General features: G+C 46.1%; 2 protein-coding genes across 3 annotated transcripts; one reads left to right on the top strand and one right to left on the bottom strand.

The window, feature by feature from the left end:
• Nucleotides 1-5,564: 5,564 nt before the first annotated feature.
• LOC105474800 (kinesin-like protein KIF28P) lies at nucleotides 5,565-60,609 on the top strand. The gene is given in 23 exon segments (XM_071068413.1): nucleotides 5,565-5,579; nucleotides 5,809-5,830; nucleotides 5,833-6,011; nucleotides 14,382-14,417; nucleotides 19,495-19,719; nucleotides 22,024-22,145; nucleotides 22,147-22,176; nucleotides 28,839-28,950; nucleotides 31,385-31,452; nucleotides 33,707-33,790; nucleotides 36,617-36,748; nucleotides 40,321-40,450; nucleotides 41,390-41,534; nucleotides 44,226-44,344; nucleotides 45,208-45,315; nucleotides 49,971-50,245; nucleotides 51,606-51,740; nucleotides 53,933-54,099; nucleotides 54,353-54,374; nucleotides 54,376-54,448; nucleotides 54,695-54,839; nucleotides 55,138-55,328; nucleotides 59,503-60,609. Coding segments are annotated over 23 exon segments (2,688 nt in total). The 3' UTR covers nucleotides 59,656-60,609.
• A 3,099-nt stretch (nucleotides 60,610-63,708) lies between these two features.
• On the bottom strand, nucleotides 63,709-118,957 carry LOC105474710 (saccharopine dehydrogenase (putative)). 2 transcript variants are annotated; one of them, XM_011729533.3, is made up of 12 exons: nucleotides 118,686-118,955; nucleotides 116,028-116,140; nucleotides 100,723-100,803; nucleotides 96,004-96,133; nucleotides 92,001-92,050; nucleotides 73,175-73,305; nucleotides 72,483-72,600; nucleotides 71,545-71,664; nucleotides 71,382-71,438; nucleotides 66,848-66,959; nucleotides 65,398-65,479; nucleotides 63,709-64,345 (listed from the first exon to the last, which is right to left on the bottom strand). In XM_011729533.3, the coding sequence occupies exons 1-12, from the start codon at nucleotides 118,873-118,875 to the stop codon at nucleotides 64,240-64,242; spliced, it is 1,290 nt and encodes a 429-aa protein (XP_011727835.2). In that variant the 5' UTR covers nucleotides 118,876-118,955; the 3' UTR covers nucleotides 63,709-64,239. The 2 variants fall into 2 exon arrangements, with proteins under 2 accessions (XP_011727835.2, XP_024646396.2); XM_024790628.2 differs by lacking the exon at nucleotides 100,723-100,803 and having other exon boundaries at nucleotides 118,686-118,957.
• Between the last annotated feature and the right edge of the window lie 2,939 nt (nucleotides 118,958-121,896).

Here is a 121,896-nt window from a genome sequence, read left to right on the forward strand (position 1 = left end):
CCTGAGCTGGCAAAGGAAAGGAAAGAAATGATCTCGCTTAAAATACCACAAACTCTTTTCTTACCAAATTTTAGTACATTTTCTTGAATAGATGCTTTTTTTTTTTTTTCTTTTTGAGACAGAATCTCACTCTGTCACCCAGGCTGGAGTGCCATTGTGCCATCTCAGCTCACTGCAGCCTCCACCTCCCAAGTTCAAGCGATTCTTATGCCACAGCCTCCTGAGTAGCTGGGATTAGAGGCGTGTGCCACCACACCCAGATAATTTTTATATTTTTTAGTAGAGAGGGGGTTTCACCGTGTTGGCCAGGCTGGTCTCGAACTCCTGACCTCAAGTCATCCGCCCGCCTCCGCCTCCCAAAGTGCTGGGATTACATGTGTGAGCCATTGCACCTGGCCACGAATAGATGTTTCTTCACGTGCTGTTTGTCCTTAGGACCATTTCTAGAGGTTTTAAAAGGTGTTTTTTCTTCCATTTGTTTGTGTCCTCTTTTATTTCACTGAGCAGTGGTTTGTAGTTCTCCTTGAAGAGGTCCTTCACATCCCTTGTAAGTTGGATTCCTAGGTATTTTATTCTCTTTGAAGCAATTATAAATGGAAGTTCATTCGTGATTTGGCTCTCTGTTTGTCTGTTATTGGTGTATAAGAATGCTTGTGATTTTTGCACATTTATTTTGTATCCTGAGACTTTGCTGAAGTTTCTCATCAGCTTAAGGAGATTTGGGGCTGAGACAATGGGGTTTTCTAAATATACGATCATGTCATCTGCAAACAGGGACAATGTGACTTCTTCTTTTCCTAACTGAATACTCTTGATTTCTTTCTCTTGCCTGATTGCCCTAGCCAGAACTTCCAACACTATGTTGAATAGGAGTGGTGAGAGAGGGCAGCCCTGTCTTGTGCCAGTTTTCAAAGGGAATTTTTCCAGTTTTTGCCCATTCAGTATGATATTGGCTGTGGGTTTGTCATAAATAGCTCTTATGATTTTGAGATACATTCCATCAATACCGAATTTATTGAGCGTTTTTAGCATGAAGGGCTGTTTCCCTATTTAATAAATGGTGCTGGGAAAATTGGCTAGGCATAAGTAGAAAGCTGAAACTGGATCCTTTCCTTACTCCTTATACAAAAATTCATTCAAGATGGATGGGAGACTTAAATGTTAGACCTAATACCATAAAAACCCTAGGAGAAAACCTAAGTAATACCATTCAGGACATAGGCATGAGCAAGGACTTCATGTCTAAAACACCAAAAGCAACGGCAACAAAAGCCAAAATTGACAAATGGGATCTCATTAAACTAAAGAGCTTCTGCACAGCAAAAGAAACTACCATCAGAGTGAACAGGCAACCTCCAGAATGGGAGAAAATTTTTGCAATCTACTCATCTGACAAAGGGCTAATATCCAGAACCTACAAAGAACTCAAACAAATTTACAAGAAAAAAACAAACAACCCCATCAAAAAGTGGGCAAAGGATATGAACAGACATTTCTCAAAAGAAGACATTCATACAGCCAACACACACATGAAAAAATGCTCATCATCACTGGCCATCAGAGAAATGCAAATCAAAACCACAATGAGATACCATCTCACACCAGTTAGAATGGCAATCATTAAAAAGTCAGGAAACAACAGGTGCTGGAGAGGATGTGGAGAAATAGGAACACTTTTACACTGTTGGTGGGATTGTAAACTAGTTCAACCATTATGGAAAACGGTATGGCGATTCCTCAAGGATCTAGAACTAGAAGTACCATATGACCCAGCCATCCCATTACTGGGTATATACCCAAAGGATTATAAATCATGCTGCTATAAAGACACATGCACACGTATGTTTATTGCGGCACTATTCACAATAGCAAAGACTTGGAATCAACCCAAATATCCATCAGTGACAGACTGGATTAAGAAAATGTGGCACATATACACCATGGAATACTATGCAGCCATAAAAAAGGATGAGTTTGTGTCCTTTGTAGGGACATGGATGCAGCTGGAAACCATCATTCTCAGCAAACTATCACAAGAACAGAAAACCAAACACCGCATGTTCTCACTCATAGGTGGGAACTGAACAATGAGAACACTTGGACTCGGGAAGGGGGACATCACATACCGGGGCCTATTGTGGGGAGGGGGGAGAGGGGAGGGATTGCATTGGGAGTTATACCTGATGTAAATGATGAGTTGATGGGTGCTGACGAGTTGATGGGTGCAGCACACCAACGTGGCACAAGTATACATATGTAACAAACCTGCACATTATGCACATGTACCCTGGAACTTAAAGTATAATAATAAAAAAATAAAAAATTAAAAAATTAAAAAATAAAAGGTTTTTTTTTTCATTTTTTAATTGATAATTTTTCACTAGTTTTACTGAGGAGTTCACCAGTTATGCAGGAATTCAGTCTCTCCACTACTGTAGTTATTGTTATTAGTATAGTTGGGTGTTAGAGAGCCAGCTCTTCTCAGAAAGTTAGTATGACTAGAGACAGCCTTTCAGAAATTCCGAGGGAGTGCAGGAACAACTGCTTGTCGTAACAACTGCTAGAAGTAACACAGTTAGAGAACAAACTGAGGGGAGGGTACGTTTCTGGCTTAACTTCTTAGTAGGTATGAAGACTCGCAAAACAACGAACTTGGATAACAAAGAGACACTGGAATGATTGACTCTGAATTTGTAATTTGACCTGCAGAGAGAGAAGAATTCTGGGAGCAAATGTGTGATTTCCATGCATTCCAGAACCACCACCACCATACAGGACCCTAAGAAGCCAGAGCATGTGAAGACATTTACTTTTGACCTGGTGTATTGGTCTCACGATGGATTTCAAAAGGATAAAGATGGTGTCCTTATTTCAGCTGATCCTAGTAGTAAATTTGCAGGCCAGGTAAGTTGCTTTAAAACACAGCTTCACTGTCAGTTTTTTGTTGTTTTCTTTTTGATGATGTGTTCACAGTGTGAAAGTACAATAATTTTATGCAAGCATCAATATATGCTTCCATATGAGAATTTGACTTTAAATTTACTCCTTTTCTATGCTGAATATGAGGTCCAAAACTACAGCTATTGCCTAAGTAATGTTTAGATACTCAAATCAGTTCCTTTGCCAACGTACTGACATACCTTGAAAAAAGCATGATATGACAAGCAAAATAAGCAAACTGTGTGAGGCACTGAGCATCTGAGAACTTCTGTTTTAATGAGCATTTATCATGTGCTGTGCACTGCTCTGCCTTAAAGTTGCTCACAATTTGGTTTGGGGAGAGAGGCAAGAAAAGTACACAGCACAGCAACATGGCACAAGTATACATATGTAACAAACCTGCACGTTATGCACATGTACCCTACAACTTAAAGTATAATAATAATAAATAAATTAAAAAAAAAAAAAAAAGTACACTCAGATGTTACAGGTTCCGTGATCAGATGTATGGGATACAGTGGGGTACGAAGGTGAGCTGGTCATTCAATCTAGACAGGATATTTGGTGAATGGTTTAAGAAAGGCTGTGATGTTTAGGCTGAGTTTTGACAGACAAGGAGAAACAGTTATGGGGAGGAAATGAACACAGCCTCAGTGACCTGTGGGACAATCTTAAACTCCACACATCACTGGAGTCACAGAAGAAATGGGAGGGGTGTGTGTGCAAGAAATACTTGAGGAATTTATGGCTGAAATTTTCCCAAATTTGATGGAAACTACAAACCCACAGGTCTAAGAAGAGCAATGAGTCCTAAGTAGAATAAACACAAGGAAAATCACAGTAAGCCCCATTTTAATTAAATTGCTATAATCCAGTGATAACATCTTAAAAACAAGTGAGAAAAGATGGAGGAACAACAAGAATGGCAGCAGATACATTGTCAGAACTTTGTGAGCTAGAACACAAGGGAGAGACTTAAGAGCTGAAAGCAGTTCTCAGGCTTGGGCAGGAGCAGTAGTTCATGCCTGTAATCCCAGCACTTTGAGAGGCCGAGGCAGGTAGATCATTTGAAGTCAGGAGTTCAAGACCAGCCTGGCCAACATGGTGAAGCCCCATCTCTCCAAAAAATACAAAACAAAACTAGTTGGGCATGGTGGCACATGCCTGTCATCACAGCTACTAGGGAGGCTGAGGCAGGAGAGTTGCTTGAATCCAGGAGATGGAGGTTGCGGTGAGCCAAGATCGCACCACTGCACTCTAGCCTGGGTGACAGAATGAGACTCCACCTCAAAAAAAAGAAAATAAATTCTCAACCTAGAACACTGTGCCCAAGAAATTTTTTTTCTAATTTTGAATCTTTCAGAAAGATCATTGATTGTCAAAGCAAGAATAATACATTCTGTTGGGATTCAAAACAAATACAGAAATAAAATATGACAACACTAGAAAAAGGAGACAGGTACCAGAAGTATATTAAGATTTTGCATTATATAGGAAGTAATATAATATTTGAAAATAAAATATTTTAAAGAAATCTATTGTAACCCTAGAGCCCAGGGTTTGTTACAAACACAGGGTGTTTTATTAACATCAGTTAATAAAAACATTAAAAATCCATTACTAGTAAACATACATAATATAAAAATATTTTTATGAAAAGTAATTTTCTTTTTTTTATTATTTATTTATTTTGAGATGGAGTCTCCCTCTGTCACCCAGGCTGGAGTGCAGTGGCACAGTCTCGGCTCACTGCAACCTCTACCTCCCAGGTTCAAGCAGTTCTCCTGCTTCAGCCTCCCAAGTAGCTAGAATTACAGGCATGCGCCACCACACTCGGCTAATTTTTGTATTTTTAGTAGAGACGGGATTTCACCATGTTGGCCAGGCTGGTCTCGAGCTCCTGACCTCAAGTCATCTGCCCACCTCAGCCCCCAAAAAGGCAGGTCCTCTCAGCTTGTCTCCCCTGGTGTTCAACCATCTCAGGACCCAGGGCAAAAGTAGTCAGCTCCCCTAACCCTTTTGGTGGAAGAATTTTTATCCCTTTCTCAAATATTACGTGAACGTTGGTTATTGTCTATTGTCCTCAGGTAAATCACACTATGTTGGTGTGTGCATTTTCCCCAGACACATGAAATAGATTATACAAATGTATATACTGTAATAAATGGAATATCTAATGCTTAGTGCTTTACCATTGCTATTAGAGAGTAGGAAGAAATACACGCTTTGAAACAGCCTCAAGTAAGAGAACTATTGCAGTCTATGGCCGCAGCCCAGATGGTAAAAGGAGCCAGACCACATCCCCTCTCTTTCAGCAACTGTGGGCACAAACATTTCTATTTTAACTTTAAAAAGGGGTGCGTGTGTGTGTGTGTGTTTCAGAACCACTGGAAAAAGTAGAAAAAGCGGAGACGTCACCAGAGAGGACTAAAATGTGTGTGGCCACATTGTGATGTTATTGTTTGAGTTAACGAATAAAGTAGTCGAAAATGCTTTGACTGGTTTCTGTGCCTTGACATTTTTATCTAATTGCTTAATTTTAAAGACCTGGCCCATGTTTTGGCAAGGCTGTAAAGTCCGCAATTTCATGGCCCATGGGGATTAGCTAGTTCAGGATGTACCCGATGTGGTCCATGAAGGTAAATGATCAGTGTTTTCCAAGTCGACAAATCCCTTTGTTTTCAGTTTCACTCCACCTGTTCTAAGCTGCATCTGAGTTGTATTTCAAGCAGGTCGTATGGTACGAATTGAGGTGGGATTTTTGAAAGCCAGGATATTTATTCGGATTTGAGAGGACTGAGAAAGCAGGGAAGAGGAGCCCTGCATGCCACTGACGGTGCTGGCCACGCCAACCTGTCGTCTTTCCAGCGAGATGTCTTCCACGACCTTGGCAGGGAATCCTGGACAGCGCTTGGCAAGGTTATAACGCAACCCTCCTAGCCTACGGCCAAACTGGCTCCGGGAAAAGCTATTCCATGATTGGGTTTGGTGAAAACAAGGGTATTATTCCAACTGTGTGTGAGGAGCTCTTTCAAGCAATTGAGAACCAGGGGAGAAATCAAGAACACCAGGTACGCATTCTCGAGTCCCTTCTCTAAGGGATTGTATTTTTTCATTCCGAACCCCTCCCCCAAATGGAAGTTCTCAGCGTCTCTATTTTAAGATAATGTTTGTTTTTCATACCAAAATGTTTATATGATTACAAAATCATGTTGCAGCTAAATAAGATGGTGGATTTTTCTGGTTATATGGAGGCAAATCCAAGGAAAGTCACTCTGGTGTAATATGCTAGAGTCAGACATCTTAATTGCTAACACTAACAAGGGATTATTATTGGATATTATTATTTGGTTTATAAAACAAAAGCTTAGCCGACTCACGTCTGTGGCTGCCTTTGCCACCCTCTTCTGCCAACGTTGTGGCTCTATGCTCGTCTTCATCAACGTGTTTTTAGTGCTGAAGAATATTACTTTGTTTTTAAATTGTTTTTTACGCAGAGCATAGCCTTTTACTTGCCCTAGCACACGAGACCCAAGACCAAATTTTAGATTCACTGAACGTTGGTGATATTTTCAAGATGGAGTGTACCATTAACATAATTAGCTTTAAAACATGACAGGAGAATGTCAACAAATGCCTGTAAGCATAGTTCATGGTTCTGCTTTCCTAAAATGGTAGCACCGTTTAAGCTGCTGTTACGAAAACGCAATACTGCATATTTTTTATCTTATTTTTCTGATGTTAATGGTAACATGTTCAAGTTAGAGAATTTTATATTTATAATATCACCTAACTACCGCTAACATTTCAGTACCTTTCTAATATTTATTCATTTAGATTTATATATTTTGTAGAGATGGGGTCTTGCTATGTTGCCCAGGCTGGTCTCAAACTCCTGACCTCAAGCAATCCCTCCTCCTTGTCCTCCTAAAGCTCTGGGATTACAGACATGAGCCACTGTGCCCGGCCTCTAATTTTTAATTCAAATATTTTCAAAGGAATACAAGTCCAGTTTAAAACCTCAAATAGCCAAGAGAAAGAACATGTCCACACAAAAACTCGTACATGAATTTTCCATGGCAGCATATTTATAATAGCCACGAAGAGGAAACAGCCCAACGCCCATCCACCGATGAACGGTTGAATACAATGTGGTCTATCCTTACATCGGGCAATTCAGCCTTAAAAAGGAATGAAATTCTTTTTTTTTTTTTTTGAGACGGAGTCTCGCTCTGTCACCCAGGCTGGAGTGCAGTGGTGCGATCTCAGCTCACTGCAAGCTCCGCCTCCCGGGTTCACACCATTCTCCGGCCTCAGCCTCCCGAGTAGCTGGGACTACAGGCGCCGCCACCGCGCCCGGCTAGTTTTTTGTATTTTTAAAGTAGAGACGGGGTTTCACCGTGTTAGCCAGGCTGGTCTCGATCTCCTGACCTCGTGATCCGCCCGTCTCGGCCTCCCAAAGTGCTGGGATTACAGGCGTGAGCCACCGCGCCCGGCCAAAAAGGAATGAAATTCTAACAGATTACAACGTGGACAAACCTTGGACGTGTCATTCTAAGTACAAGAAGCCAGAGACAAAAGACCACACACTGTATGATTCCATTTGAAGGAAACCTCCAGGATAAGAAAATCTAGAGATGGAAAAGAAACTGGCAGCTGCCTTGGGCTGGATGTTGTGGGGAGGGGAGAGGAGGGGAGAAGGTAGAGAAAGGGGAGTAACAGTTTTGTCAGTAAACAAAATATTCTAAATTTAGGTTATTGACAGTTTCACAGCTCTGTGAGTATACTAAAACCCATTGCGTGGAAAGTTGGCGAATTATACGGTATGTGAATTATATCTCAATTAAGCTGTCAAACTTCAAATTGTTCTGAAAGGCTTTAATGGAAACCACCAGTCTCCCGCCCACCCTTTCCCCTTTCCCGGTATTCTCGTTACTTTCTTCAATCTTTTCACTGTTTGCCCTGGTAGCCATCTCCATATTTTAAAATAATGTTGGTTTTTCTCCTCTGCAAAAGCAATTCTGGACACTATCTACTGTCTTCCCACAGTGGCAGAAGAAAATTTAACTCGGACACACCAATGCCCCCAACCATAGTATGTTCCCCCCACATACTCCCCAGCCACGGTACCTTCCCCCCACATACACCCCAGCCACGGTACCTTCCCCCCACATACTCCCCAGCCACGGTACCTTCCCCCCACATACTCCCCAGCCACGGTACCTTCTCCACACATCCTCCCCAGCCACAGTACCTTCCCCCCCCACATACTCCCCAGCCACAGTACCTTCCCCCCCCACATACTCCCCAGCCACGGTACCTTCCCCCCACATACTCCCCAGCCACAGTACCTTCCCCCCCCACATACTCCCCAACCACGGTACCTTCCCCCCCTACACACTCCCCAGCCACGGTACCTTCCCCCCACATACTCCCCAGCCACGGTACCTTCCCCCCACATACTCCCCAGCCATGGTACCTTCCCCCCCCACATACTCCCCAGCCACGGTACCTTCCCCCCCCACATACTCCCCAGCCACGGTATCTTCTCCACACATACTCCCCAGCCACGGTACCTTCCCCCCCCACACACTCCCCAGCCACGGTACCTTCCCCCCCACACACTCCCCAGCCACGGTACCTTCCCCCCCCATACTCCCCAGCCACGGTACCTTCCCCCCACATACTCCCCAGCCACGGTACCTTCCCCCCCCACATACTCCCCAGCCACGGTACCTTCCCCCCCCACATACTCCCCAGCCACGGTACCTTCCCCCCCCATACTCCACAGCCACGGTACCTTCTCCACACATACTCCCCAGCCACGGTACCTTCCCCCCCCACACACTCCCCAGCCACGGTACCTTCCCCCCCCACACACTCCCCAGCCACGGTACCTTCCCCCCACATACTCCCCAGCCACGGTACCTTCCCCCCCCACATACTCCCCAGCCACGGTACCTTCCTACCCCACATACTCCCCAGCCATGGTACCTTCCCCCCCCATACTCCACAGCCACGGTACCTTCTCCACACATACTCCCCAGCCACGGTACCTTCCCCCCCCACACACTCCCCAGCCACGGTACCTTCCCCCCCCACACACTCCCCAGCCACGGTACCTTCCCCCCACATACTCCCCAGCCACGGTATCTTCTCCACACATACTCCCCAGCCACGGTACCTTCCCCCCCCACACACTCCCCAGCCACGGTACCTTCCCCCCCCACACACTCCCCAGCCACGGTACCTTCCCCCCACATACTCCCCAGCCACGGTACCTTCCCCCCCCACATACTCCCCAGCCACGGTACCTTCCCACCCCACATACTCCCCAGCCACGGTACCTTCCCCCCCATACTCCACAGCCACGGTACCTTCTCCACACATACTCCCCAGCCACGGTACCTTCCCCCCCCCACACACTCCCCAGCCACGGTACCTTCCCCCCCCACACACTCCCCAGCCACGGTACCTTCCCCCCACATACTCCCCAGCCACGGTATCTTCTCCACACATACTCCCCAGCCACGGTACCTTCCCACCCCACATACTCCCCAGCCACGGTACCTTCCCCCCACATACTCCCCAGCCACGGTACCTTCCCCCCCCACATACTCCCCAGCCACGGTACCTTCCCCCCACATACTACCCAGCCACGGTACCTTCCCCCCCCACATACTCCCCAGCCACGGTACCTTCCCACCCCACATACTCCCCAGCCATGGTACCTTCCCCCCACATATTCCCCAGCCACGGTGTCTTCCCCCTACATACTCCCCAGCCACGGTACCTTCCCCCTCCACACACTCCTCAGCCACCGTACCTTCCCCCCACATACTCCCCAGCCACGGTACCTTCCCCCCCAACACACTCCCCAGCCACGGTACCTTCCCCCCACTTACTCCCCAGCCACAGTACCTTCCCCCCACATACTCCCAAGCCACGGTACCTTCCCCCCACATACTCCCCAGCCACGGTACCTTCCCCCCACATACTCCCCAGCCACGGTAACTTCCCCCCCCATACTCCCCAGCCACGGTACCTTCCCTCCACATACTCCCCAGCCACGGTACCTTCCCCCCACATACTCCCCAGCCACGGTACCTTCCCCCCACACTCCCCAGCCACGGTACCTTCCCCCCACATACACCCCAGCCATGGTACCTTCCCCCCACATACTCCCCAGCCACGGTACCTTCCCCCCACATACTCCCCAGCCACAGTAACTTCTCCCCACATACTCCCCAGCCACGGTACCTTCCCCCCACATACTCCCCAGCCACGGTATCTTCTCCCCACATACTCCCCAGCCACGGTACCTTCTCCCCACATACTCCCCAGCCACGGTACCTTCCCCCCCCACATACTCCCCAGCCACGGTACCTTCCCCCCTCACATACTCCCCAGCCACGGTACCTTCCCACCCCACATACTCCCCAGCCACGGTACCTTCCCCCCACATACTCCCCAGCCACGGTACTTTCCCGCCACATACTCCCCAGCCACAGTACCTTCCCCCCCCCACATACTCCCTGGCCACGGTAACTTCCCCCCACATACTCCTCAGCCACGGTAGGTTCCCCCCACATACTCCCCAGCCACGATATCTTCCCCCCACATACTCCCCAGCCACGGTACCTTCCCCCCACATACTCCCCAGCCACGGTACCTTCCCTCCACATACTCCCCAGCCACGGTACGTTCCCCCCACATACTCCCCAGCCACCATACGTTCCCCCCACATACTCCCCAGCCAGGGTACCTTCCCCCCCCACACACTCCCCAGCGATGGTACCTTCTCCCCCATACTCCCCAGCCACGGTACCTTCCCCCCCACACACACTCCCCAGCCACGGTACCTTCCCCCCACACACTCCCCAGCCACGGTACCTTCCCCCCACACACTCCCCAGCCACGGTACCTTCCCCCCACACACTCCCCAGCCACGGTACCTTCCCCCCCACACACTCCCCAGCCACGGTACCTTCCCCCCACACACTCCCCAGCCACGGTACCTTCCCCCCCACACACTCCCCAGCCACGGTACCTTCCCCCCACACACTCCCCAGCCACGGTACCTTCCCCCGACATACTCCCCAGCCACGGTACCTTCCCCCCACATACTCCCCAACTACAATATGTCCTCCTGCCATACTCCCTACATTTAGGACAATGCTTATTATAACATTTGGTTAAATCAATAATTGTTAACATCTTACTATTTTTTCTTAACAGTGTCTGCCTCAGAATTTAATTATGAACATTTTAACTGCACAAGTTTTGTTCACTGCTGCACCAAATACCGCATACATCCTTTCCACATTTGATTTTTCTTGGAATTTTTAATTGCCATTTTAATTATGTTTACTTTTCTATAAATCTAAGTGCTCCAAATCACTGTCACATACCTATTGACAATCTTTTCCATACACTCCAATGTACTGGTACCATGATATTTGGGGTCTCCTTCAGCAGGAGTCCTCAGTTCTCCTATTACAATTGTGTTAATTGTATTAGCACAATTTGGAGCACTGTTGCTACAGAGCTACTCAACACTGTCATTCTGGAACTTGACTTCAACCTTCACCTTCGTTGGCTCCACTGACTCCTGGACCCAATGTATTCTTCTTTTTTGATTTACTCTCTTTTTGCTGCAATTTTCTCAGAAAAGGTACATCCAGAGTACATTTTTCTTTTCATCCTTTGCACAACTGAAAATATCTTTTCCTACCTCCACACTTGACTGACATTTACCTGGAATAGAATTCTCTGAGAATATTGAAGGCCTCCGTTATATTTTAAGTTCTAGTGTTGCAGCTGAGAAGTTGGCTACCATTCTGATCGCCAGTTCTTTGTATGCAACCATTTTTGACGGTCAGTTTCTCTCTCGCAGCCTTCAGGGTCTTCTCATTATCCTTGATGTTCTGACATCTTTTTGTTGTTGTTGAGACGGAGTCTCGCTCTGTCGCCCAGGCTGGAGTGCAGTGGCCAGATCTCAGCTCACTGCAAGCTCCGCCTCCCGGGTTCACGCCATTCTCCTGCCTCAGCCTCCCGAGTAGCTGAGACTACAGGCGCCGCCACCTCGCCCGGCTAGTTTTTTGTATTTTTTTAGTAGAGATGGGGTTTCACCGTGTTAGCCAGGATGGTCTCGATCTCCTGACCTCGTGATCTGCCCGTCTCAGCCTCCCAAAGTGCTGGGATTACAGGCTTGAGCCACCGCGCCCGGCCTGATGTTCTGACATCTTAATGAGTCTTTTTTCATTTATCATGCTGGACACTTGGTGGACCTTTTTCAATTTGGAGACTCCTGTCCTTCAGTTCTGGAAAACTTTTCTTATATTATTTCTTATTTTATCTCCTGTATTTCTTGTTTTCCCTTTCTGAAATTCCTACTAATTGGATTTTGGGCCTCTCGTACTAATGTTGTAATTTTATTATCTTTTACAACCTATCTTCTATTTCTTGGTCTTTTCTTTTTTAAAAGAGATGGGAGTCTCACTCTGTTGCCCAGGCTTGTCTTGAACTCCTGGGCTCAAGGGATCCTCCTGGCATCAGTCTCTCAAGTAGCTGGAATTCCAAGTGTGAGCCACCACTGGTTTTTTATTCTGCATTCTAGAAGTTTCCCCTAATGTTATTATAACCCTCCTGCATTTTTATTTTGGCTGTCATTCATAAATTTAATTTACAAGCACTTTCTTTTATTCTCTGGTTGTTCTTTCAAATAAAATCCTCTTTTTTTCCATGGGTATAATTCTTTCTTTGAGGCTATTACTTCTAGGGCTTTAAAAAATATTTCTAAGCTGAGCACGGTGACTCATGCCTGTAATCCCAGCACTTTGAAAGGACGAGGGGGGCATATCACTTGAGGCCAGGAGTTCAAGACCAGCCTGAGCAAGATGGAAAAATCCCACCTCTACTAAAAATACAAAAGTTGGCTGGGCGTGGTGGCATGATCCTATAGTCCCAACTACTCAGAAGGCTGAGGCAGGAGAATTGCTTGAGCCCAGCGGTTGAGGCTACAGTGAGCTGAGATCATACCACTACATTTCCAGCCTGGGCGACAGCAGAACCTTGTCTTAAAAAACAAAAAAAAAATGCTGGGCATGGTGGCTCACACCTGTAATCCCAGCACTTTGGGAGGCCGAGGCAGGTGAATCACAAGGTCAGGAGTTCGAGACCAGCCTGGCCAACATGGTGAAACCCCCGTCTCTACTGAAAATACAAAAAAATTAGCTGGGCCTGGTGGTGGGCGCCTGTAATCCCAGCTACTTGGGAGACTGAGACAGCAGAATCGCTTGAACCTGGGAGGCAGAGGTTGCAGTGAGCCAAGATTGTGCCACTGCACTCCAGCCCAGGTGACAGTGCGAGACTCTGCCTCAAAAAAAAAAAAAAAAAAAAAGAAAAAAAAAGAAAAGAAAGAAAAAAACATTGCCTTTTACTCTCTCAGTCTGTTTCCTGAGTTCCTTCTTTCTACTTGTTTGTTTTAACCCCTCTCTCTATATTGCAGGCTTTCTCTGTCTGCTAATCCTTGGCCCTTTGTTCATTTTTAAACATGAGACACCCTTACATGGATATATTACATATGGAAAATAAAAATAAAAAACATGAGACATACGGAAGCTAACAGGAAGCTCTGTGGCTGCAAGGCCTGACTAGCAAGACTTACTGCGGGGTGACAGACAAGCCAGCTTTTTCTTGGGGGAGGTGGGAAAATGCCAGTACTCGAGGCCTTTGCTCTAGACTAGAGCCATCCAGAGTCCCCCACTCCTGCCTAAGTGGTGCGAGGTTGGCTAGCAGGAGTCCGAGAGCATGGGCGGGTGGAGACCAGTCTCTCCACATATGTTCAGGTTGGGGCGTGAACATGAAAGAAGAGCCTTCCTCTGTCCCCAGTTGAGACCAAAACACATGTACTACTGTTTTGTATCTTTTTATTGTTGTTGTTTTTATTTTTGTGAGATGGAGCCTCACTCTGTCGCCCAGGCTGGAGTGCAGTGGTGCGATCTCAGCTCATTGCAACCTCCACCTCCCAGGTTCAAGTGACTCTCCTGCCTCAGCCTCCCGAGCAGCTGGGACTACAAGCACCCGCCACCACGCCTGGCTAATTTTTGTGTTTTTAGTGGAGACGTGGTTTCACCATGTTGGTCAGGCTGGTCTCAAACTCCTGACCTCAAGTGATCCACCTGCCTCGGCCTCCCAAAGTCCTGGGATTACAGGCGTGAGCCACCGCATCCAGCCTATATCTGTTTTTAATTATTGGAAGAACTTCCGCTATATCATTATTTGAGAACCTCATATTGCACATTGAAAAAGAGCTTTGCTTTATTTAGCATCAGCTTTTTTCCCGTTGTTCAACATTTATGTTGTTTCGCTATCACTTCTCTGCTCCCAAAATAACTGTTTCAAGAGAATATTTACTTTGTGTGCTCTTCTCCATGCAGGTTACGTTCAGTATGCTGGAAATTTACAATGAACAGGTAATAGAGATGTTTCTGACATGCAAATCTGGGCGACTCTGCAGCTCAGCAAACCCGTGGGACTCAGGGTCACCTGTCCTGCCCGTAAACTCTGGCCTGGCCTCAACCCCCAGCCCCACCTACCTCTCCAACTTCATCAACGTCCCCTTCTCTTCACGCATGGAACTGTTCCTCCTTTCCAGAGCATGTTCTCCTTTCTCGCATCTGTCCTTTCTCTGCCTGGAGCACCGATTCTCCCTTCTCTGTCCTTAAAGAAACCACTAAACTTGAAGATCCAGCTCAAGGTCAGTACCTTGCTCTGTCTGAGGCAGGTAGCTTCAGCTGGCATGACACTGTACAGGGACTGGCAAACTTTACCCGCCAAGGGCCAGGTAGTCAATAGTTCAGGCTTTGGGGGCCACGCTGTCCCTGCTGCAGGCAGTCACCTCTGCTGTCATAGTTCAACAGAAGCCGTAGACGAGACGGGAGAAGGCGCAACTGTCTGTGTATCAATGAAACTTTACTTATAGACACTAAATTTGAATATTACATCATTTTCATATGTCACAAAATAGTACTTTTGTTTCAGCCATTTAAAAACGTGATAAACACTCAGAGCTCAAGGGTCAAAAGCAGGCAGTGGGCTGAATTCGGCTCACAGGCTGTGGTTCCCCAGCTCCTGGAGAGTCGGAAGAGGATGGTTTCAAAGCCCAGCTCTCCTGTTTACTAGCTGTGTGACCTTGGAAACTCATCTTATCTCAGAGCTCAGTTTGCATTTTCATAAGGAAAATTTAAAATAAGACACTACATCTGAAGATGTACTAAATTTTTAAATGTCTAACACAGTGCCTATCCAAAGCTCGATCTTCAGCATTTTTTTCATTCTACCCTTTCCCCTTGCACTTATTACACTGTACTGTAAAATTTTATTTACATAGTTGTGATTTCCAAATAATCACATACTTTTTCATCCACAGGACTTATGCAATATTTAGTCTAGAATCGGTGCTTCCTAGATGCTTGCTGAATGGATACATTGACAAATGTACCTGTAACTGTAGGTTTCTTATGGTCAGAGGCCATATGCTAATAGTTTTAGTGGAACCCCAGAAACTACCCAAACCCTGGACCTTACTCCCTTTACTACTGGGTTCTTATGGGGAAGAATGGGGGGAGAAGGACATCTTACCATGGTCCCCCTACTGACAGCCACTCAAGATGATAATCTCTCTGGAATTCTGTTCCTTATCTCTAAGTAAGAGAATCAGGGCCGGGCGCGGTGGCTCACGCCTGTAATCCCAGCACTTTGGGAGGCTGAGGCAGGCAGATCACGAGGTCAGGAGATCGAGACCATCCTGGTTAACATGGCGAAACCCTGTCTCTACTAAAAAATACCAAAAATTAGCTGGGCATGGTGGCGGGCGCCTGTAGTCCCAGGAGGCTACTCAGGAGGCTGAGGCAGGAGAATGGCGTGAACCTGGGAGGCAGAGCTTGTAGTGAGCCGAGATTGCGCCACTGTACTCCAGCCTGGGTGACAGAGCAAGACTCCGTCTCAAAAAAAACAACAACAAAAGCAGAGAATTGGGCATCCTAAGTTTCACTCTTGTCCGTGTGAAGAGACCACCAAACAGGCTTTGTGTGGGCAACAAGGACAGGCGGGCTGAGTCCGAAAAGAGTCAGTGAAGGGAGATAAGGGTGGGGCTGTTTTATAGGATTGGGGTGGGTAGTGGAAAATTACAGTCAAAGGGGGTTGTTCTCTGGCTGGCAGGAGTGGGGGTCACAAGGTACTCAGTGGGGGAGCTTTTGAGCCAGGATGAGCCAGGAGAAGGAATTTCACAAGGTAATGTCACCAGTTGAGGCAGGAACAGGCCATTTTCACTGCTTTTATGATTCTTCAGTTACTTCAGGCCATCTGGATGTATACGTGCAGGTCACAGGGGAGATGACGGCTTAGCTTGGGCTCAGAGGCCTGACACTAAGATCCTTTTCAAGCCTCATTTTTCCGTCAGTTCTTTCAACAGTCAATTAAATAAGGTCTGTTAAATATCCTTATTGTTTTAGACAGAATGCTAGACTCTGAGGGTGAATAAAACCTAAGACATGATTCCCGCCCTGGAGCAGCTCAGTGGAGGACGCAACACTCACTGCAGCAAGTAACACGATGCTATGTGTGCACAGGAGCGGCACCCGGGCGGAGGCTTGGAAGCAGGGGTGGAGCTAATACCACCACGGCTGTTCCCTGCCGTCCGCAGAGGAGTGAGGCTGGGCCTTGAAAGAGGGTTATGAGTTTGGCGAGGCAGAGAAGTGAGGGTGCAAGGTGCAAATAGAAGTAGCGGCACTTCCGGCAGCAGGATGGGTATTTTAAATCCATTAACACATGAAAGTTAGCATTGACAGGGCGGGCAAGTACCCTGTGTGGTGGGAGTGGGTATGAGGCTGCTGAGGGTAGGGGGAGCATCCGGGGATGAAGCCAAAGATTGTTGCCAAGAAGGAAAGTCCTTCAATGAGCAGTCAACGGAGAACCAAGCAAGGCTTCCAAACAGGGGAGTGAAATATCAGATCGGGGTTTGAGGTATTTCTGCAGCGGCAGAGTGAAGCTGGGCTTGAAGGAGTGCCAGACAGAGCAGAGCAGGAGTTAGGAGGCTCTCGATGGCCCAGGTCAGGGACAAGGTTGTGGTGCTTTTTTTCTCTTTCTTTCCTCTTTGAAACAAGGTCTCTGTCTGTTGCCCAGGCTGGAGTACAGTGGCATGATCATAACTCACTGTAACCTTCAACTCCTGGGCTCGAGTGATCCTCCTACCTCAGCCTCCAAGTAGCTGGAGCTACAGGCGCACACTACCATGCCCAGCTAATTTAAAAAAAAAAAATTGTGGAGACAGGATGTCACTATGTTGCCCAGGCTGGTCTCGAACTCCTGGCCTCAGGTAATCTTCCTGCCTCGGCCTCCCAAAGGATTACAGGCAGGAGCCACCGCACCCGGCCCATCGTCACTCTTGATCTCCAGGTATAACTTGAGGGTCCTGCTGCCAGCATCTGTCCCTGTCAGTCCCTGTACTTCCATTCCATCCAGATACACTTACTTGCCGTTTTTCTAATAAGCCTGATTCAGTCATGTCTTCAGTCTGATATGCCACTTCCTATCATTTCTATCACGGGGGAAATTACAGAAAGGCTTCCTAGCTAAGGCAGAAGTTGTCCCCATTTTGATGTTTTATCTCCGGCACCTTATGTCTGTCATCCTAATTTTGCTTCCCCCAAACTTCAATCTGCGATCTTGCCTGGACTCTAGGACTTAAAGCCACAGACGCTCGAGCTCGGGGAGAGCTTAGAGATCATTTAATCTGTCCTTCTAGAAGGAGAACACTGGTAATGTCAGAGACTTTCCAAAGGTCTCACATGTTGGAGGCAGAACCAGGACTAAGATGCCAGGTCTGATTCTCAGTCCGGGTCGCTCTGCACCACGTAACACAGGCTGCTCCGGCTCGACTGGGACACAGCATGACTCTGCTTTGCCTTCTTAGCAGTGGCTTTGAGAGTAAGGGGACATGGGAATTTCCCTAAGGCCCTGGTGTAAGCATCATCACACAAACCTCCCATAATAAAATCCAAAGAATTACCCAGACTTTCTGGTTTGGTTAGGCTGTTGCAAATACTGGGGTTTTGTTTGTTAGTTCTTTTGAGATGGAGTCTCTTCTGTCACCCAGGCTGGAGTGCAGTGGTGTGTTCTCAGCTCACTGCAATCTCTGCCTCCCGGGTTCAAGTGATTCTCCTGCCGCAGCCTCCTGAGTAGCTGGGACTCTAGGTGCCCGCCAACATGCCCGGCTAATTTGTTTTGTATTTTTAGTAGAGATGAGGTTTCACCATCTTGGCCAGACCGGTCTTGAACTCCTGACCTCTAATGATCCACCAGCCTCAGCCTCCCAAAGTGCTGGGATTATAGGCGTGAGCCACCGTGCCTGGCCACAAATACTGTTGAGACTAAGTTTCCCTTGGAAGCAGAGGTCTCAGGGTAGTGGTATTTGTTGTGCCATGACTTAACCTAGGCAGAACGTGTCTTCTGCGCATGTTAGGTACTTTGAACATTACTAACGTCCAATTACTTTTATTATTTATCACTGTTCTTAGTAAAGTAAGACTTCATTACTTTGTAATACAGAATTTAGAAAGAGGCTATGGTGGTTTATTTTTATATTATCTGCAAAGGAGTTGCTAATGAAATAGAGTTAATGAGATTGCCAGGAGAATATTTGTGTTAATAAGAGAACAATGTGTTCAAGTGCAAAAACTTCAGAAGCACCTATTTATAGACAGACCGCTGTGGACACCTACTCACACACCTCATCATGCTGCAAAGGCAGCTTCCCCGGCCCCCGGAGCAGTGAACTAAGTGTCAGGTGTGAGCCCAGCTCCAGCTGCACTGTGCATGCAATGCTCATCGCGCATGCTCTGTGTCAGGAACTGTGAGGATCCACTGGTAAAAAGACACACACCCTTAGGGAACTCAGTCTGGTTGAGTGGTCTAGGTATATACCTGACAATAATAAAACTGTATTTATAAAAGAAATTTTTTTTTTAACTTAAAAAGAAAAGCTGGCCAGGCACGGTGGCTCACGCCTGTAATTCCAGCACTTTGGGAGGCGGAGGCAGGCAGATCACCTGAGGTCAGGAGTTTGATACTAGCCTGGCCCACATGGTAAAACCCTGTCTCTACTAAAAATACAAGAAGTAGCCAGGCATGATGGTGCATGCCTATAACCTGAGCTACTTGGGAGGCTGAGGCAGGAGAATCGCTTGAACCGGGGAGGCGGAGGTTGTGGTGAGCCGAGATCACGCCATTGCACTCCAGCCTGGGCAACCAAAGCAAAACTCTGTCTCCAGTGGAAGCATGCTTCTGACTTCACTAATTACGGCAGTCTTCCTATCCTTTTGCTTGCAATTTCCCTATTTCTTACTTTGCTAAATTATGAAATACCTACAGAAATTTATCCATTCATCCAATAACTATTATTGAGCATCTATATAGGCAGAGATGCAGAAGTGAAGTAAACAACAACCCCTGCCTTCCTGAAGTTTACATTATTTGTTCTATTTTCTATAGATAAGAGATTTACTGTCCAGAACCAAAAAACCTGGTGGGCTCAGAGTAAGGGAAGATCAACAGCTGGGCTTTTACATGGAAGGCCTGAAGTTGGTGCCCTGTCAGAACTATGCCCAAATTGAAAGGCTGATGGAACAAGGAACAAAAATAAGGACCACGGCTTCGACCAACATGAATGCCAGCAGCAGCCGGTCCCACCTGGTCATCACCATCCAGTTCAAGCAGGTGAGAGCCGAGTGGACACCACTGTCCCCATCTCCAGAAAACGCCGCTCTGGGAGGAAGGCTCCCCCTGCGGAAGGCTCCCCCTGCGGAAGGCTCCCCCTGCGGAAGGCTCCCCCTGGCATAATGGGTTGGTGGGTATTACAGGATCCTGCAGATTTGACCTATGGATGAAGGTGGCTCTTCCAACCACAGCATATAGAGCCAGAAACAGGAAAAGGGGACATGTGTGCCCTTTTCCTGCCTCCCTCCCACCTCAATGGTCACACCCCACCCAGCCTAAGTGAGCCTATCAGAGCCCCAAAGGGCCCCATAGGACTAAGAGCTGTTTTCCCTCAAGTACATTCCAGGGCTTGGAGGAATAAGCTTTGACCCCAATTTGATCAAGGAGCAAATTGTGAAGGTATGAGAGTGTCTCCATGGTTTATCCTGGAGAACTGCATCAGCAACACATCTGTTCATTACCACCGTGAGACCAGCATTCAGACCCACGAGCCTGAGGACTGCCAGGTACTGAAGTACCCTTTCCATGCGTGGATGCATCAAGTTTTTTTTTTTTTTTGAAACGGAGTTTTGCTCTTGTTGCCCAGGCTGGATTGCAATGGCACGATCTCGGCTCACTGCAACCTCCGCCTCCCAGGCTCAAGCGATTCTCCTGCCACAGCCTCCCGAGTAGCTGGGATTACTGGCGTGCACCATCATGCCTGGCTAATTTTGTATTTTTAGTAGAGACGGGGTTTCTCCATGTTGGTCAGGCTGGTCTTGAACTCCCGACCTCAGGTGACCTGCCCACCTTGGCCTCCCAAAGTGCTGGGATTACAGCATGAGCCACCGCGCCCGGCCGCACCAAGTAAGTTCTTAGGAACCAAGCAGTGCATGTAACATTCCACTAACTAGAATCTTAGATCCACTAGAGCCCACTTTGATCCTCCACACTGGTACCTCGGTGGACATCAGAGGGTGATCTCTACAGTGCCACCAGTTTGATCTAGAAATGGCTATTCACAAATCCTGGGTCAATGTTACATGTAGCTATGATCCTACAACCTCTGTCCCCTAAGTCTTAGTACCAGTAATAGAACAGTAATCCATGAAAAGAATCCCATTCTATGCAGGAATAAGGGGAAAGCACGGGACTGTGTTCAAGTCTGGACACCTCTGTTCACCAGCTCTAAGCCTTTGGGAAATAACCTCTGAGCCTCAGTTTCCCCTTCTGTAAGATGAGACGAGATACTCTCCTTGCAGTAACGTCAGGAAGCTTGAAAAAGATATTGCATTTGAAGGAACTTTGTAAACTTTTAAGTACTATTCACTTGATTTCACAATGTTAGTAAAATTCACCAACTTTATATATGGTTTGCCCTGATATTTTTTTAACTTGGTATTTTAGGGGCAAGTGAAGAAATGAGCTAGGAAAAAAGGAGTGAAGAGAGTTAGCACCGTACTCTGTATATTGGGATCAGTAGTGATATTAACACCTGATATTGTGTGCCAGGTGTGTGCTACAACCATCACCTCTATGATCTTTAACCCTCATAACATCTCAGGAATGTGTTCCTATCACTGGTTTGCCACTGTGAAAGTTGAAACTCTGAAAAGATAAGTCGTTTGCACAAAGTCACGGAGGCTGCAAAGGAATCTGTAGGATCCTGAAGTACATGTTCTTTCCACATGACCACACAGTCCTGAAGAGCTACTTATTTTGCAGATTTCACAGTGATTTATATTAAGAATTTATTGGTCATAGAAATAATGGAGCACTAATCGGTATCTAGCGTTTTACTGGAAAGGAGATTTACAGAATGGGAAGAGGAGACTGAGATATTTTATTGTAAAATGTTATTGTAGGGAATGGCATTTTATGTTGCAGATTTTGTTTTTTCAGACTGAAATACAATGAAAACAACCATTTAAGGCCAGGCGCGGTGGCTCACGCCTGTAATTCCAGCACTTTGGGAGGTTGAGGTGGGTGGATCGCTTGAGGTCAGGAGTTTGAGACCAGCCTGTACAATATGGTGAAACCCCATCTCTACTAAGGATATGAAAATTAGCCAGCTGTGGTGGTGAGTGCCTGTAGTCTCAGCTACTCAGGAGGCTGAGGCAGGAGAATCACTTGAACCTGGGAGGTGGAGGTTGCAGTGAGCCAAGATCATGCCACTGCACTCCAGCCTGGGAGACTGGGAGACAGAGCAAGACTGTTTCAAAAAAAAAAAAAAAAAAGACCACTTTACATGTCAAGGGGAGTGCCCGCCCATGCAGCCTGCCACCTCCCTAATACTGTGGCGTGACCTGTGATGCTTTTCTCCAGGTTTTCCTAGAAAGAGACCTCACCAAACAATCCAGCATTAATTTGGTGGACCTTGCAGGAAGTGAGAGGCAGAAATCTTCAGGATCTGAAGGAGACAGACTGAGGGAAGGATCACGCGTTAACAAGTTTAACCAATTTGGGAAATGTTATCAGGTAAATCATCAGTGGACCGGTATTTGTGTTATAAAAACGACCTCAGGTATGAAAAACTGGACTAATGATAACCCTTGGTGCATGATCCGCTGGTGTCACTGGCTCATGCCTGGGTGGCCTCCATATTTTATTTTAAACCAATTACTTTATTTTTAAATAGAGTAACACCAATACAACTGCCATCCAACCCAAGAATTGTTGGTGTTCCTCTCCTATGCTCCCCTTGGAGGTAACCATCATCTTGAATTTTATGTTCTCTCCCCGCTCAGCTCTCTCCTTCCTAGTTTTATCACATGTGAATATTATTGTTTAGTAACTCTCATTTCTGAACTTTATAAAAAGGGTGAAATTCCATTTTGTCTTCTGGAACTTTAAAAACTTTTCTCATTAAGGTGTAAACTACAGTAAAGTACACAAATCCTACGCGTTCAGCACATAAGTTTTTATAGATGTATATACCTCCGTCATTATCATCCAGATCAGAGTATAACACATTTCCAAAACCCACACAGCTCTTCATACTCCCTCCCGGTTGACACTCCCACCAGAAGAAATGGACCTTTGTCACTGTGGATTAGATTTGCCTAATTGTAGTGATTTTCGTATAAATGCAATCATTTTTATGAGGTCACCGACTTAACCATCTGGCTTCTTTCACCAAGGATTGCGTCTATGATATTAATCAAAGTTGTTTCATGTACCAGTTATTATTTTCATTGTTATGCAATATATCAATGTGTGAATATCTCATAATTTACTTATCCATTCTCCAATTGAGGGACATTTAGCTTATTTCCAGGTTTGGGCTGTTATAAAGTTGCTGTGAATGTTTTTATACGTGTATTTTGGGGAAAATAGTCACTCATTTCTCTCGGGTATGTAGGCAGGAGTAGGTTGCTTTTAGACTCAACGGTATTAACAGTATCTATCCACATGATGCTGTACCTAGAGTGAGTTTTCCATTCTTTCACTGAACATTGTCTATGAGATTCTTCCACGTTGTTGTGTGGAGCAATCGTTGTTTTTCATTGTTGCATAGGATTCCGCTGTGGGAATATGCCACAATTTATTCATTCCCTGACTGGCATTTTGATTGTCCCCAGTTTGTTTTTTGCTATTATAAGTAGTGCTATTATGAGCATTCCTGTGCAAATCATTGGGTATTAACACAGTCATGCATCGCTTAACAATGGGGATATCGGCCGGACATGGTGGCTCACGCCTGTAATCCCAGCACTTTGGGAGGCCAAGGCAGGCGGATCACGTGAGGTCAGGAGTTCAAGACCAGCCTGACTAACATGGAGAAACCCTGTCTCTGCTAAAAATACAAAATTAGCTGGGCATGGTGGTACATGCCTATAATCCCAGCTACTCGGGAGGCTGAGGCAGGAGAATCACTTGAACCCGGGAGGTGGAGGTTGCAGTGAGCCGAGATGGCACCATTGTACTCCAGCCTGGGTGACAAGAGTGAAACACAGTGTCAAAACAAAACAAAACAAAAAAACGCAACAACAACAAAAAAACAATGGCAATATGGAGGCCAGCGTGGGTGGATCACTTGAGCCAAGGAAGTTGAGACCACCATGGGTAACGTGGCAAAACCTCATCTCAAAAAATTTTTTTAAATTAGCCAGACGTGGTGGTGCCTGCCTGTAATCCCAGTTACTCAGGAGGCTGAGGTGGGAGGATCACTGGAGTCCAGGAAGCAGAGGTTGCAGTGAGCTCTGATTATGCCACTGCACTCCAGGCTGGGTGACACAGTGAGGCCCTGGCTCAAAACAAAACTAAACTAACAAAAATCCAGTGGGGATATGTTCTCAGAAATGCATCAGTAGGCAATTTTGTTGTGTAAACATCATAGAGTGTACTTACACAAACCTCGATGGGATGGTGTTGCCTGCAGAGCACCAGGCTCTTTGTTATAAAAGATTGCTCCCAGCTGTGCTTATACTGCAGTACAGCATGTAACTGGGCTGAATATCGCAGGCAACTGTAACATAACAGTAAGTACTTGTATATCTAAACATAGAAAAGATACGGTAAAAATATGGTGGTTTCATCACTGCTGTGTGTATAGTCTGTGGTTGACCACCACATGGTTATGGGATGTGTGACTGTATTAAAGTTTGCATATAGACAAATAACTAAAATTGTTGGGTTCTAAGGTGTATGAATACCCAATTTTGAAAGATGTTAACAGACTTTTCCAAAATAGTTGGACCAATTTAATTCCCAGCAGCAATGTATTAGATATCGGATTGATCTACATCTTTTCTAAGACTTGGTATTATCAGATTTCTTTATATTTACCAATTAAGTTGGTGCAAATAAATCTTACTATGGTCTTGATGTTCCTGGTTACTAATGAGTTTAAGCATCTTGATATGCTTCTTAGCAATGTACTTCCTCTTGCAATGCCTGTTACTTTTTTTTTTCTATCATTCTCTTGAGTTATTGCCTTTGTATTGACTTGTAGGCATTCTTTACAGATTTATTATTCTTTTCTCAGGTAAATGTATTAAAAGTATCTCTCCCAGTTAACTTGTCTTTCCACTTTAAGGTGTTTGTTGATGAGCAGAAGTTATGGTTATGGTTTATGTTTTGCATTTGTTTCCTGTTTAAGAAAATTAGAAGGCCGGGCCCGGTGGCTCAAGCCTGTAATCCCAGCACTTTGGGAGGCCGAGACGGGCGGATCACGAGGTCAAGAGATAGAGACCATCCTGGCTAACACGGCGAAACCCTGTCTCTACTAAAAATATAAAAAAACTAGCCGGGCGAGGTGGGGGCGCCTGTAGTCCCAGCTACTCAGGAGGCTGAGGCAGGAGAACGGGGTAAACTCGGGACACAGAGCTTGCAGTGAGCCGAGATCCGGCCATTGCACTCCAGCTTGGGTGACAGAGCGAGACTCCATCTCAAAAAAAAAAAAAAAAAGAAAATCAGAGTTAGAAAGGTAACTACCTGTATTACATTTAAGTTCCTATCCATCCTGAGTTGATTTCTGTGTATGATGTAAGGTAGGCGTGCTTTTCATCCTTTTTCCTTATAGATTACCAATCTTTCCAGTTCCATGTGTTGAGTAGTCCCTCCTTCCCCCAATGATCGTCTATGCTACCTCTGTCATATCAAAGCTCGATATATGCTTTTCACTTTTTTTTTTTTGAGACAGAGTCTTGCTCTGTCACCCAGACTGGAGTGCAATGGTGTGAACTCCACTCACTACAACCTCTGCCTTCCAAGCTCAAGCGACATTCCTGCCTCAGCCTTCTGAGTAGCTGGGATTACAGTGCACACCACCATGCCCAGCTAATTTTTGTAGCTTTTGTAGAGATGGGGTTTCACCACGTTGCCTAGGTTGGTCTGGAACTCCTGAGCTCAAGTGATTCTCCCTCCTCGGCCTGCCAAAGTGCTGGGATTACAGGTGTGAGCCACTGTGCCCGGCCAATGTAGACTTAACTCTGTTTCTTGGCTCTTAAATCTGTGGTCAAAGTCTAAATGTAATAAATCCTCCTGGATAATACAAGAATCTTCATCCTACATGTGACAGTTACATATTTTTTTCTTTGTTATGTATTTCAATTCTTCCTTCACCCCAAAAGACATTGTCACTATTTTACACAGTGTTCATTCACGTTTATCTTTTAAAAATGTTCTCATTCTTATACCTCAGAGCTGCTCTCTCAGGTCAGTTTCCTTCTGGTTGAAGTGTATTATTTAGGGTTTCCTCTAGTGATCTGCTGGTGGCAGTCTGTTTTTGTTAGGTTGAAATATCTTTATTTTTACCTCATTCTTTTATTTTTTTTGAGACAGGGTCTCACTCTGTCACCCAAGCTGGAGTGCAGTGGCACAATCACAGCTCACTCCAGCCTCCACACCCCCAGGCTCAAGCAATCCTCCCACCTCAGCCTCCCAGGTAGTTGGAACCACAGGCACATTCCACCACATCCAGATAATTTTTGTATTTTTTTTTTTTTTTTTTTTTTTTTTTTTTTTTTTTTTTTTTTTTTTTTTTTTTTTTTTTTTTTTTTTGAGACGGAGTCTCGCTCTGTAGCCCAGGCTGGAGTGCAGTGGCCGGATCTCAGCTCACTGCAAGCTCCGCCTCCCGGGTTCACGCCATTCTCCGGCCTCAGCCTCCCGAGTAGCTGGGACTACAGGCGCTGCCACCTCGCCCGGCTATTTTTTGTATTTCTTAGTAGAGACGGGGTTTCACCGTGTTAGCCAGGATGGTCTTGATCTCCTGACCTAGTGATCCGCCCATCTCGGCCTCCCAAAGTGCTGGGATTACAGGCTTGAGCCACCGCGCCCGGCCAATTTTTGTATTTTTTTGTAGAGACAGGGTTTCTCCATGGTGCCTAGGCTGGTCTCAAACTCCTAAGCTCAAGCTATGCTCCCACCTTGGTCTCCCAGAGTGCTGGGATTACAAATGTGAGCCACTGCACCCAGCCACCTCATTCTTAAAAAGACATTTTTGCTGGGTATGGAATTTTAGATGGGTAGTATTTTCTTTCTGCACAGAAAGCATTTTCCTATTGTCAACCAGTTATCTAACTGCTTTTTCTTGAAGACAATCTGTCTTTTCTCCCCTAGCTGCTTTTAAGCTTTTCTCTTTATTTTTAGTGTTCTCCAGCTTCACTATGTTGTTGCATCTGAGTGTAAACCTATTTCTTTTCCTCCTCTTTGGAATCCCTTGGGGCCCTCATGACTTTATGGAGTAGTGATTTTTTTTTTTTTTTTTTTGAGACAGAGTCTGCCCAGGCTGGAATGCAATGGCACAATCTTGGCTCACTGCAACCTCCGCCTCCTGGGTTCAAAGGATTCTCCTGCCTCAGCCTCCTGAGTAGCTGGGACTATCGGTGTGCACCACCACACCCAGCTAATTTTTTTGTATTTTTAGTAGAGATGGGGTTTCACCATGTGGGCCAGGCTGGTCTCGAACTCCTGACCTTGTGATCTGCCCACTTTGGCCTCCCAAAGTGTTGGGATTACAGATGTGAGCCACAGCATCCAGCCAGAGTAGTGATTTTCATCAGTTCTGGGAAATCCTCAGCCACTATCTCTCACCTATCACCTCCCTTTTTTTTTTTTGAGACGGAGTTTTGCTCTTGTCGCCTACGCTGGAGTGCAGTGGCGTGATCTCAGCTCACTGCAACCTCCACCTCCCTGGTTCAAGCAATTCTCCACCCTCAGCCTCTGGAGTAGCTGGGATTACAGGCACCTGCCACCGCACCCGGCTATTTTCTGTATTTTTAGTAGAGATGGGGTTTCACCATGTTGGCCAGGCTGGTCTCGAACTCCTGACCTACGGTGATCCGCCCGCCTCGGCCTCCCAAAGTGTTGAGATTACAGGCGTGAGCCACCGCACCTGGCCTTAAGTGGTTCTTTTCATTGTATTTCAGACTGAAAAAACGTAAAGTCTGCAACATAAAATGCCATTCCCTACAATGATGTTTTACAATAAAATATCTGTCTCCTCTTCCAGCTTTAGCTCCCATTTCTTCCTCACTTCTAGGACTTCAGTTAGACTACTTGGGGGATCTAACTCTGTCCTCTGTGGCTCCTAAACTCCCTCTCTTGTTTCTCATCTGTGTCCCTGGGCTGCAATCGGAATAATTTATTCAGAACTATTCAGTTCACTAATTCCAACTAGGCAGTGTCTAATTTGCTGTTAAACTTATCCATCATGTTTTTAATTATTATATTTCTTCCTTCCTAAAAAAAAATCATTTTGTTTCTTTTCCAAATCTGCTAGATGAATTTTATAGGTTTCCATTTGTGGTTGTAATTTTTTTCTTTTTCTTTTTACTTTTTTTTTTTTGAGACAATCTGTTACCCAGGCAGTGGTGCCATCTCTGCTCACCTCAACCTCCACCTCCTGGTTTCAAGCAGTTCTCCTGCCTCAGCCTTCCGACTAGCTGGGATTACAGGTGCCCCCAACACACCTGGCTAATGTTTGTATTTTTAATATAGACAGGGTTTCGCGTGTTGGCCAGGCTGGTCTTGAACTCCTGACCACAAGTGATCTGCCCACCTCGGCCTCCCAAAGTACTGGGATTACAGGATTATAGGCTGAGCCACCGTGCCCGGCCGGTTTGTGGTTATAATTTCTCACAGGCGGGATCTCCCTGCATGCTTCCCCACTCTCTTCAGTGCCAACACTGCTTTCTTTGTGGCCACTGGAGCAGGGCAGGTGCTTCTCATTCACTCCTATCCTGAGGCTATAGTCAGATGAGGTCCTAACTTTATGGGATCTTAAGGCAGCATGAGAGAGGCAAGAAAAGGCCCTAAAACTACCCTGCACACCTATCTGCACACTGCCAGGCCTGGCACCTCCTTCCTTGAACTGCAGCTCCTCCTCTGCACACAAACTTACAGTAACCTGCAGGCTCTTCGGGTTTTCCTCGCAGCTTTGGGTGGTTTGTTCCTCAGACCTGGGCCTCCTCCTCTAGGTTATGGCTTCTCCAGGGCTGATTTTGGAGGAGTCAGGCCGGTGTTTAGCTAGATTACTCCAGCACTGACGACAGAAGGCATCCCCACTATTGGATATAGTCATCAGGCTTATGGGGCCAAAGAGGGGATTTGAGAGCTGTGTCCGACGTATCCCAAAGGAAGGCGGATTTCTTCTTGAGGCATTCTTTTTCTCTGTCTTGCATTTCTTTTTCTTCCAGTGCTCTGGCTGATGCGGCCGTGGGGAAGAAGGTCTTGCACGTTCCATACAGAGATTCTGTTTTGACCAAACTGCTCCAGTCAGCTCTGGGCGGGAACAGCAGAACCGCTCTGGTAAAATACCTTTCTTACAACGTTTTACACTGATTCTGCTATTGTAGTTGTTATTGTTGTTGCTGTTGGGATTAAAATTATTCCCAACACACCTGTAATATAATATAGTACTTCGCATTGACCTAGCCTAGCAATTTTTTAAAATTTTTTAGACGGAGTCTCACTGTGTCAACCAGGCTGGAGTGCCGTGCAAGCTCGGCTCACTGTAAGCTCCACCTCCTGGGTTCAAGTGATTTTCCTTCCTCAGCCTCCCGAGTAGCCGGAGCTACAGGCATGCACCATCGCACCTGGCTTTTTTTTTTTTTTTTTTTTTAAATTTTTAGTAGAGACGGGTTTTGAACTCATCTCTACTAACGAGTTGATGTTAGTAGAGACGAGTTGTTGGCCAGGCTTGAACTCCTGATCTCAGGTGATCTGCCTTTCTCGACCTCTCAAAGTTCTGGGGTTACAGGCATGAGCCACTGCACCTGGCCTTGTTTTGTTTCCCCCTCAGGACTAACAAATGATGACCTACCATTATCTCGTAACTTCTGGTCCTCTAGTACCATGTCCAATGTTTCTATATTACTAATTTTTAAATTTATTCTTTTCTGTAGTTTAAGTTCTCTACAAGGAATACACGCTACTTTTATTATCAGGAAAAAAACTAGTACAATTAAAAAAAACAACTAGCAATGTCATGTTATTCTAAGTTAGCAGAGTCGTTCCCCGGCAAGGCTGGAAATCAGTGTGACTGTGTTTCTTCAGCCTGGAGAGTAGCTGCACCCGTGTTATCTCAGCAAAGGCTCTGGAATCTCATTATCGAATGTTCGCCAAGTGGGCACAGCGTGGAATGTGTTAAAATCAGGACTCTGCTCTTCAGCTTCAGCTGTAGGGAGGGACAAAATGTGGTGAACTCTGCCCCCAGCCCAGTGCTGGCCTCCACTCTGCTGCCTGCTTAGGAGAGAAATGCTCCCTGTCGGGACCAGTTACATGCATTTCTCTCCAAAATCCACAGTAAAACACACCCTTACTCTTGATCACTTAATCCTGTTTTCAATACTTCATTTTAAAGTTTTTCTGGTTGTCAGTTACCTGTGGGTCTCAGTGGGACATCCCCCCAAAAACCTGGGACACGAGAAGGCACGTAAGATGCTCTCTGAACGTTAACCTACAAGATTCAACCTAGCGGGTCTCAGCAGATGTGTGCAAAGCCACTGAGAGCTGCAGCACGACGCCTGGACCTGCGAGACTTGACAGGGGCTGCCTGATGGCAGTGCAGTGCTTTGACAAAGGAGCGTGCTCGGGAGAGGCCAAGGGTGGCATCCTTCATCTCGGGAACCTGCAAGCTTTAACAAAGGAGCGTGCTCTGGAGAGGCCGTGGGTGGCATCCTTCATCTCAAGAAGCAAAAAGAACAGAGGACCTGCAAGGTCAACAGCCAAGCTCTCCACTCTCTATGGCGCCAATCCCAGTTTTAGCACGAGTGTCTCACAGCCTTAATTTTTAGTGGTGATAATAAAAATCCACCTGAAAATATTGCCATGATGATTAAATGAGACGACATAAACGAACAAGCTTTATAGCTGTGAAGTTAGACAAACGTAGATAATCACTTCCCGGGCCCCCAGTACTCTGGGTCACGGGCCTCCCGGCCCACAGAGGATGTGCTGCTACATAGCAGCTGCCACAGCCACCCTCAGCCACCCTCCACAGCCACCCTCAGTGATCTGCCCACCCAATCACCACAAAGTTTGCTTCTGATTTGTAAACTTTTCTGAATTCTGGAACAATCAATCCAAAGTCAAGGCCGGGCACAATGGCTCATACCTCTAATCCCAGCACTTTGGGAGACCGAGGTGGGCATATCCCTTGAGCCCAGGAGTTCAATGCCAGCCTGGGCAACATAGGGAGATCCTGTCTGTACAAAGAACACAAAAATTAGCTGAGTGTGGTGGTGCATGTCTGTAGTCCCAGCTACTCTGGAGGCTGAGGCAGGAGGACCACCTGAGCCCAAGAAGTCGAGGCTGTGAACCATGATTGCTCCACCATACTCCAGCCAGGGTGACAGAGTGAGACCCTGTCTCAAAAAAATATAAGTATAAATAAAGTCAACAGCCAGACTTGAAACCATACAAGTGGCTGTCAGGAAATGAGCAAGGTCTCTGAGGCTAACATTCAACCGTCACTCAAGCCCCTGAGGGAGTCCACAGAGGACTCAGTCCTGAGGGCGGCCAGTCCCGCGACTGGCAGCACAGGTATGAGTTAGGCAGGGGTAGGTTCGAGCCCCAGCTTAGCAAGTGGCCTCAGGCATTCCTCTAAGCCTCCATTTCTAAACTGTAAAATTGGAACAATATCACAAATTACAAGATGCCAAACTGTTCTGTGAATATGAGCTGCTTTAGTAACAATAAATTCCTCTATTAGTAACAAAGTCTGAACGGGATGTTTTTACAGATTGCGGCCGTAAGTCCAGCTGACATCTGCTATGAGGAAACTTTATCAACACTAAGATACGCGGAAAGGTACGTCTGAATATTTATCATCCATGGTGGTTCTACGTTCTAAATCTAGCAAAGTCTTAGTGCTCTTAGACTGCAGGGGTTGGCACTGGGAAGGGGGTCCGGGAGGAGAAGGAAACGATGTGAGAGAGAGGAATGAAAGGAACTAAAACACGAGGGGAAAGAATGGAGACCTGGAGCCTCGGGGCAGGGCTGTGTCGCTGGGTCCTGGATGGGAGCAGAGCTGGGGGCTCAGGGATGGGGGCGGCGCGGATGCCAGTCCTGACGTGATTAGCCTGATCTGTCCCTGTGTTTTCCTGCCGAATAGCATGGCTGTTTCACAGCTTTCTCCTTCGGTTGCACAGGGCACGGGTAGAGAATGGTGCCAGGCAGGGGATTTTTGTGCTAATGACAAATGAAGATGAGCTCTGTGAGCGACAGCTTCTTGGTCAGAGCCACTCGCGGGGCCGCCCTGCAGCCCCTGCGCAGACCAGCTCTCCACACTGTCAGTTACTGTACTTCCCAGGGCCCACACCGCACACTGCAGTCTGGAGGTGGCCTGATGGCCACAGGAGTCACCGGGCCGGGGCGGGGGCTGTCACTGCCAGGTTCCTTCCCACCCACCTGGCTGGGAGACAGGCCCACTCGGTCAGCACTACGGGAGGCTGCCACCAAGCCGAGTTCCTGCCCCTCGGCCTCTGCAGCTCCTTCCAAGCCTGCTCTCCTGAACCTTCTAAGAAAGAGAGGCGTGGGGAGAGGGGAGTCTGTGGCCACGGTAGGACCCTCCCCACATGCTGCCCTGCTCCTCCTCAGGCGAAGGCCAACCTTGGGAATCCACCAGAACAGCTCCCCACCGAGTCTGGGCAGGAGCTTGGGACTGTCAGACCCGGTTCTGGGCAGCTGGAGTTGGCACATGAGGTGAAACTGACTTGCCAGCCCTGATATGTCATTCGCCAGGTCTATGGGCTTAGAGGTCAGAGTCTGGCCCTAGCAGCTGTGACCATGGGCAAGAAATAGAACCTCTCCCCCATCCCGTTACCCTGAGCCAGCATTCCTCATTCTCAGCACTGGGGAGAGCTCTGACCGCGGGAGGTAGGTGTGAACTGTGCCCAGCACTGGGGAGAGCTCTGACCGCGGGAGGTAGGTGTGAACTGTGCCCAGCACTGGGGAAAGCTCTGACCGCGGGAGGTAGGTGTGAACTGTGCCCAGCAGAGTTCTGCCTGGTGTGTGAGGGAGGGTGGGGAACTGTGGTCACAACGATGCCACCCAGGAAATGCCTCCCCTTCCGGTCTTTTCTCTGGCCCTCTTCTCAGCACAGGAGCACTTGCATGTTGGTGACAAACGTCTTCCTTCTCATTCTTCACTGCACAGCCTCAGTATTGTCACACCATGAGGCATTTTCCTCCAGCATCTGACACAAGCTCAGGTTTTATTTTTATTTTCTGAGATAGGGTGTCACCCTGTCACCCAGCCTGGGGTACAGCGGCACATGGCATCCTCAACCTCCCAGACTCAAGTGATCCTCCCTCCTCGGACTCCCAAAGTGCTAGGATTACAGGTGTGAGCCGCCGCGCCCAGTGCAAGCTCGGAGCTTTAGATCGAATTTTGCCTTAAGCGGTATCCAGAACGTTTGTTTTCTCCCTGCTTATCAGGTGCAAATCTGTGGCTCCCAGTGTGTACAGGACAGACCATGTGATACAGAGGAGAGAGAAAATGGTGCCCACAGCCCGTGGGACTTGTAAACTCTGATTCCATCTCCCCTGTGTGAAATGAAAGGGGTACAGTTACCAGATTTAACAAATAAAAATACAAGGTGCTCAGTTACATTGAAATTTTGAACAAGGAATGTTTTACTGTATATCCCATGCAGTATTTGGGGGTATCTGTTTTCTCTGACAACATTGGAAGGAGCCACCTGGAGCACCTCCGAGGCGCCTCCCAGCCTGGCGCATGCGCAGAGCGGTCCCAGCAGCCTCCAGGCCAGGAGTTATTTCAGCAGCAACAGATTGGGCAGGTTCTTAGGTTAACCAAGTCAGCCCAATTGGCTGAGTGTGTTCAGGTCCCAGGACATGTCAGGGGCTGAGGCGAGGCCTGGCCTGGCTGAGCTGCTCGTGTTTATTTGGACTGTGCAGGTGATTCAATCACTTTGGTCTTAATAGTTGAATGGAACCAGACCCGGTGTGGAATCTCAAGTCACCTGGGGCAGGGGGCCTGGGGGTGCTGCTGCTCCGGCAAGGGGCTCCAGGCCTAAGAGTGTGTCCATCTTTGCACATGAAAGGGCTAAAAAGATCCGGAACAAAGCAGTGGTCAACACCTGGACACTGATGAGAGAGTCAAGGGCGGAGAACAGCAAGCTGCTGCCCAGATGTACACACTCCATAATGTCAGGTAAACCGAGTCAGGGGCCGATGCCCTGAGCAATGGGGGGGTCTGAGCTGGGCTAAGCCTGGGGCCAGGGGTGGAGGGAGCACCTGGATTCGAATCTGAGGGAGTGGTTAGGGCACAGTGGGGGGCACAGTGGGGGGCACTGGGGCTTTGTCCAGGATATTGTGATTCCATCCTTTAAAAAAAAACTGAGATAAATGTAGACTCATTTGCAGTTGTGAGAAATAGCCCTGAATTTTAAGATGGTCATCTTACTCTCATTTTTATTGACATTTTATTTGGTATTTGAGACAGGGTCCGCTCTGTCACCCGGGCTCGAGTGCAGAGGTGTGATCACTTAGGACAGCCTTACATCTCCTGGGCTCAAGCAATCCTCCTGCCTCGGCTTTGCAAAGTGCTGGGGTTACAGGCGTGAGCCACCGCGACCAGCCTCATTTTTATTTTGAGGTCATTGTTTCTCCCAGGATGTTTTCCCTTACCGGATTTGGACAGTGGCCACCTGATGTCTGCCCGCTGAGGGCTTCCTGCGGCGAGATGACGCCGGAAGCCCATTGAGGGTTGGCCACCTCCTCCAAGACGGAGTTCCATCCTGGCTGTGCATCACAGCCGCCTGGTGACAGGGCTCCCCCCAACCTCATAAACCGGAATCCCAGGCAGCGGTCAGCTCTAAATCCCCCAAACTCATAAACCAGAACCCGGGCAGCCGTTAGCACTGTGTCCCAAGTGATTCCAACATGCGCAATTATCCAGAGCCCCCATGATAGGTGAAGGCCTTCGATTGCAGTTTGGCAGCATAAAGATATATATTGTTTTATGCTTATTAATGATTTAAAATGAGATGGACAAAAAGGTAAAACTACTGGGTGAAATTGGCATGAGCGTCCGGCATCAAAGCAGCAATATCGAATGGGCTCCCTCCCTCCTGGGGGCCCTTGGGTGGTGGCGGGACCTCCTGTACCCCTTGCCCTACCGGTCATGCCAGGCTACCCAAAGGACGTGTGGCTCAGACAGAGGGTGGGCCAGCCCCGAGCCCCACCTGGCCCTTCCCAGGCACACGACCGGACTCGCTGAGGCTTCAACCTCAACAAAGCGCTCCCTAAATCAGAATCAGCGCACACGTGTGTGTGGCTGGCCTGGGCCTGGCTCTGCCTGTCGCAAATCTCTGTACCATCAAAACCTGACATGCCAGATGTGGACCTACACGTAACCCGTAACCCCCACTGCTCTCCAGCACAGACACGGACTACGTGGAAAACAGTGTAATCCTATGAATCTTCCCGAATCCCCCCACCCCATGGGAGTTCCCCATAGCAAGAAATCACGTGAAACGCCCTCACAAGCCCGAGCAAGTACAAAAATAAGAGAGCACTGAACTCCTGCCTCCCCGTTAAAGGACCTTCTTGCCCTAACGTCTTACGAATTAGGAGGATAATTAGTCCTCTTTGTAGGACTTACCAAAAGATCTCGTCTTCACGCATAAGCGTGGTGCATTCCTGCTGCTGCCGGGATCCCAGGCTTTGAGAAACGAGCGGAGACTCCCTGGTTATCCCGCGCCTCCCTTCGGCACTGCAGACCCCCTGCTTAAAAAGCCTCCCTCCTTCCAGAGCCTTCAGCCTGTCTCCGGGCAGAGCCGCAGCTGGGGACTCCTGCTGATCAGGTGACCTGGGCACACCTGCTGGAGCAGGCCCAGGTGAGCTTCACTCCTGGCACCTGCGGAGGCTGAGTGAGCCCAGGACAGGGGGCCAGGCCCAATTGTGTCGAGGCTTTTTCGGTGCATGTGTAACGTGTGACTGGTAATGATGCTACTGGCAGAGCTAGGGAGAGAACATCACGTTGAGCATGCAAGCGAGGGAAGCAGGGTGGCCTCGGTGCCTGGCGGGGCGTGAGGCCAGGTATCGATCCTGGCATTTGCTGATATCACACCCTAAATGGGCTATGATGTGAATTTCGGCCTCCCCTCGTCACCCTGGCTTCCACCCACCCCACTCCCTGTGGCCACAAGGCCCTGGGAAAATCCCGAAGTCGAGAATCAGACCTGGAGTACTTGGGGACTGGAGCTGGGGATTCAGGAAGCTCACGCTGCCTAACCACGGCCTCAGGGCCTGGGGGTGGAGCAGGGTGGGGTCTGTGGCATCAGGAAGCCGGACGGTTAGGGCCGTGCTGAGTCACGTTCTGTGTAAGTGGTGGCTGGGACTCTCAGCATCAACGGTCAAGTAGGGTCACATGGAGGAATACGGGATTTGGGGTTCTGCATATACAGTAAAATTGGAAGGATTTTTGCTCTGTTTACTCCTTGTCAGAGAGGATTGCAAGCTGTAAAAGTCTTCCTCATGCCTGCATAATCATCCCCGTTTTGTTTACTGTTAAATCCCTGCCCACCATCCATCCATCCTTGTGTGGACGAACGACATGTGCTCAGGTTCCCAGGCCAGGGTTCGTGCCATACCCCACTTTTTGCCATCAACATCTGATTCTCAACCAGCCAGCAGCACTTCGGGAGAATGAGAGGCTGCATGGAGACCTGGGGGAGGGGCTGCCCAGGCGGGGGACGCAGACAGCTGGGGAGAGCAGCGGGGAGAACGGCTTCTTGGAACTGTCCCATCCAGATGTACTCGGACTCCTGACGGCTGGCCCGCCTGAGACTCCACCCCGCCATCAGCACTGCCCCAGCCCCTCTCAGCTTTCCTCCCTCCCCAGGCGGGCTGACCAGGTGGATGGAGACAGGAAAGAAGTGTTGCTCTCCCGGGTGAGCGGGTGCAGACTGGCGATGCCCACCCTCTCCACTTCCCCTGCAGGAGCGGCAGATGATGACCTTCCCTCACCTTCTTAATGTCAACGAGGACCCACAGCTCACCGGGGTCCTCAAGTACTTCATTCAACCTGGTACTCCGCCGGCCCCCTGTCCCTGCCCTGCCCTGCCCTCTCCCCACCCCACCCTCCCCCTGCCCTCCCCTGCACCAACCCTGCCCTGCCCCTGCCCCTGCCCTCCCCCTGCCCCCACCCTACCTTTTCCCCACCCTGCCCTCCCCCTGCCTCCACCCTGCCTTCTCCCGACCCTGCCCTCCCCCGCCCTCCCCCCCCCCACCCCGTCCCCTCCCTGCTCATGCTTCTTGCCCCACAGGCATGTTTCTTTTCTTTCTTGTTTTTTAAATATTTTTCATTTTGGTAAAATATACATAAAGTTCACCATTTTAACCATTTTAAGAGTACAGTTCAGTGGCATTAAGTACATTCATATTGTGTGACCGTCACCACCATCCATCTGCAGTACATTTTCATCTTCCCAGACGGAAACTCTGTACCCATGAAACGCGAGCTACGCCTCCCCCTCCAGCCCCGGGAGCCAGTGTCCCACCTTCTGTCTCTGTGCGTTTGACGATGGGGGCCTCAGATAACCCCTCCCCCTCCAGCCCAGCAGCCACTGTCCCACCTTCTCTCTGTGCATTTGACAATGGGGGCCTCAGATAACCCCTCCCCCTCCAGACCTGGGAGTGTGTCTCACCTTCTGTCTGTGTGGATTTGAAGATGGGGAGACCTCGACGTTTTCATCTTTCTCTGACTGCTTTATGACCTCAGGAGAATGTCCTCAAGGTGCATCCATGTAGCATGTGTTGAGAATTTCCTTCTTCTTGTTGAAGGCTGAAAAGCATTCTCTCCGATGTATACAGCACGTTTTATTTATCTATTATCCTGGCATGGTTCTTGTTACATTTTTGTTTAGCGGTTTCTAAGGAGGGCATCAGCCCTTAAGCTGTCTTCCTGACCTAAATGAACAGGCTGGAACACAGCGCCCAGAACCTCAAGAGCCCCTGGCTTCCCCTCCCCGGCTGTGCACCCCAGGACGGCCCCGAGGGCTCCGTGCACCCCAGGACGGCCGCGAGGGCTCCGTGCACCCCAGGACGGCTGCGAGGGCTCTGCACCCCCAGGATGGCCGCGAGGGCTCCGTGCACCCCCAGGATGGCTGCGAGGGCTCCGTGCACCCCCAGGATGGCCGCGAGGGCTCTGTGCACCCCCAGGATGGCCGCGAGGGTTCCGTGCACCCCAGGACGGCCGCGAGGGCTCTGCACCCCCAGGATGGCCGCGAGGGCTCCGTGCACCCCCAGGATGGCCGCGAGGGCTCCGTGCAAGATGGCCATGGGGGATGTGGGGGTGTGGAGGGTGACGTGTCTGCACTCCTTGGGGTCAGTCACTACACAGAAACGGAGCTTCAAACACCAGAACCTCTCCTATGGCCAGTATTCAGTGGGTCTCCTAAGGCTCAGGCCTAACGGTTTCTTCTTCCAGAATGCTCATGAAGAAGGTGGAATTTTTAAAGTTAGGAACTCCCCCCCACTGCCCCACTATACACACACATTCCCCCCCAACACAAACACATTCCCCCCCACACACACACATTCCCCCCCACACACACATTCCACACACACACACACACACACACACACACACACAAGGCGGAAAGAAAAGTATGTCCAAGTACCACGATGATTGCAAATCCCAATTGCAGAAATCCCTTCAGTGCCATCCCGCTGTGGAGAAAGTGTCACGTCCAACACATCAGACATGTTAACTTCTTAGGGTCAAATTCTGAAAGTGTCTGATTTATGTTAAAAATAAATTATATCTGATTCTTTTCAGGTTCATGTGACGCCGGTCGGGCTGCCTCAAATGCCATCACGATTCAAGGTTTGGGGTGAGTTTCCATGCATCAGTGTCCTCGTCCAGCATGAGAGAACTGTGACCCCTCCATCTAGACAGCTGCAAAGCCACAGTCTGCAGGACCAGCAGGGCCACTTCCCAGGTCTCCCCGGGCCACCCACTCCAGGGCTGGTCTGAGAAAGCTGAGGGCAGGGCTTTCGTCCGCTGGCTGAAATCCAGGGTGCAGTGCTGGTTTGCTTCCTGGGCTCCAACCCTGGGAGAAAAGGGAAAGCTGGTTTCTAGGTTCTGTGTAATAATTCTTCACAGGCCGGGCGCGGTGGCTCAAGCCTGTAATCCCAGCACTTTGGGAGGCCGAGACGGGCGGATCACGAGGTCAGGAGATCGAGACCATCCTGGCTAACACGGTGAAACCCCGTCTCTACTAAAAAATACAAAAATCTAGCCGGGCGAGGTGGCGGGCGCCTGTAGTCCCAGCTGCTCGGGAGGCTGAGGCAGGAGAATGGCGTAAACCCGGGAGGCGGAGCTTGCAGTGAGCTGAGATCCGGCCACTGCAGTCCAGCCTGGGCGACAGAGCGAGACTCCGTCTCAAAAAAAAAAAAAAAAAAAAAAAAAATTCTTCACAAACAGATGTAAGTAGAGCTGGCCAGGGAACGAAGGGAGCTGAACGAACACACCCACCAGGGGTGGCCCAAACATAAGCGCATCCTTGGATCTCTCCTGGTGCTTGGAGCCCTCACCCACTGTACTACAGAAAGCCCAGACTGCGGAGTGACCCCAAGGGCTCCCTCACAAGGCCCCTGCAGGAGCCCTGGGAACCCCATGACGGGCCTCCCGCAGTCAAGTGCTGTCCCCAGCTCTGTGGCTACCCTGCCTGGGAGGCCGCTGCTGGAGGGTCCTCCTCCTGCTTCCAGCTCCCCTCCCTGTCGGGAAACCCATGGGCCTTCGTGGCGGGAGGGGTGCTGACCCAGGGCCGGCGGGCCCCGCCTCGTCCTGCACTGCCAGCCTCCTTCTCGGGACACCTTCCTGGGGATCCCCTCAAGTCCCTTTCCAAAACACATCCTCAGTCTAACACACAGGTGCGTGAACGTCTGAACTCCAGCGAGGAGGCTGAGACCTTTCCCACAGGATCCCTGGGCCCCACACAAAAAAGGGTTTGGATGAACATGGTCTCCACATCCAGAACATTCCATGATGGCCAAGGAGTGCAGGAACATGGAACATGCTAAGGCAGGGAGCCATTCAGGACATACAGATGACATCCGGTGCTGGGGAGTGGGGTGGGGACGGGGGATGCCAACCTGACACCCCTGATGTCCAGCCCCAAGTCTGATAACATAAGGTCTGAGTGTGTACGGCGAGGACGCAGAAACAGATCGAAATTGGATAACATAAGGTCTGAGTGTGTAAGGCGAGGACGCAGAAACAGATCGAAATGTACCTGGAGTAGGTGAGGCTCGTTAAGAGTCGCCTCCTGAGCTGAGCGTCTCTTCTGAAGCTTGCTTGCTGCCGTTTTCCCACCACCCCATCCCGCTGGCCTGGGAGGGTGAGGACTCCAGTGTGGCCTTGGCCGGCTCCCCGCAGCGCTGGGCCTGCGGCTGGTGTTCGTTCTGTTAACGAAGCCCTTGCCTGCTGTCTCCCAGCTCCCCATGCTCCCCATGCTCCCCAAGCGCAGGGTCCGTCGACACCCGCTGCTTTCCCCATGCACCGTGAGCCACAGCACACAGGAGGCCCCGAGATGCCACCTGCCGTCCTCGACAGCTGTAGATCTTCCCTCCTGTGCAGATGAGAGAGATCAGCCTACCTGCTCACAAAAGCCACCACTGGCTGGGCGTCTTAGACTGACTCTTGTCTTCTTAGAATTTCAGATAAACACGCTTCCTTCACAAATGCCGACGGTAAAGTGACGGTCACTCCACACAGCAAATGCAAGGTTGCCGTTAACGGGGTGCCCATCGCCACCAGGACAAAGCTGCAGCATTTGGTAAACTTTCCTGCAGGCCCACAGAATGTCCTAGGTCCCCCCCAAGAGCTGGGAGGGGACAGTCATGTGAGGTGCCCACATCACAGACGTGGCAGGATGGGGCGTTCACACCGGCTCGTCTGCCACCATGGTCCGGGGACGACATGGCACCGCTGCTGGAGGGACAGGCCTGCTCCTGACTCGCTGTGTGGTCTTGGGCAAGTCACTTCACTCCTCTGACCTCACCTGGAAAACAAGGAGGGCTGAACTAGGTGTTCTCCAAGGTCCCTTCCAGCTCCAACATTTTGTGCCATTTTAGATTTTTCTAAGAGCCTGTCGCTGAGAGGGGTTGAACAGCATCTTGCAAACGTCGCTGCCTCTTCCTCTCCAATCTGCCAACTCTGGGGCCGCTGCCAGCTTCCCAGCAGCCCTGGCCCCTCCCTGGTGGCCAGAGCCTTTCAGACAGGACAGGCACGTGGGGACTGGCCACTCCCCTTTTGGAAAGCCCCTCAGTGACCTCCCTCAGCCTCCTGTCCCTGGCCACACCGCCCTTCTTTTGGTTGTTCAGCAGCTGTCTCTGCCCCACCAAGACTCACCAGCTGGGAGGGCTTAGCTTAAGCATCACCCCTTGGAAGACGCCTTCTCTAGCCTACAGTCTGCGTTAGTCCCTGGTGTCCCCGCAGCCACGGCTGCACTCGCCCAGCCCAGCCTGGAAACGTGTGGAGGGAGGGCCTGGCTCTGGGTGGTCCACACAGACCCCCAGGGCCAAGGGAGTCACGCCCTCAATGTGTGCGATGAAGGTGAATGCAGGAGCCAGACGCCACCTGCCCTCCTGTCTGGGTCTCTCCCTGTCTGTGGGATTCCTGAGGGAAGGACATTCCTCAGGTCCTTCTCACTGGGGAGGTTCACCTTACCCTCCTTGGTCTCAAACCCCTCCTAAGCCAACCGTCTCCTCCCCAGGACCGCCTGATTTTGGGATCCAACAGCACCTACCTGTACGTGGGATTTCCTTCGGAGCGGGGCAGTGAGGACCTGAGCAGGTTCGATTACGACTTCTTCCAGTTGGAGAGGGCAGCCGCGGAGGGAGTCAGCACAAACTCAGTGAGCCCCTCCTGACTGCTGGCCTCTCCCGTGTGCTGATCTGACAGCAGCGATTTCACACTCTGTCTCTCTGCTTTCCTTAAGAAAATCATCATTTGTTTTGTCAAAGTCTAATGTTTACAAAATTGAATTATGATTTCCATATAGAGTGAGTACACGTTAAACATTCAACTCGTTAAATGACGAATGAGGGTAAAGATGGTTCAAAGGGGTAGAGAAGAGAGTGGGGTACACAGCAAATGAGGAAGAATGCTGAGCTAGAGAAGCCGGTGAGTGACCTCCGGCCGCCCCCAGGGGCCTGCTGGGCCTGCAGAAACAGTGGCCCAGCTCAGGAGGGGCCGGCTGGGGCCTGCTCTGGGCTGGAAGTGCATGGCCCAGAAGAACGCACAACCGAGGCCTCTGAGACGGAATCTCCCCTTCTCCTCTGAACGCAGCCCTCGGCAATACCTGAGGCTGGCCGCCCGCCGCTGCCTGTCTCCGCTGGGGATTTCACAGGCCTTCCTGCTCCTCTTCCCGCCCCGATTCACCGTGCTCCGGGTGGTTCCCCCAGAATCCAGGTGAGGCTAGAGCCCGCTGAGATCTCAGTGGTGTGCCGGCTTCCTGGAGGGGCCCAGGCTTTGCTCAGCAGCGGGACTGTGCCTGAACTTGCAGTAATGACACCGCTGGTGGAAAGTGGGCAGACCCACCAGTGTGTATGCACGAGTTCCTCCCTGTTCCCTACACCACAGTGTTTCTCTCAGAATTTCGGCAAAATACATCGATTTGAAATTCACCTCCTTGCTCTTCTGCTGCCGAAGTTCTCAACTTTTAAAAACGAACCAGGCAGGACACGGTGGCTCACGCCTGTAATCCCGGCCCTTTGGGAGGCCGAGGCGGGAGGATCACGAGGTCAGGAGTCCAAGACCATTGCAAACATTGCTGCCTCTTCCTCTCCAATCTGCCAACTCTGGGGCCCCTGCCAGCTTCCCAGCAGCCCTGGTGGCCACAGCCTTTCAGACAGGACAGGCACGTGGGGACTGGCCACTCCCCTTTTGGAAAGCCCCTCAGTGACCTCCCTCGGCCTCCTAACACGGTGAAACCCTGTCTGTACTAAAAATACAAAAAATCTAGCCAGGCGTGGTGGCGGCGCCTGTAGTCCCAGCTAGTCAAGAGGCTGAAGCAGGAGAATGGTGGGAACCCGGGAGGCGGAGCTTGCAGTGAGCTGAGATCCGGCCACTGCACTCCAGCCTGGGCCACAGAGCGAGACTCCGTCTCAAAAAAATTAAAAAAAAAAAAAAAAAAACAACGAACCAGCAAGACTCTGTCATACTAGGCCTGGAAAAGCCATCTGTTCATTGACTTTCTCTCCGAGGTTGACTGTGCTGCTGCCCTCGTGGCCCTGGTGGCACCATGAAGCTGAACCAGCCCCAGACCCTGGCTCGGACCCTAGTGAAGACTTGGGTCCCCAACAAGGCAGCAGCTGTGTGAGCAGTTTGGAGTCAGACCCCAGGGCCAAGGGCACTGTGTGCACCCACAGGCCAGGGGTCTCTAAAGAGTTGAGATTTGCTGATTAGAGTCAGTACCAGCCTGGGTTTGAGAGGGAGATTGATCCTTCCATAATTTCCACAAGCCTCTCCTTCAAGCCATCCCAAGTATAAGAAAAGCACAGGTCGCTTGCTATGCCAGCAGCAGCTCGAGGTCACCTCCAGGCCTTGTGTCTAGCCAGCCATGTCTCACCCCGCCCCACCCTCCTCCAGTCTGGAGCCACCTTGGCTCAACGACCCTGAGACCAAGAATGGTAACTGGGGGCAGAGGGTCTGCTGCCTGCGGCCAGGATGCATGGGTTGAGATAAGCAGCTACATAAGGAGAAGTCAGGCAGTGTCGTTTTCCCCTCAGTTTTTTTTAATTACATGCTTGTAATTTTAAAATGTAGATATTTGATGAGCAGCTGAACGAAGGAACAAATAAGCGTACAAATTTATTCACGGTGACTGGGCGTGGTGTCTCGTGCCTATAATTCTAGCACTTTGGGAGGCCAAGGCAGGAGGATCGCTTGAACCCAGGAGTTGAAGACCAGCCTGGGAAACAAAGTGAGACCTCATCTCTACAAAATATTTAAAAAATTAGCCAGGCATGGTGGCTTGCACCTGTAGGCCCAGCTACTCAGGAGGCTGAGATGGGAGGATTGCTTGAGTCCAGGAGGTGGAGGCTGCAATGAGCAGAGATCATGCCACTGAAGGCTAGCCTGGATGACAGAGCAAGAAAGCTAAAAAAAAAAAAAAAAAAAGAAAAAAAAAGAAAAAGAAAAAAAAAGAAAGAAAAAGAAAAAGAAATAAGAAAAAAAAAAAGGGCCTGGTATGGTGGCTTATGGCTGTACACCTCTAATTCCAGCACTTTGGGAGGCTGAGGCAGGCAGATCACCTGAGATCAGGAGTTCAAGACCAGCCTGGCCAACATGGTGAAACCCCGTCTCTACTAAAAATACAAAAATTAGCCAGGTGTGGTGGCACACACCTGTAATCCTAGCTTCTTGGGAGGCTGAGGCAGGAGAATCTCTTCAACTCGGGAGGTGGAGGTTGCAGTGAGCCGAGATGGCGCCACTGTACTCCAGCCTGGGCAACAAGAATGAAACTCTGTCTCAAAAAAAAAAAAAAAAAAAAATTATTCATGGTGGAACAAGTGACTGACTTTCACCTCCCCTGTGATTGTTGCCAGGTGCTGCGGATGGTGGAGACGGCAAGGCAGACCCCAGTGTCCTGGCTGCATTCCAGGACTACATCAAACTGATGCCGCTGGTTGCAGAAGCAAATCAAATGAGTGAAGAGCTGAAGAAGGTAATTTAGCTAGAGCCAGGAGCTGGTATGCCAGGTGCCCCTTGTGGGGCAGGGGCACCTTCTCAAGGACTCTCAGGGAACTAGCGACAGAAGCCAGACTGCCCAGCCCAGTCCCGAGCACCATTCCTTTCACCAACAGCCTACCAGGGCCATCAGGATCCCAGACCAACTCTCACTGGCCATGAGCAGGCCCTCCCAGATGGTCCTGGGGCCTCTCCGGGTCTAGGCACCCTGATGGCTGCTGTGCCACGGAGACCACCCGGGCCGGGGACAGCTCCCTGGAGACATGAGCTCCCATCGGCCGGAACCTTGTAAGAGATTTAATCAATTTGGTAGGGACTCCAAGTGTTAGTTCCAGGATATATTGGAGAAAAACTGGTGCTCTGTCCTTCCTCTTAGTGGGAAATCCAAGGGGCAAGAGTGGGACACCTTCTTAGAGAAAGTCTTATCCATTCGTTGTTTAGGAAGCTGGAGGGTGGGAGGATGAAAAAGCAATTGCAAAAGTGGTATGAGCTGTGAATGTAGGATTTTTTTTTTTTTTTTTGACAGGGTCTCACTCTGCTGTCCAGGCTGGAGTACAGTGGTGCAGTCGTGGCTCACTGCAACCTCCACTTCCCAGGTTCAAGTGATCCTCCCACCTCAGCCTCCCAAGTAGCTGGGACTACAGGCGTGCACTTCCATGCCCGGCTAATTTTTGTATTTTTAGTAGAGATGGGGTTTCGCTATGTTGCCCAGGGTGGTCTTGAACTCCTGGGCTCAAGCAATCCACTCGCCTCAGCCTCCCAAAGTGCTGGGATTACAGGTGTGAGACACTGTGCCCGGCGAATGTACAATTATTGAGTGAGAAGTGTTTCTTTTACCAGGGACTTAACATGGAATTGAAGGTGAAGAATTTGGCATCATCAGATTCCAAGGGCTATGACCTACAGAAGGAGGTCTTGGTGAAGGTGACGCACCACGGGACTCACGAGGTGAGGCCCCACAGGGACGGGACTCGGGAGGGGAGGGTCCGCGGGGACGGGACTCGGGGCGGGGGGAGGGTCCGGGGGGAGGGGACTGGGGGGGGAGGATCCGCGGGGACGGGACTTGGGGGGAGGATCCGCCGGGACGGGACTGGGGGGGTTGGATCCGCGGTTACCTTTACCAGCTGCAGCCTCCGGAGACCCAGTCAAGGGCAAAACGTATTCCAAGTGTGAGCTGGAGCTCTGGGGAACAGGGGGATCCACTCTCCCGTTCCCTGTCCTGGGTCCTCCCTCACAGCACCAGCCATTCCCTGTCCTGGACCCTCCCTGGCAGCACCAGCTCCTGGGAGCTTCCGAACCTACCCTGCACTGAGCATCTGTTCATGCTGAATATGACTCAAAGGCTTTGGTACCAGAAGGGGGCCTGGTAGTGGTGTCTGTGCATGTACGTGTGTGTGTGTACATGTGCACGCGGGAGCACAGACTGCCTGTGTGCAGCAATGAGAAAAGCCACCCTCCTAGGTGCTCCAGAAAAGGCCGTTTCACCAGCTGCACTGGCTGATCCACTGGACCTTACTGTCAGGAAGGTCAGTTTTAGAAACTGAAGACCCTGCTTCCTCTCCCTCCGCCTCAGAGGAGGAAACAGAAAATGCAGGCCCGTCTTGCAGTGCCCCTTGCGCACATCAGGCCCCTGGAGCAGCCCTCAGGCTTCGGGCTCCAGCACACTCAGCCGTAGCCCTGCCAGGCTGCTCCCTCCCTGCTCAGCAACTGGAGCTTCACTTTTCTGCTCCTCTGCTCATTGCCCGAAAATTGCCAAAATGTTCTGGGCCAAGACTGATTTTTGTAAAGCTTTTAAAAATTGTGAAATGAAATATGTGTGTCCGTGCCATGTGGTCAGCACCTGTGCACCCACCACCTTGTCCATGGGAGTTTCGCCCTCCAGATGCTGGGGCTGGGCTGCCAAGATCCTGCCCCAGGGAGGAAACCGAGCAAGGATCCTCCTGGAGCCCAGGTCGTCAGAGACTGGCCCCTTTCCTGCAGGTCTGTGTGATGTCAGACACTGGGGAGTCAGGCTGGACTTCTCTGCCATGTTCTGTGGGGCCCTGGGAGGGGATCCCTCAGTGTGTTTGTACTTTGCATTTTTCTTTTTTTTCCAGCAAAGGCCACTGGGGCAAAGTGGCTCTGGTGCCCCGATATTCCACGTGCCTCTTTTGGGCCAGGCTTTCCCCTAGAATTTGGCTTGGCAGTTTCCTGTCTCGTCAGACCTTGTTTTAAGAAAATTTGTAATTCTAAAAAATCCTTTTCTATGCTATTCTATTTTGTATTATAGTCTAAGATAGTTCGAAAAATAGCCTTTTAAACTATTGCTAGCAGAAGAGTTACTGAGTGCACATGAAGGCATTTGTGAGCTCCTGCTTGTCATCACCAGAAACAGGACAGGCGACGGAGTTTTCACACTATCATTGGGAGAATTGTATGGGAGGGCTGAGGGCCTGGATTCAGGTGAAATGTCATTTTCCTTCAGCCTAGCATCCTGTCACTGGGACAGGCAGCTGTTTGATAGGACTGTCACTGGGACAGGCAGCTGTTTGATAGGACTGTCACTGGGACAGGCAGCTGTTTGATAGGACTGTCACTGGGACAGGCAGCTGTTTGATAGGACTGTCACTGGGACAGGCAGCTGTTTGATAGGACTGTCACTGGGACAGGCAGCTGTTTGATAGGACTGTCACTGGGACAGGCAGCTCTTTGATAGGACTGCTTCTGCTTAAACACACCAGGTTCTCTGTTAAGGGGTTGTACAGTTTGGTTTTTTTTCCATTTTTCTCATGAAGGTATGAATCTTACCAATCTGTCATCCTCAAGACTGTTCATTTTTACATTAAAACAAGTAAGATTAGGCCCGGCACGGTGATTCCCATCTGTAATCCCAGGATTTGGGGAGGCCAAGGTGGGTGGACGTCTTGAGCTCAGGAGTTTGAGACCAGCTTGGGCAACATGGTGAAACCCCATCTCTACAAAAAATACAAAATTAGCTGAGTATGGTGGTGAGCACCTGTAGTCCCCGCTACTGGGGAGGCTGAGGTAGGAGAATCACCTGAGCCTGAGGAGGTCGAGGCTACAGTGAGCTGTGATCATGCCACTACACTCCAGCCTGGGTGACAGAGCGAGACCCTGTCTCAAAAAAACAAGCTTAGTGCCAGTGACCTGTCCTCAGATGAAGCCCTGCTTTCCTCAGGAGGCTTCTGGAAGGCTGTAGTCTGGGGCTCTTGTGACACGGTGTGTAGATGGAAGCTTCTGGAAGCCTGTAGCGTGGGGGTCTCTTGCGACATGGTATGTAGATGTGGGCAGTGCATGTGAGACAGGTACTTCTGAAGACTAGAAGACCAGCAGAGACAGCTGTGGGTCCCAGCTAGACACACGAATGGTACTTTGCTGGCTGATCATGTACGTGTTCACCTATCCTCCCCGCTGACCGTGTGGACGGCGACTGCTGCTGCAGCTCTCAGGGAGGACGCAGTGTTGTGCAACTGTTGGAGTCACACATCACAGACAAGCCCAGGAGCAAACCAGGGCTGTGTGAGGGTTGGGGAGGGTTTTCTGACTGGCATGCTGCCAGCTTGTGGTTACTTTTCAGCAGTATTCACCCAACAGCTGTTGGCTCTGGTGAGCAGCACATCCCACCAGGGAACTCTGAGTCAGGCCTGCAGAGCCCACCCGGGAGCGGGCGGGGGTCAGCATGGCCTTGCAGCCTGGCCCGGAGCCTCGCTGACCTGTTTCCTCCTCAGGCCAAGGATGATATGCAATTTTAACTGACACCAGGCCTGTGGTCTGATATCCACAGGTAATGAGGCAGTGAATTCATTTATTATCTAGATTCCCATGATCTTAGTTCCCTAAAGTCTTTAAGAAAAAGCAGAATAAGGCGGTGCAGTGGCGCACGCCTGCAGTCCAGCTACTCCGAGGCTGAAGCAGGAGGCCCGCCTGAGCCCAGGAGCTCGAGGCTGCAGTGAGTTAAGCTTGGGCCACCGCACTCCAGCCTGGGTGACAGAGTGAGATCACGTATTAAAAAGAAAAACACACGAACAGAAAAACCACAATGACTAGAACTCCCGTTGTTCCCTGCTGCGCCACATTCTTTTCTTTTCTTTTTTTGAGACGGAGTCTCTCTCTTTTGCCCAGGCTGGAGTGCAGTGGCGCGATCTCGGCTCACTGCAAGCTCCGCCTCCCGGGTTCATGCCATTCCCCTGCCTCCACCTCCCAAGTAGCTGAGACTGCAGGTGCCCGCCACCACAGCCGGCTAACTTTTTGTATTTTTAGTAGTGACGGGGTTTCACCATGTTAGCCAGGATGGTCTCGATCTCCTGACCTCGTGATCCGCCCTGCCTCTCGTGATCCTAGACTGCCTCTAGGAGAGTACTATGGTTCTTCACTTTGAGGCCAACAGAAAAAGATGCAATCTGTTTTCAGAGTCCTGAGAATGTCCTTTCTATGAAGAGACATCATACATAGAATGACTTATCTGTTGATTTTTGCTTTTGCTTTTCAAGTTGCCCAGAAAAGGAGTTCCTAGTTTTACCTGACATTTATGGTCTAAAAATTACCTACCTGGAATCCCTTATACTGTGGCTTCAGGTTTTGTCCCCTCTCCAGACCCAGTGTTGACAGAGGCTCTGTCCCTCACCCAGTAAGGAGGAAGACAGTGGCAGGCTGTTGTCCTGGATCTGCTGCGCACTGGGTGTGAACCCCTGAACAGGGAAGGACACTTGCTTGGGTCTCTGCAGAATGAAGCTCAGCATGCCTGTCATGCTGGGCCGGGAGGGCTGTGGGAGTGTCTCCTGTGCGTGTGGATGTGTGCCCGTGTGCACACCAATCACGGCAGGGGAGCCACCTCTCAGCTCTTCTCCAGACTAATACCCCTGCATCATCTTCCATGGTTGCTGTTAATGAATGACCAGGCTCATTAAATGACACAAACTTACTACCTTATTGTTCTACGCGAGAAGTCCAAATTGGGTCTCACTGGGCTAAAAGCAAGGTGTCGACAGGGCTATACTGCTTTCCGGGCCTGAGGAAGAGAATCCGTTTCCCAGCCCTTTCCAGCTTTTAGAGGCCACCTCCCTCCATCTTCAAAGCCGCCACATGGCCTCTCTCTGACCCCGCAGGCACTGTCATCTCTCTTTCTGACCCTCTCTTATGCCTCTCTCGGCCACACTGAAGACCCTTGTGATTTCACTGGGGCCACCTGGATACTCCAGGCTAATCTCCGTATTTGAAGGTCAGCTGATGACAAACCTTAATTTCCGTTTGCTGTGTAAAGTAATATATTCACAGGTTCTGGGGATTAGGACTTGGGCATCTTTGAGGACCATTCTGCACATCACGAGCCCAAACCTTCGTTTCTCCTGAGAGGGTCTGTTTTCTGACCCCTTCATCATCTCCTCTAAGTCATTTCCTAGGCTCAAGCGATGCTGAAGCAACAGGTCCAGGAACGAATATGGTATTCTTGACGTCAGCAAAGCTAAGTTTGTAGAGAGTGGGATGTGGCCATGAGTACCTCAAACCCAGTCAATGGAGGGAGCGTGCTGGCAGAAATCAGAGTGATGAATTGTTAAGAGCAGCAGATGAAATCAAACACTGGTGACATACCTCTGTGTTTCCAGGTGTGGATATGGTCAAAAGCCAAGTTCATCAATAGGAAATTCCTAATGGAGGAACTTTACCAGCGCTTTCTAGATGGAGATAACAGCCCTGTGGCTCCAGAAGACGCCCCTTTCTGGGATCCTGTCGAGGTCATCCACTTGGGCTCAGCTCGCGTCTGGCTCCAGTCGCTGGCCTACTGCATGAAGCTGGAGGAGCAAGTGGAGTTTCTGAACTGTGACGGGCTGGAGGAGGCGGTGCTGCACATCTGCATAGCGCCCTGCTCCCCGACAGGACAGTGAGTGTCTCCTTCCCCTGCCTACTTCTGGGTCAGTCACACACGGAAAATCCGGAGCAAGCCTGAGTTCTCCTGACGGGTGGTCAACTTGGTACCCTGAACAGGTCATTCATAAGACAAACGAAAGAGCTCATTCATTCACCATTTGGCCTCAACAGATTTGATTTTTGCTATCCCCTGGGGACCTAAGGAATGAGGAGGACATCTAGCAAAGAGGCAGGTGTAGTAGAAAGAGTCCTGGACAAAACCGAAAGAGCTGGGTGGGTTCCAAACAATGGACCCTCAGGAGAGAAGCCAGGTGGACTGTGGGGCCTCCCCAGCCACACTCCCCTCCTGGCCCTGTGGGCCTGGCATCTGCCGCACGGGACGCTTTCCCATGCTGAAGTCCCAACCTGCTTCAGGAGCCAGAAGTAGAAGCTGATTTTCCAGCTCAGCCCTTTTCTTGAGGTAGGGACTGTGAAGCCTGACCTCATTCTGTGCTGTCACCTGACCTTTCTGTGGGCACAGGCTTGTTCTGAGCTATCAGCTCTGTCCTACACATTGCCTCCTTACCCTTTACTGTCCTTTCTGGATACTCATCTGTTTTCCCTCTTTAGGCCACAGGTAGTTTTTACAAAAGCTAAAGTCTTTGAGCAATCCTAAGCCAAGAGGCCGGCGGGGCGTGGTCTGGGTGCCAGGGCCCTCACAGGCACTCAGTGCAACCTTTCCATCTTTCTGAAGAAGAAATCAGCTCAAGAAGAGAACCTCAAGCTTCCATGACCAAGAAACCAAGCTGCCCAACAACTCACTGCCTTTACCCCAAGCAGCGCTCTGATCACACATTGTATTTCCTGTTGCAAATTAATGAATTTAATTGGAAAGGTTTCAGACTTTGTGAGCCTGGTTGATAGGACAGCAGTCCCTTGTTGGAAAGCTGTCCACGTCAGTGTCTGAGCTTGTAGGCCTGGGGTTCTCTCTTGACTATAAAGAAACAGAGGAAAAGGAAAATGACAACCGGAGAGGCTGCATCTGGGCGGCCGCTGGCTTTCCCACTCTGTCCCACTGTGGACCTACCTAAGTCTTCGGTGTGAGTTTAGCATCCACATCTGTGTACATCTATCGCATGAGACTGTCTTCCTTTTCCTCCCGGCAGGGAGATCCTTCGGAAGCCTGGTCTTACTTTGACGTGCCAGGGTAACGGGCTCTTGTTTAGTGCCTCTTGCATGCATGAATGAACTCTACTGTTGGTGATATTAACTATCCTGTCTTCAGTGAAATTAGCTCTCTCTTAAGGATTCTGTTTAATCCCCTTAACATCACAGTCTTAACTTGCTCGGACCCAGCCTAACCCAAGGTCAACGTTCACCTCTTCTGTTTGTAGAACGCATGGCGAGGAGGATGTGGTTATCGACCCTTTGGAGCTGCTAGGCAAGAGGATGGATTTTCAGATTCACATTGTCCGGTGTCTTGGTGTCAGCTGGATGAAGGAAGATGCAAAGCGGGGCATTCAGATAGGGTGCCAGCCTGCACCGCGGAACAGAGCCACACACGCCATCTGCCATGTGGCCCCTGGGGGAGGCAGCCCAGTCTTCCTTCAAGTTTTAAAAATGAGCTTATCACAAAGTTTTCTTAAGTTTCTGTTTAACTTTAAGATGACTATTTCCTCATCTATTTAATAGAGAAGTTTCTCTGTTTAAAATGACTATTTCCCTCATAGTTTCTCTGTTTAACTTTAAGATGACTATTTCCCTCATAGTTTCTCTGTTTAACTTTAAGTGACTATTTCCCATCTATTTAATAGAGGGGCCACATGCCTCTCCAGGTCTCTGGCCTGTGGTCAGTGTGTACTGAACTTTTTTTTTTTTTTTTTTTTTTTTTTTTGAGATGGAGTCTCGCTCTGTCGCCCAAGCTGGAGTGCAGTGGCCGGATCTCAGCTCACTGCAAGCTCCGCCGCCCGAGTTTACGCCATTCTCCTGCCTCAGCCTCCCGAGTAGCTGGGACTACAGGCGACTGCCACCTCGCCCGGCTAGTTTTTTTTGTATTTTTTTAGTAGAGACGGGGTTTCACCGTGTTAGCCAGGATGGTCTTGATCTCCTGACCTCGTGATCCGCCCGTCTCGGCCTCCCAAAGTGCTGGGATTACAGGCTTGAGCCACCGCGCCCGGCCTTGTACTGAACTTTCTACTGAACTTTTTACTGAAGCAGAAATTCTAATTATCAGAAAGAATATCCAGTAAAACCGTATTATCTAAGCAAAACAGTTTTTGGGTTTTAGTTGGAAACAAAAGGACCGTATTATGATATGGCAGAAGCATCAGATATGCTTAAACAAACTAGGCTAAAGGATATTGAAAGATAATGCAGGCCAGGTGCGGTGGCTCATGCCTGTAATCCCAGCACTTTGGGAGGCTGAGGCTGGCGGATCACTTGAGGTCAGGAGTTTGAGACCAGCCTGCCAACATGGTGAAACCCCTGCTCTACTAAAAATAGAAAAATTAACCAGGCGCAGTGGCATATGCCTGTAATCCCAGCTACTTGGGAGGCTAAGGCAGGAGAATCGCTTGAACCCCAGAGGGAGAGGTTGCAGTCAGCTGAGATCACTCCAGCCTGGGCAACAGAGTGAGACTCCACCAAGAAAGAAAAGGGGAGGGGAGGGGAGGGGGAGAAAAGAGAGGAGAGGAAGAGAGAAAGAGAGGAAGAGAGGGAGAGAGAGAGAGAGAGAAAGAGAGACAGAGAAAGAGAAAGAGAGAAAGAGAGAGAGAGAGGGAGAGAGAGAGAGAGACAGAGAAAGAAAGAGACAGAGAAAGAGAAAGAGATAGAAAGAAAGAAAGAGACAGAGAGAGAGATAAAGAGAGAAAGAGACAGAGAAAGAGAGAGAAAGAGAGAGAGAGAAAGGGAAAGAGAGACAAAGAGAGACAGAGAAAGAGAGATAGAGAGAAAGACAGAGAAAGAAAGAAAAGAGACAGAGAAAGAGACAGAGAAAGAGAGAGAAAGAAAGAGAAAGAGAGAGAGAAAGGGAGAGAAAGAGACAGAAAGAGAGAGAGAGAGAAAGCGAAAGAGAGAGAGAGAGAGAAAGAGAGAGAAAGAGAGAGAGAAAGAAAGGAAGAAAAGGCAATAAAGGGAGACTCTGAAGAACAAAAACCAAATCACTGCCTCACATGGAAAATTAACCATTTTTGATTATCTAAGTAGAAGGGATTTATTGAAATCCATTTTGTTTGTTTTTTGTTTTTGAGACAGAGTATTGCTCTGTCGCCCAGGCTGGAGTGCAGTGGAGTGCAGCAATCTCAGCTCACTGCAACCTCCGCCTCCTGGGCTCAGCCTCCTGAGTAGCTGGAACTACAGGCATGCACCACCACACCTACCGAATTTTTGTATTTTTTTACAGAGATGGTGTTTTACCATGTTGCCCTGGTATTCCTGAGCTCCTGGGCTGAATTCCTGGGCTCAAGCAATCTGCCTGCCTCAGCCTCCCAAAATGCTGAGATTACAGGCATAAGCCATTGCGCCCAGTCTGGCCTTTTAAAAATTTTATTATTATCTACATAGTGATGATATCCATGTTGAACAAGGTGCTGGAGGTTGATAAACATGAAAATCAATCACAGGTCATCTTTTATCTGACACATGGGCTGTAAATCTTTGGCTCATCTGTCCCTTTTCTTTACAAATGTGTCCCTTCTGGTTTTAAATTTTATGTTCTTCTCAGGTACAGAATTTACGACCTTCCAAACACTATCTATACCAAACCTGTATGGAAAAGTGTGAATCCACAAATTGAAGAGACTGTCCAATTTGCAGCCTTAACTGCATCTCAGGAGTTTCTGAATTATCTGCAGACAAATGCCCTTATTGTTGACCTATGGGGCCTTCAAGGTACCTTGCTCACGTATTCTTTCATCAGATATACCATACACTGAGGGCTGCAGAAGAGGCAGAGGAGCGAGGCAGTCAGGGTCCTAACAGCGGTGGGCCAGAGCCATCTGTTCCCCTGGGCTCCCGGGCTCTCGTCCAGCAGGGTGGTTACTTTAACAACTTCTCACACGACACTGGAGCTGGGCGACTGGGATGTTTCTTTCTTTGACTGTGTGTCTCCCCACTACAGAAGGCTGCACCGTCCCCACTACAGAAGGCTGCACCGAGCTGAGCTGCTCTCATGGTCACAGGTGAAGGCCACATCCTGGTAGACACCAAGAAAATTTCCACTGTGAAGGATCCAAGCCAGGTGTGTACGTATGACATTAAAATGGGCATCCCAGGTGGCTAGAAAATCTCTGACAGCTGCTTGACGTTCCTTCCCCCTTAACAAACGTTTTCTTTATTTACTCCTGTGTACCCTGAGGTGCTTAAACCCTGCTCACCATACACACACCCCCGTCCCATTTGATTTTCCCATGGTAGCAAACATTGCTGGTCTCAAAGGATATGCAGATGATACAGCAAAAGATGAAACTGACATGTTTTCTCGTAGGCGGCCTCAGACCAGACACCAGAACTTTATCTGAAGCTGCTCAAGCTAGAGCAGGAGACAGAGCTGCTCAGGAACATCAACAGAGCCCTGAGAGAGGAGAACATGCTTCTCAAAGAATCACTTGCGAAAACTGCTTCTGGGCAAGGTGGGAGACTGCTCCAGGCTTGGCTGTTTAGCTTATCCCTTGCCTCCTACAGTTGGGATGTGTATTTGTCTTTTAATAAACAAACTTTTAAATGAGTTAATTCACATCTTGTTTCATAAACAGAAAATGCAGGACACTTCTTTTCTTCTGCCCTGTGAGATTTCTCATTTCCCTTGGATGGATCCAAACTGGTGCCTGATAAATGCTGATGTAGTAGAATGTCACCAAAATAAATAAATATAGAGATGCCCAAAGAAAGAGATCCATACATCAACGCTGCCTTTTCTTTCCGCCTCAGCCCGGAAGCCTTCCGACACTCTGAAGGTCAGCGGGATGACTGCGCAACTGCCCTCCGCCAGGGACACGAGTCGAATGTGCACACAGCAAGCTGGCTCCGACCGAGAACTCGCCCAGGCTCTGAAGGTGTTCTACCAAAGCATGAACACGGCAAGAGGGCAGCTTTTCAGACTGAGACAGTATAAACCTCCTGTAAGTAACTGGAATCCTGGGAGCACGCAGAATTTCTTTCCATCCAATTTAGACATTTGATGTAACTGTACTTCCTGAGCTTGGAGATGTGTGTGCTGATGCAGAAGAGCAAGGCCAGGGGGCCTTGCTTGACCTGCTCTGTGAGCGCGAATCTACCGCCCTCTCAGGCCGCCATCCGTCTCTGCTCTGACCTTTTTATTTTAGTGCCACATCCGGCTGCTTCCATGCAACCATGTCACTGCATGATTGAAATCCATTCACTTTACAATACAATATACAGACTACCCTGTTCGGTTTATCATTATAAAACCAAGTGTAATTCATTAAGAGACTACAAGATAAAATAATTTGATGACTTCAACAGATGCAGAAAAAACATGTGACCAAATTAAACATCTTATGACAATAAAAATTCTTGGCAAACTAGGAATAAAATGGACATTCCTCAATCTGATAAAGGCAATCTTAAGACAAACACACAGTGGACAAAATGCTTAGTGATGAATGACTGAAAGCATTTCCTTTCAGATCAAGAGGTCAGGAACGCCAGCTTTCTTGACATCTGTCCTTTAGGTTCTAACCAGTGCAGTAAGGCAAGAAATACAAAGTATGATTGGAAAGGGAAAGAAAAGTAATTACAATAATAGCATACACTTACGTAACACTAAGTGCTTTACATTTACTGACTCGATTCTCGCAGCAACTCTATGAGGCAGGTACTATTATTCACCTTATTTTACAGTTCATGGAACATGTTTAAAGACACATCACTCATCTGTGGCAGGGCTGAGGTCCAGACCCCAGTTCCCGAGTCTATACTCTCCCACCACACTGCGCTGCCTCTAGTATTATCCCAGATGACATGCTTGTATAGACAGAAAATCCCCAAGAATTTATAAATGAATTACAAAGTTGCTGGATACAAAAATCAAGATTTAAAAATTAACTGTATTTGAATATAACAGCAGCAAGCAGAAAATTACTTTTAAAATAAAAGACACCATTGATAACTGCATCAAATATATGGAATACTTAGGCCTATAGCTGACATTAAATATGTAAGAGTTGTATGGAGAAAATTTTAAAACTTATTTGAGAGATGTTTGAAAGGATATAAATAGATAGAGAAATTGACATCTCTCTGTGGTTTGGAAGATTTGTTACTGTACATCTGTCAACTCTCCCCCAAGAGTCAGTGTAATTCCAATGAAATGTAATATAACCTAACAAGATAATTCTATAATTTGTATGGAACTGCAAAAGCAAAACCTAGCCAGGATGAGAGCAGACCCAAGAAGAGGACAGAAACACTTGCCCTACCTGACATCAACACTTCATTTCAATGCCACTGTAACAGAGGCAGTAAGGTATGGTGTTGGCCCAAAGATAGATAAATCACCAAAGAAAAAGAACAGAAACTCAGAAACAGATTTATTCAGGACTACAGACTTGATATACAAGCAAGAGGAACTGCAAATCAATGTGGCAAGGATGGACTTTTCAATAAACAGTGCTAGGGGAATTAGGAATATGTATGGGGAAAAATGAAACTGGATTCCTATCTAAAACTACCCCAGAAATCAATTTCAGGTGAGAATTAAAGAGCTAAATTTGGAAGGCACAACCCTAATGCTTTTATTTATTTATTTACTTATTTATTTAAGTATTTTAAAAATAGAGATGGGGTCTTGTTATGTTGCCCAGGCTGGTCTCGAACTCCTAGCTTCAAGCGATCCTCCAGCCTCAGCCTCCCAAAGTGCTGGAATTACAGGCATCAGCCACCATGCCCTGCCTCTAATACTTTCAGAAGATACTTTAAGAGGTTGTCTTTACCACCTCACAGTGGAAAAGGACTTCTTTTTTTTATTTTTTTTTGAGACGGAGTCTCGCTCTGTCACCCAGGCTGGAGTGCAGTGGCCAGATCTCAGCTCACTGCAAGCTCCGCTTCCCGGGTTTACGCCATTCTCCTGCCTCAGCCTCCCGAGTAGCTGGGACTACAGGCGCCCGCCACCTCGCCCGGCTAATTTTTTTGTATTTTTTAGTAGAGACGGGGTTTCACCGGGTTAGCCAGGATGGTCTCGATCTCCTGACCTCGTGATCCGCCCATCTCGGCCTCCCAAAGTGCTGGGATTACAGGCTTGAGGGAAAAGGATTTCTTATGCATCACACACACACACACACACACACACACACACACACACACACACCCCTAGCTTTAAAGAGGGAGACTGGTAAGTTCAGCTAAATTAATATGGTGAACTTTGTCCATCAAAAGACACCAAATGAAAGAGCCAGAAGGAATGGGAAAAGTTCTTTGTAACACATTTAACATAGAATGAACTAATATCCAAAATAAAGAACTACTACTACCCAAAAAGAAAAATAGACAACCCAGTAGAAAAAAAAAACGGTCAAAAGATTTGAACAGGAACATCACCAAAGAGGAGATTAAAAATGCCAATCAATACATGGAAAAGTGCTTCATCACATTAAGAGTTTGGAAAATACTAACTGATACCACCATGAGATACCATTATTAACCTTCCATACTGGCAAAAACTGAAAAGCCTGACAATATCAAGTTGTGGTGAAGACATGAAGTAACGGAAACTCTCACGTATGGCTGAGAGGAGTATAAACTGGCACAACCATTTGAAAATTATTTGGCATTTACTTATTAAAAGCTGAAGATACTAGAACCTAGAAGGCCTGGCAGCTTCAGCAGCATCTAGGAGCTTGTCAGAAATGCAAATTCCAGGGCCCCACCCCAGACCTACTGAATCAGAATCTCTGGGTGTGAGGCCTGGTAACGTGTGTTTCAACAAACCCTCTCCATGATTCTGCCTTCAAGTTGGAGAACCTGCTGCACTGAGGCATCTGGCGTATGAAATACGCTCACTCTGTCAGACACGTCTAGGACGGCACTAGTTACACAGCATTCTTGAAAGAACAGAGAAAATAGTTCTTCAGATCACTTCTGTTCTGTGGTTCAGATGAGGGGCCAGTTGAAAAACACGACCGCAATCTTAGTTCATGTGCACTGCTGTTCTAAAGCCCTCTTCCATAGTAGCCCCAAACGGGAAACATCCCTAATATACGTTCACAGAAGGCGGTAAACGTCGGCCCCTCTATGCTATGTAACACTACAGTGCCATGAAAATAATGAACAACAGCCACAGGCAACACGAACAGTGTCCCAATAGTGATGGAAACCAAGTTATGAAAGATGACATCCAGTGCGATTCTATAAACATCCAAAGAGGGCAAAATAGACTGTTCAGGGATATACTCCAGGTGGCAAAACTACTGAGAAAGGCTAGAAAACGGGGACCACACAAGTCAAGCTGGCAGCTGCTTCTGGGACGGGGAGGAGGTGACAGGAGGCGTTCCAGGCAGTGGGCTCTCTAGCGCAGGTGTGTTCACTTCATGCCGGTCAATACATTTAGGGTACTTTTCTGGTCTACGTATCTCACAATAAAAAAGAATAACTGGTTAAATGAAAGACCCCATAAACAGAGTTTCAAATAAACCACAGCCTGGAAAATATATTAGTATTATTTAGCAAGCATTAGTATTCAGAACAAACAATTACTTTTAAGATAACAAAAAAAAGATAATATGTTGGAAAGCACATTAGAAAAAATCGGCAAAGGATTTGAACAGGCATTTCGCTAATACTCAGGGAAACAGAAACTGAATCCCAGTGCCGCGTCATACTACCTGCTCTCTGCCGTTCTCATCTGCAGCCAGTGCGGTGCCATCTCCTCCACCATCTGTCTCCAGGACTCTGCCCCAGGCCATCCCCAGTTCTCAGGGGCACTTGTTCCACTGGTCAGGGGAAGCACTGGCAAAACCCTACCAATGGGAGAGCTCCCACATCCACTGGCTCCTTAAGACTCCTTTAGTACTCCTTTGACAGTGTAAAACACTATGTAAGTAACATTCCAACTGAAAATATCTGAATTACCTCGCTCGTTTTCCCTACTGGCAGTAACTTAGGGTCATCTGAAACACAGCCGCTCCGAGGTGACGCTCTGCCTCTGCTAGCAGCTTTCAAATGCAGTTTTCTATCCCTGAGGGGAACTTACTGGGCACCCCACTCACATACACACAATAGTCTTTACTCTGATGACATGAAGTCTATCACTATCATTTTTTTCACTTCTTTTTTTAGGAAGATGATCAAATGCTTCGACCATTCGTAAACCAACGGTCACAGATGTTTAAGGATTTGGGGGATCTACTTGAATCCAGCTTGTGGAAACTGAAAAAGGATGTTGCTCTTATAGTGAAAAAGAAGAGAGAATATTTACTGCATGTCAAGTAGTGAAGACACACCAACTAAAAACTGAAGATATTCAAGCTTCAAGTTGTGAAGATGATTTGTGTAGCTAACAAGCTTACCTCATTTCCCACTTACTTTACCTATTTCTTCTACCAGTTTTAAGCAAAACCTTCTTTCCATGTGATTGTAAATCATCTCTGTAACCTAAAGGCTGCTTGAATGGCCCTCCGTTCCTGACGCATAGAGGGGAACCACACACACTGGGGTCTATTTGAAGTTGGAGGGTGGGAGGAGGGAGAGGGCGAATGATTAGCACTCGGAGCTCTGGGATCAGACTGCCGAGGTGAAATCCCGGTTGAGTCCATCACTTACTAACTGCAGGATTTGGGGCCACTGACTTTCCCTCTCTAAGCCCCTCTTTCCTCATTTGTTTTATGGGAAGGATAACAGTATTTACTGCAAATGGTTAATGAACGTAAAGCATTTAGAACAGTGCCTGAAACACAGACGTGATTGATAAGCATTCACCATTAATATTTTTATGGTAAACAGTTCAAAACTTCAAATGAAGCTCTTTTATCTATATTGCTTGCTGTCAGACCTACAGACAATGGTTATTTCATGTCTCTCATTTTGTATCTTGCTCTGAGCAAGTTTGAATTCTACCTCTACTTATTATTCTCTTCTCATAAGTTTATCTGAAATACTGTTATGTTCGATTTTTTCAGCAGCAGGAGTGCCCGTATGATGGGACCTTTTCAGTGTAGGGTCTGCGGTTCAAGGATTATAACTGTTAGTGAAAGCTCTGTTAGGAGTTAGTCTATCTTGAAGCCAATCTTGATTCCACAAATTGACTGATGGGTGTTAGTCAAGGATATGATAAAAAGCTCAACACCACTGATCATTAGAGAAATGCAAACCCAAACCACAATGAGACACCCTCTCACACCAGTCAGAATAGCTATTACTAAAAAGTCAAAAAATAAAAGATGCTAGGCTGGACATGGTGGCTCATGCTTGTAATCCCAGCACTTTGGGAGGGTGACGCAGGCGGATCACCTGAGGTCGGGAGTTTGAGATCAGCCTGACCAATGTGGAGAAGCTCCGACTCTACTAAAAATACAAAATGAGCCGGGCATGGTGGCACATGCTTGTAATCCCAGCTAATTGGGAGGCTAAGGCAGGAGAATCACTTGAACCCAGGAGGCAGAGGTTGTGGTGAGCCAAGATCGTGCCATTGCACTCCAGCCCAGGCAACAAGAGCAAAACTCCGTCTCAAAATACAAACAAACAAAACACAGATGCTGGCAAGGTTGCAGCGAAAAAGGAATGCTTACACACTGTTGGTGAAAGTGTAAATTAGTTCAACCGTTGTGGAAAACAGTGTGGCTATTCCTCAAAGACCTCAAAACAAGTACCTTCCGACCCAGTAATCCCATTACTGGGCATATACCCAAAGGAATATAACTTGTTCTATTATAAAGGCACACACATGTGTATGTTCACTGCAGCACTATTCACAATAGCAAAGACATGGAACCAACCTAGAAGTCCATCAACAGTAGACTGGATACAGAAAATGTGGTGCATATACACCACGGAATGCCACGCAGCCATAAAAAGGATGAGATCATGTCCTTTGCAGGAACATGGATGGTGCTGGAGGTCATTATCCTCAGCAAACTAACGCCAACTAATGCAAGAACAGAAAACCAAATGCTACATGTTCTCACTTATAAGTGGGAGCTAAGTGACGGGAACACATGGGCAGAGGGGAACAACACACACTGGGACCTCTCAGAGGGGTGGAGAGTGGGTGGAAGGAGAGGGTCAGGAAAACTAACAAATGGGGACTAGGCTTAATACCTGGGTGACAAAATAATCTGTATGACAAACCCCCTTGTCACTTTACCTATATAACAAACCGGCACATGTACCCCTGAACTTTAAAAAAAAAAAAAAAAAAAAAAAACTTTTGGGGCCAAAGACAGACTACTTCTTCTTCTTCTTCTTTTTTTTTTTTTTGAGACGGAGTCTTGCTCTGTTGCCCAGGCTGGAGGGCAATGGTGTGATCTCAGCACACTGCAACCTCTACCTTCTGGGTTCAAGCAATTCTCCTGCCTCAGCCTCCCTGAGTAGCTGGGATTACAAGGCACCTGCCACCAGGCCCAGCTAATTTCCGTATTTTTAGTAGAGACGAGGTTTTACCATGTTGGTCAGGCTGGTCTCGAAACTCCTGACATCAAGTGATACACCTGCCTTGGCCTCCCAAAGTGCTAGGATTACAGGCATGAGCCACCGTGCCCAGCCCAAAGACTTCTAATAACAACAGTAGTGATAATGTTGAAACTTAGTAAGTGCTTACACCATGTGCCAGGCACTAATCCAAGTGCTAACCATGTTAGCTCATTTAATTCTCACAATAATCCGATGAAGTTGAGTAACTTGCCTAGGCCATTGTAAGCACAGAGGCTGATGCCAGAGCCTGCATCCCTAACCATGATGGCCTGCTGCCTGACGGTGCAGGACCATACCTGGGAGTCCTGGCTGATATGCAGAAAAAATCAGGAAGGAGAAAATAAGGGGGTGACAACCTCACTCCTTGCTCCCTAAAATATAAAGTTAAGGAAGTCAAATGGGATGACGCTGAAGCTGCACTGGCAGGAGAGGCTGTCAAGGGCTCCAAAAAGGAACCTCTCTAGAAAGCCAAGGGAATCCGGGCTAGTGATTTCAGCTTAATAGCAGGGTCCAGGGATTCGTACGGGAGGCATGGGTTTTGCTTGCAGCTCAGGTCCTGACCACACACACAAGTGAACTGAAAAAACTGCTGTAACCGTGGAGCCCACATGTGGAGCACCTCGTGGTGACAGCCAGGACAGGGTCAGCAAAGGCCTCACAGAACCCTGATAAGACTCTGTTAGTGAGACACAGCAACAGTAGAGGCTGGGCAGACTCAGTTCAAAAGACAGAAGCCATTCCTACTCCCAGTGGCCAGGCCGAGGGAGGTCTTTTGAACTGAGCCTCAACGTTTTTGACAATTAGCAGTTTACTCACCTGAGGTGAGTCATATACTTTCAGCAAATGGAAGCAGGCAGAACCTTGGGGGATTAAAAGGAAAATTAGGACGAGACACACACGTACCTCAAGCCAGAGGATGGGGTCACACTGCTACCTTCAGAATCAGGGTCAACACTCGAGCATACATTGCAAAAGCTAGAAACAGGGACAGGATAGCTTCACCTAGCGGTTCCCAAATGCGTATCAAAAACACAGAGGCTCCGACCTCCTGAATGCAAACTCCTGGAGGCACTGAGGAACCTGGAGGCACTGAGGAACCGGGAGGCACTGAGGAACCGGGAGGCACTGAGGAACCTGGAGGCACTGAGGAACCGGGAGGAACCGAGGAACCTGGAGGCACCGAGGAACCTGGAGGCACTGAGGAACCCACTGCTGTTCTGTGACTCGGATGTGCAGCTCGTCGCGGGCTCGACTGCTCCGGCACCACTTTCTAATTTTAGAGCTGGTAAAACCTTTCCTAAGGTCCCACAAGTTAGGGCACAGCTGAGGATCTGTATCTTGTGACGACCAGGCCAGGACAGAGGAAGCAGAGGTAGGCTGGGCAGTACTGCCACCAAGAATCCCCATCGTCGAGTTAGATGCCCCCCTTCTTCTTACAGGCAGAGCAGAAGGGTCTCCCAACACGAATCATAGTCCTAAATATTTCATGTTCCTCACTGTTTAGTAGAAATTCCATAAAGGAGTGGCTGTCTTGTTTAGTTAACGAACAACATGATCGCTCTGTATATATGTGTTTATTATATGCTTATTACAAAAGGAAAAGTCTTTTGCCTTATTTTAGGGCTTCCATGTAAAACCTAGTTAAAATACAAAAAGTAAATTAGAGAAAAATTCTGCTTAGGCAGTGGAAATTGACAGCAACTTATAAGCTGTATCCTTAAACCTAGTCACAGACATAGAATTAGGTAAAGATAAAATGATAAGCCCACTTATTGGCAAGAAACAGGTTAGGCCACTTAAGCAGCACGTTTCTACCACTATACAAATACGCAGGCAGGTCCAAACATTAAACCACCATTCAATTGACAACCCTTTATTTTTCAACTTAGGTAACAGTCCAAAATCAGTGTAGATGGGTGAAAAACTAGGCAAAAATAGCAAAGAGTGCAGTTTCATTTAGCAAAGGCTCAAGACAGCACGTGGAGACACTCACTGGAAGGTGAGATTCCCTTCCCGCTGCAGTAAGGCAAGCGGCAGCTCCTGTCGGACACTAACGCTGCTGCGCGCCCTCCGGAGCAACGCTGCTGCAGCACACGGCCGGCACCGCCTCCCCTTAGACCTGCCAGCTCATTCATGAACACCTACCAGGAACACATCAGTGAAAAATACGTCAAATATGAGTTCTCTCTTATAAGCAATAAAATCACAAAATCAGCTGAGATTTGAAATTTAGGGTAAGCTAGGACAATTTCCTGCTTTTTAATATATAGATATTTTAGATTTGACAATCGTTTCCACATATACTCAGGCTTACAGAAGAGTTTCAAATATCAAATAGAGAAGCTGTTAATTCGCGCATGTTATGACTTCAGTTAATTCTTCTAGTGTTCAGACTTCAGAGCTGCTAATAACACTAAACTCAATACCGTGTTTGTTGAGTCTGTCAATCAACTTTGTTTTGGAAAAAGCTGCTCCAGGTGTGAAGACCCCGCCCCTAGAAAACAACAACAAGAAACAGTGCACTCAGCTCCTCTCCAGTCTCCTGTTTCACAGGCCTCACTATCAAATTGCTACAGAACCCAGGAAAACCCGAGTCTTCTTGCTCATCACGGCTACCTTTGATTCCTTCCTAAAACCAGCCAAATGAGCAAGTAGCTATTAGTCAGGAGAAACCTGCACCACAGCCAACCCTATCTAGACTGGCTCCGTTCCTGGTGATCCTGTTTCCATTCTATGCCATTCTATTCCATTCTATGCCTGTGTCCAAGGCGCACACTCTGCGCCATCACCCTGAAGAACCGCTGTTGTTTATAAGGACAGTCCTCAGACTCGGGGGGATTAAAGAAAGACCCGAATGGAATAAATTTAGGTAATCAATTATTATTAAAGTGTAAACAGAACTTAAATTGGATGAAAAAGAAGTTTTTAAAAATGTGATAGCTAACATTCATAAATGCTAAATATTTTCAAGGGGGACCTAAGTATTTGAAACAATTGTATATAGGTTTTACTATGTACAAATTTTACTTTTATTAATCCTGTTTTGGGTCATGCCCGATTTACTTCTCAGCAGCAGGACTCTGCTCATTTGAAAAGCCGGCCTCGTTTCAGGTGAGAGCTAAATGCTCCAGTAAGACAGTACGTCTGATCACCATCTAGCCAGGATCCCATGGGTCCGCTTTTTGCTGGTGTCAGGCAGTTCAGCACTGACTGGAGGCTCCTAGTAATACTACTTAACAACAGGGACCTGTTTTGTGTGGCTGACTCTGGACTTGAGCTATTTTTATAAAGAGCTGAAGTTAACTTATGGCTCTCCGACTTTTCTGTCTCCTCTCATTTACCTCCACAGTTGTTCCTCTGGGACCAGCTCTGGGCTGGTAAGAAGCTGTCCTTCTCAAAGTTTTAATTTACCTATATTTTTGGAGCAAAGGAACTGAACTATAAATGCTTATGTGCAAACCCAAAGCCTGAAAATCAAATCAAAATAAGCTAAAATATAACACAGATAAAAAAGATATCTTCTAATTGGAAGAAAACCAAACTTACGCCTTAGGCAGATCAGAAGCATCATTTAGAAGAGTCATGGCTGCCTGGACCATAGCTATGGGGGTAGCCACATAGCCAGCCTCTGCAGAAAACAGTTGATCAAGGAAAAAGAAAGCATTCATAAAGTATCCATGCAGCGACATCAAAAATCAAATGGTAGATTTTATATCTAACTCTAGGTGTGCAGATTTCTTTTCAATAGATACTCTAGTCACTTAACAAAAATAACATTTCTATAGTATTTATTAAGTGTTAGGAACTGTACTGTTTTAAATCTATTAAACTCATTTAATTTTCATAACAAGTATTTAAGGTCAATATTATTTTTATCCCATGGAGAGAGAGGTTAAGTGACTTGCCCAAACTAACAGGTAGTGACTGAGCCAGAATCGCACCCAGGCAGCTGGTTCCAGGGGCCACACTCCCACCCACTGCACCGCACTGCTTCTTGACAATCACTGAAGCCAATGATCCTGGCCGATCCCTATCTGTATTCACACACTTCACTTAAAAACAACAACAACAAAAACCCTCTCAATTTTTTTCTTAAAGAAAAATGACTAAACACGAGTAAGTTAAAAAAATGTTTATAAACAAATGGAACGTTAGCATTTATAATCCTGTCAAATAATGAAAATACAGTCAACTTACCTTAAAAAGTCAGGTGGGAATTTGAGAAAAGGGCAAGATGGAAACATACTATCATCTGGCTTGATTAAAATCCCCGTGGGCCAGGCATGGCAGTTCATGCCTGTAATCCCAACACTGAGGATTGAAGGCTGAGGCAGGAGGATTGCTCGAGCCCAGCCTAGGCAACATAGTGAGACCCCGTCTCAATAAAAAATAATAGCCTGTGACCTATCAGGGCTGACGGTAATTATACCACAGTTCACAAGTGGACCTGTCTGTCTCTGACGGTAATTATACCACAGTTCACAAGTGGACCTGTCTGTCTCTGCATAGTTCTCTAAAATGTATAGCAAAAGTCCTTGAATGTTTTTGGGCAACATTCTTTTAACAACCTATCAGAAGCCATTCCCTTCCCTTGAAAAGTGCACGTGTGCATACACATTTTACAAACAATGTCAGGGTGTTCGGAGACTAAAGAAATCCTAGACCACATATTTGACTGATGTTATAATTACATTGCTTGCATATGAGACTCAAACAGGTAAATACCAAACAATCCCTCTTCCTATTAATACTAATTAAAACTTGCCATTCGGAATTATTGAATCATACTCCAAAAAAAGCCAGAGGGAAGGATGCACTAATAAAATTGGATTATATCAATAATTTCAATCATCTTTTGACAGAATAATTTTAAGTTACTTAATTTGTACAAATGTATTTCTAAAACAAGCTTTAAAAAGAACATATTGTAATGGCATTCTGCTTTACAGCTACGGGTACAAGATTCCCAAGCGTTCTTAAGTGATATATGAAATACCTGGTCCTTTCACCTGCGTACAGATTTTGATATTTGGTTTGTTCTTATCAGTACCAAGGCCTTGGCTGTATCCTTGACCAAAGAACGTCAACGTGAATGAGGCAGCATCGATCTGTGGAAGAGAAAGCAAAGGGTGCATTTCATAAATACGTCATTTCCTCCTGGAACATAGTAAAACCGACTATTCTATTTCAAGGGAGACATTTTCAACAGATGCAAACATTATTTTATCTGCCAGAATATCCTGTCATCATTTAAGCATGGAGCGAAAATTAATTCTTTGAAGCTGTAAGTTTTGAAGACTGATGTGATGCTGGGGGGAAGGGGAGTGGTAAGAAATAGGGAAGAAATAAAGATGAACTGGAAATAGTTTTTATTGGGGGACAGAATATAGAAATCTGGTTTTAGATACCTATTTGAGGCGATAAGACAAAAATAACCAGCAAGTAATGGAAATATGGGCCTGGAGTACAGGTATATAATTGTTCCATAATTGTTCCACTTAAAGATGTAAAAATTCGACTCAAAAAATTAAATTATAGAGGACTTATCCTAGCATGTTTCACAATCACTAAATTTAGGAATGAGGTGATAAAGAATTCAATCATGAGCAACACATTTTTATTAAGTATTAACTAAGGGTCAGAGACCATGTTAGGCCCTGAGACATAAATATATGATCACTGCCTTTCCTGGAGCTTATAGTTTAATAGGAGGGAAGGGGGAGAGAGAGAGAACCAGATTAAATGACAATATGAGACACGAACTAAAACACACAGGAATAGCTCAGAGGAGGGTGTTACTAATCTACCAGGCAGAGGGCAATGGTTCTGAAGTGTACACACACACACACACACACACACACACACACACACAAACACATTTTAATATCTTTTTTTAAAACCCAAAAAGTAGATGGATTCCAGAAAGGAGAACCCATTATTTAAAGGGAAGAAGGGATGCAATCGCATAGCCTTTCCAGAACATACAATTCAAGAGGTACAGACGAGGTCAGATACACAGGCCACACTTGTCCCCTCTCCTGCTATGGCACCCACACTCATGGGTTCTAATCCTCCCTCAGGCTACACACACTATCCAACCCAGCATAGTCTCTGGGTGGCTCCTACCAATCAATCTCAAAGTTGGATGAAACATGAAACCGATGTGCTACCCAGAACTAGATCATGAAGGGTCTAGGACGGCCTCACATCTCTGAAGATGGACTTCCGGCCAGTTGTGCTCCAGGGATGGGTACCAAAACCACTCAGATCTGGAACCTTCTTCCTTCCTCCACAGCAGTGATTCTCAACCCTGGCAGCACATCAACATCACTGGGCAGGTTTAGAAAGCCCCAGTGCCCAGGCTGCATTCCAGACCAACTGAACCAGAGTCTCTGGTCATCTGTTTTGGCTTCTCTTCCACAGTTGGGAACCAATGCTCTATGCTTTCAGGCCCCACTCCAGACCCACTGAATCAGAATGTCCAGAAGCAGGATGAGGGCATGTGTAGGTGAAAAAAGCTCCCTAGGTGATTCTTTTTATTATTATTATTATTTTGGAGATGGAATTTCACTTTGTCACCCAGGCTGGAGTGCAGTGGCATGATCTCGGCTCACTGCAAGCTCTACCTCCTGAGTTCAAGCAATTCTCCTGCCTCAGCCTCCTGAGTAGCTGGGACTACAGGTGTGCACCACCACGTCCAGCTAATTTTTGTATTTTTAGTAGAGACGAGGTTTCACCATGTTGGCCAGGCTGGTCTCGAACTCCTGACCTCAAGTGATCCGCCCTTCTCAGCCTCCCAAAGTACCGGGATCACAGGTGTGAGCCCCTGTGCCCGGCCATGATTCTGATATATGAAATCTCAGTTGAGAATCACTGATAAAGCAGTGGGTCAGGATGGCCATGATTCTGATACATGAAATCTCAGTTGAGAATCACTGATAAAGCAGTGGGTCAGGACGGCCATGGTTCTGATATATGAAATCTCAGTTAAGAATCACTGCCAAAGCAGTGGGTCAGGACAGCCATGATTCTGATACATGAAGTCTCAGTTGAGAATCACTGATACAGCAGTGGGTCAGGACGGCCATGGTTCTGATACATGAAGTCTCAGTTGAGAATCACTGATACAGCAGTGGGTCAGGACGGCCATGATTCTGATACATGAAATCTCAGTTGAGAATCACTGATAAAGCAGTGGGTCAGGACGGCCATGATTCTGATACATGAAATCTCAGTTGAGAATCACTGCCAAAGCAGTGGTCAGGACGGCCATGGTTCTGATACATGAAGTCTCAGTTGAGAATCACTGATAAAGCAGTGGGTCAGGAACATTTTATAAAGAAGGCAATGACAAGGTCAGATTTTCTGTCTTAGAAAGATCTCTTGGACAGCAGTGGGAAGAAAGAAAGCATAGGAAGGCTATGAAAAGTTGAAGCAAGAGACGGAAGCCTGCACTACCAGCCACGAGCCAGAAGCCTGCACTATCCACAAAGTAAAACAGCAACCCAAAGAATAACAGAAAATATTTTCTAGTCCTTTTGTTCATTTTTGAATTGGGTTGTTTGTTTTTTGTTGTTGAGTTCTAGGAGTTCTCTTTATTTTCTGGATATGAATCTTCTGTCAAATATATGATTTGAAAATATTTTCTCCAAAGAAGACATACAAATGGCCAATAATTACAAATGAAAAGATGTTCAACACTAATAATCATCAGGTAAATGCAAGTCAAAAATACAGTGAGATGCCTCCTCACGGCCATTACAGAAAATAACATGTCGGTGAGGAGGCGGAGAAACTGGAACTCTTGTATACTGCTGGTGGGAAGGTAAAACGGTGCAGCAGCTCTGCAGAACAATTTAGTGGTTCCTCGAGAAGTTAAATACATAATTTACGTATGGTCTAGCATTCCATTTCTGAGTATACGCCCAAAAGAATTTAAAGCAGAATCTTGAAGAGGTTGTCTGTACACCCACGTTCGCAGCAGCATAACTGGCAATAGCCAAAAGCTGGAGTCAACCCACGTGTTCACTGATGAATGAATGGATGCACAAAATGTGATCCCAACAGGCAACAGACAATCATTCACCCTTAAAGAGGAAAGAAATTCCACCATATGCTACAATGTGGATGAACCTGGAAGACCTTATGCTATAAGTGAAATAAGCCAGTCACAAAAAGACAAAGACTGATTCCACTTACATGAGGCACTTGGAGTCATCAAATTCAGAGAGACAGAAAGTGGAATGTGGCTGCCAGGGGCTGGGGGAAGGGGGAAATGAGGAGTTACTGTTTAATGGGTGTAGAGTTTCAGTTTTGCAAGATGAAAAGTGTTCTGGACATGGATGGTGGTGATGGCTGCACAAAAATGTGAATGTACTTAATACCACTCAACATTTTAAAATGGTTAAGATGTTAAATTTTATGTTTTGTGTATTTTACCACAATAAGAAGAAAAAAGAGGCTGGGCGCGGTGGCTCACGCCTGTAATCCCAGCACTCTGGGAGGCTGAGTCGGGTGGATCACGAGGTCAGGAGTTCAAGACCATCCTGGCCAACATGGTGAAACCGTGTCTCTACTAAAAATACAAAATTTAGCCGGGCATGGTGGCGCATTCCTGCACAGTGCTTACCTTAAGTGCACAGGAGGGGGAATTAGCCTTGTACAAGGGAATATATCATCCAGAGAGGAGGAAAGAAGTCAAGATGGGAACAGTGATGATAGGTCTGAAGGTAGGAATTTGAGGGGATCCAAAACGGTGCTCTGTTATTTTAGTGAGGTAGGAGTTGGGATAATTTGCAGATAGGGAAGACAGCTGCAGTTGGGTAGATTTTGAAAAAAGCCACTGAGAGGAAATAAGAGGCAGGACTAACGAAAAGGAAAAGAATCAGCAAGTGATGCTAACATTCCACAGAGGGGGAAATGGGAACCTGCTGCTACCATCTGTTCAGCAGTGGGATTTCCCCCGGGGTGCCTGGTGTCAAGGAGATGAAAGCTGATGACCCAAGGCCTGAGCCAGGGCTGGGATCTGTGAGCCAAATGGTAGAAAATGAGGCAGTCCTATTGTTAGGGATACTGGACACACAGAAATTCACTTGATCCACCATCGGAATCCAGGGGGTGTGGAAGAGGAAGTGAAACTGGGGGCAGAGGCGGCACAGAGGAAAAGATAACAGAGGAGAGAAACGAGGAGGAAAAATATTTGAGATTTCTAGAAGTAAAGAGAACACAATTTCTGGAGCTAAATGGCTGGTTCTCATCCTAGCTGGGGCATGTACTAGCTGGAGAAACTTGGGCAGGTTTCTTAGCCTCTGTGTGCCTCAGTTCTCTAATCCGTGAAATGGAGATAATAATAATACCTGCATTCAAGGGTGTTTGAAAAGATTCAATTATCTAATTTACATAAAGCACTTAAAAGAGTGTCTGAAACACAGTGCCCTGTCAAGTGCTAGATGATACTGTCATTGCACTGAGGATAAGTAAAAACAAAGAAAAATATTATTTTAGTGTCTGAATACAAAAGAAAGGATTACCTGTTTTTGTGTTGGGCCTTGTTTTGAAAAATAGCCAAAGGAGAAGAACCATGGGAACTAAAGGAAAAAACAAAAAACAAAAAAACACCTCAGTGATATTTTTTTAAAACCCATGGAAAATACTTCTAATACAAATAATCTAATTTCATAAAATCTTACTTACTTTTATGAGAAGTTGCCTTCCAATTCCAAACCTCACAAAGAATAAAAAGAAAAGTCCTGCAAACATCAGCTTAATAACAGAGGTGATTCCTCCCACAGTTACATAAGCAGCATACTGAACCTGGATGATGGAGAATACAAAGTTAGAACAGTACTCCCTGCATTTTAGACCAAGTAATACAACAATGTTAGCTACCTGTACCTTTCTCTTCCATCACAAATGTGGAACAAAAGCAGTTTCCACTTTACAAATGCATTATGTTCTGAAACCTTGTTCAGAAACCAGACACTGGGAGCCTATTTTCTGTCTTGTTTGTCAGACCTAGTGAACAGGAAGTGTGATAGTCTACTTTTTAAAGAAAATTGTTTATAAATAGTAATTAGCTTCCCCTACTTGGACACAAAAATCTACATAATCCCTAATGTATCTGAGCTTAGCAATCATACATTACAGAATGCAGAGAATTTCCTAGGAGAAAATGCCCTCCACCTTTTAACTTGAAATATAGTTTCCTCCTGAAGTCTCGGCAATGAAAGCAATTACTTTCCTCACCAAAAGCAGCAGGATGGCACTCCAGGTGTGGCAAGGAGAGAAGGACAGAAAGAGTTCCAGACATTTCCACAAGCAAAAGAGTTTCTAGCAACTGAAACGCTAAACAGGGATTCTGGGGTGCTTATGACAGCAGGATTTCCCATACTGAATTTGCTGCTATTGTGTTACATTAAAAAGATATTCAGCAGCCAGATCTGAAGCAAGACAAGGCTGTAAAACACAAAATGTTCTACCCTAATGATTCTGTATATTTCCAGAAGCTGAAACGTATTATTTAGCTCTTCCTTTTTCTGCCTTATAAACAAAAATATCCCACACTGAATAGATAGGGGAACTGTAACACACACAGAATATTCTTTATTGATAAATAAACCATATATACTTACTGGTGATTCCTCTAAATTTTCATACAAGTAACGTTGAGTCCTCTTTACAACAGACACATCAGATCCCATAAAAGGAATGGAATAACCTTTGAGTTCCCGACAATAAGAAATTGGCCACCTGCAAGACAGGCCTATGAATATTTTGCATTTCCTGCAGTTACAGCTTTGGCTGGTAAATGTCTGAATAAGCAGATCAGTGGCCGGGGGCGGTGGCTCATGCCTGGAATCCCAGCACTTTGGGAGGCGAAGGCAGGAGGATGACTTAAGGCCAGGAGTTTGAGACCAGCCTGGGCAACAAAGAGAGACTCTGTCTCAAAAGGAAAAAAAAAAAAAAACAAACCAGAATGCTCCTTTCAACAGCCCAACCCTAAATTCTTATCTCTGAACTCCTCACATATGTCCTGCAGTACAAAACTAAAGTACATTTTTAAAAAAGAAAAAAAGTTCTCACATAAAATTTAGTTGACAGTTAATTTCTACATTGATAGGCAAAAGTCATAAAATTCACTTATTTCCTAGGATTCAAATGTTTTATTATATATGAAGTACTTAAGCTTATGGTAATGTATTAATTCTGAACTTACTACAAAATAGTCCCCAAGCTTTTCTTAGTAACATACTTTATTAATAGCCAACCCAACAACAATATACTTAGACTACATATGTAAAAAATGGATTTTAAGTAAATATACCTTCTCTTCAATTTTGGACCAATGAGTGGGACAGGTTTCAGATTCGACACATTTCGTAGTTTTCTCAAATTACTCTGATCTCCAAAACCATAAATTGCTGACTTCCAGGTACCATCATGAATGCTCAACCCCTAATAAAATATTTCAAGAGTTAAAGAAACGTGTCTTAAGGGATAGTTAAAAACAATATTTCACTTACATTTGGACAAGACATAATCCCTTATTTAATAATCTTGAGGTGAATTTTCATGACCAGCTAGGGAGCAGTCACATTCATTAGCTTGATCATACTCAATATTTACACCAAGAGAAGCCCTTTCTTTCCCCCTCCTATCATTCTTTATATTCTGTAATAAGTTACTTAGTTTTACTTCACCGATTTTACTCAACTAATTGACCATATTCCTTTAAGATCAGCCACTCTAATCCTTTTTTTTTCTGCCCCATATGATCTGCAGAATAGCCACTCTAATCCTCTCTCGATCCTACACAAACTCCTCGACATTTCCGGATATGTCCGTGTGCACATTTATGCATACATACACTGCGTACTGTGCATCTCTCCATCCTGCTACACCTGGATCCCTGTCTACCTCCAACACCTCTTACTCCAGCCCCAAGTTATAGATCTGTCTTCCTACAGAAGTCTTGGTAAAATAATCTTTTAAAACATTTAAAGTTCACTAATATGATTTGTATTTTAATTGCTTTCCTCAGTCCCTTGATTTCTTTTTGGTATCATAGCCAGTGCAGAGTCCTTAGTATTTGCTTGATCTTACTCAGACTCTCATTTATTCACTGATTTTTCATCCTTTCATGAGACTTTGGGCTGTCAGTGCCTTCCATTCTACCAATACTCTTTACACCTTCCGCAACCCTTACCCCCAGCGCCACCGAGAAACAAGTGGCTGAGATGAGACCCTAGGAGAGGACATGACCTCTGAACTTAATATCACAGCGCTGGCCTTTTTTTTGAGACAGAGTCTCGCTCTTATCGCCCAGGCGGGAGTGCCAATGGCACGATCTCAGCTCACTGCAACCTCCACCTGCTGGGTTCAAGCAATTCTCTTGTCTCAGCCTCCTGAGTTGCTGGGATTACAGGCGCGTGCCACCACGCCCGGCTAATTTTTGTATTTTTAGTAAAGACAGGGTTTCACCATGTTGGCCAGGCTGGTCTTGAACTCCTGACCTCAGGCAAGCCACCCGCCTCGGCCTCCCAAAGTGCTGGGATTGCAGGCGTGAGCCACTGCACCTGGCCTAGCGCTGACCTTTCTTTCCCAACCTCTAGGTGGGCCTTTTAATTCTCTATTACATGAATAAACTTCATTTATTATATTGATTGTACATCATTGTATTATGTCCTTCCTTCCATGTTGTTTACATTGTTTAGGTGAACAGAGTAATTCAGAAAGATTCAAAACCAATTCTGTCACAAGATTTTCAAAGAGGGATATCCGTGAGGCAGATATGATGGTACCTTTCATTGTTAATAAACAAACTAAGAGCAACAATAAAACCATCAAAAGATTCAGGTTTTCCTATCTCAGCTTTGATGATACTGAAAAGCAGAGATACCAAATCTAACTTTCATTCTGGTACAGATTTATTTCTTCTGTTTTATTAAAACTACAACAGAACTAAAGTCTTTTTTTTTTTTTTTTTTTCGAGACGGAGTCTGGCTCTGTCGCCCAGGCTGGAGTGCAGTGGCCGGAACTCAGCTCACTGCAAGCTCCGCCTCCCGGGTTCGCACCATTCTCCTGCCTCAGCCTCCCGAGTAGCTGGGACTACAGGCGCCCGCCACCGCGCCCAGCTAGTTTTTTGTATTTTTAGTAGAGACGGGGTTTCACCGTGTTAGCCAGGATGGTCTCGATCTCCTGACCTCGTGATCCACCCGTCTCGGCCTCCCAAAGTGCTGGGATTACAGGCTTGAGCCACCGCGCCCGGCCTAGAACTAAAGTCTTAAAGGTTTGATTTGTTGTCTACTCAGTCTGAGCCTAGCCAAAAGGGCCTATGTGAATCTCTACAAATGTGAAGATTCCAAGCACCAGGAGAAAACAGCTTTTTAAAAATCTAAAAATATTTTCTTATACGACTAAGCCATCAAAAATTACATTCAATTAAAAAAAAATTGCCTTTCACAGAAAAATATAGAGATGTACCTACTACAATTTTATTAAATTGTATATTGATATATGTTATGAAGCCAACGTACATGTAAACATCCAGGCCAAGAACTACAGGTGGCCAGCAACTAAGAAGGCCCTCCTTCCATCCTGCCTTTACAGTAATCAAGAAAAATTCTTCTTAGAGTTTAATCACCTAAGAATTCATCCCTAAGCATTACAATTAGTTTTGCCTGTTTCTAAGCTTTACAGAAATGCAATCAAGCATGATTTATTACTTAGCATTTGGCTTTCTATGTTTGAAATTATGATGTCAGGATTTATCACGGGTTGTAAGTAACTCGTACACTGCAGCCAGCCTTTTGACTTTCTTACCCGTGTGTTTTGGGAAACATTCTCAATTTTAAAAGTACACAAGTACATCACTTTTTCATTACATTTAATGCCTCTTTGTCTTTTTGTAGAAGCCATTCCCAACCGTGAGGGCTTCCATAATCCATCTAAACTTGATTTTTGTATAGGGTGCAAAAGTATGAATCCAATTCCATGTTTTCTCCAAGCAGACACTCAATTGTCCCAGCATCATCTCCTGAAAAGCCTCCTTCCTGTTCCTGCCATCTTGAAGCCTGGAGGCCTGCTGGGAGGAGGAATTCTAAACGACAAGCATGTCTGGAAAGCTGTGGTCCAAGGCCATTTTTGCTATGAGCGGGATCTCTAGAACCAAAGGGAGGACACAGCTCTTCTTAAAACTAAAGGTATTTATGGCTGAGATAAAATCAGATGTGATTTGGGCAGGAGATGCGCTTATGTGTACAAAGAATAATACTGACTCCTGGCAGCAAACCAGGCAAAACCACAGTAACATGGAGAAAGGTGATGTGTGCCCACGGGCACAGTGGCACAGTGTGCCTAATTCCAAAGCAGCTTCCTGCTGAGGCCACTAGACATAGCAGCTCTGTGATGCTGTACTCCTCGAGGATCTGATCGAATGAAAAGTAAATAAATACAAATAAAAGTGGATTTGTAAAAAGAAAAGAAAAATGATAGGAAAAGCCTCTCTATCATATATCAAGGGTTTACCCTGACTTAATACCAGGTCTTCATACCCAGGAGTGTCTTCCTGCCTTACTCTCTCTCAAGAATATCTTGCCTGTTCTCAGCCCTTTGAGTTTCCACACACATTTTAGAAACAGCTTGTCAAGATGCACATCAAAACAAAACAAACCAAAAAATCCGTTTGTGATTTTGATGGGAACTGTATGAGATTATAAACAAACTTGAAGAAAATTAACAACTACAAAATGGATTCATATTTTAATCCATGAATACGCTGGATCCTTCAATTTATGTCTTCTTTATGGCCCCTCAATAAACGTTTACAGTTTTCTTCACAGAAATCTTGTACACTTTCTATTACTTACTCTTAGGCACTTGATTTATTTAATGCTATCATAAATGGTCTTTTTTACAAAAATAATCACCTTCTAACCATAGCTGACATACAGAAATACCGCTGATTTTTATATTAATTTCATATCCAGGAACAATAAAAACTACTGTGGAAATAAATGAAACAGAATAGAAAAACCAACAAAACCAAAAGTTAGTTATTTGAAGAGGTCAACAAAACTGATACATTTTAGCTAGACAGACCAAAAAAAAAAAAAAGAGAGAGAGAGAAAGAAAACCCAAACTACTAAAATCAGGAATAAAAGAGGAAACATTATTACCAACATTATCGAAATAAAAAGGAGTATAAAGGAATACTATGAATAAGTGTATGCCAACAAATTAGATAACCTAGGTGAAACGGACGCATTCCTGGGAAGACACTGTTATGGGCTGAATTGCATCCCCACCCAGAATCAGAAATTGAGATGTTGAAGACCTAACCCCCAGCACCTCAGAATGTGACCTTATTTGGAAAAGAGTTTTACCAGCAGTTCACAAAACTCTTCTATTAATGCTAATGTTATCTGTAAGTTCTTTTTAATTTTCTACATTCACAGTTATATCAGCCATCGAAAATAGTTTTGTTTCTTCCTTTCTAATCTATTTGCAGTTCATTTCTGTTTTCCCGCCTTACTCCCCCGGCTAGGATCTGGCTGAAGTAATGATAATGGGCATCTGTGTCTTATTCCTGATGTCAGAGCAAAAGTTTTTAATGTTAAACACTGGGCATCACACTTCTTACAATTTTTGTTTGTTTTAAAGAGATGGGGTCTCTTGCTCTGACATTCAGGGTGGAATATAGTGGTGTGATCATAGCCTACTGCGGCCTTGAACTCCTGGGCTCAAGCTATCCCTGCCTCACCCTCCAAGTAGCTGAGACTACTGGTGCACACCACCACACCCAGGTTGTTACAGCTTTTTTAAAAAAAATCTTCCCTGCTATTGTTAGTTTGCTGTAAAAATTTAAAAAAAAATTTTTTTTATTATTATACTTTAAGTTCTAGGGTACATGTGCACAACGTGCAGGTTTGTTACATATGTATACATGTGCCATGTTGGTGTGCTGCACCCGTTAACTCGTCATTTACATTAGGTATATCTCCTAATGCTATCCCTCCCCCCGGTCCCCTCCTCACAACAGGCCCTGGTGTGTGATGTTCCCCTTCCTGTGTCCAAGTGATCTCATTGTTCAATTCCCACCTATGAGTGAGAACATGTGGTATTTGGTTTTCTGTTCTTGCGATAGTTTGCTGAGAATGATGGTTTCCAGCTGCATTCATGTCCCTACAAAGGACACAAACTCATCCTTTTTTATGTGCTGTAAATTTAATCATGGATATTACATTTTATCTATCTACTTTTCTCTACTGACATGATCATATGATTTTCTAACTTTAGCCTGTAATGAGGTAAATTATAGATTATACAGTGCCAAACCTTGCGTTCCTGCTCTAAAACCAGTTTGGTCAAAATATATTATTCTGTGTATATATCGCTATTTTTAATTTACTAAATTTTGTTTAGGATTTTTACATCTATGTTCCCATGAGACTAGACCGAACTTTTCCATTATGGAATTGCTCTTGCAGGGTTTTGAAATCCAAGTTACGCTAGCCTTGTCCACTGAATTCATTCAACAAACAACTATTGAGATGCTATTATGTGACCAGTACTGTTTTAGGTGTTCAGTGAATTAAATGAGGACGATCCCTCCTTATGCGGTGCTCGCATTTAGAGACAGTGATAAAGCTAACAGAAAAGGTCATATCTAGAATTTAGAAGGTGGGAAGCACCACAGCAGAAGAGAAAAAGGACAGCAGATAACATGAACTGCTAGTGCTAGGCAAGGGAGGTGGTTTGCAATTTTAAATAGGATGGTCAGGGCAGGCTTCAGTTAGAAAAGTGACATTTCAGAAAAGACGTGATGGAGGTGAGGGAGCTAGGCATGCAAATATCTGGGAGAACTGTTTGCAGGCAAAGGAAACCGCCAGTAAAAAAGCCCTAAGGCAGGAGTGTGCAGGTGTGTTCAAGGAGCAGAGCAGAAATCAGTGTCAATGGAGAACAAATGGGCAAAGTGTGGGGGAGAAGGTTGGAGAGGTCACTGGGGCCAGATCGTTCACAACCATTCAAACTACTGTAAGGACCAGGCTTTCTTTCTGAATGCAGCAATTCTGAGCTGAGGAGTGACACGGTCTAGGTTATGTCTGAAAAGGATCACAGTGGCCGTTATGTTGAGCATAGACTGTAGAATAGGTGGTAGCAAGGGAAGTGGTTAAAAAAAAAAAAAAAAAAAGGGGTTGGATTCTGACATGTCTTAAGGTAGAGTCAACAAATTTCCTGACAGGTTGCCAGGTCTGGCACTAGACTGCTGTTCTGCAGCTACTCCTTATCCTTCTTCTCTTAAGCTTTTTATTTATACATAAAAACTTGTAGCTGGGAGTGGTGGCACGCACCTGTAATCTTAGCTATTCAGGAGGCTGAGGCAGGAGAATCACCTGAACCGGGGAGGCAGAGGTTGCAGTGAGCTGAGATCGTGCTACTGCACTCCAGCCTGGGCGACAGAGTGAGATCCCATCTCAAAAAAAAAAAAAAAAAAAGAAAAAGAAAAGAAAAAAATTGAATCATAGACTGATTCTGATTGCTCTTGTCAAAGGCAAGTATCTTGGGCCCCCAAAATCACTAAGGAAAACTCTAGCTGAAAACTGCTTAGGGCAAACCTGCCTCTCATTCTATTCAACGGCTCACTGAGATAGATGCATATCTGACTGCCTCCTTTGGAAAGGCTAATCAGAAACTGGGAAGAATGTAACGGCTGTGTCCCACCTGTCTGTGACCTGGAAGCTCCGTCCCCACTCCCAGGCTTCCTGCCTTTGCTTCAAGCTGTCCCGCCTTTCCAGACTGAACCAATGTACTTCTTACATGTAGTGACTAATGTCTCATGTCTCCCTAAAATACAGAAAACCAAGCTGTGTCCTGACCACCTTGGGCACACGTCATCCCGACTTCCTGAGGCTGTGTCACGGGATGGGTGTGTCCTCAACCTTGGCAAAATCAACTTTTTTTTTTTTTGAGATGGAGTCTTGCTCTGCCACCAAGGCTGGAGTGCAGTGGTGTGATCTCAGCTCACTGCAGCCTCCGCCTCCTGGGTTCAAGTGATTCTCCTGCCTCAGCCTCCAGACTAGCTGCGATTACAGGCACCTGCCACCACACCCAGCTAATTTTTTGTATTTTTAGTACAGATGGGGTTCCACCATGTTAGCCATGTAGGATAGAATAAATTCCTCTTCAAAGGTTTCAGCCTGTAAATTGTTAAGTACAATGAGTTCTGAGATCCTCTCCAAGAACCAATGTATCAGTATGTTCCACTCCCGTTCTTTGTTCTTTATTTTAAAAGTTTAACTTCCTCGTTCTTTATGTCTCCTTGCCCCTAGTTTCAGTAAACAACCCCCACTTAGCCTCTAGCACCTGCTGGGACCTTAGTCACTCCTGGTCACCTGCTTTGACCTTAGTCACCCTTGCTCACCTGCCCTGACTTTAGTCATCCTTGGTCACCTGCTCTTAGTCATCCGAGTCACGTGTTCTGTAACCATTCTTCCTGCCAAGCTACTCACCGCATCACTCTGGCTTGTACCCCTGCTCTCTTTAAAATAGTCAACCGGATTTAGCTTAGACTGTGTGGTCCAACCCTAGCCAACAGGGGTAGGGGCCCTGTGTCAGGGATAAGAACCCCTTCTCCTCCCTTGTTCAGTTGTGCTCTCACCATTGCTCCATCCACGAGACACACCCTTCTACAGAAGTAAAGTTGCCTCAAGGGAGGAGACCACCCCTCAGTCTGTCTTATGCCCAATTACTGCCTCCAAAGAAAGAAGTAAAAACTAAAAGGCAGAAATGAAATCCACAAGCAGACGGCCCGGCGCCGCGCCCTGGCCTGGTAGTTAAAGATCGACCCCGACCTAATTGGTTATTTGCATAAAAAAAGCACTGGGAAGATCCCTGTCCTGTTCTGTTCTGTTCTAATAACTGGTACATGCAGCCCCCAGTCACGTACCCCCTGCTTGGTCAATTGATCTCGACCCTCTCACACGGACCCCCTCAGAGTTGTGAGCCCTTAAAAGGGACAGGAATTGCTCACTCGGGGAGCTCGGGTGTTGGAGACGTGAGTCCTGCTGAAGTTCCCGGCGGAATAAAGCCCTTCCTTCTTTAACTCGGTGTCTGAGGGGTTTTTTTTTTTTTTTTTTTTTTTTTTTTTTTTTTTTTTTGAGACAGAGTCTCGTTGTGTCGCCCAGGCTGGAGTGCAGTGGCCGGATCTCAGCTCACTGCAAGCTCTGCCTCCCGGGTTTTTACGCCATTCTCCTGCCTCAGCCTCCCGAGTAGCTGGGACTACAGGTGCCCGCCACCTCGCCCGGCTAGTTTTTTGTATTTTTTAGTAGAGACGGGGTTTCACCGTGTTAGCCAGGATGGTCTCGAACTCCTGACCTCGTGATCCGCCCGTCTCCGCCTCCCAAAGTGCTGGGATTACAGGCTTGAGCCACCGCGCCTTGTCCTGCTACGGCCTTGCTAAGAAAATTTATGTTCGAGTGCTATTTCTTTTGCGGCCCCAAAAATTTATTTCTAACCAACCTGGGAGCCCGCCCGGGATTCCCATTCTCCTCTGGGGAAGGGTCTGGTCCTCCCCAGTGAGGAGGCGCGCCCGGCTGCCTTGTTGCAGTGGCCTCAGGGGTAAGGAATCAACACCCACCGGGTGTGACAAATAAACCCGGACTCTCAGCAACGCGGAAAGGAGCTGGCCGGCAACCTGGGGAAAGGGATCCTCACACACCGCAGCGACAAGGTAACTCTGTGCACAGACCAAGGGAAGAAACGTCACGGGAGCGGCAAATTACTTCCTTGGTGGTTGGGGTATTCTGGGGGTGTCGGGAGTGTGTGTGAATGCACGGAGCCTCCAGCAGGCGGCGCTAAAGGACAGGCGAGACATCTCTAATACGCGAGAGCGCGCCGAACCAGGACCCAGTGTGGGAAATACCCCGAGCGAGGCAGGGAGCAAGAAGGATAAAGATGGTAACAAGCATATTCCCCTTGACAGCCCCCAGGTCTCGTGTTAAAATACTAGAAGGATAATGGGGAGACCAAAAACAAGAAAATGCAGCTGCTGTCCCAGACCCTTCTCCTGTCCCCACTGTCCCCTCCTTATAACCCTGCCTCTTGGGAACGTCCCAAGCGCCACTCACTACAGTGCTCTTTCCTGAAAGGGCTTCAGCACGAGATGGAGCAATGCAAAAAGGTTCTTCAGAACTTCCCTTTCCCCTCTTCCCAGGGGAAGAAAGAGCCATGATCCGTAGAGCTGCTATGGGAGCCTTGGAACATGAACACCCTCCTGGCCAAAACGTTCCTACAGCAGATCAAAACTTTCCCGCCCAAAACTTCAGGTGGGACAATGACAACGCAGCCCATCAAGAAAATATGCAGGACCTTAGGGAATCGATAATAAAGGGGATCAAAGAATCAGTATCCCAGAATCGTACCCGGACATTTTATATACAGCAAGGGAAAGAGGAAGAGCCTGTAACATTTTTTAGATTAAAGGAACAAATGAGAAAATATGCTAGTCTAGGTCTTGAGGATCCTCTTGGGCAGAGAATGTTAAAACTTCATTTTGTCACCAACAGTTGGCCAGATATTAATGAGAAATTACAAAAGATAGAGAACTGGAAAGATAAACCTATAGAAGAGCTTCTAAGAGAAGCCCAAAAAGTATATGTAAGAAGAAATGAAGAAAAAAGCAGAAAGCAAAAATTCTGCTGTCTACCATACAACAAAGTACCCAGGGGGCCAGAACCTGTAAAGAACCTAGACTCCCACTCTCCAGGCAATATAAAGAGTACGGAAGAGTAAAGCCAGGAGACTCAAAGGTAGAGAAAAAAAAATCTTAGAGGAGAGAGAAAGACTGACAGAGGGAACAGAAGGAATCAAAGAGAGAAACAGAGAGAGAGTCAGAAAGAGAGAGAGAGAGAAAAGCAGAGAGAAAGAGAGAGAAAGAGACAGATAGGCAAAGAGGGAGTCAAAGAGAGACAGAGAGTCACAGAGAGAGAGAGACAGAGAGGGAGAGGCAAAGGGAGAGAAAGAGGACAAAAGTTTCAAATTAAAAATAGGTCACTTCAAAAGAGAATGTCCCAAATGGGAAAAGGAACAAAAGTCATATATAAAAGCAAATCAGCTCATATTAAATTTCTGTTAATTCCAGAGGCAGGAACAAACCTATCAGAGAGAGATTTAATGCTAAAATTTGGCTTAGGCCTCTATATCGATCAGGGAAAATTCCTCCCCTCCCTATACTTGCTCCCCACTGCAGACAAAGAGCACATTCATCCCAAAGGATGGTCAAAAGACGGGAATGGAGGGGAGTTACAGATTCCTCCGATTCGTATTAAATTTAAAAAATTAAAAACCTCTGGGGAAGCAGAAAAGAGAAAGCAATACCCTATTCCTTTAAAAGCAAGGGTAAATTTAAAACCTATCATTGATAATTGAAGGTCTTCTCCGTGATGGGCTTCTCCAACCCTGTATGTCTCCCTGTAACACTCCAATTCTGCCTGTAAAGAAGCCAGATGGGTCATACTGGTTAGTGCAAGAACTTAGAGCTATTAATCAGCCAAACGGGCTACCGTTTCTTAGCTCTACAACTGGCCTGCTTTGCAGCTAGGTAAAACCTAGGAAGTATGAAGTTAAATGCTAGAAAAAGTCAAACCTTATCTGCACGTCTGTCTAGGTTCTAGGCTCTACACCTGGCACTAATTAAAATCCCAAACTTACAAGGTTTTCAACAAAAGTAAAGTTTGCTAAAAGTTAACAGTGTAACATGTACTATCCTAACTTCTAATCTTGTGGCCTTAGGTAGTCTAGTCCACAGACATGAAGGACGTTTGCTTTGGAAAAGAATGGTTATTATGTTTGACATTAAAAAAATTAAAAAAAAAGGAGAATTAGCCAGGCACAGTGGCTCATGCCTATAATCCCAGCACTTTGGGAGGCCGAGGCGGGCAGATCACGAGGTCAGGAGATCGAGACCATCCTCGCTGATACGGTCTCTACTAAACATACAAAAAACACACAAAAAAATTAGCTAGGCGTGGTGGCGGGCGCCTGTAGTCCAGCTACTTGAGAGGCTGAGGCAGGAGAATGGTGTGAACCCAGGAGGCGAAGTTTGCAGTGAGCTGCAATCACGCCACTGCACTCCAGCCTGGGTGACAGAGCGAGACTCTGTCTAAAAAAAAAAAAAAGGAGAATTTATGTAAAAAGAATCTTACATGGTAAATTCTTGTTCTAAAGTAAATTAACTGGTTGTTTAAAGAAAGGAATATTTATGACAAGTCAGAAAGTTAAGGCATGTCACAGATTGTCTGTGAAAGTCATGAAAAATGTTATAAAAGGGAATTTATGCAAGAAATGTTGTATAATTTAAAAGTAATTAGGCCTCCTGAATGTAAAACTATTGAAGAAACAGTTAATGTGCAAGGTGTGTAAGGAAAGTAAAATACTTTTGGTAAAAGGATTACAAGGAGGCATAAGAATGTGAATTTTTACCTAAATTAAAACGTTAAAAAATTGTTTTGAAGGTTTAAGCAAGTTTTGAAACGTTAATTGTAAAGGAAATTCTGTGTGTCAACATGTTGGCTAAAGTTTCTGTAAACTGGACATTAAAATAAAAGCACAATGGGTTTTTCTTAAAGTACTAACCTGTTCTTTAACAAAAATTATAAAGGGTTGGCTGGGCGCGGTGGCTCAAGCCTATAATCCCAGCACTTTGGGAGGCCGAGAGGGGCGGATCACGAGGGCAGGAGATCGAGACCATCCTGGCTAACACGGTGAAACCCCATTTCTACTAAAAAATACAAAAAACTAGCCGGGCGAGGTGGCGGGCGCCTGTAGTCCCAGCTACTCAGGAGGCTGAGGCAGGAGAATGGCGTAAACCCGGGAGGCGGAGCTTGCAGTGAGCTGAGATCCGGCCACCGCACCCCAGCCTGGGCAACAGAGCAAGACTCCGTCTCAAAAAAAAAAAAAAAAAAATTATAAAGGGTTAAAAAGAGTCTATAAAAATCTTAACTTATGGCCAGACATTACAATTGGATAAATATGTCTAAAAGGTTTTATTAAAATTGAGTTTAACATTAATAGCACACTAATAAAAAGGTGAAAGGTAGCTGATCTGGTATAAAATCATTCAGGAAGCATTGTCAAATATAAAATGGTGTTTGGCTTTCTGTGGTCTAAAAACTAATGAAAATAGGTGCTAAAGAGAATTCAGAAGGAAATTGGATATTGCCAGACCAGAGAGAAATGTTATCCAAACCCCTTATGAGAGGAATCTTGCTCCAGCTGTACCGAGGGACCACTGGGGGCCCCAAGCCCTGTGTGGCGCAGTCCTCGGAGTTTATGGGTGCATAGGAATTTACACCCTGGCCAAACGGGTTACAGACAATTGCTCAGTATGTAAGAAAACCAATCAACAAACTATAAAAGGATTACCCCTTGGGGGAAGCAGTCCAGGCTTAAGGCCATTCCACAGTATCCAGATTCATTACACAGAGATGCCTCCAATTGGTGGTCTAAAGTATCTATTAGTAACAGCAGATCACCTTACTCATTGGGTAGAAACTACTCCCTTCTCAAGTACAACTGCTAGAAATGTAGTCAAGGCATTAGTTGAAAATCTTATACCCAGGTTTAGACTAACAGAAAGCATTGATTCAGATAATAGGACTCATTTCACTGTACATGTCATGAAGAAATTAGCCCAGGTACTGGAGTAATTTCGTGGGAATATCATACTCCCTGGCACCCACCTTCATCAGGAAGAGTGGAAAGAAAAAAACCAAACTCTAAAAAAAGCCACCTAACCAAATTAGTCTTAGAGACTCGGGTGCCATGGACTAGCTGCCTTCCCACTGCCCTGCTGAGAATCCGAACTGCCCCTGGGAAAGATGTTGGCTTATCCCCTTATGAAGTGCTGTATAGGTTGCCCTGTTTGCCCTCCACTGCTGACATGCCCACAGTCAAAACAAAAGATCAGTTCCTCAGAAATTACACATTGGGTTTATCTTCCACTTTCTCTTCCCTCAGAACTACAGGTCTTTTAGCACAGGTACCACCCCTAGAGTTTCCAGTACACCAACATCAGTATGAGGACCATGTCCTCGTCAAAAGCTGAAGGGAAGGAAAACTCGAACCAGCTTGGGAAGGACCCTACCTAGTGCTTCTCACCACGGAGACCGCAGTTCAAACGGCAGAAAGAGAACTCATCACACCTGGGTCAGAGGAGCACCACCGCTCCCGAATCATGGACAGCTATTCCAGGGCCAACTCCAACCAAGCGAAAGCGAAAGCGAAAACGGGTTTGAACCTCTTACCTTGCATCTCTTTCTTCTCCCCTTCTACTGCTAGTCCTCTCGTTATTAGTGTGACCAGGTCAAGTTCACCCCAAACCACTACTTTTGATGCTTGCCTTCTGATGCCCTGTGAAGATGTGTCAAACCAGAGGCAACTCTCCACTTCAGAAAAGTATCTTTATCCTTCTTCCTAGCACTCCTCAGACTGGAAATCTGTTAACTGAGATCAGTTAGTTTGGGCGGGCGTTGACGAAGAGTCCAGTATGAACTGGGAATCTTGTCCTCCTAGAGCAGAGCTTCTCTGCCGAAATGCGTCCAACGCGCTATAAAAGACCAAAGAGCAAGGATGGACGGCCCCAACTAGTACTTGATGTTTCTTAAAACCATATATTCATTTTACTGAAGGAGTCTCCCCTCCCCATTGTTAGCTGAGCCAATGTAATCCAGCACAGATTACCACCTCTGCGCCCCAGAGTTCTTCCCCTTCATTGGCCGTTTCTATGGTGTAGGAGAAGTCTCAGGGAAGGACCCCATAGGATCTTTTGAAATGCGCTTCATTGCCTCCTCACATCCTGCACCTCCTTCTCCCTCTCCTAAATTCTCTGCTAACGAAACCTTCTCTCGTTATATACCCAATGATAAAACCTAAGTAGATGTTGTAGAGGTTAAAGATTTAAAACAAACTATAGCAATTGAAACAGGGTATCTGGACGCAAATGCTTGGCTGGAGTGGATTAAATATTCTGTTGGCAAGCTAAACAAAAGCAACTGTTATGCTTGTGCAACAGTCAGGCTAGATACCCAAATTGTCCCCTTTCCACTTGGGTGGTCCTCTCACAACCGGGCGTGAGCTGTACAGTAGCTCTCTTCCAGAACCTCACAGCCCGAGGCGGTGAGTCATGCAAGACTCTTTCATTGCTGTTCCCTGAGGTCAAGAGCCCTGTGGGCAGCCCCCGAGGGCCATCTGGCCTCCAGCCCGATATTAACTTCACCTCGTGCCTTTCACGGCAGAGGGAAAAGTTAGCATTCCCTGGAGACTTTAGGGGGTGCAGCGAAACCAAGACTCTTCAAGAGCTTGCCAACCAGTCTGCCCTTGTTCATCCCCGAGCAGGTGTATGGCAGTACCGCGGGGGATACTGCTGGGTACTCTGCAAGTCATTAGAGCAGCACTTGTGCTCTAGTCCAGCTGGCCATCCCTTTCACCCTAGCATTCCGTCAACACGATCAAAAAGAAATCATGAAAGAAGTGCCCCACATGGGTCCTTTGACCCTCATGTTTTATATAAATGCTATTGGAGTTCCATGAGGAGAACCAGATGAATTTAAAGCCCGAGCTCAAATAGCTGCAGGATTTAAGTCAATATTTTCATGGGTGACAATTAATAAAAACGAAGACTGGATAAATTACATCTATGATAATCAGCAGTGGTTTATTAATTACACCAGGGATACTGTCAAAGGGACAGCAGAACACTTGGGGCCCACTGGCCAGATGGCCTGGGAAAACAGAATGGCCCTAGATATGATAGTAGCCGAAAAAGGCGGTGTTTGTGTTACGATAAAACTCAGTGTTGTACCTTTATCCCAAACAACACTGCCCCCACTGGGAGCATAACGAGGGCCTTATGAAGACTCACCGCTTTATCCAATGAACTAGCTAAAATGCTGGAGTCGATAACCCTTTATCAGGGTGGTTAGAAAGGTGGTTTGGTAAATGGAAAGAACTCACAGCCTCAATTCTCACTTCTCTTGCAGCTGTAATAGGTATACTCATTCTTGTTGGGTGCTGTGTCATACCGTGCATCCATGGGCTGGTACAAAGACTTATAGATGCAGCACTTACTAAAACCTCCCATAGCTCTCCTCCATCTTATTCAGATCAGCCTTTTCTTTTAAAGCACAGAGTCGAGCAGCAAAGCCAAGACACGTTTAAAAAGTTTGAAGAGGAAATAATATGAAAATTGAAAGGAGGGAAATTGTAGGATAGAATAAATTCCTCTTCAAAGGTTTCAGCCTGTAAATTGTTAAGTACAACGAGTTCTGAGATCCTCTCCAAGAACCAATGAATCCGTATGTTCCACTCCCGTTCTTTGTTCTTTAAAGTTTAACTTTCTTGTTCTTTACGTCTCCTTGTCCCTAGTTTCAGTAAACAACCTCCTCCTAGCCTCTATCACCTGCTCTGACCTTAGTCACCCTTGGTCACCTGCTCTGTTCTTAGTCATCCTGAGCCACCTGTTCCATAACTGCTCGTACCCCTGCTCTCTTTAAAAGAGCCAATCAGAATTAGCTTAGACTGTGCAGCCCAACCCTAGCCAATATCGGAATGACACAGCAGTAGGGGCTACCTGTGTCAGGAATAAGAACCCCTTCCCCTCCCCTGTTTAGGTGTGCTCTCACCATTGCTCCATCCGCAAGATGCACCCTTCTATAGAAGAAAAGTTGCCTTGCTGAGAAAATTTATGTTCGAGCAAAAGAAAATTTATTTCTTTTGCGGCACCAAATATTTATTTCTAACAGCCAGGCTGGTCTCGAACTCCTGACCTCAGGTGACCCACCTGCCTCGGCTCGGCCTCTCAAAGTGCTGGGATTACAGGTGTGAGCCACCAGGTCCAGCCTAACTTTCTTAATTAACTGAAACCTGTCTCCAGATTTTCTGGGTTCACACTCTATTACCCCAGGTCACATTGACTGGCTTAAGAACAAGCAAAATGACTAATCTTCTCTATTGTTTGACATATAAACTGGGCAGCTCTTCCCAAGAAATCATGAACCTTTATGACAAAGTATACCTGAGGATGCCAGTACTTCCCTGCTCCATCCAGAGCCTACACAAAGAAAAGTAGCAGAAACGAAAGAGACAAAAAAGGAGAAACAAGAGGGGAAAAAAAGAGTTCGGACAGTATCATTTGAACATCTAGATCCAGCCATATGATTTACCTTCAGGCATTTGGTTACATGAATCAATAGATTCTTTTTTGTTTTGTTGGTTTAAGCTGGGTTTCTAACATATGCTACCAAGGGCCCCAAGGATGCACTTCTCATTCCTGTTTCTGAGCCTTTGTTCCAGTTGCTGCCTTTCACCTGCCAAATGCTATTCACTTTTCAAAGCTAGTTTCAATAAGGCCTCTATGGAGCATTCCCAAATTACTCCCACTATCACTTATTTTTATTTTTGACACAGCCTCTTGCTCTGCTGCCCAGGCAAGGGTGCAGTGGCGTCATCTCGGCTCACTGCAACCTCTGCCTCCCAGGTTCAAGCAATTCTCCTGTCTCCATAACCTGAGTAGCTGGGATTATAAGCATACGCCACCAGGCCTGGCTAATTTTTCTATTTTTAGTAGAGACGGGGTTTCACCATATTGGCCAGGCTGGTCTCAAACTCCTGACCTCAGTGATCCACCTGCCTCGGCCTCCCAAAGTGCTGGGATTACAGGCGTGAGCCACTGCGCCTAGCCATTTATTTTTATTCTTATAAGGGAGGAGAACACCCCTAATATTGTCTTATGCCAAATTTCTGCCTCCAAAGAAAGAAGGAGTAAAAACTAAAAGGCAGAAATGAAATCCACAGGCAGACAGCCCGGCCGGCACCCTGGGCCTGGTTAAAGATCGACCCCTGATCTAACCGGTTATGTTATCTACAGATTCCAGACATTGTATGGACAAGCATTGTGAAAGTCCCTATCCTGTCCTGTTCTGTTCTGATCACCGGTGCATGCAGCCCCCAGTCACGTAACCCCTGCTTGCTCAATCAATCACGACCCTCTCACGCGGACCCCCTTAGAGTTGTGAGCCCTTAAAAGGGACAGGAATTGCTCACTCGGGGAGCTCGGTTGTTGGAGATGTGAGTGTGAGTCTTGCCAAAGCTCCTGGCCAAATAAAGCCCTTCCTTCTTTTTTTTTTTTTTTTTTTTTTTTTTTCTTTTTTTGAGATGGAGTCTTGCTCTGTCACCCAGGTTGGAGTGCAGTGGCACAATCTCGGCTCACTGCAAGCTCCGCCTCCTGGGTTCAAGCAATTCTCCTGCCTCAGCCTCCCGAGTAGTTGGGACTACAGGCTCCCACCACCTCGCCCAGCTAATTTTTTGTAATTTTAGTAGAGATGGGGTTTCACCGTGTTAGCCAGGATGGTCTCAACCTCCTGACCTTATGATCCACCCGCCTCAGCCTCACAAAGTCCTGGGATTATAGTTGTGAGCCAGCATGCCCAGCCAGCCCTTCCTTCTTTAACTCGGTGTCTGAGGGGTTTTTTCTGCGGCTTGTCCTGCTACACTTATACTCTACTAAAGAGTCTGTGTAACCACAAGTAGTAGCATATTTTACATAGCTCTTTATGTTAATCTGAACCCACAATCTAGACGAAGACAGTCATTCCTCTTATTAAACACATTCCGCACCACTCCACCTTTGTCTTTGATTCACTATTTCCTCTTCCTTCACATCTCCACAGCACCAGCCCTTGAAATTCAGTCTATATCCCAGCTTCTCCAGAAAGTTCTTGATCTCTGGACTCTTAGTTAGATATATTCACCATACTCAGAATCCTACAGTATTTCATCTGATCTCTTCAATAACAAACATTTTTTTCTTTCTTGCCAAACTAAATTATTACACTTTAAAGGTAGGGTTTGTATCTTATTCATTTACATGCCATTTTCTCCTGCACAGTTACTGTATGCATTTGCACTACTATACAATATTTGTTGAATGAATATAATTTAGAACAAATACTTTGGAAGCCACAGTGCAGACCTAGAACTGGGTTAGGCACTATCGGCAATAAAAGTCTTGTCATAAAACATGGTCCTTTCCCAGAAATGCAACTGTCTTATGTTCCCGACGTCAATGTCTTCTGTTACCAAATACACTGTAAATTCAGTGAGACTAGATTTACCTCATATACCTCTTTTTGGTCATGACAGTACCTAAGTTATGCTCAGGATAAAAACTATGCTGACTTGCACTAAGGTGAAAATTTTCCTAGCCAACATTTACTGTGCACCAATGATAAAGGCTTTAGTGTTGAGATCATGATAATTCATTCTAATACAATGAACACTGCAGTTGTTTTTAGAAGAAATTATATTTTAGGGGCCCGGCGCAGTGGCTCATGCCTGTAATCCCAGCACTTTGGGAGGCCAGGGTGGACAGATCACTTGAGGCCAGGAGTTCTAGACCAGCCTGGCCAACATAGCAAAATACCAACTCTCATGAAAAAGAAAAAAAACAAAAATTAGCCAGGTGTGGCGGCACATGCCTGTAATCCCAGGTACTCAGGTGGCTGAGGCAGGAAAATCACTTAAATCTGGGAGGCCGAGATTGAATGAGCCAAGATCACACCACTGCACTCCAGTCTGGGCAACAGAGTGAGACTCTGTCTCAAAAAAATAAAATAAAATAGCAGGGCACAGTGGCTCACGCCTGTAATCCCAGCACTTTGGGAGGCTGAGGTAGGCGGATCACCTAAGGTCAAGAGTTCCAGACCAGCCTGACCAAAACCCGTCTCTACCAAAAATACAAAAAAATTAGCCAGGCATGGTGGTGTGCGCCTATAAGGCTGACGCAGGAGAATCACTTGAACCCAGGAGGCAGAGGTTGCGGTGAGCTGAGATTGCGCCATTGCACTCCAGCCTGGGCGACAAGAGCATAACTCCATCTCAAAAATAAATAAATAAAATAAAATAAAAAGAAAATAATGTATATTTCAAGTCAAAGTAATCTTGGTATCTTTAAAAAATTAAACATGGTGACTTTCACACATTAAATATTACACATACATAAAAAGTTAGTCTAAATATGTTTTAAGACACATGTGTCATTTCCAAAATATTTTTAATATTAACTTGAAACAACACAAGACAAACAGAAAACCAACCTCAGGGCCTGAATGTATAGTCAGGAAACTTTCCACAGCAGTCAAAGTACCTAAAAGAGCAGGAGAATGGTAAAAAGCAAAATAAAATCTAAATTATTTAGGACAAGTAATAATAAACAATGCCTATTCACTTAGAGACTAGCTTTTCTAAGCCTACAGCTGACATAGAAAATCTGTACAGATAACAGTTTTATTATGTTTTTGTACACAGACTTAAGAAGTAGTTATGGCCAGGTAAACCATCAGAAAGACTAGACTAGCATAAACTCTATTCGCTAGTACTGACAAAATCTTTTCTAGTATTTAAAAACTGATGACAGTAAGAATCACCCCCAATAAGGCAACAATTGAACTCACTCGAATCCTGGCGGCACAGGCCTATAATCCCAGCGTTTCGGCTTGAATGCTGGTGGCACAGGCCTATAATCCCAGCATTTTGGGAGGTCAAGGCAGGAGGTCACTTTCTTTCTTTCTTTCTCTTTTTTTTTCTTTTGAGACGGAGTCTGTCACCCAGGCTGAAGTGCAGTGCAGTGGCGCGATCTCGGCTCACTGCAAACTCTGCCTCCTGGGTTCAAGCGATTCTCCTGCCTCAGCCCCCTGAGTAGCTGGGATTACATTTTTAGTAGAGACAGGGTTTCACCATATTGGCCAGGCTGGTCTCGATTTCCGGACCTTGTGATCTGCCCACCTCGGCCTCCCAAAGTGCTGGGATTTCTGGCCCCCATCTTTTTTAGAAAAATTAGCCAGCTGCAGTGGCATGTATCTGTAGTCCTAGGGACTACTACTACTACCGTACTAGGGAGGCTGGGGTAAGAGGACTGCTTGAGCCCAGGAGTTCAAGGCTGCAGTGAGCTATGATCGCGCCACTGCACTCCAGCCTAGCCTAGGCAACAGAACAAGAGCTTGTCAAAAAAAAAAAAGAAAGAAGAAGAAAGAAGTTAGATCCATGGGAATTATTCTGCTTTAAAATATGACAGCTTTCAAGAGGCTTATTAACAATGGGTTACAATGAATGTACACAAAAACTATCAAAACACCCTTTGTGATAGCTTATAAAACACTAAGACTACTAAAATGAAACAAAAATAAGTATAAAATAAAAATTGGAAACCAAGCTAGGAAAAAGCAGACATCAAGTATATTAACCATGAAGACTAATATGCAGGCATAGTGGTTAAGCATTTAATTAATTATTGAGTTTCTCAAGAACAATGAGGCAAAAGAAAAATATAATGGCTGGCTAATTCTCAAAATCTGATAAATGAAATATATTCATTCCTTAAGTGACAATGTTCCTGCTTTTAATTCTAAGAGAAAATTAAAACATGGGGCCTTACAAAGTTGACACCAAGCAAAATAATAAATAACCACATAATCAACAAAGCTGTTACAGCAGAAGAGAACTATAGCCAGGTAAACGTTATTAGTCTGGCCACAGACAAAAATAAAAAACAGATTCATTCAAATATAACTCACTAGAGGCGATTCCAATGGTTACTAAAAGAATGTGGCCTGGGTATGTGGCTCTGTGATCTAACCCCATCCACAGAACACCTAAAGCGTAATCTAATAAAAGTGGACCACCTGCATCAACGATCAGCTGGCTGACTTCTAGCGTTCAGTATCCGGAAAAAATGTTTACACAAACCTTAAACTAATATTTCTCCCTTACGAAGGAAAAAGTCTTATTCAAATAAAAGCAGAGAACAACCTCAAGAAACAGGATTATCGTGAAGAAAACTAAACTTCACAGACTTTAAAGAATTATTTTAATAAATGGAGACATATTAGGTCTAAGGATTGGAACACTGAATATTTTGAAGATGTTCAATTCACATTTCCCTTTTTAATTGGAATGGTTCTAGTGTTTAACTATTCATTACGTATGATACAGGCTACTGCCTTCTGACATTCATTCATTCATTCGTTTATTTGAGACGGAGTCTTGCTCTGTCGCCCAGGTTGGAGTGCAGTGGGGTCATCTCGGCTCACTGCAACCTCCGCCTCCCGGGTTCAAGCGATTCTCCTGCCTCAGCCTCCCGAGTAGCTGGGACTACAGGCGCCTGCCACCACGTCCTGCTAATTTTTTTTTTTTTTTTTTGCATTTTTAGTAGAGACAGTATTTCACCATGTTGGCCAGGCTGGTGATCCAACCGCCTTGGCCTCCCAAAGTGCTGGGATTACAGGCGTGAGCCACCATGCCCAGCCCTGAAATTTATTACGTAAGAAACTATTCTATTCCTAAAAATGTAAAATCACTAAATGGTGTGAATTCTCAATTTTCAAATCATTTTTTGAGATGGGCACATAGCTGCTCACCTCTGATATGATTATATAACTTCCTAATGCTAAACCTTGGTCTCAATATATTGTTCTTCTAAAATGCCACTGGATGAGCTGGGCATGGTGCCTCATGTCTGTAAATCCCAGCACTCTGCCAGGCCAAGGTGGGAGGATCACCTGAGGCCAGGAGTTCAAGACTAGCTTGGGCAACATAGTGAGACCCCATCTCTACAAAAATTTTATAAAATTAGTTGGGTATGGTGGCATAAGCCTGCAGTCCTAGCTACTTAGGAGGTTGTGGAGGGAGCACTGCCTGAGTCCAGGCGTTTGTTACAGTGAGCTATGGCACAGCAAGATCCTGTCTCTTAAAAAACTTTTTAAATGACACTGGATTTATTAAAATTGTATATAGTATTTTCTTTTTACTTCTAATTTCACAAGCAAGCAAGATCTGTAGTTTGTGTGTGTGTGTGCTATCTTTGTTGGACTTTGGTTTCACAGTTATGCTTTTTAATATATGCTGGAACATTTTCCAATTTTTTAAGTCTAGAACACTTTATATGGCACCGAAGTTACCTGTTTCAGGTTTGTTTTTTGTTTTGTTGTTGTTGTTTTGTTTTGTTTTTTACTTTTTTTCTAAGAGACAAGGTGTCACTCTGTAACCCAGGCTAGAGTGCAGTGGTGCAATCACAGCTTACTATAGCCTCAAACTCCCGGGCTCAAGTGATCCTCCTACCTTAGCCTCCTGAGGAGCTAGGACTGACTACGGGTGTGTACCACCACATCTGGCTAATTTTTTATTTTATTTTTTAGAGATGAGTCTTGCTATGTTGCCCAGGCTGGTCCTGAACTCTTCGCCTCGAGAGATCCTGCTGCCTCAACCTCCCGAGTAGCTAAGACTTGGGAGCAAGCCACCACAGCCTGCTCAGGGAATTTTCTAAACCAGACACTCTTTTTTTTTTTTTTTTTTTTTTTGAGACGGAGTCTCGCTGTGTGGCCCAGGCTAGAGTGCAGTGGCCCGATCTCGGCTCACTGCAAGCTCCACCTCCCGGGTTCGCCATTCTCCCGCCTCAGCCTCCGAGTAGCTGGGACTACAGGCGCCCGCCACCACGCCCGGCTAGTTTTTTGTATTTTTTTTAGTAGAGACGGGGTTTCACCGTGTTAGCCAGGATGGTCTCGATCTCCTGACCTCGTGATCCACCCGCCTCGGCCTCCCAAAGTGCTGGGATTACGCGACACTCTTAAATATGTAAAACATTAGTAACTTCAAATGTTTTATTGTAATATTCATTATTTTATCCATTATTAAATAACTGTCTCCAATTCTGTGTTCAATACTTTCTAGCTTTGATGGTTAAAAATTTAAAACCTTTTTAAACTATAATATGCAAATTATGCTTTAAAATGTGCTGATTCCTAAACAAAGCAAGCTTGAATTTATAATGGTTGCCAAAGGTGTTTTCCAGAAATTTGACAGCTCAAACCATACTGAGACAATAATATATCACTGTAAAATACAGTATTATCCATGTCTCAACAATAGTCTCAATAGCATTTTATTAAAAGTGCAGCTATATTAAAAACAAAACGCGTGTTTTCATATTACCCATTTATGGCTATGTTTCTTTTTTCAACTAGATTTTAGTTCACCACAGTTACAAACATGAAGCCCTTGCACCGTACTGTTAAGTTCCATGATTGCTTATTGATCAATAATTACCATTCATTTTATTTCTGGTATATATTACTCCCAGATCTGCCGGAATGGAGTCAAAGCCACTGCTTCCAATGATATAAACCCCTTTGTCTGCAGCTTTCTCATGATACTTCAATTGCATTAGTTCCAGAAACTAAAAAATCCAGGATAAGAATTTTAATTAGTTATGCAGAAAGACATAGACCAGTATTAAATAATTTATCTTTAAAAACAAAGCAATCAAACTTTGAAAATGCTAACCAGTGTGGTTCTGCAGCAAAATATTAACTGTCAAAATATTTTTTCACTTATTCAGCAAATACAGCACCTACTGTGTACCAGATGGCATGGAAGATATGCTCACCTGACTTTATGACACTTAGTATTTTTAGAATGACTTTTAAATATAAAAGTAATGCCTATTATAAAAAATTAAATAAAACATAAAAAATAGAAAGTAAAAAAAAATTACCCCAAACGGCATTACCCAGATGAACACTGTCACAGACACAGAGCTCTGCCCACGCACAGACAGAGAGCGGGAAAGGAGATGACGGCAGAGGGCACAGGGGAATAACGTCCGCTCTGCTCTTCCGCCTGTTTTTAGAAATTACTTTTTAAAAACAATGTAAGATTTACAGAAAAATGGAATAGGAGAGAGTTCCCAAGTACCCTGCAGCCCAGTTTTCTCTATTTTTAACATCTTTTACATGAACGGTTGTTACAATTAATGAACCAATACTGACATATGATTTAATTCGCTAAAGTTCACAGTTCATTCTGATTCCCTCAGTTTTTACTGAACCCCTTTTTCTGCTCCAGGATCCCATCCAGGATTACAGTCGGTTGTTATGTCTCCTTCGGCTTCTTTTGGCTGCGACAGTTTCTCACACTTTCCTTGTCTCTGATAACCTTGATGGTTTTGAGGAGTACTGGGCAGGCATTTTGTAGTTCCCCTCTACTGGAATTTGTCTCATGTTTTTCTCATTATTAAACTGGGGTTATGGGTTTTGGAAAGAGACCACAGGGGTAAAGTGCTATTCATTTCATATCATATCATATCATATATCATATCATATCCTATCAGGACTACGCACTGTCAACATGATTTACCAGGGTTCGTCAGGTTTCTCCACTGTCAATTTATGCTCCCTCTTCCAGAGGGTGACACACATACACAATCACACCTGTTCAGGCACATACACAGACACAAACACACACCACATACACACACACTCATTCATGCACATACACAAACACGAACACAATCACACACACATTTGCTCATGCACACACAAACACACGTTAACAGTCACACTAACACAGTTACACTCACACATACACACAAACACATTAACCCAGTCACACACACAGCTGCTTGCACATCAATGTGGAGAAGTTACATAAATTATGTGGAATTCTTCCACACAGAAGATTTGTCTCTTCTCATCCCCTGCCCTTTTTGTTTTGTTTTGTTTTGAGACGGAGTCTCGCACTGTTGCCTGGGCTGGAGTGCAGTGGCGTGATCTCGGCTCACTGCAACCTCCACCTCCCAGGTTCAAGCGATTCTGCTGCCTCAGGTTCCCGAGTAGCTGGGATTATAGGCATCTGCCACCACACCCAGCTAATTTTGTATTTTTAGTGGAGACAGGGTTTCTCCGTGTTGGTCAGGCTGGTCTCAAACTCCTGACCTCAGGTGATCCACCTGCTTCGGCCTCCCAAAGTGCTGAGATTACATCCCCTGCCCATTTTAAAAATAAATTGTCTTTATTATTGACTTGTAAAAATTCTTTATATATTCTGGGTTTTTTTTGTTTTTTTGTTTGAGATGGAGTCCCACTCTGTTGCCAGGCTGGAGTGCAGTGGCATGATCTTGGCTCACTGCAACCTCTGCCTCCCAGGTTGAAGTGATTCTCTTGCCTCAGCCTCCCGAGTAGCTGGGACTACAGGCGTGCGTCACCATGCCCAGATAATTTTTGTATTTTTAGTAGAGATGGGGTTTCACCATGCTGGCCAGGATGGTCTCGATCTCTTGACCTCGTGATCTGCCCGCCTCGGCCTCCCAAAGCACTGGGATTACAGGCGTGAGCCACCTAGTCCGGCCCTCTGGTTCTTTATTAGGTTTCTTGTTGTTGTTTTGAGACAGGATCTCACTCCGTTGCCCAGGCTGGAGTGCAGTGGCTCAATCTTGGCTCACTGCAGCCTCCACCTCCCGGGTTCAAGTGATTCTCATGCCTCAGCCTTCTGAGTAGCTGGGATTGCAGACATGCACCACCACACCTGGCTGAGTTTTGTACTTTTAGTAGAGAAGGGGTTTCGCCATGTGGCCAGGCTGGCCTCAAACTCTTGGCCTCAAGTGATCCACCCACTTTGGCTTCCCAGAGTGCTGGGATTACAGGCATGAGCCAACGTGCCCAACCCCTTATTAGGTTTTGATATTATGGCTGGGCACAGTGGCTCATACCTGTAATCCCAGCATTCTAGGAGGCCGATGTGGGTGGATCACTTGAGGCCAGGAGTTCGAGACCAGCCTGGCCAACAAGGTAAAACCCTGTCTACTAAAAATACAAAAATTAGTCAGGTGTAGTGGTGTGCACCTGTACCCCCAGCTACTCAGGAGGGTGAGGCGGGAGAATCGCTTGAACCCAGGTGGCAGAGGTTACAGTAAGCCAAGATCGTACGACTGCACTCCAGCCTGGGCGACAGAGAGAGACCTGTATCAAAAAAAAAAAACAAACCCAAGAGATTTGATATTACTTTTAGGATCGTTTATAGATGACTTAAAAGGTTTTCACCATGCTCTGGGTTATTTTAAATAACACGGGAATTGTTTTTTGTTTCTGTTTTGTGTTTTTGAAGACAGGGTCTCACTACGTTGCCCAGGCTGGAGTATAGTGGCGTGATCATAGCTCACTGCAGTCTTGACCTCCCAGGCTCCAGTGATCTTCCTGTCTCAGTCTCCTGAGTAGGTGGGACCACAGGTGTGTGCCACCAACTCCTGGCTAATTTTTTAACTCATGGGCTCAAGTCATCCTCCCAAAGTGCTGGGATAACAGGCGTGCGCCCCCTCACCTGGCCTTTTTCAAAGTGCTGGGATAACAGGCGTGCGCCCCCTCACCTGGCTTTTTTCAAAGTGCTGGGATAACAGGCGTGCGCCCCCTCACCTGGCTTTTTTCAAAGTGCTGGGATAACAGGCGTGCGCCCCCTCACCTGGCCTTTTTCAAAGTGCTGGGATAACAGGTGTGCGCCCCCTCACCTGGCTTTTTTTTTTTTTAATTTGTTTCCTCCTCCTTCTTGAATCAATTTTGGTAATTTACACTTTCTCAGTATTTTCCAGTATTTTACCAATTGATAAACTGCAAATACATATTAGTATCATATTGGCACACTGATGATGATAACCAGTAGTTACTACAGAGACACATGATGTTACCATTTTAAAGGCTGAAGAAGAGCTTAATGCCTGTTAACACATAACTTCCTGTGGTCAGGCAAACCTCAATTGAAGACCTAGTTCTTCTACTTACTAGATGCATTACTGAGCCAGTTATTTAAGCTTCCTCAGCTTTAATTTCCTCATCTATAAAAAATGGAGGAAGATAACTACTCTATACGTATTTTTTTTTTTTTTTTTTTTTTTTGAGACGGAGTCTGGCTCTGTCGCCCAGGCTGGAGTGCAGTGGCCGGATCTCAGCTCACTGCAAGCTCCGCCTCCCGGGTTTACGCCATTCTCCTGCCTCAGCCTCCCGAGTAGCTGGGACTACAGGCGCCCACCACCGTGCCCGGCTAAGTTTTTTTGGTATTTTTTAGTAGAGACGGGGTTTCACTGTGTCAGCCAGGATGGTCTCGATCTCCTGACCTCGTGATCCGCCCGTCTCGGCCTCCCAAAGTGCTGGGATTACAGGCTTGAGCCACCGCGCCCGGCCTCTATACGTATTTTTTAAAAAGTTACATAAAACACTTAGCACAATGTTGGGCATATGGTAAGCATTCAATAAATGTGAACATTTAAAATCTTTAGGTTGATTTTACACTAGTGAATTTTACCTTTATTTTTATGTAATGTTATAAAGGTAACTGATTTTTTTTTTTTTTTGAGACAGAGTCTCGCTCTGTCGCCCAGGCTGGAGTGCAGTGGCGTGATCTCGGTTCACTGCAAGCTCCGCCTCCCAGGTTCACGCCATTCTCCTGACTCAGCCTCCCAAGTAGCTGGGACTACAGGCGCCTGCCACCCCGCCAGGCTAATTTTTTGTATTTTTAGTAGAGACGGGGTTTCACCGTGTTAGCCAGGATGGTCTCGATTTCCTGACCTCATGATCCACCCGCCTCGGCCTCCCAAAGTGCTGGGATTGCAGGCGTGAGCCGCCGTGCCTGGCCTAAAGGTACCTGGTTTTTAAAAGGGAATTCAAAATTAAAACCTTACAGAAGTGAGATTCTAAGAGTTATGCACAGTTCACTATTTTAATTGATTCAGTTTAAAGCATGAAGTAGTTATCATAAGCACAGACCTAAAAGAAATGATGCTGTAGAGAGGAAAAAAATTCAAGAAAACTGAAGCTAAGACCTTACCATCAGTGCTCTCCTTTGAGCTATCAATGGAATACCATACGCATACCATCTCTGAACGCTAGAGAGGAGCTGTCGGCTTCTCAGTATGTCTGCAAAATTGCACTAAATACTTCCACTTCATGAAACAGAAATGTATGTGTTAATTCTACGTTGTTTCCTTTTCATTTTATATACCTGAGGTTCTCCACTGATGTCGATACAACTGGCTCCATTTTCAATACACGCTTTTATTACAGGTTCTCCATAAAATCGATACTAGGGAAATAAGAAGAAAGAGGTTTATTCTTGCTTGACAAGTTTAACTGAATAAAATGCCATCTAATCCTGGAAGTAAATGGTCCTAGTTATCAAGAAATCATCTGCTAATAAAATAGCCTAAAGATAAATTGAAAAAGTGGCCAGGCACGGTGGCTCACACCTGTAATCCCAGAACTTTGGGAGGCCGAGGCAGGCGGATCACTTGAGGTCAGGAGTTTGAGACCAGCCTGGCCAACATGGTGAAATCCCATCTCGGCTAAAAATACAAAAATTAGCCGGGCATGATGGCGCACACCTGTAATCCCAGCTACTTGGGAGGCTGAGGCAGGAGAATGGTTTGAACCTCGGAGGTGGAGATTACAGTGAGCCAAGATCACGCCACTGCACTCCAGCCTGGGCGACAGAGTGAGACTGTCTCAAAAACAAAAAGATAAATTGAGAAAATAAGATAACTGCACAAAAATACCTCGCACAGTGTGAATACATAAAGGCATGATGGAATTACAGAGGAATGTACGCTTACCTCTACCTGAAGACAAAAGGGAAAGTTTCATACAAGTGATTCCCTTGAGTTGAACCCTAAAGAAAAAATAAAAATTTTCCAGGAAAAAGAAAAATCTGGATACAGGAAAAAGTAAATGCAGAGGTGAAGAAAGAGGAGCTTTTCCTGTTACTTGAAGCAGGAATCAAATACACTGGAGTAGGAAGTGGAAAGAGATTAGTCTGGAAAGGCAGGCTACGGCCACATCAGGAAGGACAACATGTGCTATGCTAACAGGTTTCAACTTTATCCTTTCTAGTTTACTTGGCCTTCCTGGAGAATTTTAAACAGGATTGTGGTATAAGACTTACAGCACAGATGATATACTAAAGATAGACATACAATACTAAAAAGGCGGAAATGACTGGATTTCCAGACTAGCTGGGCTGGACATGGGGGCCAAGAACCCGTGGTACCACTGGCCAAAATTAAAAACAAACAGGAAGAAGAGAGTATGCAAAGGATAAGTTTGATACTGAACAGAGCAGATATTCTGAGCCTATATGACACTAGATTTCTCGTATTATCTGTTACTCAAACTCAAGGAATTAAAATAAAATTTTCATATGTAAAAGCTAATCCATCAGAATTCAGTCCCATTTCCGAAGAAGCACAACAAATCTCTCTCTTTGTGAAGAAGTAGATTTAGAAGCACAAACTCCTCTGCTTTACTCATTCCTGGCAGCAAAAGATGCAGGAAGGAAATCGTTTCTTCCAGCCTTCGAGAAACAAGGGACACTTAAAAGTCAGGGCAATGCAACAACTGACCTTTACAAATAGGTCAGATGGGCTGTCCTCTCACCTAACTCCAAGACCTCACGCCTCTTACTAAGAATGGCGGATCACACTGGAATTACAGGACTGGGAGAAGTATGTGAAATTCGAGTTCCTAGCCTTCCATTAACCACATGAAATGAATGAAGAACTTTACTTCTCAGGCAGTATGGTGTCATGGAACAAAGGATTTCAAGGCAGTGGACCCAAGTTCACACCTGGAATCCATCACCTACTAACTATGTGAATTTATTTATAAATCACTGAAATTGTCGACCAAATGAATAAAATACACACTTTAAACATATTTAAATAGAACTAAAGTTGAGATTAAAACATAAGTTGAAGCTCTATATTCTTTCTGCACCCAGTGGATTATCCTGGTTAATCCTTAGGGTTTGCACACATCCATTTTAAAACTCATTTGGAGCTTTCTCGGCCTGTCTCTGGATATTTCACTCCCAAATTTCTCAAATTGGCCATGAGTCCACCTGCTTTAGAATCACCTGGGTCGCGTGCTGGTCACAGTCCCACTCCAGACCCCCAGAATCAGGCTTTCTGAGGTAGACTCCAGTAACTTGCATTTTAAATAAGCCTCACAGGTGACTCTTGCGTACTTCAAAGATGGAGAATCACTGACTTGGACATTCTCCCAGGAAATCTCACCTACTCTCCCAACTTCAATCAAATCTGTGCCGTGACCTCCAACCTCTACGTCTAGAGTTGCTCACTGAATGGGTTTCCCTCCCTATGTTTTTTGTTAGAAAGGTCAGGACCAGTGACAGCACAGGACATGTGGCGTGAGTCACACATAAAACTAATTTCACTTTGCCTACATTTTCCTTTTATTTTCTCTTCACCCTGACTTTCTCACTTACTTATAAAACATCATATACAAACAATATATTATTTGTATTTTCCGTCTTGATGCAAGGTATCTAGCAGACACCTCAATTTCAACAAGTCTAAAACTGAATTCATCATCTCTCTCTCTAAACCTATTTCTCCTCCTCCACTTTCTAGCACATGCTTCAGTGTGTAGCCTCTAGGCCGGGTGTGGTGGCTCAAACCTGTATCTCAGCACTTTGGGAGGCTGAGGCAGAAGGATCGCTTTGAGACTCTGTCTCTCTAAGAAAAAAAATATGTGTGTGTGTGTGTGTGTGTGTGTGTGTATATATATAAAAAATACGATGCTGAGGACTATATATATGCCATTTATATATTATATATATATCTATAAATATATAATACATATATTATATAATATATATCTATAAACATCTATAATATATTATATTATATATCTATAAATATCTATAATGTGCATTATATCTACATGTAATATAGATATGTAATACATACAAGGACTATATATATATGGCATATATGTATAAACACATGGCCAGGCACAGTGGCTCACGTCTGTAATCCCAACACTTTGGGAGGCCAAGGCGAGTCAATCACTTGAGCTCAGGAGCTAGAGACCAGCCTGGGCCACAGGGCAAAACCCTGTCTCTACAAAAAATACAAAAAGTAGACAGATGTGATGGCCCAAGCCTATAGTCCTAGCTACTTGCAGGGCTGAGGCGGGAAGATCACTTGAGCCCAGGAGGTTGACACAGCAGTGAGCTGTGTTCGTGCCACTGTACTCCAGCCTGGGCAACAAAGTGAGACCCCCATCTCAAAAAAATAAAAATACAAAACAAAGTATAGCCTCTAGTTCAGCCTGCCTGGGTCCCACTTCTAACGTCTTTTTTTTTTTTTTTTTTTTTTTTGAGCCGGAGTCTCGCTCTGTCGCCCAGGCTGGAGTGCAGTGGCACGATCTCGGCTCACTGCAAGCTCCGCCTCCCGGGTTCCCGCCATTCTCCTGCCTCAGCCTCCCGAGTAGCTGGGACTACAGGCGCCGCCACCGCGCCCGGCTAATTTTTTGTATTTTTAGTAGAGACGGGGTTTCACTGTGGTCTCGATCTCCTGACCTTGTGATCCGCCCGCCTCGGCCTCCCAAAGTGCTGGGATTACAGGCTTGAGCCACCGCGCCCGGCCTCTAACGTCTTTCTGATGTGCTCAAATGAGGAAAGACTCTGAGACAAAACTGTGCAAATGGCTGAACAGCAGAGTGGCCTAGAATGTGGGCTTTAAAGTCAGGCCAGACTTACATCCAGGCTCTGCAGCCACTAGCTGTGTGACCTTGGGCAAGTCACTTTACCTAAGCCCCAACCTCTTCAATCAAAGAATGGTGATGAATACCACCACCCACTTCCCTGGGAGTTGTGAGGATGAAATAAGAGAATACAAGGCCGGGCGCGGTGGCTCAAGCCTGTAATCCCAGCACTTTGGGAGGCCGAGACGGGCGGATCATGAGGTCAGGAGATCGAAACCATCCTGGTTAACACGGTGAAACCCCGTCTCTATTAAGAAATACAAAAAACTAGCCGGGCGTGGTGGCGGGCGCCTATAGTCTCAGCTACTTGGGAGGCTGAGGCAGGAGAATGGCGGGAACCCGGGAGGCGGAGCTTGCAGTGAGCTGAGATCCGGCCACTGCACTCCAGCCTGGGGACAGAGCGAGACTCCGTCTCAAAAAAAAAAAAAAAAAAAAAAAGAGAATACAAAGAGCCTGGCGCAGGGCTAGGCACATGGCACTCAGATGTCTTCTTTTTTGTTATTATCAATGGCATTACTCCCCACATAATTCTCAGGTTAAAACCTGGAAGCAGGCTGGGTCATGCCTGTAATCCCAGCACTTTGGGAGGCCGAGGCAGGTGGATCACCTGAGCACAGGAGTTCAAGACCAGCCTGGCCAATTTGGTGAAACCCCGTCTCTACTAAAAATACAAAAATTAGTTGGGTGTGGTGGCGTGAGCCTGTAGTTCCAGCTACTCAGAAGGCTGAGACGGGAGAATTGCTTGAACCCGGGAGGTGGAGGTTGCAGTGAGCCGAGATTGCGCCACTGCACTCCCGCCTGGGTGACAAAGCAAGACCCGTCAAAAAAAAGAAATCTGGAAGAAGTTTCTCATGCTACCTATCCTGGAAGTCACCAAGTTTTATCGATTCAGTCTCCTAAAAATATCTCAAATCAGCCTCCTCTCCCCTACACAATTATATCTTAGTTCAGACCCCATCAACACTCATCTAATTTACGACAAATAGGCCCTAACTGGTTACACGGCAGCCAGCTAGCCCCATCTCCAAATACATAACAAACTGTTATTCTAAAATAAAAATCTGATGTCACCTTTCCTCCTGCCTCACTCCTGTAACATATCCACTCTTAAAACCTGATAGACTGGATTAAGAAAATGTGGCACATAAACACCATGGAATACTATACAGCCATAAAAAAGGATGAGTTGACATCCTTTGCAGGGACATGGATGAAGCTGGAAACCATCATTCTGAGCAAACTATCACGAGGACAGAAAACCAAACACTGCATGTTCTCACTCATAGGTAGGAATTGAACAATGAGAACACATGGACACGGGGTGGGGAACATCACACACCAGGGCCTGTCATGGGGTTGGGGGTGGGGGTAGAGATAGCACTGGAGGAAATACCTAATGTAAGTGACAGGCTGATGGGTGCAGCAGGCCAGCATGGCACATGTATACCTATGTAATGAGCCTGCATGTTGTACACATGTACCCTAGAACTTAAAGTATAATAAAAATAACAAAAACAACCTCTACAATATATAGTACAAAGTCCAAACTTCTTAGCATGTCACAGAAAGTCCTTAGCATCATATCATACCACAGTCCCTTAATTCTCATCTTCCAGCAGTTCTAAATTCCATGTAACTCCCCAAGCATGCTGCTGCTGCTCCACACCCAGTGTGCTTGCTTCCACTGCCTGGGGCATCCTCCCTCCGTTCTGAAAACTCCCAGCTCCTCCAGGCTCTGCCTCACAGCCACAGGCTCGCTCTCAGTCTGCCCATTCCTTACTTTCACTGCATTTTGTCACATCTGGCCCACTTCTTTGAGTAATCTGGAGTTGAGCCTTCTCACTTATTCCTATTTTATGAACTTGAAAGATTTTTCTCCACTTCGTACCCTGTGCTTGTCTGAGATAGGTGAACACAGTCAGAGCAGCAATCCTTCATCTCGGGGAGATCCTTCTCCTGTGAGGCCAATTAGCTTAGAGGTCAGAACTGCAATCCTGCTCTCCATGCTCCATCTTCTTCTGTTTTCTTTTTTGAGCCGGAGTTTCATTCCTGTTGCCCAGGCTGGAGTACAATGGCGTAATCTCGGCTCACTATAACTTCCGCCTCCCGGATTCAAGCGATTCTCTTGCCTCAGCCTCCCGAGTAGCCGGGATTATAGGCACACACCACCATGTCCAGCTAATTTTTTGTATTTTTAGTAGAGGCAGGGTTTCACTATGTTGGCCAGGCTGGTCTCGAACTCCTGACCTCAAGTGATCTGCCCACCTGGGCCTTCCAAAGTGCTGGGATTCCAGGCGTGAGCCACCGCGCCCGGCCCTCAAAGCTCCATCTTCTAACCCAGTGGTCTCCCAAGTAGTCTTCCCCCAAGGGAAGCACAGAATGATCCACTGAGGGTGGAAGTAAATATTAGAACTTTTATATTTCACGTTAATGTTTACAGAAAACACAAAGAAAAACATGACGTTCTATTAACAGTTACCATATGGACTGACTACGAGACATTCCCTGGGCCACGTTAAGTGCTCATGTGTTGAAGGCAGGACACAGCAGGTATCCTGAGGGGGTTGTGGGAGAGTTTCCATCACACAAAGGGGGTCGCAGCACCACTCTGCATTTGGTCATTTTCACTTTACTGCAACCTAATGCCTGAATGAGGATACTGAGGTTCTAAAGCTTGAACACTGAGGCCTCAGGCATTTAGAGTGGGGAGGATAAAGACGCAATGGAGGAGACTAGGACTTCCAGGGTGAAGCTGGTGGACAGGAGGAAAACTACGAGAAGATGACAATGCAGAAGCCAAGTAAAGAAAGGAGAAAGTGGTCAGCTGGATCAATGCCGAAAGCTTTCAGATGAGGACTGGATTTGACAGGATGGGACTTTAGCAGAGTACTTTCACTGGAGGAGGGAGGAGGAGGGAGGAGGGAGGAAAACAAAAGCCCAACAGGAGTCGTTTGAGGAGGAGGTGAAGCAGCAGAGATAGTGAGTCATGAGAATTCTTTCAAGGAGGTTGCTAAAGGGGGGCACAACAAATAAGAGTAGTTGGAAGGTATGTGGAATCAAGCAGCTTTTCTTTAAAGATGGGAGATATCACATATTTAAATGCTGATGGAAATAATCCAGTAAACAGGAGAAATCCGAGAAAAAGATAACGTGTAACTGTAAACATGAAGTGTTGAGGGAAGTCAGGAACCCCGAACGGAGGGACCCGCTGAAGCCGTGGCAGAAGAACATAAACTGTGAAGATTTCATGGACATTTATTAGTTCCCCAAATTAACACTTTTATAATTTCTTATGCCTGTCTTTACTGTCATCTCTGAACATAAATTGTGAAGATTTCATGGACATTTATCACTTCCCGTATCAATATTCTTGTGATTTCCTATGCCTGTCTTTAATCTCTTAATCCCGTCATCTTCCTAAGCTGAGGATGAATGTCGCCTCAGGGCCCTGTGATGATTGTGTTATCTGTACAAATTGTTTGTAAAACATGTGTGTTTGAACAATATGAAATCTGGGCATCCTAAAAAAGGAACAGGATAACAGTTATTTTCAGGGAACAAGGGAGATAACCATAAGGTCTGATGCCTGTGGGGCCGGGCAGAACAGAGTCATATTTCTCTTCTTGCAGAAAGCGAATAGGAGAAATATCACTGACTTATTTTCCCAGCAAGGAATAACCCTTGGAAGGGAATGCATTCCCAGGGGGAGGTCTCTGAAATGGCCGCTCTGGGAGTGTCTGTCTTATGTGGCTGAAGAAAGGGATGAAATATGCCCTGGTCTCCTGCAGCGCTCTCAGGCTTGCTAGGATTAGGAAATTCCAGTCTGGTAAATTCTAGTCAGACCGGTTGTCTGCTCTCGAACCGTTTCCTGTTAAGATGTTTATCAATGATAATGCGTGCCCAGAGGGACATGGAACCTCATCAGTAATTCTAATTTTGCCCTGGCCTTGTGATCTTGCTCTGCCATTTGCCTTGTGATATTCTATTGCCTTTTGAAACATGTGATCTCTATGACCCACTCCCTATTCGTACACTCCCTCCCCTTTTGAAATCCCTAATGAAAACTTGCTGGTTTTGCAGCTCAAAGGGCATCACGGAACCTGCTGACACGTTATGTCACCCCCAGAGGCCCAGCTGTAAAATTTCTCACTTTGTATTCTTTCTCTTTATTTCTCAGACTGGCCGACACTTAGGAAAAATAGAAAAGAATCTACGTTGAAATACTGTGGGCTGGTTCCCCCGATATCTGGCACTCAGCGTGTTTTTTTCTTTTTCCCAAGCGCATGTGGGAACCTGATTCCCTTTGGTAGGTGCGGAGAAACATCATCAGTTCGGTCCACAGAAACGCTTGTTCTGTTCCCTGACGAGTGGTGAGTCTGTCTGTGTATTGTCCGGGTTAACTATGGGTCACGTGGAGTCTAAACATTATACTTATCTCTTCTATATTAAGCTCCAGTTAAAACAGAAAAGGGTTCGAATGCCCATGGAAAATATGGCCACTCTATTCAGGGCAGTAGAAACATACTGTCTTTGGTTTCCTGAAAAAGGAAACTCAGATGTACACCTGTTAAAACGGTGGTGTCCGAGTAACCATGGAAAATATTTTCCTGAAAAAGGAACCTTAGATGTAGAACTATGGGATCATGTTGGTGCAACATTCCAGGAACTGGTCTTGACAGGGAATTTTGTTCCCATCACTGTCTGGGGTGATTGGGCCTTGGTACGTGCTGTCCTAATGACATACCAATTCTGTGACCCCCTGCAGTTACCACTGTTTTCTGAATCTGATGACCCTCCACCTCTCTCCCTTCACCTACTCCTCCCCCACCTAACGATACTGAGAATTCATTATCTAATTCCAGTGACTTTGGTTTAATGTCACCCCTTGATGATCTCGTTTCTTTTCACGAAGAGCCGGTACTTTCAGCTCCCACGGCTCCGACTCAGACAGCCCGGGACCACATATATGCTGATTCTTCTCTTTTCAAACCTCTGGAGTCAGCTAATAGCTCCAGGACCAAACTACAATTTACCTATAATTCTGCAGGCCCTCCCACATCCATTGTAGCCCCTCATCCTCCAGTCGTTTCAGTTTCTCAACCAGTCACTTTGCCATCCACTTAGCCAGCTTCTCTATACCCTTTTTCACACATGGACACCAGTAACCACCAGTATACTTCTGCTCCTTCTGCTCCCCCAATGCTCTTTCCTCACACTGTCATACTGGTCTGACCCCCCTCACCCTCAGTTTCCCTTACCTACACACGCTTTTCCTGTCATTTCTATGCTAACTCCATCTCGGATACCTACTCTTAAAACTTCAATGCAACGCTTATTATGCCAAAACAAAACAAAACAAAAGTGGATAGATGTGTGGGCTTATCTGGTCACACTAGAACCTCCTGACACCCAAGGGGTACAAATGTGTCATTATGTACCTCTCAGTCTTACCTTTTTAAAAGAATTTAAGGATGCTTGTACTCCGTATGGTCTTACTGCTCCTTATGTTAAAATGGTATTACAAACTTTTTGTACTGAGGTCACTTTGCTTCCCTTACACAGGGACCTTTTGGCAAAAGCTGTTCTGACCCCATCTCAGCATTTACAACGCTGTACATGGTGGGCAGAGGAGGCCCGTCTGCAGGCTCAGCTACATCGGACTAATGGCATTCTAGTTACTCAGGCTCAGCTCACAGGCTCCGACAGCTTCTCTGATACTTACGCCCAATTAGTCTTTGATGCTCTCACCACAAAACACGTAACAAAGGTGTGTATGAGAGCTTGGGATAAATTATGAGCCCCCAGGCCAAGCTCCTGTTTCTTTTACTAGGGTTAAACAAGGTCACAATGAATTATACCCTGATGTTTTAGCTACATTACAAGACGCTGTTGAAAAACTTGTCTCTGATGAGCACACTCAAGGTATTCTCCTTCATATGTTAGCTTTTGAGAACGCGAACCATGAGTGTAAAACGGCCATGCGTTCTGTCCAATAACAAAATTTACCTGATCACAACGTGTTGCCTGCATATATTAAAGCTTAAATCTGACACAACTGTTTGGATTGAGAAGTGGCCACTCTCTAAAGAAAAACTGGAGGCTTTGACTCAATTGGTTTCTTAACAGTTACAACTTGGAAATGTGGAACCTTCTCTTTCCCCCTGGAATGCTCCTGTGTTTCTACTAAAAAAGAAAAAAAAAAAAATCAGGCAAGTGGCAGATGGTAACCAATTTAAGGGCCATTAACGTTGTAATTAAACCTATGGGGGCCATCCAACCCAGCATGCCTGCCCCTACTTTAATACCTAAACATTGGCCTCCCATAGTTATTGATCTTAAAGATTTTTTTTTTTTTTTTGAGACGGAGTCTCGCTCTGCCGCCCAGGCTGGAGTGCAGTGGCCGGATCTTAGCTCACTGCAAGCTCCGCCTCCCGGGTTCACGCCATTCTCCTGCCTCAGCCTCCCGAGTAGTTGGGACTACAGGCGCCCGCCACCGCGCCCGGCTAGTGTTTTGTATTTTTTAGTAGAGACGGGGTTTCACCGTGTTAGCCAGGATGGTCTCGATCTCCTGACCTCGTGATCCGCCCGTCTCGGCCTCCCAAAGTGCTGGGATTACAGGCTTGAGCCACCGCGCCCGGCCAAAGATTTTTTTACTGTTACTTTACATAAATCAGATTGTGAAGAATTTGCCTTTACTGCACCGTCTCTCAAGAGTCAGGAGCCTGCAGGTCGTTGCCAATGGGAAGTACTTCCTCAGGGAATGCCAAATAGCCCACCATCTGCCAGCTTTCTGTTGGACAGGTGCTTTCACCAGTGTGAGCTCAATTTCCCCAGGCCTATATTCTTCATTATATGGATGATATCTTAATTGCTGCCCCCACTGATAAAGAATTAATAGACTGTTATCGAATTTTAAGCCGCCGTGTTACAGAGGCTGGATTACACATTGCTCAGAATAAAATTCAACAGACCACTCTTGTTCAACATTTAGGAATGGTGGTTGATAAACAATGTATTCAACCTCAGAAAGTTCAAATTAGGAGAAATTCTCTGAAAACTTTAAATGACTACCAAAAACTTCGGGGTAACATTATTTAAGACCTACTTCAGGCATTCCAACATATGCGCTAACTTGTTTTCTGTGCTGTGTGGAGATTCCAATCTCCGCAGTCCCAGCACTTTGACCTGAGGCTTCACTAGAACTGGAATTCGTAGAGGAAAGAATCCAGACTGCCCAGTTATCTAGAGTACAGCTGTCTCGCCTTTTCAGCTTCTGGTTTTCACTTCATTACACTCCCCTACTGGGCTAATAGTTCAACATAATGATTTAGTGGAGTGGTGTTTTCTTCCTCATTCTGTGTCACAAACTTTATCTGTTTATCTGGACCAAATGGCCAGTCCAATTGGACAAGCTCGGTGTAGAATACTTAAAATTTCCAGATGTGATCTGAATTTAATTATAGTTCCTTTAAATCGGCTCGAAGTTCAAGCCGTTTTTCAACATTGCACATTGTGGCAAATTCACTTGACTGATTTTATTGGCATTATTGACAATCATTATCCAAAAAAAAATTATTTTATAAAAATGACATCTTGGGTGGTCCCTTGATTGACCAAAGATCAGCCCGTTCCTGAGGCTGTTACACTGTTCACTGATGGCTCCAATGGAAATGCTGGTTATGTGGGTCCTACAGACAAGCTTATTTCTACCCCTTATACCTCTGCTCAAAAGGCAGAGTTAATTCCTATAATCACTGCCTTACAGGATTTCCCCAAACCTTTAAATATTGTCTCTGATTCCGCTTAATGTGGGAAAGAGGACATGCTTTGTTTCACCAGGAGATCATCAGTCCCCTTCCTGGGTGCCCACTAAAAGACTTAAACTTCATGTGAATGAAACCACAGGGAAAAGACGTCCATGTCAGAGACCGCCCTCAGACGTGGTGAGATCTGTGCCAAGTCCTCAGAAGCAGGCACACCAAATCAAAATGGGTCTGGTTCAATCCTCCCTCATGGCAACGGAGACCCATCTAACTCATCCCACTTCTCCTAATTACCTTTCTTTTTCTACTTACAAACCTAAAAATCTCACCATTTCTATTAGCCTGAAAAGAACATTCCTCTGCTCTTCTCTTCCTCCTTCAGCAATCAATCTTGCTTACAATAGGTTTTATTTAATGATTCTCCTTCTTATACTTTGTGTCTCACCAGTTTCCTCTCACACTGATTTACCTGCTGCACAAAATTATTCTTTTTTTTTTTTTTTTTTTTTGAGACGGAGTCTCACGCTGTTGCCCAGGCTGGAGTGCAGTGGCGTGATCTCGGCTCACTGCAAGCTCCGCCTCCTGGGTTCACGCCATTCTCCTGCCTCAGCCTCCTGAGTAGCTAGGACTACAGGCGCCCGCCACACAAAATTATTCTTATTGGGCTTATGTGCCTTTCCCTCCACTTATTCAACCTCTCACCTGGATGGATGCTCCTGCAGAAATCTACACTAACGATAGTGTGTGGATGCCTGGAGCTACAGATGACAGTTGCCCCACTCAACCAGGAGAAGGCACTGAATTTAATGTTACCAGGGGTTACAAATACCCCCTCAGTGCCTCGGACATGCACCTGGTTGTATCCATCTAGAAACTCAAGTCTGGGCTGCTTATCTTCCGGAGAAATCAGCTACAGAGGAACTGGGACATTCGGTCTCTGGCCTTTCCCTTTCTCCTTTAAGACAAATGAAAGGGGAAGTAATAGCAGATACCCCAACTTTCAATATAAACCTGCAGGAAAACCATGCCCTAAACATTTTGAGGGCCCATCTAAAACTTTAATTTGGGAAGACTGTGTTAACTCACATGCAGTAGTATTTAAAAATGACTCATATGGTTTAGAAATAGACTGGGCACCAAAGGGCTATTTAAAAAACCATTGCTCCTCTGGTAGAAAAGAATGCCTGGAGGCTACTTATTTTATTTCTTATGGGAGAACGAGAATCATCCTTCTACTTTGCATAGGAGATTCAGCTCATTCTTTCCCTTAAAATGGGAAGATAAAGGCATTATCACCCCAGGCTTCATATGATATTCCCCATTCTGAGCCCAAACTTTGGAAATTGGCTATTGCCATGTCTGGACTGTGAGTACGGGAAGGGGAAACTCTTCTGTCTGTTGTCCCCGCTATCGTCCCCCTCCCTCCGTATCAGTGTGGATTCAGACATTCTGCTTTGCTTACCTCCAACCTGATTGCTCCCATATAGAGCTGTGTTAAGCCTCCTTACATGCTGTTAGTGGGAAATATCAGAATTTGGACAAACAAACCATCCAATACATTGTCATTTATACACTTGCATTAACTCCCGTTTTGACTCCAGGAAAAGTGTAATGTTGGTTCAAGCTCGAGAATGAATCTGGATTCCAGTAACTTTGCCCAGACCTTGGGAATCTTCCTCCTCGATACGTTTAATTAATGAAGTGTTACAGCAAATTCTAAAAAGATCTAAGAGGTTTGTTTTCACTTTAATCACTGTGATCATGGGCCTAATTACAGTCACTGCGCTAGCAACCACTGCTTGAATGGCGTTATGTCAATCTATTCAAACAGCTCATTTTGTTAATGACTGGCAAGCCAATTCCACCCAAATGTAGAATCCTCAACAAGGCACTGATCAAAAACTGGCTAATCAAATTAATGATTTAAGACAGTCTGTTACGTGGCTTGGAGATCAGGCAGTGAGTCTCGAACACCGCATGCAAACGCAGTGTGACTGGAATGCCTCTGGGGCCCAGCTGTGAAATTTCTCTCTTTGTACTCTTTCTCTTTGTTTCTCAGACCAGCCGACACTTACGGAAAATAGAAAAGAACCTATGTTGAAATATTGGGGGCTGGTTCCCCCGATAATAAAGTCTTTGAAAACTGTGTCCAATAGGAAGAGGACCAGTTTTTCCTTGGAACAAGAGATACGGCAGACTACAGGGTACGATGCGGATTGGCCGACAGGTAGGTAGGTAGATAGATCTGGTGGTAGGAAGATGAAGAAAGAAATTCTGTTATTAACCAGCTTCTATTTTCATAGTTTAAAAAAAAAAGAAAAAAAAATCAGATAAGAACAAGGAAAGAGAGATGGGATACTAAAAGTGCAAGGAAAACAAGGTTGTGAGCTACTTCAGAGAGCAGGAGAGAGAATTCCTGAGAATTCCTGAGCAGAGCTGCTGGAGGTGCTGAGCGCCACACGAGGTTTGTAAACACATATTTGAAGGGTGATCAGTTTACATGGGGATATATTTTTCTCCAGCCACATTGGGTTACTCACGTTCAGGTGAAGAGAAGGTAAACAGAATAACCAGGGCTGGGATTTTTCCAGAGTACTGAGGAGAAAAAGGCAAGGGAGATGGATGAGGGCCTCCATTACAGAGTGGAGCAGTGGACCTCATGGATGGAATCTAAGCTAGTTAAGAATGAGATGAATCTAAATCCACAACATTTTTATTTAATAGCAATTCACAAACCCTTTTGCTCTCAATTAAAAAGTATTAATATTTTAGAAGTTTAATTTTTAAACATCTTGCCAACTGTGACGGCTTCTTCAGATCACTAAATGTCACCAACACTCACCTTGTTACACAGGCCAAAAGTCTGATGGCCTGTGACTTGACTTTTTCATACTCAGTACAACAGCAAAAGTTGTTCTCCTTTGAAAATATACTCTGAACCTAACTACTTCTCAGCACCTCTACCACTACTACCCCAGGGCTTGTGCTTGGACCTTTCCAGTGCTCATCCCTTGTTATCTATTTTTTCAATCAGAAGCCAAAGAACTTCAAATTTAAATCAGATGAAGCCCTTCCTTTCAACCATTCAACGCCTCTTGGTCACACTTGGAAGAAAAACCCACGTCCTGACCACGGCCGGTAAGATCCTACACAACCCAGCTCCTGGGTTTCCCTCTGATCCACTCTCCACCTCCTGCCCTGCCCAGCCACACTGGCCTCTGTCACACTCTTCCGTCTTGCCAAGCACACTTGCGTCTCAGGACCTTTGTGCCTGCTCTCCCTGGAAAAGTCTCTCCTCAAAAGTTCATGCAATTTGCTCTCATTTCATTCAGATCTTGGTTCATATGTCAATTCCTCACAGAAACCTTCCCTGACCATCTATCTAAAAACACCGACATGCCAACACCTTTTCTCCTTTCTCGGCTTCACTCTTCTTCAAAGCACTTTTCATTACCTCCTATTACAATCCTATTTTTCTGTCTTCCCCACAAGACTGTAATCTCCATGAGGGATTTTCTGTTTCGGTCACCATTGTGTCCCACGTGCCTGCAATAATGCATTTTACATATGGTAAGTATCAATAAATATTCATTCAATAAATGAGTCCTTTTTATTCTTTTTGTGCATTTAAAAAATATGTTTACGCAGTAATATAAGAATATAATTTATAAATAAAAAATATACCAGGGATACACACTGAAGGAGCAGACAGTAAAAAGGAAAGAAAATTCTGATAATCACAGATGTAACCAATCAACAAGCCAGTGCCCATGCCCTAAGGAGAGGGTCATAGAGAGCCTGTCAGTCTCTCTCAGGAGACTTTGGTAATCTCCATTTGCTCCTCGCAAGAAGGAAAAACTCCCCATATGGGGTTAAGGCCTTCAACCAACAATTCTGTCCTCTGCCCTTATGTTCCTCTGGAATATTTTGCTAGAAATGAATGGATTGTTTGTTCTGATACAAAGAAGGGTTGATTACTTACTGGTCCTACGCAATTGAGGACAACTGTTGCCTGTTTAGCCATTTCATCAAGCGAGGCTGGATTAGCGATATCACAAATGATGATTCCAACTTCAGACGACAGTGTTGGTCTTCCTAAAATAAGAAACAAATGAAGTAAAGAAAATTCCGGTAGAGGATTACATCTTGCTTGTCTTCTTTTTATAGTAATCAGTGACCAGCAAATTACTAAATACACTGATATACTGAAAGCTAGCTCTCCCGTTTAGACAAAAGATAAAACTGTTTTTAATCAGGCAATAAAAAAGGAAAAGGTTATGAGGAAAACTGAGTTAACACTAAGCGTTACTAAAAACCTGACCTTTAAAAAAAAAATCTAATAAAAGCGTTGTGTAAATAACAACCCTGTGTAACACGACAATTTAACGATCAAGTTTAAATGCTGACCAGATAACTATCCAGACTTCCTCTCCAACAAGAAATTTATGTCATAAAAATAGTTTCTTGGCCAGGGGCAGCGGCTCAGCACTTTGGGAGGCCAAGGACTTCTCGAGCTCAGGAATTCCAGACCAGCTTGGGCAACATAGCAAGACCTTGTCTCTACTAAAAAAAAAAAAAAAAAAAAAAAATTATCTGACATGGTGGCATACGCCTGTAGTCCAAGCTACTCAGGAGGCTGAGGTGGCAGAATCACTTAGACACAGAGGTCGAGGCTGCAGCGAGCTGTGATCACGCCACTGCACTCCAGCCTGGGTAGCAGAATGATACCTTGTCTTTAAAAAAATGAAGTTCCTCATCAACTACTAAACAATCACTATGCATGATTTAGTTGTAGGTGATGGAGAGTCTCGGACTGACTGTTAACATGAAAACCATTAGGGCCAGGTGTGGTGGCTCACGCCTGTAATCCCAGGACTTTGGCAGGCTGAGACGGGCGGATCAGGAGGTCAGCAGATCGAGACCATCCTGGCTAACACGGTGAAACCCCGTCTCTACTAAAAATACAAAAAATTAGCCGGGCGTGGTGGCGGGCGCCTGTAGTCCCAGCTACTCGGCAGGCTGAGGCAGGAGAATGGCAAAAAAACAAACAAACAAAAAAAATTAGAACTCTGAGGTGAAAAGCACACGCTACATAAACACACAGGCTCATAAGAAAATAATTGGAATTAACTGGCTCAACTAAGTGATGCAGGTTTCAATAGGTGAAGGTATATCCCCCACAATAAAACTGGATTTGGGCATTATATATGGTAAGTGACTAGGCTGTACCGGTACGATCTTGCCGAGCCGGAAAAAGAAATGGAAGCATATATTTTAATAGTGAAATTACTTCTCTTGGAAAAATAACGACCAAAAAGCTCTTTGGTCAGAATTACGTGTTGGTAGTATCAGCATCAAAAGCTGTGGGAGAGTCCAGCCTACGTGGTGTCTTCTGTACATAACCACGAACAAAAAGCACTCCGAGCAGGGCATTGTACGAAAGTAGATTAAACAGAAAGAATGTAGTATTTCCAGAACTCTAACGGGTGTCTGTGTAAGGGAAATCTACGGTGGGGAGTTAATAGCCAAATTTAAAGGCTACGGAGTCGTAAGTCAGATGTCTCCCCAGCCATGAAGGCAGCAGGATCCCTGCGTCTGTCTCCTCTCTGTCCCATCCTGCACCCCAGACTCGGGACAGGTCTCAGCAAGGACAAGGTCACTCAATAAATAGACGCTACCCGAATGCTTACGGAGTCAATGAATATATGCTACCTGAATGCTTAGAATAAGTAAGCGTCTAAACCAGAAATACACACTTTTTATTCTCTGAAGAGGAAGGCTGCTGGAGTATTCTTACACACAGAAAAGAAACTAAAACAGAATAGCCACAAAGACACTGTCAATACAACTCTTAAGTTTGCTCTCCCGTCCTCAAAACACGAGGCAAAGGGAGACTACGATCTCCAAGAGACCAAAGCCCTCCCCTCCTCTCCGACCAAATATTAAGAAACCCGCAGACTCGGCCGGGCGCGGTGGCTCAAGCCTGTAATCCCAGCACTTTGGGAGGCCGAGGCGGGCGGATCACGAGGTCAGGAGATCGAGACCATCCTGGCTAACATGGTGAAACCCCGTCTCTACTAAAAATACAAAAAACTAGCCGGGCGCGGTGGCGGCGCCTGTAGTCCCAGCTACTCGGGAGGCTGAGGCAGGAGAATGGCGTGAACCCGGGAGGCGGAGCTTGCAGTGAGCTGAGATCCGGCCACTGCACTCCAGCCTGGGCGACAGAGCAAGACTCCGTCTCAAAAAAAAAAAAAAAAAAAAAAAAAGAAACCCGCAGACTCAACAGGTGCCCCTGCTGCGGGGCAGGATGAAGCAGAGAGAGGGCAACTCAAGTTCTTGGCCATTTCGCCAGGGGAACTCCCCAAACTGAGGCAGAAATGCAAATGCGGGAAACAGGAGGAAGAGAGTGTGTGTGTGTGTGTGTGTGTGTTCAGTGCATCCCTGGTGTATATACACACACACGTATATAGTTAAGGAGGTGGAACAAAGCTGTGGCAATACTTGAAACATCCCTCCCTGTCCTCTTCCTGTCCTCACGCAGGGCTCGGGGACACGCACCCCTGCGGAGAAACGCTGGTTTGGGGCGACGCGGGGTCCCCGGCCCAGCCACCGCGCAGCCCCGTCCCGCCCGCCCCTTTACCCAGCTTCAGGGCCGCCTTCTCCAGCACCCGCTGCAGCTTCTCCCGGGAGCGGCCCGCCACCGCCCAGGGCAGGCGGGAGCTCCGCTCCGGGTCCACCTGCTCCCGGGCCACCTCCTCGGTCACAAACTGGCCGGTGAAGCCAGAGGCGCCGAACACCACCAGGTGGAAAGGCCTCTGCTCGGTCGCCATGACGAGTCCACTGCGAGCCCAGGCCCGGGGCGCGCTGAGTCCACGGCGCCTGCGCCTCCGGCAGCGACCCCAGTATCCGGCGCAGCAACCGCCGCGTCGCCGCCGCCAGCGCCGCGCTCCCTTCACCCCGCGCGCGCCGCCGCGCCAGGGCCGCGCCCAGGCCCACGCCGTCTGGCGCCGGAGCCGCAGAGCCGCTGCTTGCACGGGAGGCCTCGGACGCGAGGCTTCTTTGGGCGGTGGCTCTGGCTGCCAGTCCGCTTCCAAGCCTGGCAGGCGCCCACCGCGGCCCATAGTTCCCTCCTGCCGTTTTTCCCGCACGGCTCTGGCCGCCCCGCGCAGCGCATCTTCCCGCCCTGCTGGAAGCTGGAGGCGGCAGCCGTTTCTTCTTGTTGCACGTGGGCGTGGCGCAAAGAGAGTGCGAGAAAACCTGCCGGTGGCCCACGCCAAGAACCTTTGAGCTTCTTTACTTGCTTTCTTTTCTTCCTTTTTTTCCCTTTCTTTTTTCTTTTCTTTTTTGAGACGGAGTCTCCCTCTGTCGCCCAGGCTGCACTGCGGTGGCGCGATCTCGGCTCCCTGCAACTTCCGCCTCCCGGGTTCAAGCAATTCTCCTGCCTCAGGCTCCTGAGTAGCTGGGATTACAGGTTCGCGCCCCCACGCCTGGCTAATTTTTGTGTTTTTAGTAGAGATGGGGTTTCACCTTGTTGACCAGGCTGGTCTCAAACTCCTGACCTCAGGTGATCCAGCCACCTCGACCTCCCAAAGTGCTGGAATTAGAGGCATGAGCCACTGCACCCAGCCCATTCCTGATTTTTAAAAACTCTCATTAAAATAGGAATAAATAGATGCTTTAAAAAATTATGAAATATATTAGTCTTGCAAAAAAGGTACAGCCAATAACAAATATGTGCCCTCAACACAGCTTAAGAAAAATATTCCAGATAGCGAGGTTTCCAGGTATTCATTCCTGAATACATTTCCTTTCCTGTCCCCGAGGTGGCCACTTGCCTGAATTCAGTGTTTATTATTCCTATTCCTATCTTTCTGCTTGTTATATATGTATTTATAAATATAGTACTGTTTTGCATATTTTGCATATTTTGTAAATGTTAATCCTGCAACTTTCTTATTTGGTCATGATGTCATGAACTTATTCCCAAATGATTCAGAATTTTAAAAAATGTCTGTGATACGTGTGTGGAGAGAGAGAGAAATACACCAAATTCTACAATGCTTTTGAACAATTTTGTATAGTGCTTTTGTACAATACAAAGAATGCTACAATAAAATTCTTGTGCATTTCTCCTGAAGCACCTGTGCGAAAGTATATCAAATATATGTCAGGAATGAAAATGGTTGGTGCTAGAATATTCACATTTGAGTTATCTCATTGCTCTTTAAAGCACACGCACTAATTTTCACTCTCAGCAGGATACTAGAATCCTCTTGCTTTACATCCTTGTCAGCACTTGGTATTCTCAAGCTTCATTCATGTCCATCTGGTGGGTATAAAGTAGTAAGCATTCAAGTATTTTACACACTTAACTATATACTAGGCACTAAGAATAAAGTACTGGGGATATGGCAACAAATAAAGCCCCTGCCCTCAAGAAGTTTACATTCTAGTGGAGTAAACAGTCGCTACAAAATAATCTTACAGAGCCGGGTACAGTGACACGCACCTTTGGTCCCAACCTGGTTGTTGGAGGTTATAGTGAGCTACACTCCAGCCTGGGTGACAAAGTGAGACATTGTCTCTTAAAAGAAAAAAAAAAAAAGGCCAGGTGCAGTGGCTCAAGCCTGTAATCCCAGCACTTTGGGAGGCTGAGACAGGCGGATCATGAGGTCAGGAGATCGAGACCATCCTGGCTAACCTGGTGAAACCGGGTCTCTACTAAAAAATACAAAAAACTAGCCGGGCGAGGTGGTGGGCGCCTGTAGTCCCAGCTACTCGGGAGGCTGAGGCAGGAGAATGGCGCAAACCCGGGAGGCGGAGCTTGCAGTGAGCTGAGATCTGACCACTGCACTCCAGCCTGGGTGACAGTGCCAGACTTCATCTCAAAGAAAAGAAAAGAAAAGAAAAGAAACCCTAAAACTAAAAACTATATATGTGTGTGTGTGTGTATTTTGGCAACAATGCTTGCCATGGTTTGGATGTTTGGCTCCCCCAAATCACATGTTGAAATGTCATCCCCAGCGCTGGAGATGGGGCCTGGTGGGAGATGTTTGGGTCATGGGGGTGGATCCCTCATGAATGGCTTGGTGCCATCCCCAGGATAATGAGTGAGTTCTCTCTGTATGAGTTCATACAAGAGCTGGTGGTTGAAAGAGCCTAACTCATCCTTCTCTCTCTCGCTCCCTCTCTCACCATGTGGTACATTAGCTCCACTTCACCTTCTGCCACCACTGGAAGCTTCCTGAGGCCTCACCAGAAGCACATGCTGACACTATGCTTTATGTACTTCCTGCAGAACCATGAGCCAAAATAAAACCTTTTTTCTTAATAAAGTAACCAGCCTCAGGCATTCCTTTATAGCAACGCAAAAATGGACTAACATAATGGTCATTGCAGCATTGCTTTGTAATAACAAAAAGTAGAAACAAATGCAATGTCCTTTATCAGAGGAATTATGAAATAAATCATTGTGTCCTATTCATTCCATAGGAACTGTACAGCTATAAAGAACGAAGTATGACTATTCAGGTGGTTCTAGGTAAAAAACACACAACAACAACAAAAAAGAATGAAGTTGGCTGGGCACAGAGACTCAACGCCTGTAATCCCAGCGCTTTGGGAGCCCAAGGCAGGAAGATCACGAGTCCAGAAGTTTGAGAGCAGCCTAGGCAATGTAGCAAGACCCCATCTCTTAAAAAAAAGTTTTTTATTTTATTTTATTTTAACTAGCTGGGTGTGGTGATGTGCCTCTGTAGTCCTAGCTACTTGGGAGGTTGAGGTGGGAAGATTCCTTGAGCCCAAGAGTTCCAGGTTATAGTAAATCATGATCACACTACTGCACTGCAGCC

Source organism: Macaca nemestrina, chromosome 1, assembly GCF_043159975.1.
Source record: "Macaca nemestrina isolate mMacNem1 chromosome 1, mMacNem.hap1, whole genome shotgun sequence".
Lineage (NCBI taxonomy): Eukaryota > Metazoa > Chordata > Mammalia > Primates > Cercopithecidae > Macaca > Macaca nemestrina.

What these genes read in the sequence shown, in the direction of transcription:
- LOC105474710 (XM_011729533.3), bottom strand. Translation starts at nt 118,875, where the DNA reads ATGGCGACCGAGCAGAGGCCTTTCCACCTGGTGGTGTTCGGCGCCTCT. An exon ending in GAAGGCAACTTCTCATAAAA is followed by an intron (nt 71,439 to 71,544) that starts GTAAGTAAGATT and finishes TTTTTCCTTTAG; the next exon opens with TTCCCATGGTTCTTCTCCTT. An exon ending in TACGCAGGTGAAAGGACCAG is followed by an intron (nt 65,480 to 66,847) that starts GTATTTCATATA and finishes TGTTTTCTGCAG; the next exon opens with AGGCTGGCTATGTGGCTACC.